The sequence below is a fragment of the Apteryx mantelli genome, chromosome 1 (assembly GCF_036417845.1).
Source record: "Apteryx mantelli isolate bAptMan1 chromosome 1, bAptMan1.hap1, whole genome shotgun sequence".
Taxonomy (NCBI): domain Eukaryota; kingdom Metazoa; phylum Chordata; class Aves; order Apterygiformes; family Apterygidae; genus Apteryx; species Apteryx mantelli.
In genome coordinates, this window is record NC_089978.1 from 116,666,151 (window position 1) to 116,810,329 (window position 144,179).

A 144,179-nucleotide genomic window follows, 5' to 3' on the forward strand; every position below is an offset into this window, starting at 1 on the left:
CAGAAATTTTTACCTCCTTTGCTAGACTAGTATTCCAGAAAAGCATTAGAATCCTGCTTTCAGATTCCCCCAGATCTCGATACTTTACTTCAAAAATCAGATTTCTTCCCCCCTTCTTGAAACAAGCAAAATATAATGTGTTAATAGAATACATGAGAATCTTTCAGAAATAAATCTGTGACCAAGCAGCAAAGTCTTTCAGTAAGGTTTATGTTCTTGAGTTATAGATATAGTATTAAAAATCTTTTCCTAAAAAAATGATAATTTCTGCTTCAGTGACAAAAGTTGAGCTTTTCAACTTTGTTGTTAAAATATTCAGGTAGTTTCAGACAGCTTTCTGCCCATTTGACTTCCTTCAAGTTACCTTTGATTCTGTTTAAACAAGCAACAAAACCCAGGCATTTCTTACAGATTTAGTTACAGAATGTATAATACTTCATCATCTTAAGCAGGCTGCTCAATCTACTTAAAGAATGTTGTTGATTTTTCAGTGTTTGTGCAGCTACAGTAGATCTGACCTAAAACTCATTTAAATGAATCTATGAGCTTTGGGGCATAAAACAGTCAGCCTTTCACTGACTCACTGAAATGCAGTAGTCAGATATATGATTCATGTTTCCTTCCAATGCCTTGGACTTGAATGTGGTTATTCATGGAGTTAGTAATCACAGGGCCACTATTTTATAAGCTATGAATGTTATAAGAATGTAGATATATCAACTCACTGCTGTTCTTTGAACAGAATGATTTTTTTTAGCAGTGCAATTCAGCTTCAAACTTAACTGAAAGAAAAAACAAAAAACATGATAAAAGCTGTGTTAAAACTGCAGTTCAGAAGTGGAACATAATCTCAAGAAAGTCTGCAAGTATAAGCATTAACAATTATTGATATTAAGAAAATAAGACAGAAGGCATTAGCCTTATCTTTTAACCATGAGGAAAAAAAAAAGAAAAGATTAAAGGACAGTAAATAGAGAAGAAATGTATAGATCAGGGGTTTTATTACATTACATTGATATCAGTGACATTACCATCAGGCCTCACTAGAATCACTAGCTAGGTTGGTATAAAATGACAGTAGATTGGATAAATATTGGTGTAGATTATTTTGAATAAGGTATGAAAATAGAGACATGTAGGAAACAGGATGAAAAAATCCCACCTGTAAAAAGAGTTCTCATTAATTTTTAACAAAGAACAATTAGAAAAGTTATCTGGGTATCAGACTATAAAGACCATTACCAGTGGAACAACACAGATGTCTACTTGCTGAATACTGATTTACCACTTTCTGTCCCTCAGGTTTATATGAGAAAGTAGAACAGAAAAAGAAAATGGTTAATGTATTTCCTATTTTTTTCTTTAATCTTCTATTATAAATTCATTAAGTGAATTTATTCAATAATTCCAATTCTAATATAAAATTGAATTAAGAGCAACAGATATTAAAATAAGAATTCATTTTTCAGCCTGAATCTATGTTTGTCAGGTACCATTAATGATTACCATTATGAAAAAGGAGTTAAATAGGTATCATTCAAAAGTTTCATTTGTTAAATAAAATCCTAATGCAAAACAAATGAGTGGAGTCACACTTATATGACATATTTGATAATAGTTGTCCTGAGAATTACTACAGGACCAACGAAGGTCATTGCTCTTAAGCCTGGCTTTGTAGAATTTCAGTGGAGTCCCCTTAACTTTGTGGCGACAGAAGAAAGTTGAGTTACTGCAGCAGATAAGGATGCCTTCGAGTTTCTAGACCAGATTTCATTCCTTCCTTGCTAGAGAGCTAATGTGAAGAGTGATTGCCATCTATAAAGACTCTAATCTACCCCACCAAGATAAATAAAATGGGGAGCAATGTAAAATCAATTTTTTCAGTATACGCTTCACACTGTATCATCTATGGTCAAATTACCTGTTTTCACCAGATTATGTTTAAACTACACTTAAGTATATTTCTGAAAGGATGTGATAGAAACATACCATGTAGCCAGGGGATGCTAGGGACTAGCATTTCAGGCTTATACAAAGTAAATCTTTTACCTGATATTTCTTGTCAATCGCATGAAGGAGATGATGAACTAAGAAATCTGGGTCTGAAATATGTCAGAAGATGATTTCCAACAGAGAGAAGTATTAGTAGCAAAAGACTATTAACATTCCTGAAATTGCCTCAGTTTCTTAGATAAGTGGCAGTAGCACAGTTAGAGGACCAGTTCATGCCCCTGTGAAGAAACTGAGTGAAATTTCATGTCACAATTAGCAGCAGATAGTCTGTAAATTGCTTTGTAACCACTGATAAAGAAGTGCAATAACTTGAGTTGCAGATATTGCAGGTGACAAAGGGAACTGCACTTGGGTGCACTGTCATCCCTTTGGAAAAAGTTCTTTTTTTAATTCTTTTTTCCCTGGAAATGTTGCAAACAATTTCTTAAGCCCCACCCTGATTTTTCAGGGTTGTGTCACAGGATCATTTCACAATATCCCTTGTTTCCAGGCTACCGAAGGATGATTTGGTCTCTCACATCACTGATATGCAGTTGATAATCATTCATATTTCAGCAAGCCCCTAGTTTTTAGTCCCCCAGACTGGATACTTTGCCCTAGGGCCCTCATGTCTCCTACAGACTCTGTGTCCAAGCCTCCTTCTCAGGAAGGAACAGGGGGCAGAAGATGGGAGGGCTGGCATACGACCAGATTGCATTTCAAGAAGGAGTCAGGACGTGGTTTCTTAACCACATTAATGAAACTGGACCTGAAGGCTTAGAAACTTGAATGTAGCCAGTTTAGGTATAGCCCCGCAGTCTGGATTATTTTGGTTTAAGCATTGTAAATTACTTGATTCTTACAAGAAGGATAAAAATCTTGATGTTTTCATTGTCTGCTGTATTAATGGACTATGATCACCATTGTCAATCAGGCCTGTATGCTCAGTTCACCCCGGAATCACAAAGAAGTTCCCAGTTTTTGAATTTAACATAGAATTTGTGAAATCTAGTGTCACTACTAAAATAATCTAATTGTCTAAAGATGCCAACTGCCTGATTTTGCTACAAAAATGAAAAATGCAATTTTTCCTGCAAAAATGCATAGTCTGAATAAAGGAAGCTGAAAAGTTGTACATATACGTAGACATATACATTTTACATATAAAAGCTCATTATTTCTATTTTGCTGATGAGGAACTGAAGAACAGAGAGAGAAAGGGACTAAACAAAATTTATGTATAAAATCAAAATACTAGCCTTGCGAGTTCTAGAAGAGTCCAACACTACCCAGTGTTGATTCTCCCTAAAATAAATACAATATGCAAGAATGTGGCACTTTCCCACGTGAATTATAATTTAGTATTCTCCACAAGAAGTCACTGCCAGATGCTATATCCCTCGAAAATTATTTAGAGCACAGGAATCTTAGTACTTAAAGAGGCAAAGTATATGAAGCATGTTTTAGCAGTTCTTTGATGACTGCCGTATCTTCTACTTGTAATTCAAATCAATGGGGAGCGCTTTCGCTAACGGATCCTAGATACAAAAGTTGAAAAACCTAGAGGAAGAACATTCTCAGTGGTAGGTCCTGAAACTGGAATTTGCTTCCACCAACACACTGCCATAGTCCTAAAGGTCAGCAAATTTAATCACTGTCACACTCTGGCAGCCAGCAGATTCCGAGGCCACAGCTCATCATCACTGAGGACAATATGCCCTTATACTGAAGGAAAGGGATCGGATGAGCTTTGTTTCAAGGAGAGAGGGAGGATTTGCTCAACAGCCATCCTCCTTTCGAACACCATTTAGTATTCTTTTGTTATATCAAATTGAGAGGGAGAGTTTTTACATAATAAAATTAACTTCAGACTAAAATGGTTAAAATGGTTTTATATGAGTAGCTATCTGGCAGCTTTGCTCTGTGGTAGGCTGTGCAAAGAGTATGAAGGTGAGGGAAGAGGACAGAGGGAATATTAACAGGGAAATTAATAATTTTATGAGTTATACAGAAGGGCTTGGGCTGTAATGATAGCATGCATTTGTGATATGCAGTACCTACTGAAAGTCATACTTGATGGTTAAGAGTAGATAATATTTAGAATTTATATAGTGCTCCACAGCTTCAAAGTGCTATGCAAACATAAATTAATTAATCTTCAGGATTTTAAGATCTCTATTTTGATACGTAGATTCCTCTTAAAAAGTTCTATGTAGCACAGATGATTACATCTACTTACAAAATATGACAAACAACGGCAATAATATCATTGGCCTTGTGAATTAGTTAAGCACCATTATCCCTCTTCTGCTGATGTGAAAACTGAGGTTTAACTATCAGGAAACTTCTGTGAGGCATGTCAATGACAGAGCTAAAATTAAAGTTCTGGAATAGTCTATCTTTTGACTATTATTTTCTGTCTGCTAAGTAAATCTAAGGAACAACATGGTTTAGTGAACTGAGATAGACAAATATATTTAAATTAAAATGTTCACAGTCGTGAGGTTTCTGTTCTCATAACATTTTCATCAGAGTAGTGAGTTTGGTGGTGTTACTTTGTTTGAAGTCTACCTCAGAAGTAATTTTTTCTTATAACAAGATATGGAAAAAGAACATTCTTCATGATATGGACAGACCCTGACTGCTGTCAAAGAACAGATCAATATCTCAATGCCTATTAATTTATTAGTCTGGTGCTTTTTAAAAGCTACTCCTTATTATCCATTTTCTGTGCTTTTCAAATACAGCTAACAAATATGGCTGTAAGAAAGGATACAAGAAAGCCTGACGTGATGCAAAGATGTCCAGAAGAGCCTGCAGAGATCTTGTAATAACATTGATCCCACTTAGGAGTTAACTCAGAGGCCTGATGATAATTAAAAATGTCAACATCATTAAATATTTCATTTCTCAAATACGAAAGAAGAGGTTGAGTCACATATTTGCATAATTTACATAATAGACATCTAATTTTGGTGATTGAATTGATGACACCTGGGATGTCTAAGCTTTCTCTCTAGTTCACACAGAGTCAGATCCAAAGACTTTTGCAGATCCTTTCACTGCATTGAAACTCTGCTACAGGTATTCACATCATTTGTTACAAGTTTGATGGCAGGTTATATGGATGGAGCTCAGACAGCTTTCATTGCTTTTTATTCTCTCCTGATTCCTGCTAGGAAGATAAATGGCAATGTTGTCATTCAAAGATGTTCTAATGTTAAGGTCTCTCTCTCTCAAGTGGGACTAAATGGTATTACAGCACTGCATCAATTACTTGTTACAGCCTAGCTTGTGAAAACAGGTCTGAGAACTCCTCGGTACAACAGAAACAAACTGTCACTGACAATGCAGCCTGGTAACTTGCTGTTTTTCTTTATGGCATCACGAATTAGCAGGAAAATGTCCCGTTTGAAAACCAGAAATGGACACAGAGCAGAGCCAAAAAGACTTAGTAGTTTAATTAACTCATTAACTCCATGTTTTAAGATGCTAAATCTTATATAAAAGTTTACTTTAAAAGTATGTTTCTGGTGTTGGCGGCTGTGATCAAAAGCTCAGTATCCATTTTATTTTTGCATTTTATTTTTGTTCCTGGTACACACTTAGAAATTTGTTGTTAGATACCTTCCTGTAGTAAATTGCTTTGCTACAGTAGCTGCAAAAAATTAAAAACTGAAATGGCTGAGGATAAAATCTTGGCTCATGGGGAAATTCAGCTGTCATGGGACAAGAGGGGAGATCTTCTCATAAATTAATAAACAGCTTAAATAGTAGGATAAAGTGATCAGCTTTAACAAAAGGAGGAGTTTAACAGTGGAATCCCATAGGGAGCTCTGCTGGGATATCTGCTGCTTAACATAAATGATCTGGGAAAGGAAGTGAATAATGAAGTGAAAAGTGTTCTGATGACACAAAATTATTCAAAGTATTAATGGCGAAAACTAACTACTAAGAGTTGTGGACAATTTCACGATACTGAATGACTAGAAGACAGGCAGCAAATGAACATTATTGTTGATAAATATAAGGTAATGTACACTGTGAAAAAAGCACCTTGTTATAAATACACAGTGATGGTCATTAAACTAGCTGTTATTGTTCAGGAGAGATATTTGATTATCACTGTCCATAACCCTAGGAAAACATGACTAGCCCAATACTTAGTGTTAGTCAAAGGGTAAAAAGAATGCTTAAAAGAAAAAAAAAACATTAAGAAAAGGAACAGAGAATTAAAAGAGAACATAGTCATGGCATCATACAAATTCATGGTATAGTCCTATCCTGAATTATGAATTTATTCTTGTCTCCTCAGAGACTAAAAGACAGCAAGACTGCAGAAACAGGAGGGTAAGCAAAGGTGTGGATTGCTTCCAAAGCTAAACAGACCATGTCATGTCAGCTTGGCAAAATGATTGCTGAGGTATATAAAATCATGAATAGAGAACAAACAATGATTATTTATTATTTCTCATGACAGAATTAAGAAACAAGAAATTAGCGGGCAGAAGCTTTTAAATGGAAGCCCACACATAGTGAGTACCTATGTCATGGAGTTCATTGCCATACCATTCTTTGGATGTCAAATGGGTTTGAAATCAGATTAGCCAGAATCACAGAAAAGAGACCCTTAACAGGCTCTGGCTCCAGCACAGGGTGCTAAAAGGCAGGAGAAGAACCAGGAGAAGTGCCACTCGGTCCTTTCCCACATGTCAGAGACAGAAAGATTAGTTGAATGAAATTTTCAGTCAAAGTGTTCACACGATCTCAGTTTATTTCTTGTTGCTGTGCCTCCACTTCTCATCCATGAAATGGGGCTAAAAATACATGCCACCCTTACTTTGGAGGCATATTATGAGTTGAGATTTTCTGTAATGTCCTTAAAGATGCTTTAGATACATAGATTGCAGGTGCTATATTGATTGCAAAACACTCTGACATTTGCTTATGATTAAATGATTTAAAGTGTCTTATAAATAATGTGCAGGCAGTTTCATCTAACTACAGTGAGTTCTAAGGAGGAATGACACTGGGTGGAAATTTTATTGGTCTGTTCATTTTACATTTCATTTTTGTGTTCATTTGGGGCAGGAGAGGGTTAATGTTCTTTTTGGGCCACACTCTGGCTACACATGTGAAAATTTATAAAGTGTAACACAATCACAATGCAACTGCATTTTAATATAAATAAATGGACTGCATTCTGCTATTCCCAAGAGAATTTAACTGAGGTGTTCTTCAAACTTCTATTTCCTTGTCCTTAGCAGAGAGGTAATGGATCCTGGTCACACATTTGGGAAAAAAAGACGCTCTTTGCTGCTGGAGTAACTGTTGCTTTTTCCACTGCCTCCTTTTGCAGCACTTGCTCAAATTCTAAGCAAGAGTGCTCTTTTCTGACTTGCCTGCTAATGAAGGAGGTGGAGGAAGATGCCATAGTGTCTATTACTTTGCATGCAAGAACCACTTTCAAGTGAGTAGTGCCTTGACCTGCGAAAGTAAGATGTCCGTATTCTTGTAAAACGTGATTGCTGCAGTCTTGCTCACATGTATTCCTCTCTGTTAAACATTCTGCTTATTCTGGAGTCTATTCTCTAGGCAGTCTGAAGGCCATTGAACAAAGAATTTTCCTAATATATCATAATTACAGAAACACCTGTGCTGAGTAACCTCATACTGAACTACTCTGAATTTTTTTCAGGGCTTCAATAATACTCCACACTCTTCATCTGTGATTTGATGGTGTAATGGTTGAGTTTAGGGTACAATGAAGTACGATAGGACTTCTAGATTAAAGGCTTTTAAAAAAACATGCCCAAATGTACTTGCAACATTATTGATTTTGATATACTTATAAACCATCACTGGCAATATAGAACTGTGTCTGTTCACTGTAAGGGCAAAACAAGAATTACTCAAAGGGTCATTTGCAGATGTTCATTCCATAACAGATTATATGCAAAGCTTAATGGATGATTTCTTCAACTCCTAATATATTAATGCCTCCTTGCATGGTACTGTGAACAAACTGCCTTTTTAGAGATTCTCTTTCCTTTAGAAAGTTAAGTTTGTTGTTGGAACAAGTCAGATCTATGCTTAGAGTCATACTAACTTTAGAGAGTCTCTAAATATCAAGGCTATTCTTTACTAAACAGTTTCCTAATAGTATACTCTTATGAAGGCATCTTTGAATAGAAGTATTTAACATTGTATTTGAAAGTTCATCATCAATTTTTCAGAATGTCTTGAATGATTTACCCTGTCTTCTGTCACCATATAGAGTTGACTTTTGGATGGGCAGTAGCAATTTCCCCATCTCTGAAGTTCTTTCTAAAATCAGTTAGGATATCCAGCAGCTCAACAAATTAGTATCTTCCTAATTTTTCTCAGAACAATATTATCTGGTATCATCAACACGGACGATTCTATATTAGTAATTAAAAACCTGCCTTGTTAATAGGCATTTTCGATAGAGATGCTGATCTCATTTCCATAATTAATGGCAGCATTATACTTATATCAGGAATTCAAACACTTTAGATGTGAATATGGGAGTTCACTTTCCCTTCATCCCAACTTACAGTATATATATATATATATATATATATATATATATATATATATATATATGTGTGTGTGTGTGGAACAAACTGGCTGAAATTCTAAAGTTTGTTAGTGAGTTTATAAATCAGGATTATTGAAAGAAATAGGTCTTTCAATTTAGCATCAGCATCATTTTTTTTTCCAGAACAAAATTAGTAGTGGAAGTCAGAATCTGCAAAATTCTTGACTATTAAGGCAATTAAGATCTAGTGTATTGACTGTATAATTACTGAACTGCACTCTGGGATGGAATAGAAGCTCCATTTTCTTATAAATGTTATCATAACCAACAAATACTATCACAAGAATAACCAACGATGTCAGACGGGAGATTCATCCTGCCCCAACTCCTCTCTCTAACAGTGGTCAAGAGTGGACTTCTGCAGAAGAATGTAACAAGAGGCTACAAATGGAGCGACACTTTTCCAGAGCACTCACAGCCTGCAACACTGCACTGCAGAGAATTCCTAAAGCTGAATTAGGATCCTTTTGTACTCAGCAGCTTTCATTTTAATTTTCTTCCAGAGATTTGTCCAGTTTCGTTCTGAACCCTTGTAAACATTTGCATTCACTTTTAAAGACGATATGTGTTATAACAAAGACTGGAGGCTTAGCTTCATTTTCTCTGTCTTGGTTTTTGGTCTGCTTAGTGTAATAACCTGCCTGCAGCTGAACTTGGGGTAGAGAGTATGGTGACAAAAACCAGAAAGAGGTAAAGCCATGAGTCTGACGAGTCATTAAATCTGTAACAATTTACCTAAGGGTTACAGAAGACTTTAAGAGTTGGGAATTAAAGAATGATGGAGTGGCAGAACCAACAGTAGCCAGGGAAGGATGGTATTAAGTTAAGGCAAAAGAGGTGTCCTTCTTTAAAAAAAGTTGCATAATATTTTCCTCTGTAGCTTAAGCTCTCAGGGAAAGCAAATTGAAGTCTGCCTTATCTCAGCAAAATCTTTCCTTCATATATTCTCTATACAAAGGCAGGTTTCATTCATTCATCTGGAAGAAATGAAGATGACAGTTTTGTCCTCTTTGTCCTATGTATTTTCACACTTCCTTTTGGTTTTAGTATTCTCTCACACATTTAGTTTTACTATTTTCCATGTACCTTATTTTTCATGGAGGTATTTAGTGACTGTTTTAGGTGACTGCATGCACACAAAAACCCTATTATCTCTTTCTTGTTTCTCATAAACATGTTTTACATCAGTAGAGTTGGTTAAAAGATATCCATTGATATTTTCTGAGAAAAATCCACTAGCATAATAAGCAAGTTTGGATCAAAAGTGTTACTAATAATACTTCAACTAAATTGGTGGCTTTTTTTGGTTATAAATGCTTCAAAAGGCACCTTATAATAGGTGTATCCACCAGTATTTCAAAGATAATCTTTTATTACAAGTTAATATTTAAACTTGTCATCCAAAATTTCTACTGATATATTTTCACAAAAATGGTTGCTAAGTGTCTCTTTCTACCTTGTCTCCATTTTTCACCACATAGTATGTCTTCTCATTAATGTCACTTGTCATTTATTCACATGTATAAACCTGTGTATAATACATCAGCTCTGTATAGCATCTATACTAAGACATCATGTATTTGCCCCTTTTTTCAGTTTTAAGTTGTTTGCACACATAATGTATTACCATTTCTTCCTCTGTGCATGTATAGATGCGCACATCTGTATAGATATAATGCCATGCATAGATACAGAGAGAGATACAGATAAACCTCAGCAATATCCTGCAAAAAAAGCTAACCAATACTTAATATTGCAGTTTTATTTATATTTTTTGAATATGCAGGTATGCAACAAAAAGGGGTTATGTTTTCAAATTTAGAATTTGCAAAACACAGAAATACTACACACTAGACATTGTATGTCATTAACCTACCAATTGTATTATTAACTATTTAACATAAAAGTTATCAAGTACATCTGACATTTATTTTTTGTCAATGTATTTCTTTATCTATTCATATCCTGATACTAGGTACTTAGAAATCTTTAATTGTTATATCTGCTTTATTTTCATAAAGAAACAAAATAACATTTTCTAGATGATCATTGTGAGGCTTCCTCTTAATTCTTCATTCTCCTATTACCCTATGGGTATAAATTTTAAGACACTCATTAGACAATACTCCTTACATTCAGAAATACAGCTGCTGATTAGAACTGCTGATTCATTTGATATATAATCAGTTTTTCCCAGAACTCCTTTATGAGCATTTTATCAACAGTTCTAGTGACAAGTTCTTTATTTCTTAATAGTCCATATTCTTTTTCTCTTTCTGCCTCAAAAGCAGCTTTAAAAACTAATTGGGTAGCTTAGACAATTTAGAATCCTAATTTATTTCATTATTTCTTCATTTGTTGATGTAGCTACTATGTTCCCTTGCCTCTGACATATTTATAAAGCTTTATATTTTTCTGTATAAATGCACTAAACACACAGTTCTTACCCATCTGGTCAGCATTAATTTTTTATATTTTTTTCTTTTTGCTACTCTTATCCTGTTCCTGAAAGACTTAATTGGCTCTGAAAATACATGTAAAGTTTACCTCCCAATATCTCAATTTCCAGTACCCTCAAATCTGAGCAGTCCCTCACAAAGCCAAATTGGCTGTCACTCCTAGTTATAATACATAGCCTGCCTTAGCTGTCTTATACCAGCACATATTCTAAAATGTTTGAATAAAACTATAAGATGATTAAATCTGGCGGAAATCAATACGTATTTTGTGTTGTCACATCTCTACTATGTATATAAATTAAGATTTTTTTATTCCTTCTGGACATTAATAGCCTAAAAAAGTTTCCAAGAGTCATTTAAATGAATGGATATCATTTGATTCCTCATTTCACTTTTGTTCAATTTATGAGTTTGCTTCACATAAAAAATACATTTTTTTTCTGGTAGAATCTAATTCAGATACTCCATTTCCAGTTGCACACCAATCTATAATAAGATACCTATACTTGGAAACTGTCACTTACACTGGTATACATACTAGTATACATAGTACATATGCCAGTATCAATTTTTCCTGTAAGTTCCAAATCTGTAAGTTCCAAATCTTTTTGAACAGGTTTTTTTTTTTCCTTCTTTCAAACCAGGTTAGTGACAAAGTTAGTGGAATCTGCACAGGATATAATTATTAAGACAGACATTTCCTGTCATTGAGAAATTACCCACAAACTAATTCGCATGTAAAACTATGATTTCACTCTAAAAGTTCTACTTGTGCTTACATCAGGACTTTCAGAGTTGGAATCCTTCACTTAGTCCCTGCTGGCTGTCTGGGTTTCTAGGGACAATCACTCTGCATTGCTTATCCATGGGAAAAATTATAATGACTTAAGGATATTGCCAGGCTTAACTAATGTTTATGAGACACACTGAAATTTTCAAATAGAAGGAGCTATTAAAAAAAAAAAAAGTGTTATAGACATTAAAGTTGTTGTGGATTTGATTTGTTCCTTTTTAATTTTACCTTTTCCATGACTAGTCATCTCTGATTTTGCAAGAAATAAGGAATCGTAACAAACAATATACGTTATGATAAGATTCACTAGCTATCTTTCAGATTTCAGTTAAGAAAGTTGTCACAATGTAATCAAGGGCCAAGAGTAAATGCTAAATATAGATTAAAATGATGAAGTTAGACACCTTTTTTAAATCTTTGGTAGCAGACTTGTGAATCACATACAGCCCAGATCATGTGTATTTAAACATGTGGAAAATCTCCCACCCTTAGATCAAGGCCATGATGCAGTGACCTTTACAATCAGACGAACACATTTGTTCAACTAGTTTAGTATGTGAGTTATGAATTTTCAGTGGGTAAGGTGTGTATTGCTTCCAAGTGTCAGAAAATTTATTTGCTATTATTTCTGGCATTTATGGCCAGAAATAGCAGAATTCCCCGTATTACTACTTTATTTACAGATATACCATTTTTTGTTTATTTACTTATTTAAAAGACTTTATTAAGTCTTTTAAACTTAAACATTTTAAAAAAGCTTTTAAACTTTTATCTTATTAAAGATTTATTTAAAAGAAAATTAGGAAGTAATGCATTTTCTGTTGTCTGGAAATCAGAGGGTTAGAGAAGTAAACTCAACAGTTATCATTCTGGAGAATCTGAATATGAAAACTGGAAAAGTAAATGCTTAAGCTTTGGCCACACACTCTGCCTAGCTGAAGCTGAGCTGAGCGAAGAGGTTATCCCTCTTTGCCATATCCCCACAATCCACCATCTCAAACAGATTGCCCTGCCCTCTACAGATTATTTTCTGCCGTATGAGTCAAAATGAGCTGGGTCAGACTAAGTGTTTTAAGTAGTGGACTTTTCTAACCTGACTGAACCAAGGTTGGGAAGCAATTATCAGGAGATTGGAAGACAGAGAAACTAGTGTATAGAGGTAGTACAGCTTGCACTACCTGCTTGCAGCACAGCTTATTTCACAGCACTAGAGGCAAATAGATCTCTTCTGCATGAATAAATTCTTCAGCTCTCCCACGGCAACGTGCCAGATTTCCAAGAAAGAGAGGTTGGCCAAAAAGAAACACACTAGGGTGTGAGGGAAGCAGACATAGCTCAAACAGACAAAGGTGAGGAGGACATCTGGATGAACTAATTCATCTGGGGCCAGAACAGCTCAGCGAAGCCACCTAATTACTCTCTGGTAAATTATATTTATAAATTTTGTCAGAAAAACAACATGCCTGGCCACCCTTATACCAGCACAAAGGTTCAAATTAACACAGATTCAAGTTCGGGGATATGTAACTGGAGAAGTTAGTGAAGAAAAGGGTATCATCAGTTTTGTGGCCATACAAATATCCTTTGACCATCATTTCAACATCTTCCAAATCCCAAAGACAGCCTCATGTTCAGTGTCAGTTTTTTGGCAAACCTGAATCAGAATATGCTTTAATATCTCAACTTTCACACTAAGCAAGCTTAATTAGCAAGAGTTCAAGTACTGCAGGGAACATGTAGTATGTACCTAAGTGAGAATCTTCCATAACTTGGCAGACATTCATGTAAATCAGACCTATTGAACTCAAATTTAGATTTACTTTCTCATGAAGACATATGCACAAAATTAAATAATTTGATCTCATTAAATGCATTGTGCCACAATAAAATATATATAGCCATTTTTTATTTCCAAATGTAATAAAAATTCCTCTTATTCAGTCTGCTTCAAAACTAACAGAACCTTAGCAACTCAAAATTGATATAAATGTCCTTGCTGAGCTGCTACTGAAACATTATTCATATCTATTCAAAGGTTCAAACATATTCTGACATATTCAAACATATTCTGCTTGGGGCCTCTCCGGGAGGCCTGGGCTGGCAGCCAGCTCTCCTGCAGGAGGTGTGCTGCTGTTGACGAGTTGTGTCGTCAGGTAAGGGAGTTACGGGAGGAGGTCAGTAGGCTGCGCAGCATCCGAGAAGCAGAGCAGGAGATAGACAGGGTATTCTCGGAGACTGTGCAGCTTCGGGAGTCCCAACCCCCTGCAGCAGTGGAGTTGGCAGAGGGCTCTGTGCCGTGTGAAACGGTACATCATAACATCACAGAAGAAGGCTGGAAACTGGTCGCTGCTCGTGGGAGGAGAAAGGCTCCTACTCCTCCTGAAGACCTGAAGCTGAAGAACAGGTTCAGTGCCCTCCAGGATGAGGAGGAGATGGGCATGGCTGCCAGGGAAGTAACCGGGACAACAGACCCTGTATCCTGCCGGAACACCCGGAAAAAGCGGCGGATGATTGTTGTGGGGGGCTCCCTGCTGCAGGGGACGGAGGCATCTATCTGCCGACCTGACCTCTTGTCTAGAGAGGTTTGTGGCCTGCCGGGGGCTCATGTGAGAGATGTCATACAAAGACTGCCAAGGCTTGTCCACGCTTCGGACTATTACCCACTGCTGCTCTTTCATGTGGGCGCCAATGACACCAAGGGCAAACTGGAGACCATCAAGCAGGATTTCAGAGCTCTGGGGATGGTGGTCAAGGGTCTGGGAGCCCAGGTCATCTTCTCCTCAATCCTGCCAGTGAGGGGGATGGATGAGAGGAGGAGGAGACGGACTTTCCAGGTTAACGACTGGCTGCGCCGCTGGTGTTGGCAACAGGGTTTTGGTTTCTACGACCATGGGACCCTGTTTGAAGATCGACAACTGATGGCGAGAGATGGGATCCACCTCACGAGGCGGGGCACGCGGGTCTTTGCCAACAGGTTGGCCAACCTGGTAAGGAGGGCTTTAAACTAGGAAAGATGGGGGAAGGGGAGAGTTATAGTGACAGGGTAGTTGGCAAAAGACTGCTCAAGTCAGGATGCCTCCAGCAGGTGAATGCAGCCAGGGAAGTGCGCATGGGATGTGGCTATGGAGGACCCTCTTGTATCCCTCCTGGGAAACCTGCATGCTCGATCACCTCCCTGAAATGCCCGTACACCAATGCACGCAGCTTGGGGAACAAACAGGAAGAACTAGAGATCTGTGTGCGGTCGCAGGGCCATGATCTCATTGCCATTACAGAGACATGGTGGGATAGCTCGCATGACTGGAGTGCTGTCATGGATGGCTATGTGCTTTTTAGGAAAGACAGGCCAGGAAAGCGAGGTGGTGGAGTTGCTCTTTATGTGAGAGAGCAACTGGAATGTATTGAGCTGTGCCTAGGGGTGGATGAAGAGCGAGTTGAGAGCTTATGGGTAAGGATTAAAGGGCAGGCTAACAGAGGTGACACTGTTGTGGGTGTTTACTACAGGCCACCTGATCAGGATGAGGAAGTCGATGAGGCCTTCTACAGACAGCTGGAAGTAGCCTCACGATCCCAGGCCCTGGTTCTCATGGGGGACTTCAACCACCCCGATATCTGCTGGAAAGACAACACAGCTAGGCACAAACAGTCCTGGAGGTTCCTGCAGAGCATTGGTGACAACTTCTTGACACAGGTGGTGGAGGAGCCAACAAGGAGAGGTGTGCTGCTGGACCTCGTACTAACAAACAAAGAAGGACTGGTGGAAGATGTGAAGGTCGGGGGCTGCCTTGGCTGCAGTGACCATGAGATGGTGGAGTTCAGGATCCTGCGAGGAGGCAGCAGGGCACCAAGTAGGATCGCAACCCTGGACTTCAGGAGAGCAAACTTTGGCCTCTTCAGGGACCTACTTGGAGGAATCCCATGGGTGAGGGCCCTAGAAGGAAGGAGTGTTCAAGAGAGCCGGTTAATATTCAAACATCACTTCCTCCAGGCTCAAGTTCAGTGCATCCCTATGAGTAGGAAGTAAAGCAAAGGAGGCAGGAGACCTGCATGGATGAGCAAGGAGCTCCTGGCAAAACTCAACCAGAAGAAGGAAGTCTACAGAAAGTGGAAAGGGGGACAGGCCACTTGGGAGGAATATAGGAACGTTGTCAGAGTATGCAGGGATGCGAGGAGGAAGGCTAAGGCCCGTTTGGAATTAAATCTGGCTAGAGATGTCAAGGACAACAAGAAGGGCTTCTTCAAATACATCAGCAGCAAGAGGAAGACTAGGGAAAATGTGGGCCCTTTGCTGAATGGGGTGGGTGCCCTGGTGACGAAGGATGCAGAGAAGGCAGAGTTACTGAATGCCTTCTTTGCTTCAGTCTTTACTGCTCAGGGCAGCCCTCAGGAACCCCAGACCCTGGAGGCAAGAGAGAAAGTCTGGAGAGAGGAAGACTTTCCCTTGGTGGAGGAGGATCAGGTTAGAGATCATTTAAGCAAACTTGACACCCACAAATCCATGGGCCCTGATGGGATGCACCCACGAGTGCTGAGGGAGCTGGCGGATGTTATTGCTAGGCCACTCTCCATCACCTTTGAAAGGTCATGGAGAACAGGAGAGGTGTCTGAAGACTGGAAGAAAGCCAGTGTCACCCCAGTCTTCAAAAAGGGCAAGAAGGAGGACCCAGGGAACTAGAGGCCAGTCAGCCTCACCTGCATCCCTGGAAAGGTGATGGAGCAGCTCATCCTGGAGGCCATCTCCACGCATGTGGAGGACAGGAAGGTGATCAGGAGTAGTCAGCATGGCTTCACCAAGGGGAAATCATGCTTAACCTATCTGATAGCCTTCTAGGATGGAATGACTGGCTGGGTAGATGAGGGAAGAGCAGTGGATGTTGTCTACCTAGACTTCAGCAAGGCTTTTGACACTGTCTCCCATAGCATCCTCATAGACAAGCTCAGGAAGTGTGGGTTAGATGAGTGGACAGTGAGGTGGATTGAGAACTGGCTGAATGGCAGAGCTCAGAGAGTTGTGATCAGTGGCGCAGAGTCTAGTTGGAGGCCTGTAGCTAATGGTGTCCCCCAGGGGTCAGTACTGGGTGCAGTCTTGTTCAACTTCTTCATCAATGACCTGGATGAAGGCACAGAGTGCACCCTCAGCAAGTTTGCTGATGATACAAAACTGGGAGGAGTGGCCGATACGCCAGAGGGCTGTGCTGCCATTCAAAGAGACTTGGACAGGCTGGAGAGGTGGGCGGAGAGGAACCTCATGAAGTTCAACAAAGGCAAGTGCAGGGTCCTGCACCTGGGGAGGAATAACCCCAGTCACCAGTACAGGTTGGGGGTTGACCTGCTGGAAAGCAGCTCTGCGGAGAAGGACCTGGGAGTGCTGGTGGACACCAAGTTAAGCATGAGGCAGCAATGTGCCCTTGTGGCCAAGAAGGCCAATGGTATCCTGGGCTGCATCAGGAAGAGTGTTGCCAGCAGGTCGAGGGAGGTGATTCTCCCCCTCTACTCAGCCCTGGTGAGGCCCCATCTGAAGTACTGTGCCCAGTTCTGGGCTCCCCAGTACAAGACGGATGTGGCACTACTGGAGCAAGTCCAGCGAAGGGCCACAAAGATGATTAGGGGACTGGAGCATCTCTCTTATGAGGAAAGACTGAGAGAGCTTGGCCTGTTTAGCTTGGAGAAGAGAAGGCTGAGAGGAGATCTTATCAACGTGTACAAGTATCTGAAGGGAGGGTGTCGAGAGGATGGGACCAGACTCTTTTCAGTGGTGCCCAGCGACAGGACGCGAGGCAACGGGCACAAACTGAAACACAGACACTTCCATCTGAACATGAGGAAAAACTTTTTCACTGTGAGGGTGACAGAGCACTGGAACAGGTTGCCCCGAGAGGTGGTGGAGTCTCCTTCTCTGGAGATATTCAAAACGCGCCTGGATGCAATCCTGTGCAATGTGCTCTAGGTGACCCTGCTTGAGCAGGGGAGTTGGACTAGATGATCTCCAGAGGTCCCTTCCAACCTCAGTGATTCTGTGATTCTATGACTTTAACACATCTTCTGCACTGCACCATTTTAGTTCATCATACCCTGATTTACACCATTCCGTAAGCAATTTTTAGGCACGTATAATGAAAACTAACAGAAGTCATCTCCTTAAAAGACACATTGTAGGAAACAAAAAGTGGAACAGATAGCATGCTTGACTGCCTAGGAAAAACGGGAATGTTGTTTGTCTTAAGAAAAATGTTTAGCTAAATAGGAACTGATAAACAAAGTTTACCACTTTTGCTAAACTGATTATTTCATAAGTCAGACTTCCTGCAGAGAATCCTTATACTCAAAACCAAGACCATTAACAACCTGAGAAATAAACAGCTCTCTTTTCGGTGATGTTTTATTGATCAAAACCTTTCACCTGTGTAACCAGGAAACAAAGCCACTAAATTTAGAGGCATTTTCTATTTACAAAACAGCTGTGTCAATTTTTTGATCCACTCTAACACAACTGTGTAGTGTTGCTGAGATGAAAAAGTGGGAAGAATTCAGTCTAAATAACCATGACATTGATGAGCCTGTATTTCTAATTTGAAGATTATTACAAAATTATTAGTTTCTGTTAAGTTATTAATTATTCAGCTGTATTATTGGTAATTAAAATCTTTATTCAAATGTATTTTTTTTCCCTCTTCCATACCTTTGATAGACTATATAACAAAGTACATCCTCATAGAGAAATGCAAGTTCTAAATTGGGTGAGATGATTGTGAGCGAGGAAACATCAATGTTTGCATTTCTTAGTTTTAAATTTTCAACAAATTTTACCTTTTCAATTTTCTAAAATTATTCTGAAGAAACCAAATCATATGAGCACACAGAGGTATTTAAGCACCTAATTAATCTGAACTTTTTTTCACCCATAACTGAAGAAAATAATTTCCTTTCTAGAAGTGAGGAAGCTTGGAATGGAGTAGGAAGGATTTGCTGAACATCACCCATAGACTGGTAGGAGGAAGAAAACAAACAAAAAGCCCACCTTGAGTACTAGCTCCAAGTTTTATAGAAATTTCTAGAGCATATTTCCTCTTCCAGTGAAGTACAATTTTCCTTTTCCTACAGGGTTTGTTATTTAAGAACTCTGTATTATATCTTACTGAACTGTTCAGTACATAGTTCAAACATTTCACTATTTAGAAGAGATTATATTAAAGTGACAGTAGCTTAAAAAAGCAATTTTCAGGGGGTTTTGTTTGTTCATTTTTAAATACAGGTCTGAAAATTCATTAGTAAGAAATACACGTACAGGTAGATACATCTGCTGTAGATACAGCAAGGGGAAAGGTATGCAAACTGGAAATTATAATGAATAGGCTTCTAACCAATGAGATTTAAATCTCTTATGAGTAAATGGTAGCCTTAGCAGTTACTAAGGGCCAAATCTTAAAGACAACCTTCTTGTAATCAGTCAAATTTAATGAGAAAAGTTATTCATGTGATTCTTATTTCTATGTTCAGGCAGCACAGTCACAACAAATTTGTGCTTGAAATTCTTTACTAAATGACCTGAACATGGCACAGTTCAGTGTACTCTGCTTCTGTGATCAAGAAAGTGGAAAATTGTTAAAAACTTTATTATATAAAACAACTAGGCTCATCTTTCCTCATAACTGTGAGTAAATGCAATAAACAGCCATGATCTTCCTTCATTAACCCATTAATATTGTTTACTATGTCTGTGTATCACTACATAAAACATTGGTTATATCTTTTCTTACTGTAATGTTTATTCCCTATTATCTTGAAATTCCCTATATCTTCAATTGCTAAATCTAAATGTATTTTAGCAATACATTTTATTTAATTTACACAGTAAAGTCACTTTATTGAAAAAAACATAACATTTATTTTATTTTGGATACTGAATAGCTTTCTTTGAAACAGTTGCTTTAGAAATAGTAGAAATAGAGCTTGGAAACCAAATGTTAGTTGTATACACATAGTCCTTCCATTACTTTCATTTCAATTTCAGTGTTTTCACTTGTTCAATTTACTACAGGAGACAAATGGAATGAGAAAGTGCTAAGGCAAAAAAAAGAAAAAAAAAAGGAGAGGAAATATGGAAAGTAATTAAACTACAGTTCATTGTCTCTTCAGTCTATTAAGCAACAATAAATGGACATGTTTTAACTAAAAGGAAATGTTTAAATTATTTCCAAAGTGTTACAATCATTCACTAGCAGAAAGTTAACGCAAAAATAATCTAGATGCAGTTTAACATGTAAAGACTTCTGCTATTCAGACTGCCAAACAAAACTCTGCTTCTAGACAACACTCCTAAAATTCTCTTGCTGAAGTCCAAAAGGAATCACAGGATTGAAGTGTAAACCCTCAGATATGTAGAAGATCCTCTAAGTAATGCTGTAGTCTGTGATTATTGTTTTGCTACACTGAATTTAACGTTATTGTATAATTGGCTTTGTTTGGTTAGCCCCTATGAATAAAACCTACTCTATGTTTAATTTCATAAAAGCAAAATACATGAGAATTTTTCACAATTAGGCAATTTGATTCATATACTAGTAGCATTTAGTTCCATTGAAGCATATTGGCCCCATGCATTTAAGCTCCTTTACTCTTCTTGCTGATACAGGAAGCGGCTACTACACAATATATCAATCATGGTAGAGATTTTCAAAGTTGCTGAGATTATTTATACGTAATTTATTTTCCTTCCATTAAAAAGAAGATAAATTAATTTAGGCACAAACAGTCCAGGAGGTTCCTGCAGAGCATTGGTGACAACTTTTTGACACAGGTGGTGGAGAAGCCAACAAGGAGAGGTGTGCTGCTGGACCTCGTACTAACAAACAAAGAAGGACTGGCTGGAGACGTGAAGACTGGGGGCAGCCTTGGCTGCAGTGACCATGAGATGGTGGAGTTTGGGATCCTGAGAGGAGGAAGCAGGGCACTAAGTAGGATCGCAACCCTGGACTTCAGGAGAGCAAACTTTGGCCTCTTCAGGGACCTACTTGGAGGAATCCCATGGGTTAGGGCCCTAGAAGGAAGGGGGGTCCAAGAGAACCGGTTAATATTCAAGCATCACTTCCTCCAAGCTCAAGTTCAGTGCATCCTTCTGAGTAAGAAGTCAAGCAAAGGAGGTAGGAGACCCGCATGGGTGAGCAAGGAGCTCCTGGCAAAACTCAACCAGAAGAAGGAAGTCTACAGAAAGTGGAAAGGGGGACAGGCCACTTGGGAGGAATACAGGAACGTTGTCAGAGTATGCAGAGATGCAATGAGAGAAGGCTAAGGCCCATTTGGAATTAAATTTGGCAAGAGATGTCAAGGACAGCAAGAAGGGCTTCTTCAAATACATCAGCAGCAAGAGGAAGACTAGGGAAAATGTGGGCCCTTTGCTGAATGGGGTGGGTGCCCTGGTGACGAAGGATGCAGAGAAGGCAGAGTTACTGAATGCCTTCTTTGCTTCAGTCTTTACTGCTCAGGGCAGCCCTCAGGAACCCCAGACCCTGGAGGCAAGAGAGAAAATCTGGAGGAAGGAAGACTTTCCCTTGGTGGAGGAGGATCGGGTTAGAGATCATTTAGGCAAACCCGACACCCACAAGTCCATGGGCCCTGATGGGATGCACCCACGAGTGCTGAGGGAGCTGGCGGATGTTATTGCTAGGCCACTCTCCATCACCTTTGAAAGGTCATGGAGAACAGGAGAGGTGTCTGAAGACTGGAAGAAAGCCAGTGTCACCCCAGTCTTCAAAAAGGGCAAGAAGGAGGACCCAGGGAACTACAGGCCAGTCAGCCTCACCTGCATCCCTGGAAAGGTGATGGAGCAGCTCATCCTGGAGGCCATCTCCACGCATGTGGAGGACAGGAAGGTGATCAGGAGTAGTCAGCATGGCTTCACCAAGGGGAAATCATGCTTAACCTATCTGATAGCCTTCTAGGATGGAATGACTGGCTGGGTAGATGAGGGAAGAGCAGTGGATGTTGTCTACCTAGACTTCAGCAAGGCTTTTGACACTGTCTCCCATAGCATCCTCATAGGGAAGCTCAGGAAGTGTGGGCTGGATGAGTGGACAGTGAGGTGGATTGAGAACTGGCTGAATGGCAGAGCTCAGGGAGTTGTGATCAGCAGCACAAAGTCTAGTTGGAGGCCTGTAGCTAATGGTGTCCCCCAGGGGTCAGTACTAGGTGCAGTCTTGTTCAGCTTCTTCATCAATGACCTGGATGAAGGGACCTCAGCAAGTTTGCTGATGATACAAAGCTGGGAGGAGTGGCCGATACCCCAGAGGGCTGTGCTGCCATTCAGAGAGACCTGGACAGGCTGGAGAGGTGGGCGGAGAGGAACCTCATGAAGTTCAACAAAGGGAAGTGCAGGGTCCTGCACCTGGGGGGGAATAACCCCAGTCACCAGTACAGGTCGGGGGTTGACCTGCTGGAAAGCAGCTCTGCGGAGAAGGACCTGGGAGTGCTGGTGGACACCAAGTTAAGCATGAGGCAGCAATGTGCCCTTGTGGCCAAGAAGGCCAATGGTATCCTGGGGTGCATCAGGAAGAGTGTTGCCAGCAGGTCGAGGGAGGTGATTCTCCCCCTCTACTCAGCCCTGGTGAGGCCCCATCTGGAGTACTGCATCCAGTTCTGGGCTCCCTAGTACAAGAGGGATGTGGCACTACTGGAGAGAGTCTGGCAGAGGGCTACAAAGATGATTAGGGGACTGGAGCATCTCTCTCATGAGGAAAGACTGGGAGAGCTGGGCCTGCTTAGCCTGGAGAAGAGAAGGCTGAGAGGGGATCTTATCAGTGTATACAAATATCTGAAGGGAGGGTGTCAGGAAGATGGTGCCAGACTCTTTTCAGTGGTGCCCAGCGACAAGATGCGAGGCAACGGGCACAAACTGAAACACAGGATGCTCCATCTGAATATGAGGAAAAATTTCTTCACTGTGAGGGTGACAGAGCACTGGAACAGGTTGCCCCGAGTGGAGGTTGTGGAGTCTCCTTCTCTGGAGATATTCAAAAGCAGCCTGGATGCAATCCTGTGCAATGTGCTCTAGGTGACCCTGCTTGAGCAAGGGGTTGGGCTTAGATGATCTCCAGAGGTCCCTTTCAACCTCAGCCATTCTGTGATTCTGTAAATGTCTGAAATCCCTTAAGCAACCTTACAGTTTAACTACAAAGCTAATTAGAAAAACAAAACTCTTCACTTTTTTTCATACATGCAATAATTTGAACAAACAAAAAAAATACAACTAGAGGCAGTCTATCACTTTGTCATATTCACTTTTACATATAGATCCATGTATATTTGTACACACACTTTTATGCAATTATATTCAAATTATAATATATGGGATTACTTTCTATCTTCTATAATATAGTTGTATACCCCTGAATGGAGTTGGGTTATTTTTTAAATAAACCTTTCGATAGCATGCAGAGATGGTTAGTGTGCTACCGAGTAAGATCCAGCTTCTGAGAATGTATTAAACTGAAACAAAGCTGCGCTCCCTCTAATAAAGACCTGAGCTCAGGTTTGCAAAATCAGCAGCAGTTTTGCTACTTGGTTTGCAGCTGTGAGGCCTCAGCTACCACTATACAATTGCACTTTTAAAGTACTGATGTGTGAATTACTTTGAACAGATCATCATCATAACAAAGTGGAGTTTGACTATCATGTGGACAAGTGGCATCTGTAACAAAAATCAGTAAGGACACAGTGGATTTCATTTTACATGATTTATTTTTGTAGTACTATCAGCAATTGTTCAAACAGTATATTTTCCAGAAGGGCCACTCACAGTAAGGACAACTAGCTACAGCTGCTGTGAACAGATAGTGAGTATATTTGACTCTCCAATTCAAAAAGCAAGCAAAAATGAAATTAGTCTAAATGGAGAGGGTAAATAGAAAATTAATGTGATTTGCAACCTACTGTGACACATTCAAGAGTGAATAAGAGATATATGTACATACACAGAAATACACTGTAAGTATATAGCTATGATTAATCATGTTTATGTGTACATGCATAATGTTAAAATTTAGTATAATTTGGGCAGAAAACAATTTTCTTCAAATGTTTTCACTATTAAAAAAATTCCTTATTCCAAGACATTTGCACTAAGAACATATATAATATTTATACATTTATATAAAATATTTTATAAAAAATAAAGAAATATCCTAGACTAGCCTCATATTTAGGATACGTGCCAAAAATATAGGTAATAAAAGATGACATTCATCTCCCCTAACTTTAACCATTAACATAAGGCATGTAGTCTACCTGGCCATACTTCTGGTTTTCAGCAGAAAGACAGCGTGCGTGCACAATTCATCCTACCCTTCAGATTTGAAGAACTACTGCTCTCCTTTGATCCATAAAGAAACACTGGACAGCCAACATGGACTGAAGAGTAAGGTTCCTTATCTGAGTAAGGCAGAGGAAAAGTGTGAAATCGTGCATCCCAAATGAGTGCCAGTAACTGGACTACTTGCTTTCTGATATTCATGCCTTGTTTATTAAATAAGAATTCATCCTGGAGCTGATTACTCTTTCCTGATCAAGTTTAATCAAAACTGATATGTGCCATCAGTGTTTAGATAAGGTATTAGTAAATTCATATTTTTTTGTGGCAAAGTATTTTACAACCTCTCTCAAATTTTGCTTTTATTTCTTACACAAGCTTTACTTCTTCCCTCCCCCCCCCTTTTTTTTTTTTAATTAAGGGACATTCCTCCAGTTTTAACTAATTGTAAACTTGATTTTGTAGCTCAGTAGAAATATTCTCTCTGGAAAGAGCTCTTCTGAACATTTCAGATAAGCCAGACAGATCAGTAGTCCTTACTCTAAGTCTGGACCATACTACTGGACCCTCAGTTTTACACACGCATTCAGTTATCACTTTCCTTTTTATTAATGAGCCAGAGTCAGTATATTAGCCAGAATATTAAGTTACTTTCCATGCACTACTTTTAAATATCAGTTTCTCATCTAGAAGTAATATCATAGGCTGCTGTTCTATACAATTCTGGAGAAAGGCATCTGCCCATTTAACACCATTCCTGCATCCCAGTTTAGTTCTAGTTTCTATGTATTACTGCTCAAATATTATTTATAACATTTTCTGGATGCCAGTACCACTCTATAATAAAAGACCTTTTTTATTTTGAACAGTACCTCAAAAAAATTTTTTTTAATTTAGAAGTTATTTGAAAAGATATGGGACAAAACGAACGTAGGTGATACAAAACTGGGTTTCACAAAAGTGATAAATGAACCATAATCCTACAACAAATTTTCCAATGAATATAGTACTTCCTTCTCCCCCTCCCCCAAGTCAGCATTAGCACTGAAGTGACAGAGCCTCTGTAGTTTTCAATTATAAGCCTTTTTTTAAAAGCTTAGGTTTGTGGTCTGTTGATTGACCACGCCTTCCTCCAAGTCAGAGGAAACAACATTTCAGTGTTACCAGGAAATCTCATATGTACATCATATACTGTAAAAGTGCAATTGTAGATGCAATTTTGTTTTGTTCCAAAATATTCAGCTTTTCAGTGGAACAGATTCACTAGTATGACTGTCACATGTCAGAACAACCTTGCTATCTAGTAAAGTCACTGGATTGATTATAGGTCAAGGATGTAGCAGCAAGTTCTTAATTTCTCAGCAAGCCATCATGATAGGTTAAAGGAATCACACACACTGCACTTCTGGGAACTGATTTGCCCCCATCTTCATTCATCACAGGCATTAGGAGACTGACCCATGAAATTTTCACACAGAAAGTAAAGAACTTTTACACTGAAGATTTATCAAAGACAACTTGTACAGGTAATAACTATGGTGTGAAAAGAATTTTTTTAAGCTTATGTTTGTAGCCAGCATTTACAAAGACAACATAGGAACTTCCCCCTTGTAAAATAAAACATGCTGACTATAGCATAAGGCAGAGAAGGGATGATGTGCAAGCAAACAAAATGCTGTTTGAATAAATTTTAGAGCTTATAGGGGTTTTTTGTTGTTGTTTTTTTGAATAAAGCTAGCCATTCACAAAAGTTATATTCTGTCCAGGCCATGGAGTGAAGGGCAAATTTAAAACAAAACAAGAAACATAAGAACTCTTTTGGTACTAGTGATATTTTTCCCCCCTTTCCTCCTTTGACCAATTGCTTTCTCCCTCCCCCATCCTTCCCCAAAAGGCACATTATGGAAAAGATCATGATACTATAATATCATTCTGGTTATGACTTTTTTTGGCACTTGTATTTGATTAGCTTAAGGGGTACTTTCATACATGCCAGGAAGGGCAAATCCTACAAGGAGAATAACAAAAATATACTTTGAATTGTGTATTCCACTCCCTTCATCTTGAAAGTCAAATCTCTTACTCGAACACCAGTCATGTGGCTTGAATTCCCGTGGATCCTTATTCAATTCTGAGAAGCTCCACAAAATTCATCTGAAAACCAGGTAATGCTGCTATGCTATTGACAGCAGCGCACCTAGTTCTCATATCATTTGCAACACCTGAGCACTTAGAAGCTGTAGGAAGAAAATGAAGGGACATCAGAAGTCTTACATTGCCTACATTCAAAACATATTTTTCTTATAAAAATATGAATAGATACATATTTTAATACCCCATGTCACAGCAAATGTGATTTCATGTATGTAAGTGCTTCTCAGTTTTTCTTACTTAAAAAAATGTAAGAGAAATATTTCCCCCTCTGAGTCACTTTTAAATCTGAGTCTGCTTTTTTAAATACTATTCCAGTTAATTTGAATATATGCCTGGCTATCTAGTTACTTTATTTATTAAGGTATTCAAAGCCTTGACACCTCCTTCTCTACTTGTTTATTTATGTATACATACACACAAATTTTGTCGGAGTGGGAGACGGACCCGGAGCAACGACGGAGCCTCAATATGAGTATGATCGTTCTCCCTTTATTAGAGCTTACACAGAGTATATATAGACAAGCAATAAGCACGCACTAGCAATAGCTGTATGATTGGTTTACAGTCTCTGTTCACGCGCCTAAAGCGAATACACGATTGGTGCGAAGTTGCTGTTCACGTGGAGGGGCTTGTCAGCCCCCTCCTTTACTTGTTTACCACTACTTGTCTTCCCCTTCTGTAATGGTCTAGGAATGCTCAAGGACAGTTCACATAGCTGTGGGATCCTCCCTCTATTGTGAAGACAGGATTGCTCACTTCTAAGAGATCATGCCCCTTTTCACTTAACCATTCTTCCACAAAATTTGTATTTTGTGGGAGAAGCAACTAAATTAGAAGAAAACTAAATAGCAGTGGATACATTGTCTTCCACAACTATCAAGTTGTCAAAATAATTATAAAATTATGCAAGTCTTAAAGTGTCTACTTTTCGCTGTCAAAATTATCAGAACACATTCTGCTTTCAATTAGATTTAAAATTTCTAAGTGTTAAGCATAACTTCTCTTTTGTCTGGATGTTTGAGCAGACCTTCAAAATATAAACATGGCTGGAGAGTAAAAAGCAAGGACTATTCAAGAGATCCTGAAGTTAGATAATTAAAGGAATACTCATCAGGTATAGAGATACCCTTGTTTTTCCTGTACTTCAGCCCCAAAACTCTATGGCAACATGGTCACATATGCTTATGCTAACTGAGCACGCACCTCCACTGAGGTGCATGCTGAAATACTCTCAGTCATCTCAGAGAAAGCAAAACTGACAGTTCAGGTTCTGCCTGGAATTCATAATGCCTGCCTTTTTGGAAATAAAAGAAATTAATAAATAAAACAGAGAAGAAAGCCTGGTAATGTGACTAATTGCATTTTATGCAACTCAAATTTGACATAAGGTATAGTAATGCACATATTGCTAAAAGTAAGCTTCCTGCTCATTGTTCCTTTACATTATTGTTTTACAGCTATGGGGCAGCATGAACACGGAAGCCACTACTGCTGGATCTGGGTGAACTCACTGAATGATATCGTTCCCTGTAAAATACACAATGTCAGAACCAAAAAGCTCTTGTACCTGGGAAAGCAGTAGCAGATTTGTCCACAGCTTGTAATAACCTATTGATGCCTCCCATCTAACTATGTAGCTTTTGAGCTAAGGCTATTTGCTAGTGGCTTACTTTTATGTTTCCTTTTGCCTAACATCCAAACTCCCTGCCTATTCCCTGAGGACTAGGAGGCCTTCAGAGAGAATCACGTAAATCGGTGACTTCATCAGGAGGTGCATACCGACACTGGGAAAACTTTTTAGAGCACAGAAAACTTTATAGGAGTAAATCATGTGGTTGAGATGATCTGTGACTCATTTTAGCATTTGTATTAAGGTTGGAGGAGGCGTATTCAATTATTAGGAACAGAAAGTTGCAATACATCAGTCAACTAGTAAAAATAGTATGGGTGAGAGTCCTTGTAACCACTTGATAGATTCAGAATTCCTCATAGCTGAAAATGTCATTTTCATTACAGACCTTAAAAGATAAGACAATGAGGCTCAAAAAAGTTGGTCTCTCTCTCCAAAACTATCAGAAAAAGCATTGTTTCACCTTCAGGAATAGTTGCCAAAATAACAGAACTCTAAGGATAGCTAGAGATTATTAAAGGAACATTGTTCTGTCAGTATCAAGCTTTGGCAATCTCTGAAATATTTCTTTTTTGAATATGTGCCATGGAGAAGAAAGTACTACTAATTCTCTAAAAGTACAAGCCTATAGGAAATGACCAAAGCTCCTGGACTATATAACCACATACTAAGTATAAAAATTGTAACAAGTTCTAGCAAAGTCAAAGTCAAGCTCTGGGGAATCTCAGTCCAGGAAAAGCTGAGAGGCAAAATGTAACTAACACAGTGAAAAATAATTTCATCTAAATAAGGACTTTTTTTCTATTTTCTGACTTAATATGAATGCAGAAGTCTTGGATTTAGACGCACTACTCTTAAAACATGCTTAGAAGATCTTTCAGGACCAAGGAAGATGATCCATTGGCAGCAACTGCCAGCCTTTTCCTATGTACTCATTTTAACTTCTGGAAAGAATTGTATAGGAACAGAGTAGGTATAAGATCTCCATTAATTCCATTCCTCAAAGATGAAAACTGTTTCATGCTACTCTTCTCTCTCTTCTTTGCATCGAGTGGACAGACAGTTAACAGTAGCAACACTACTAGAATATTTTTGCTGTCTGCCCTAAATCCATTAAAATACTAGATATTGAAGCCCTTTGCTGTGTCACGCCACCCCTCCACAAATGTGCAAAGTTCTCTTCTTAAAAGGTGCTATCACAGCAACATTCTCTCACCTCAGAAATGATATAAATGAAAAACCCATAAAAGAGTTGAATTATCATCCTTGATGTGGCATTCACTTTTATGATAAGCTTGCTATAAGATTGGAGTTGTCAAAGCCGCCCTGACTTCAGATTCCCAGTCCTGAGAATGTTCCACCTCTTGTAAATAACTCAAAGATCTTAATGTTATGAATGAATATTTGTGATGCAGACTTAATGATGGCATTGGATTTCCATTATGACTAATCTTCAAAAGATAATGCATTTTAGAAAAGCTAGCATGCAAAATAACAAAACAGGAAGCCCTTACATTTTTTTAAGATCACATTGCTATCAAACTGCTGAGGGATAGCTCTGATAATGAATTCCCACCTAAATCTAGACTGACATTTTTAAAATCGAATGTCACAATTTCACCTAAAAAAATTAATACATTATTCATTAACCTAGGTATAAACAAGCAATAACTTTAGAATAAAATTAGCAGCTTCAGTAGAACTTCTGTCAGTATTTGAGCTGTCAGTGATTCTTGTGGTAGAGGGGGAAAAAATAGGAAGACACATTCTGGCTAACCATGAAGCAACTTGATCTAATATAGAGGCGATCGGGTACAACTGAAGAACAATTCCATTCATCCTGCTAATAGAAACAGACTAGATTTTCATCCACATCTGTGGTGAGGGCATGAAATAGATGAAAGTCTCAGAAGAGGTCATAGTCATGAACAATGAATGAGACAAAACAACCGTCTTCAGAGGGTTGAGGATTTTTGTAATAAAAAACTGACAGCTGGACTTGTGTTATAAGAGACAAAAAGCTTCATGTGGGTAGGAAATAAAAGTGGGGAATAAGAGCCTGAAGACAAAAAAAATGTGCTGAATACTGATTTAACAGAAATTGATCTCTTCCATTGTTACCTCAGGGCAGTCATCTACCTGTATAACATATAAATATTTATCTAAGTGAGAATGTATACAATAGAAACCATTAAATCAAAACCCCTGTTTGAAGAACAGGGATCCAGTGGCCAGCTGTTCAGGTGTGTCTGGTAAGTATTCATATCTGTCACATGAAATAAGAGTAGCTTCTGCTGCTGTCTGGAGAATTTCTTACAATGTTGAGAGAAAACTACACATGTAATTTTGTGGCTGAGATCTCTTGAGAATACATTAGGTATCCCAGTGGTCAGTAATGTGAAGTGATAACAGAAGAAACTCTAAAGTAACAAGGGAAAACTCCACAGTGAGCTTTGTATTCTTAGAGATACCTTGATGAAGGCTGCATTGAGAAGAGAAAAATGAAATAGGTAAGAAAAGAGCATAGTAAGAGAGACCTGTGCCTTAGAAAAGACAAAAGGAGTAGAATGTGCATGTTTTGTTTGAAGGAAATTCAAGGTATTTTCCTCAAGTAAACAAGATGTAGGAAGAGAGAATAAAGAGAAGATACAAGACTTGGCCAAGAAACTGGAGGACTGTGGAATACTGGGAATAGACAATGAGGAGAGAAAAAACAAAAACACAAAACAAAAAAAAGATGTGAAAAGAGAGAAATAGCTTGGTCTTTTCTCCTCTCAGTTCTTGAGAATTTATTTATATTATCAGTTTACATCTTCCATTGCATGTTTTTCACCCTTAAATATAAAGCCCTGAGTTAAGAGGATAATATTTGAACACTGAAGTTATTTGTAATTGAAGGGCACATAAATAAAATAGGTTTGGGCTATATTTTGGTTGAGAGATAATAAGAACAAACTAAAACAACAACAACAAAAGAGAATAAATTTCCACCTCACTGTGTTTTTGCACCCTTGATTCAGCAAAGCTGTTAGGCAGGTATTTATTTACATCCCTCTGAATCCAAGAAAACTCTTCAATGTTTATTTACCATTATAGTGCAATTCATTTGCTAGTACATTCTCCAAGAAGTTCAGAATGGAGTTTCCATTCTTAAATGGCACAGACCCTTTTAAACTTCAAATGCATCAGAGAGTTATTTATAGGCTGTGATATGTATACAAGTCCTTACTTTAGTGATGTATATGAAATATAAAATTATGAGAAACCATTATGAAAAAATGAAGTTTAATTTGGCCTGTAGAACATGAACAGAAGTGCCAACTTTGCCTCTGTTCATAAAGTGTAACTAACCAATATTCAGATAATGCCATTATAATATTATGTTGCCAACCTATGACTGCACTAAAGTCTTTAGAACCCTGAACATCTGCTGGTGAATTTTATGCAGTTTGGCCTTTACCTATTAACAGAAGAAAATGTGCATGCAGAGTAAAGGAATATGGGAAGGGGAAAAGAATGTACAACAAACATACTGCAAGCTAAGTCATTTGAAAAAAATGATCATATCAAGTCCTTGGATTAAGTTATTTTAGAAGAATGATTCAAAATCCACACCTACACGTTGGATTCTGAAAGTCTGCATTTGCAGTCAGATCTCTCCAGAGTACATATAGCAAGCACTCTTAAGTGACAAGTGTCCAACAAATGCCACAGAAGACTGATAGCAATTTCAATTCTAAATAATTCCTAGAATGTGCTGTCTTGCACAATATGTCTGAGAAATAACTGTTAGAGAATAATAACTTGGTTACTTTTTAATAGTGCCACAATTGATTCTTATCATTTCATTTCACTTGGAAAGAGACCAATCTGCCTTAATAGAATCTATTTTTCATAGAGGTTGAATGGAACTGAACTGCTCCTTTAAGTAGCCAGGTGAGACAGGGACAGGCTAAAAAATGAAAAGGCTCATCTACCAGGGGGACTGACTACTCAAATACACTGAGCAGTAGTAACCAGGTGAACAAGTATCAGCTACTGTCAGGGAATGATCAATCCTCAACTAGTGTCTATTAAACATAGCAGGTCAAAGTTTAGACCTGGTAAAAAGAGTACTAATCAGTAAAAATGGCATTCACTATTAACTTAGTTTTCAATAAGTAAAGGACTTACAGAGCTCAGTAATGTATGAAGAGTTATGAAGATTATGTCTGGACATAATGTCCCACTGGACACGGCAGACATTGAATTTCATGTACAGAACATATGTCATATCCTTACCAAGGCATAGTATCACTAAATCTGGAAACTAGGGGCATGAGTATCATGCATAAATAATGGTGATTTTTTTTATTACAGTTTATAAATATATAAATACTTCCGCCTGAAAAGGAGCTGAATAGAAGGGGTTAGGGGGACTAACAGAATTAAAATAAAAAAAGATATCTATGTTATATACCAAATCCAAAATGTGAGACTAATAAATGAACACAGAACAGAAACAAACTCAAACTGGGTATTATTTGACATGTTATCTGTCCCAGAAAATCATGGATGAGTTGCTGTACAGTCTTTGGAAAAGCCTCCATAAGTCTTTTAAGACCATATCTACATCTGCCTTCCCAGAACCTTGTCTAGAACTGGTTCAAATAATCCTCTGTGAAATTTTAATGAGCACTAATTTGCTAGATGGGAAGATCTCTACTCAGAGACTCACTCCGTATTCAGGAAAGTCAGGATAAATCCATTAAATGTGTTAACACGCCTTAAGCTATAAGTTTTAGGTTAAATCCCAGTGTGAATGCTTTGAGTAGATTTTTTTTTCTTGGCAGGAGCATTTGTTCGTTTGTCTTAACTTTCCCATACATTTCAGACTCCACCTCTCATTCAAACGAGAAAAAAAAGTACACTGAATATTTGCATTATAAACAGGTTTTTCCAGGCAGAATAATCTCTAACTTTCCCTTAAACAAAAAGGGTGTGAAGATTCATAAATTTATAACAACTTTATGAAGTCCATATATGGTATACATCATATGTCCAATGTTTTCACTGACAATTACTTCTGTCCCTCATGTTTGAATATGTCAGGAACTAGCAAATACTTTATCTCCAAACCAGATATTTCCTTAGCCAACCAAATTTCAAGGTTTAATTTCTTCAGATAAATTTTATGCATTAGGAAAAACAGGATAAATGAACCAGAATTTTTTTGGCATTATTTTCCATAATTTTAACAAAATTCAATATGAAATCTGCTTATAGACAATAAACACAAAAGGATCTCTAAACTGTTAAATACAAAAGGGAAAAAGATTCTTATCTGATAGAATGATTTTGCACCTTGGTAATGCATTAAGTAAGAACCCAAATTGAAGTCTATTTGACTTGAATCACAAAACCCAAGTACTTAAAACACAAAGTAACCATCTTTTAAGTAAGCATAATAACCACTCAGCTATAAACTATTCTGATAGCTATCTTTATTTCAACTTTTCTACTACTGTACCACTTCACTATTGAGTATTCTCATTCTCTTCCCCTTTCTCTCCCCCCTGCCACACCTTTATTTGCTGCCATTTTGTGACAAACTGTAATGCATACAATTAAAACTGATAATATATTTTATCAAAATGGATAATTATTTGTAGCAAAACCAAAAAGTGCTATCAAAAGTCCCACCAGCAGACTGTGACTATCTACTGTCAACCTAGAGACTGCTTCATGGTAATATGAAATTCAACTGAGAATTTTAAATCCTCAAACACATCTACCAGAGAAACGTAATCAAAGTAATGTCTAGGGTATTGTATTTTTCACTGGAGAAATCTTCGTTCATCTCCCAATCTGTTTTTCCTCACCCTTCCTTGCAAACTTTGCTACACGTATGACTAGTATCTTCTCAAACTAGTGATCATCTTAAAAGATAACATTAGGGAAATATAACAACTGAAATTGTTAATGGGAATATGATACGAGTTTTAAACCTCTCTGGGGTATATAGCATTTCAAAACCTGCTTTCTATGTAATAACTTCACCTATTTTTCTTATTCTAATAAGAACCTCAAGGTAAATACATTTAGTGTGTAGTGCAGCATCCAAGCTAATATTCTCAAATATGCAAAGGCCTTTCTATGTACAGCAAACAGTAAAAAAATTAATATGCAGTATAAAACCACCCACATATTACACCCATATTTCACAAATGGTATGAAAGTCCTCAAATTCTAAAATAAAAGAATACTTTACAGAGTATTCCTCTCAAACTGCTGGAAGGATAAAAATGTGTATTGAAGGAAATCTGTCATGGTTGCCTCTTTAACATTTAATCTGTGATATATCCGTGATATATCCCAAGATTTCCTAAACATAGGAACAGTTACAGTGTTCACTGAAACTAAAACCAACTCCCCACAACAATAAGCTCTTGAGATTACTACAAGAATAGTGTCCAGAAACTGTTATCTTAAACAGATTTTTTATCTGATTTCTGAACATTTCCCCCCCCCCCCAGGGAAACAGCATCTGTTTTTGGCAGAAATAATAATAAAAAAAATTGATTTTTTTTTAATTAATGATAACTTAAGCCTTCACACCTTTTCACTTGTTGGAAACAACAGTTATTTCAGACTGAATTCTGGGATTTGGTGTTCAAAAAATGTAATACCACAGCTAAGGATAAAGAGGATTAGGCAGATTTTTAGCAAGATAGCTTTCCTCTGTGTTAAGTGCATGCAATTCTCTAAACCGAAATTCATGCAAACAAATCTCAGAGAAAATAAATCCTCTTTCATTCCTCATGCTATATTTGTGAATAATGCTCATATATTAAATACTCAACAAAATAAAGGAAAGAGAGGGGGAAAAAAGAGAAGGTAAAAGCCAGTGAAGCTCTGATGTTTGAAGAACATAAATCAGTCACAGAAAATCATCGATTCTGTACAGAACACATCACATGCTCCTCTACATCTGCTGGACTGATTAAAGAGTTCGATAACAGCTCAATATTTCCTCATACCAGCACAGATTCTTAGACCATAAAAATTCCTAGCTTGCTTGAAATCATTAGAACTATCATGATTAAAACCAACTGTAAACTTCTATTAGTCTTCCATACAACAGTCGCAGTAAGCATATAGAGAAGTTACATGATTACAAGCATATGGAGAAGTGGGCCATAGGACAACAATTCCTTTGAGTTTGTCCACAGTATTACATTGAATAAGTCTGTGCTAACAGATCAAACAAAGCTCTTAAGTTATATGACTGGGAGCCACCTTCACTGTTACCTCCTCAGCCTGAGTCTTAAGCCAATGAAGATCAGAGCAAAGAGGCAGTCTCATAGCTTGAGAAGTCTTGCAATATTTAGTTTTTATTTTTAAACTATTTTCTTAAAGATTTAATTTCTGCCAGAATTTATTCTTTACTCAGGACAGCTTCTGTCTTCTATTGCACTGACATGTTTTTGCTCTAGCTGCACCTGAGCAATTAAGAGATTGGCCCTAGGGAAGATGACCACCGTCTACATTCCAGTTTGGTCAGCAGTCCAGACAAGAAGTTATGAGAAGTCTGGGTCAATCCATAGCCATTTCATTGCAAAATTGAAGTTGTCCAGGTTCTTTAGAGTCATGAATGTAAAATAGACACTAACAATTTATTACAAGTCAAAATTCTGCTGAAGTACACTTATGTGGGACAGTCAGACTATGAAGGAAAGCCCACAGCTACCTACTAAAGTAGGTGTGTCAAGGTTTTGAATTTATGATTAGACTGAAGGTACTGAAAATTTTACATGTATAACATACCCAAATGCTGTTTGGAATCAGAAAGCATATACATGGCAAACTGTCCTCACTTTTCTGCAGTGCGGTGGACTTGCTCTGGATGTTCAGTAACATTAAAACAGTTCTGTTTTTCTTCTTGCAAAAGGGAGCAAAGACAACAGCTTTTAAAAGCTCTAATTATAAGACATCTTCTATAGCAAACATTCTTAAATGTGTATATATATATATTTCATCTGAGAGAGACTTTGTAAATCTAGTTTATTGTATTTGGTACCAAAAGTGAATTTTGTATGTGCAAAAGTAATTTGTTAAAAAGAATGAAGATAAGTGGGTCATGTCCAGAATGTGGAGTCAGTTCCTTTGATTAGCTTCAGAGCTGCAATACACAATTTGGAACCTTGAACACAAAACTGAAGTGCCAGATATGGCCTTTGTGTCTGTTATCCAGTTCTCACAATAAAAAAAAAGTCTTGCCATGAAGACTAAATGTACATATGGGTAAATATAAATGCAAAAAAATCCATTGGAAATACTGCTGAAAGGAATCAAACTGAAGAAATTATTACACTTTGCTTAAGGAGAGTCCTGCCTTTGCATTTTGAAGCTGGATTTAGAAAGGCCCAACTTTACTCTTTCTAGAATGATACTCACAGGAATTACTGAAAATGATACCCAAGGAGGAAAAAAAAACAACAAAACAAAAATACGCACACACACAAGTTTTGTAATACCAATGACCACAGGAACTTCCCTGAAAGCTATTTTGAAATAATGTTAAATACCAGAGACATGAGCAATCTTTACGTCTCACATTCCTTATATCAAGGTCCATCTTGTTTATTACTAAAAGTGGTTTGTGGTCAATCACGTTTATAGGAGAGGAAGAGAAATAAAGCACTCTTCTTGCAGAAGAGTTCTCCTGCTTTCTCCCCTGATAATTTACATTTGAAGTACTGCTGCAGATTGTGCGCTGAATTTAACCAAATGTTTTCAGTAAACTTGGCTATGGCTGACACAGTCAGGGCTGTATCCATTTGCTTCTCTTGAAGGAATGGAGGTGGCGCGGGGAGGCCATTTATTTATGGTAAGATGCCCCTATGTACTACTCAAATATAAAAAATGCACTATTGATCGCATTCACTTTTTATTGTTAAACTACGGTGAGGCACTCAGATCCCCACATGGAAGATACTCCAGAAACGCAAACAAGTTTATCTACATTTATATATTCATAGAAATAATGAATACATGTATATACTTCAAAGACAATACACACTGCTGTTTCTTAAAACATTGTCACTTCTTACCAATATGTACTCTACAAGGCCTTTCTTTGGCATATTTATTTTTAGATTCAGTTATCCCCTTGCCATCAAAACAGTGATTCCCCATAGCCTCCAAGCACAGAGGCAGAGGAATTATACTAATCAGCGTTTCAAAATGGACACAGACTTAATTAGAACTTTTAAGTTCTTGTTCCTGTACAGATACAACCTCAGTATTTCAGTGGAAGTGCTAAATGCCTCAGATTCTTGATAGCCAGCCAGTCCAACTTCTACTGAACTGCAGTATAAAGAAATTCATACTGCCAGCAGGCACATCATTGTAAGTCACTACATTTTTTTTAGAACTTTTTTCCCCAAATGTTTTATGCATGTAGTATTTGTGAAGGATGCAGGCCTGACAGCCCTGCTGGATGAGACCCATTTTATTTACAGAACCATAAAGACTCAATTGAGGCAGCAGTATTCCCCCTAATCCGTTATTGTACCTCAGCCCAGGTAGCTTGTGGAGTTAGGTTTATCCCTATAATCGGTTTAGTTGTTTTCCTAAAATTGCCAAGTTTTGTCTTGTATGGCATCCCTTGTGCTGTTGAAAGATTTGTACATTGATGCTGCCTGGAAGTAAGGTTACTTTATTTTGAAGTGTGAACAATAAAAATTATGATTTCTTATAGGTCTTGTATTATTTTGTGCTTAATCATACTTAATCTCAGTAAGGACCACATTGTATGGACTCTGCAACTACACGCTGGTGAAAGATGACCCATCACTGAAAACTGACGTTTTCCACAAAGTAGAAAAGCAAGACAAAAACATATTTGCTGTGTATAAGCTACATGAAATGAAGTTAAGTGTCACTGAACTAGCAGAGGCCAAAATTATGCCAATACATTCATGCCATGTCATTTCAGTGAATTTAACTTCTCATGAATACTGACATACCTAGTCATGATTATAGCAGAAGCACAGCCTCAAGTCTTTCTACATGCAACAGATAAATACAGATAATGAAATTATACAGCAAGTGGTGGAGTCCTGAGTTTTAGTACCAGCTCTCCCAAGTTTAGTTCTCTTACACAATATTTCGTCACACTTTTCTTGAATAGTTATTTTTGCATCACTTCTCCTGGTATTTTAGCTGATACTTACAAGCACTTTTAAGATAGCTCAACACTTCATTATTAAACTGGTTCATCTGTCATTAATTTCACCAAACTCAACCATATGGACTGAAATTTCTCATGCTGGTGTCAGCTTCAGATTGTGGATTTTTAGCAAATGTAATTAAAAACAGTTTGGCAGTTTCTCAGAAAAGAAAACAAATCTTTTTGCTTGTGACAAAAAAAAAAAAAAAAAAAAAACACACCCACACCACACTCTTCCTTTTCTCCATCATTCAGTGGGAAGTTGTAGTGTTTCCACACTGGAGACAGAACCGTAGCTTGGAGCAAAAGGAAGAAAGACTGTGAGTTGCATTGGGTCCATCACTTAAACATTTTAGTCAAGAGTGCATTTCAGAAATAAGTCTCCCGATCATATTCACTTACTGTGCACCCATCATCAAGAGGCCTTGGGGTGAACAAGCTGTATTCTTTTCAGATGAAAAGAAATCTGAAGATGTGCTCTAGGAATACACCAGAAGTGCTCCAAACACTCATGGGTGTTCACTCCACAAGCCCAACTAGAACTGGCTTGAAGTTAAACTCCTGAAATGTAAATTTATAGACATTAGGTCCTCAGTGCAAGATCTGCCCCATTGCTTTATGTTACTTCTTAATGTGTCACCTGCCCTCAAGTATTTACTTTTAGTGTTATTATTATTTAGGCTTTCTTCTTGGACAGCTGAACAAAGATAAACAAGCTGAGAGCAGAAGACTGAAGAAGCTGAGAGACAGAAGACAGCTAGAGCCAGTACAAGACAGTAGAGAAGAAAAGGGATACATGGCAAGGAATGGCATCATGGAATTTTCCCTTACAGTTCTGGCAAACCAAAGATATGTAACTTTATAAGGAGAGTAGGAAGATACCGTCTTCCCTGTTCTCCACAATATCCTAATGATGTTCAGAAGGTAGGAAAGAAACATCCCAGCTGGAAAGCCAACCTGTTACTTAGCCAAGCCAAGCCTGGCAACAGAGGAGAAATCAATCTTTACTATCAACAGACATCTGAAATCCAGCAGGAAATTTTATAATCTCTCTAAAGCAGCTGATCCATTCAGAATACAGCAAAACATAACCAAGTATGGAACAACAAAACAGCTAACTGTCCCGATTGTAAAGCTTTGCTTCTTTACTCTTAAAACAAACTATTTTTACCAAAACAGCATTTGCATAATGTCTGCTGAATAAGCAGACTAAACTATTAGAATGAAACAAAAGGTAGAGTTTAGTGAAAGCTGTCCAGCCAGCTCACTGACGGAATTTAGGATTCTGCAGAGTAGAGAGGATCCTGGAACAAGGAGGGAAAGTACAAGGTCACAGGTGAAAAAACTGTGTTAATCAACAGTGAATACAAGTCAGAGAAACAACCACAGACTATGCAGGAAAACTAAATTCTTAGAAAAATATTATAGGCCAGAATTAAAAGTAGACACTGCTTAAAAATAGTCCTGGTCTATCCATAGAAAACCCTTTGCTGGCTTTTCAGAAGTCTCCCTGGACAGCTGTGTTTCCCTTAGCTTGAGGAACTGAAAGAGTCTCTTTCTCTGGTGCTTAGAGACTTTTGACCCTCTGTTACACCTTGGCTTACAGTGGGTTTAAAATATTACCAGATATTTCAGAGTAGTAGCACTTTTTACTTTGCACAGGTCTAGAGATCTTTACAACATTCAAAAGGTTTTTTAGTACAGACTCTGTACAGAGACCATCTGAACCTGTTCCCCCAACAGTGAGCCTTCCTTAAAAAAAAAAAAAAAACAAAAACAAAAAACCCCAAACAAACAAAAAAACCCACAACCCTATTTTCTTCTACTTTTGCACCATGCCAATATCACAAGAGTTAATAAGCACTTGGCTCACAATGACAATGCCAGCAATTGGTCTATATGTATTTTTTTTCTTTTAATAGTCAGCTGAAACACAGCATTTATTTATACGCTTCCTAATTCACAGTACATCTTTTCCTCCTCCCTCTCTCTAATCAACCTGCTCTCTAAGAAGGGAGGAATGAAACAAACAGTGGGAGAAGTACATCCATGCCAGGAAACAGACTCTCACATCTGCCAGAAAAGCTGACAGGACTTTTAACACATTTCTCCATTATGAATACAAAACAACTTTTACCACCCAAAAATTCAGAGGGGGGAAGGGGAAATCCATAAACTGTTTTCTGACAACAAGACCTTAAAAATTAAAAAGCAATAAAAGCTTTGAAAAGTGAGGAAAATATTTAACAACAGAAAATAAACTAGTAAGTTTGAGGAAGCTTTATTAGAAAGTGGGCTTTGGAAAAAATGAAACTCTTACTTATTACTTAGAGAAAGAAGAAATAGCAGAACCTAGTTTTTAACTCTCTCCATAAACCTAGAAATAATCATAAATACATCAATTGATACAAGTTCATTTAACTACTACAGACAAAGCAGCTCTACCTCTGATTTGAAGAATAAGATCTACTTCTTTTTCATCATGTTCACATGCAACAAAGCATAGTCAGAGCTATCCAAACTAATGATTAAGTAACAGTTCTAAACACCTACCAATTTAAATCAAGAAACATTCAGATTCTCCACACTTTGTAGGCCCCTGCTTTTTTATGTTACTGCATTGCTAAAAGAACAGCTGCAAGGTATCATCTCTGGGGTTATTACAAATTGAGGTATCACATGCTCTGGATTAACCTGAATGAATTGCACACAGGTGTGAATAATTAACCTTAGGACAAAAGGACCCTCATACGCCTAAGATAAAGAATGTCATGGCTCAGGTCTCCTCCCCCATTTTTTCCTCCTCTTACTTTTCCCAAAGCCTACCGTGTTGTTGTTTTTTTTTTTTTCCCCTCCACTTTAAGCATCTGAAAATAGAATTATTTGTACAAAGTTAGGAACAACCACCCAAACATACTTTTATTATGAAGAAGTTAATTTTATTACTAATTCTACTTAATTTTAAATGAAGCTAAAAATTGTGTATAAGACTATGAAATTTCAATACTGACTTAAAGGATGCTAACTTAAAAAAATAAACATCTATATTTATCCTATATATCACCTATATTTTGTTGTTAATTATATGAATTATGACATAATTATGTTGTACTTTTATGTTTTAATATAATATTTTATATATATTTATATATATATATATAAACTGTTAGCTTGAAGAAAAAGTGGGAGGATAGGCTCCTGTGATCTACTCTTAAGATGCATGTCTTAGGTTTTCTAGTAGTAGTGTTTTTGTAGCTCTTTTGACCTGAGGTTGCATATGAGGCAAGATTTATGAGGTGTAGTTTTTCATAAAAGACCAATTCATACATATATTTAATCTAAAAACAGACAAGCTTGTAGTTGCACCATTTTTAGGCTCTTTTTCCAGGTACAGATTACAAAGAAGAAACTTCAAAATAAGAAAAAATTTGAAGCCATTTCTCTAAATCTACCTTTGTTATGTTACTGAAGGAACGTTTTATCTCCTGTAGGACAAAGAGACAGAAAAATCGTCATCTCTGGTAGCCCAAAACTGGGCTTACTAAAATGTGTCATGAAATCAGTAAGAAGTTTATGATTTTTAGTATTTAATAGAATTAGAGCAGATTAGAAATAGTACAGAAGAGGCTTTCAGTGTACTATTTATCCAAACAAGTCGAATGAGGGGGAACTTAAAATAGAGTGGTTTCACATGAAGTGGCTTTTCTTCCTTTTTGAATATCATTATTAAGGAATAAGAAAACACTACTAACCAAAGCCATATGACAATAAAAACAAAATAAAACCCGAAACCTTGTAGTTTTAGAAGAGATTAGACATTTTTAAGGCTACTTTAATTGATCAAAATTTAAGAGTGACCTATTATCTGCACAATAAAACTCCATCTCTCAGAATGCAAAATTCACTATCCCAACATTGAAAGTAAGAATTTTAGACAGAATTTAGATATCTAATTAAAAATTGCAGTCCAGAAAATATCGACTTAGTTATTATCTAATGTTTATTTAAGGCAATCACATTTGTCTGGGCACCTCAACTTGAATTTTTAGTTGCACAGAGACCTGAAGTTTCATACAGATATGTCAATCTGGATCAAATGAAGCACTTAGGTCATGCCTAACATGTTATAGGTCTCTAACTGGACTTTCTTTTATTTGGGATGTATTTTAGAGGTATCATGTAAAATGTATAATCAGGCCTTGATAAAGCTGCTGAAGTAGACCTTTTCTCCTCACACAACCATCTTTATAACCAACATGAAGAGTCTCTATTTTTTTAGCTCTCCATCCAACCCCCTGAATCTTGTGTTTTTGTTTTTAAACGAAAAATTGAAAAGCTTTGAGAAGGAAGGATGGAAACAATATCCGGATTTGAGCCCCAAAATACTTTATCACCTGGTTAATGTCTTCTCTTCACTCTAATCACTGAGACAATGACTTGCAGGGAATCAGACCATCTTTTCCTCCCTGTGTCTTAAAAGAACAAATCCAGCTCTTTTTGTAAATGAAAGGATTTAGTACTTTCCACCAAAAGGGAAATTTGTGCTATAAACCCTGAGAGGAAGGAGCCTTGAAAAGGGAGGAATTTAAGAGGCTTCTCTTTTTTTTCACTGTTTTCCATTGACCAGCTTTCTCTACTGTAAGCTGAATTTGTGGATCGCATTTTGGTATCTAACTCTTCACACGCTTTCCATAGGGGGCAAAGCTACCCAGTGCAGGCCTTTGTATTTCATTGTGGGACCGGCCAGGTCAAAAATAAATAAAATAGCCTAAAAAACTTTTTTTCAGAGCTGTGAATGGGTCTTGAGGTGTGTAGGCTGCAAGAAATCCTTGAAAACAATAAGGTCCATGTAAAAAACCTACTTAACACTTCCTTTCTTCTACTTCTATTCTTCCTTTTTCATAATGCTTCTAAAACACTTTCTTTACACAATTTATTTTTATTTTTATTTTCCTTTTGATTTCTTGGCCCATCTGTACTATACTTGCAGAACTAGTGTTATCACCTCAACTAGTCTTATGACTGAAATATTTTCATATAACCTGACTGTTTTTAACCACATAGGAAAAAAGTGATCAATATTATTCACCTTTTGGGGTGATTTGTTAGTTTTTAGCTTTGGAATCACAAACACAGATGACTGTTAGGTGAAGTGAGTTCCTTATTGGATGATTGTAAGCTTCTGGAAGGGTTTCTTGGCCCAGAAGGTGTGACTCATGCTGCTGGCTCTAACTAGTGGACTGCAGAAGGAAGGAAATGAGAAATAGCTCCTCCTATGGTCAATACACTTGTGGACACTACTACTTTCCCCTGAATATAAATTCCTTTTCAAGCTCCTATTGCAACTTATCATTCTCAGAATAGGCACTTTTATTTTATTCTGTTTTTTGATCTGTATACAACAGCATATTGTCTAAGATTTTTGTCATTTTTACTGTATGTTCCTATTGCACCTAATTCCATTTGGCCTACTTGTCCTTCCACTTAGTAGTCAGGCAGGCATTATCTCATTTTTGTAATCTTTACTTTAAGAAACTTAACGAATTGTGGCTGTTTCAAGCCTTTTCAAACTACAAGTATAGAATTGTTTTCAAATTCTTCTGGTTGTTCTCTGAGTCAAATTCCCTTAAAATATTCTTAAATTATTTATCGTGTGCATACCTGCAAAGATGCAGATGCCAATTATGAATCAGAAATACAAATTTTAGCATCTCCATTCAATTCACCAGGGAACCAAAATGCCCACAAGAATGTTTCTTCCTCATCAAGATCTTCCTATTATAAATCTGAACAGAGGTAACTATCTGTTTAAAGTTTAAGTCCAAAAATATTTGCTGATGTTTGTGAAGATAGTAGTAATGGCAACTAGTATCATTGACCAACTGGGGCCAAAAAATGGTTTCTCAAAAGTGGAAAACAAGTTGAAAGGAAGGGAAGGAAGAGTCTTAGTCTTGAAAATAAAACCAAAACACAGCATTTTAATGTGTTAAATTTAACTTGATTTGCTAAATTTAATTTCATTTGTTAAATTTGATTGTGTTTGATTGTGTTAAAAAAGGGGAGCAGGGGAGGTCTGTAAAGGTTCCCAAAGTTAACCCAATCAGAATGACAAGGCAGGGAAGTGATCCTTGCTGCAGAATTCAGAATGAACATAAGTGAGGCAAAAGCACACTTTTCAAGGTCAGGAAGGATATGATTACTAAATACTAAGATCATTTACATTGATTTAGTGTATACTTCTGTTACTGTGTAAGCAGTAGCTCTCAGCTGCATTCAAAATTCACTTTTATTAGAGTGCATGTAAACTGAGAGTTTGAAGCAAATGGAGAAAAAAAATCTCTAGCTCCTGTGCTTGGCTTCATTCCACTTGCATAACAGACACAGCTCTCTCTGCCTGTCACTGCATACGCCTCCACACACTCATGCTTTAATACAAGTGCATTAAACCCTCAGAGCTGATGTACTGTAAAGTTATCTTTTGTTACTCACATATCTACCCACTCCTCAGCTTTCTGCCTTCTTGGGTAGCATGGACAAATAAGTCATTTTCTCAGCAATTAGGATCATGCAGTCTTCAGTTTTCATTGGCTGCTATTTTTCACTTATGCTCTAAAAAGGTATTAGCCTTTTTTCTACAAGGGTAGTTTGGTTTATGTTTATGCATGAGTTTGTACATACCCACATATGCTGAGCTAAAAAAGTTAACTCACAAGTTGTCATTTCCTAATTGAAGTATAGCAAGTATCACTAGTATCAAAATGCATCAGAAAACAGAAGATATCTTTAATATATATGTGTATATATACAGAGAGAGAGAGAGAAGCAGGAGAGCAATAGCTCTCCCATTCTGTGAACTTTTTCAAGACTTCTGAATTTTTTCTGTAACACAGCAGTTTGAAGCCTCTAATGTTTTTTCTTAAAACTTGAGGAAATAGAGAGGTCTATTGCCCACTCCACACCAGCCAAAAAATAAAAATGTTTACTGGAGAGGTGGAAGACTTTTCTTCAGTCATATTGAAGAATTTGCCTAATTGGGAGCAAAGTGCTGAACCCTCATAAGAACACTAGCATTTAAGCTATGAAAAATCCTTCTTTGGCTCAAAGACTCCAACCCAAAATGATGAACTAGAAGAGGGGAAAAAGATATTCTCAATAAGAGAGAGCACTCTAGGAACTCACCTGAGATGTATGAAATTGGGGTTCAGTTCCTACTTTGAATCAAACGTAGAATTTCTTTTTCTCTTTTTTTTCTCTTTTTCTTCCCCCTCCCAAATCTTATACAAGTGCCATGCTAGTTGGGTTTTGGAATTAGTCCAATTCAATGAAACATGCCTATCCATGTAGAAAATCTTTAGGGCTAGGTTTGTAACAGGACTTAGGAGGATTAATACAAAAAATTGCCCTTTTCAGTCCTTATCTCCATAGCAGTTATCAAAATCACTGACTAACTCTTGTCTGTCCCTAAAGACACATTATGTCCAAAGATTCTTATGATTTCAATGTTATAATTGCCCATGCACTAAAAAAATATGCTCTGGTTTGGACTGTGGTCCTCTGGAGCATGCGACAGCTGTTTTCCTGCTTTCCTCTCCTGCAATGCTTAAACCAACAGTTTTTTCATGGCCAACCTGACAGATCAGTCCCTGCTCCAGGAGCGTCTGTCCTTTATCTCCTTCCCTGGTAAGTGCTCCATACCCGCTCTTTCATCTTTTCTTCCAAAATTTTATCTCTGAATCTTTTAAATTATTTTGTGGAAACTGAAGCAGTCTCAAGAAAAGGGTGTGAAAACATATTCTTGCCTGCTAAGATTGTCAGTAACCTGGTGATTAGCACAATCCGCTATATGGTAAAAGATTTAATTTTGCATACATTTGCAAAAAGAATGGGAGAGCATCCAGGAATCCCATTGGTATTAAGGGTGACGTGAAAGGGTCGGAAACACGTATCACCTACTCCTCTGGTCAGACTTTTGAACAAACATGACAGCCACCATGCTGTTTTATGGGAATTGTGCCCTTGTTATGATATGTTTTACATGCTCTGAGTACACGTATAGGATCAGATCCCCTCAGGGAAATTTGATGCAAGAAATGCAATCTTGTTGATTCTCATGATGCTTGTGTGTGAGACAGCAGTCTGTCTCAGATGTGCATTTGATTCCCTAAGACTCAGATATTTCTGAGATATTATTATCTTTGAATCTTGTGCAAAAAGAAGAGAATAGGGCACCTCACAGGTTAAAGCATGAAACACCATCCACTTCCGAGTTAATCAGTCCAGATAAAAGTGCTATGATGAGTTAAATGCAGAAACTAAGAATACAGGTTTCATGTAATGAATGATTGTGTGACAGAAGGTAAATGACAGCTTGCTTGGTAGAGAAAAGAACCGTGGAGCTAGAGCTGAATAGGAGGATGTTTGCATAAAGCAAATTCATGGGCAACAGTGCAGACTCCTCCAGGGGCAACATGGAAGTGGTTGAAGACGGCAGAAGTGATCAGCAACCTGTCACCCTCTCCAAGGTGGCCAGTGGGAGGGCACGGGGAGGTATGGATGTACCCTCCGGGGATGTGGGGGGAAAGAGTATGACGGAGACTTTAGCATTTTCTTGTCTCCACTCCCTCCCATTAGTAGCAGGTGGCACAAACTCCCCTTTCCTACCCATTTCGTGGTAATGTAGCTCTTCTGGGCCACATTTGTATCAGTCAGGGCTGTGATCATGCCATCAAGTTTCCTCTAGGAGTAGTCTTCTGCCAGATTCACAGAAAGCAGTATGTCTCCCTGTCTTTTTTTCAAGTTCCAGGGATTTCAGTGGCCTGTGTCTAAATGATATAACATATAGATTTATTTGCAGTCTCCTCTTATCCTAGCATATACCTACCATGTAAATAGAAGCCACAGAATGCTTGTTTCTACTTGAAAATTGAAACCCCAAAAAATCTTCCTCTGGGCTTATTACATTTTGTTCACCTTCTCTTTTAAAATATAAATCTCCCAGCAAAAAATTGTTTTTCATATCAGATACTCTGCAATTTCTCAGAGGTTGACAATCCACATAAGAAGGTAAGAACTGAAGCTTGACTGTGAGAATAAAAAAATATAGGTGTTGGGAGAGACCATTTTATATGCAAAACTTTGTTTTTATCGTGAGGGCTGGCTATACCAAGAATTCATCATTAGGACACACCATGAAACTTTAGAAATCTCTTTCTACAGCCAAGCATTTTTGTGATGTCAGAAGGAAAACCAAAAAGCAAAAACTATCCTCCTGACAGTTGCCAATTCATTGCAGGGTTTTCTAAATAATAAAATCAAGATATCTTCTAGAGACTTGGTTATTGCCATAGATAACCGTATTGCAACTCTTAAGTGAAGAAGATGAATAGAAATTGTGCCCTAATTACATAATATTCTGCTTCCTCCTTGGTCAGCTGAAGAAGCAGGTAGGTGATTTAGCAATTCTCAGATCATCAGCATGAATCTTTCTCATATCATATCATCAGCATGAATCTTTCTCAGAGCGCAGCTAACAGAGGCAGCGAACAGACGCAGCAGTTTGCGCAGCAGTGGTTGGGCTCTGACTAGAACTTGAGGATCTTGTGGAAGTTGTGGGCTTTCTGAGGACCCCCGAGGACCTAGAAGGTGATCGCTGTGAACAGGAAAGGGGAAGCTAGGCAAGGACAACTGCAGGAGGCCTTGACTTCTCCTGGGAAAAGCTCGTGGGAAAAGCTCCAGCTAGGAGTGGCTGCTGCTAACGAGCTCTCTGGGTTGCCCCTGACCAGAGGGGGTTGGGGCCTTTGATCCCAGTGGCCCTTGATTAGGGCGGTCAAGCACCCTGTGAGTCAGTGCTAGGGAGAGGCCTATATAAGAGCCAGGCCTAGAGCGCAGCTCCCAGAGGCAGCGAACAGACGCAGCAGTTCGCGCAGAAGGGCGTGCGAAGGGACGTGCGAAGGGACCTTCATTTCTGTTCCCTGTGGTGTACACTTCCTCAAGTATGGTCGTGACACGCCGCACAGCGCGTTCCCCAGCGGCTGCTGGAGTTGCTGTGTCAGAGGCTTGGACCCAGACTGGCCCTCTGACAGCAGATGCAGCCCTACAGGTCTCAGGCTGCAGGGAGTGCTTGGGGCCTCTCCGGGAGGCCTGGGCTGGCAGCCAGCTCTCCTGCAGGAGGTGTGCTGCTGTTGACGAGTTGTGTTGTCAGGTAAGGGAGTTACGGGAGGAGGTCAGTAGGCTGCGCAGCATCCGAGAAGCAGAGCAAGAGATAGACAGGGTATTCTCGGAGACTGTACAGCTCCGGGAGTCCCAACCCCCTGCAGCAGTGGAGTTGGCAGAGGGCTCTGTGCCGTGTGAAACGGTACATCATAACATCGTAGAAGAAGGCTGGAAACTGGTCACTGCTCGTGGGAGGAGAAAGGCTCCTACTCCTCCTGAAGACCTGAAGCTGAAGAACAGGTTTAGTGCCCTCCAGGATGAGGAGGAGATGGGCATGGCTGCCAGGGAAGTAACCGGGGCAACAGACCCTGTGCCCTGCCGGAACACCCGGAAAAAGCGGCGGGTGATTGTTGTGGGGGACTCTCTGCTACAGGGGACGGAGGCATCTATCTGCCGACCTGACCTCTTGTCTAGAGAGGTTTGTGGCCTGCCGGGGGCTCGTGTGAGAGATGTCATGCAAAGACTGCCAAGGCTCGTCCATTCTTCGGACTATTACCCACTGCTGCTCTTTCATGTGGGCGCCAATGACACCAAGGGCAAACTGGAGACCATCAAGCAGGATTTCAGAGCTCTGGGGATGGTGGTCAAGGGTCTGGGAGCCCAGGTCATCTTCTCCTCAATCCTGCCAGTGAGGGGGATGGATGAGAGGAGGAGGAGACGGACTTTCCAGGTTAACGACTGGCTGCGCCGCTGGTGTTGGCAACAGGGTTTTGGTTTCTACGACCATGGGACCCTGTTTGAAGATCGACAACTGATGGCGAGAGATGGGATCCACCTCACGAGGCGGGGCACGCGGGTCTTTGCCAACAGGTTGGCCAACCTGGTAAGGAGGGCTTTAAACTAGGAAAGATGGGGGAAGGGGAGAGTTATAGTGACAGGGTAGTTGGCAAAAGACTGCTCAAGTCAGGATGCCTCCAGCAGGTGAATGCAGCCAGGGAAGTGCGCATGGGATGTGGCTATGGAGGACCCTCTTTTACCCCTCCTGGGAAACCTGCATGCTTGATCACCTCCCTGAAATGCCTGTACACCAATGCACGCAGCATGGGGAGCAAACAGGAAGAACTAGAGATCTGTGTACGGTTGCAGGGCCATGATCTCATTGCCATTACAGAGACATGGTGGGATAGCTCGCATGACTGGAGTGCTGTCATGGATGGCTACGTGCTTTTTAGGAAAGACAGGCCAGGAAAGCGAGGTGGTGGAGTTGCTCTTTATGTGAGAGAGCAACTGGAATGTATTGAGCTGTGCCTAGGGGTGGATGAAGAGCGAGTCGAGAGCTTATGGGTAAGGATCAAAGGGCAGGCTAACAGAGGTGACACTGTTGTGGGTGTTTACTACAGGCCACCTGATCAGGAAGAGGAAGTCGATGAGGCCTTCTACAGACAGCTGGAAGTAGCCTCACGATCCCAGGCCCTGGTTCTCATGGGGGACTTCAACCACCCCGATATCTGCTGGAAAGACAACACAGCTAGGCACAAACAGTCCCGGAGGTTCCTGCAGAGCATTGGTGACAACTTCTTGACACAGGTGGTGGAGGAGCCAACAAGGAGAGGTGTGATGCTGGACCTCGTACTAACAAACAAAGAAGGACTGGTGGAAGATGTGAAGGTTGGGGGCTGCCTTGGCTGCAGTGACCATGAGATGGTGGAGTTCAGGATCCTGCGAGGAGGCAGCAGGGCACCAAGTAGGATCGCAACCCTGGACTTCAGGAGAGCAAACTTTGGCCTCTTCAGGGACCTACTTGGAGGAATCCCATGGGTGAGGGCCCTGGAAGGAAGGAGTGTTCAAGAGAGTTGGTTAATATTCAAACATCACTTCCTCCAGGCTCAAGAGCGGTGCATCCCTATGAGTAGGAAGTCAAGCAAAGGAGGTAGGAGACCTGCATGGATGAGCAAGGAGCTCCTGGCCAAACTCAACCAGAAGAAGGAAGTCTACAGAAAGTGGAAAGGGGGACAGGCCACTTGGGAGGAATATAGGAATGTTGTCAGAGTATGCAGAGATGCGATGAGGAATGCTAAGGCCCGTTTGGAATTAAATCTGGCTAGAGATGTCAAGGACAACAAGAAGGGCTTCTTCAAATACATCAGCAGCAAGAGGAAGACTAGGGAAAATGTGGGCCCTTTGCTGAATGGGGTGGGTGCCCTGGTGACGAAGGATGCAGAGAAGGCAGAGTTACTGAATACCTTCTTTGCTTCAGTCTTTACTGCTCAGGGCAGCCCTCAGGAACCCCAGACCCTGGAGGCAAGAGAGAAAGTCTGGAGAGAGGAAGACTTTCCCTTGGTGGAGGAGGAGTGGGTTAGAGATCATTTAAGCAAACTTGACACCCACAAATCCATGGGCCCTGATGGGATGCACCCACGAGTGCTGAGGGAGCTGGCGGATGTTATTGCTAAGCCACTCTCCATCATCTTTGAAAGGTCATGGAGAACAGGAGAGGTGCCCGAGGACTGGAAGAAAGCCAGTGTCACCCCAGTCTTCAAAAAGGGCAAGAAGGAGGACCCAGGGAACTACAGGCCAGTCAGCCTCACCTGCATCCCTGGAAAGGTGATGGAGCAGCTCATCCTGGAAGCCATCTCCACGCATGTGGAGGAAAAGAAGGTGATCAGGAGTAGTCAGCATGGCTTCACCAAGGGGAAATCATGCCTAACCAATCTGATAGCCTTCTCTGATGGAATGACTGGCTGGGTAGATGAGGGAAGAGCAGTGGATGTTGTCTACCTAGACTTCAGCAAGGCTTTTGACACTGTCTCCCATAGCATCCTCATAGACAAGCTCAGGAAGTGTGGGTTAGATGAGTGGACAGTGAGGTGGATTGAGAACTGGCTGAATGGCAGAGCTCAGAGAGTTGTGATCAGTGGCGCAGAGTCTAGTTGGAGGCCTGTAGCTAATGGTGTCCCCCAGGGGTCAGTACTGGGTGCAGTCTTGTTCAACTTCTTCATCAATGACCTGGATGAAGGGACAGAGTGCACCCTCAGCAAGTTTGCTGATGATACAAAACTGGGAGGAGTGGCCGATACGCCAGAGGGCTGTGGTGCCATTCAGAGAGACTTGGACAGGCTGGAGAGGTGGGCGGAGAGGAACCTCATGAAATTCAACAAAGGGAAGTGCAGGGTCCTGCACCTGGGGAGGAATAACCCCAGTCACCAGTACAGGTTGGGGGTTGACCTGCTGGAAAGCAGCTCTGCGGAGAAGGACCTGGGAGTGCTGGTGGACACCAAGTTAAGCATGAGGCAGCAATGTGCCCTTGTGGCCAAGAAGGCCAATGGTATCCTGGGGTGCATCAGGAAGAGTGTTGCCAGCAGGTCGAGGGAGGTGATTCTCCCCCTCTACTCAGCCCTGGTGAGGCCCCATCTGAAGTACTGCGTCCAGTTCTGGGCTCCCCAGTACAAGACGGATGTGGCACTACTGGAGCAAGTCCAGCGAAGGGCCACAAAGATGATTAGGGGACTGGAGCATCTCTCTTATGAGGAAAGGCTGAGAGAGCTTGGCCTGTTTAGCTTGGAGAAGAGAAGGCTGAGAGGAGATCTTATCAATGTGTACAAGTATCTGAAGGGAGGGTGTTGAGAGGATGGGGCCAGACTCTTTTCAGTGGTGCCGAGCGACAGGACGCGAGGCAATGGGCACAAACTGAAACACAGACACTTCCATCTGAACATGAGGAAAAACTTTTTCACTGTGAGGGTGACAGAGCACTGGAACAGGTTGCCCCGAGAGGTGGTGGAGTCTCCTTCTCTGGAGATATTCAAAACGCGCCTGGATGCAATCCTGTGCAATGTGCTCTAGGTGACCCTGCTTGAGCAGGGGGGTTGGACTAGATGATCTCCAGAGGTCCCTTCCAACCTCAGCCATTCTGTGATTCTGTGATTTTGCTCGTCTAAAGTATGGGGAATTCACATTTCTCAGTTGGCAAAACAAAGCAGAACTGCTGCTAAACAATGCAGCAATTCCAGAGGAACTTGATCAGTTTTCTTATGTCTCATCACAAAATGTCAGAAATATTAGTATGAAATGTTACTGCATAAGCTAATATAAAAGATGTGATGAAAAAGAAAAGGGAAAATTACGCACTGGCTAGCTGAGTTATTTGAGGGCCGGGTATTTCAAACATGTGGTATAATAATACTTTTAAATATACCGTACATTTCTGATTTATCATTTTAGTTGGACTGTCTTAGAAATAGAAAATAGAATCTGCAGGTTCTCTACTCACTATGAGCAAACCATGTTTAACACAAGAGTAGGAATGCCTACTATTAAAGCTGTCCTAAATGATGATACTTGAAATGCTTGATTTTTTTTTTTAAATTTAAGCCACACAGGCCAAATAAGTAAGAAATAACAAGTCATTACTTTTCTGTAAATCATGCGTTTGTAACATATTGGTTCAACAACTTTCTTCATTATGCATGAAGTGAAATATCTCTTTATGCATTTTGGTATCATCGTATTCTATTTTATTGCTGGCAGATTTGTACTGTACCACAATAAAATCAATAAATGCAACAATAAAATCATGCATCACCATCTGTGTGTTCAAAACAATTTTATAGCAGATTTACCACCTAGATCCAGCTTTGAGGTATTTCTCTGAAATATCTGATTGTTATGTCGGTGTGAATATTTTATAGACAGATATATTATATATATTTTGTAAGACAATTTTTTTTCTTTTTTACTTTTCCTAGCCATATTTTCAGACTTCAAGAAATTACTCTAATGATCTAAGTTCTCTCTGTCTGCTCAGCAGATAGACTTTATCCATTAAGAAGAAAGCGTACACTGAAGTGAACCATTATAAAAATGTCAGTTAACAACATGTTTTAATACCATAATTAAAACTGCTTTAGTGACTATAGGAAGAGACGTTTACAAAATATGTACATTAACAAGGAAAAGTTCTTAATTTCCACATTTTAATGCATGAAATTTTGTCTTACAGTGCTAAATGAAATTAGTTTAGCAGCTTCACTTAGTGTTCCTCTTAGAAAAATAGTATCTGAAATGCATTTTAATTGGAAAGTAATTTCTTGTCAATGTCATATCTCATACATAATAGATCTGTATAGACTAAAAGGTCCAGAAATTAGAACTGACTTTCAATTAGGATATTGAGAACTCGGCCACTGTTCATTTACAAATCCTGGAAGTAACATTGCCATTTATACCCATTGTTTCAATTCAGAGGTATTAACATTTATTCTTTCCATAAATGTCATTGGATTATATTTTGATCCAAAATGGAAATTTTGGGCACTATTTTCAAAAATGCTTTGCCAAACACCTACTATATATTTATTTTATTGTAAGTGTCCTGGGATACAGAAAGCTAATTTTTAGCAAAAAATAGCCATATGTTTTTCCCTTGTTTTGGTTGATAATATGAAAATGTGCATCTCCACTCAGGCGATGCAAGGGCTGTGATGTTTTCTTTCTTACATGGCATTTGGTCTACTCTCTAGTGAATCTGTGCGTTTTCAGAGTAACAGAAGACATGTACTGCCATATGCTTTATTCTTCTTACCCTGGCTTCGAAGTTTTTATGCCTGGTATGCTATATCAGAAGCAGCCACCATTTGAATATAAACACTGTTGATATAATAAATAGAATGGAACATTTCAGTCTTATTGAGGAAACTGCATAACACATGTTAAACTTGTACATAATTAAACAGAAATTAAATTCCAGGGGTGAGAAAATTATGTAAATTTACTGGATAGGACAAATAATATGAGGATTATAACCTCTTCAGTAGCATAGTCTAGTATAGCAGATGCACGACTAATTCACATTACATACACATGACCAAACAGGTAAGACATTTAAAGTGAAAAGTGATCTTAATTTCCTTAAATTTGTGATCGATATATTGACTATCATTATCTAAAATATTGTTTTGTCTGCTGAGCCAAAAATCATTTTAATAACTATAATGAATTAGCATTAATCAACATTTTAACATCAATTTGTTACAAATTTGTTTGTACTTTTACTGAGTGTTAAGGAGGAATTACAATTAATTTTTTATTTAGGTTGTCTACAGAGGAAAAAAATACAGTCTTATATTTTTGAGGGGTTATTCCATTAACTGGAATCACCAGACTAATTACAGTAACTTTTAGGAAATCATTTCTTTCAATATGGAAGGTTTCCTACAACCTTGAAGGGACATAACTCCCCTCCTTTGTCATTAGACTGTATTTGCTTTATGCCTATGTGTTTACACAGGAAATAAAAGATACTTTCTAGCCTCTATAACATCATATAATATTTCTAATGCCATGCTTTGAGATACACATACAAGGACTGATAATGTTATTTTTTATGAAATCTTTGACAAGCAATCTTTAATTGAAAGTGATAAATGGTGTAAACAGTAGCATGTAATCCTAAAAGCCTTTTGATCGACCCTAAAAGCCTTTTGGTCAAAAGGAAGGAAGACCACTAAGATTATTTTTGTAAAGCCCCCCAATTTTTTTATTATATATATCAGGTAAGAGAATCTGTGAAAATTTGAGCATATTTTATTGTGGGTATTTCAAAGAGAAATAGTATTTAGGGAATGTGTTATCAACAGCCATAAACAATATTGTAAAAGCAGTTTTTTCTTTTCCTCCATTTCAAGGAATAATGTTTTTATTTTAAAACACCCATATGAATCGTTATATCACTGAGAATAATTTATTTTAAAGGCACTGTAAAGTGTCTATTTATTCAGCTTTAAGGGACACTTCTATCTTTGGAAGATATTTCAGTTATTGCTAATTCATGTTTTCTCTTAATGATGAAGAAATTACAAGTCCTTAAATATTCAGAGATGGTATAAACCTCTCAAGTGGTATGCTTAGAAACATTTTGTATGTAAATTTAGATAGCTAGTCTAACAACATCTTATTATCAGTGCTATGCAAACAATAAAATATTATATATTCCAATATGTAGGACAGTGACCCTATTACAACTGGTTATGAGTTTAAAGAAGACATTTGAGTATAAAGTGTTTATCATAATTAGGAAGTTAATTAGGTATCTAGAAATGTATAAGTAGTTCATTTCCAAAGCAAAATGAACAAGAGACACCAATCTAAATATTTTTAAGAAGAAAAAGAGCTTCCCGATTGACCTTGTACAATTTATAACTTGTTTTAAGAATTAAGTTTAAAAAGACTATTTTGAGATCAGGTAGACCTTATTTATGAAACAATACTCTCTTGACTTTTTAAATTTGTATAACTCTTCTTGAATTCTGACAAAACTTGAAGAGTTACCTCAGTAAAAGTACTTAACAGAGTAATAAATCAAACTGTAAATATTAAAGATGCTTCTACACTTCTATCACCAAAAGAAAAAGCAATATTAATGGTTTGCCTATTCGCAAGCTAGGTATGCTTGTAATACTGTATCACGGAAGTACTGAGCTAGTGAAAGCATTACAGCTGCTCATACTTGAGCCAAAGGGTATGGAATGAAAGAATTCCTCTGTAAAATTAACAAATCAAGAGAAGACTCTGCAACAGCTCACAGCATTTCCATACCCTTCATTTCAGCTCAGGCCGTGCAGAATCACATCTAACTGGCAGCAAGACACCAGCAACTTTTCAGTTCAATGTTGCTCTGCACTTGTCCTCTTTTCAAAGGTGTGAATAAACAGGAGAGGGCTGGAGTAATCCCAGGTATTTATCATTCAGGTGCAGTGACTGTTTACTACACATTAAATCATCTCACTTACAAACGAGCAAAGACAGTTCATCTATTAGAATGGATGAAAACATTGCCAGTACTGTAGAGGAGGTGCAAAAAGGGTGTTCAGGTACTTTCACCTCAGACAACAAATTCTCTAGGTCCTATCCCATACTTTTACCCTTTTATTGTATTTTCCATTTACTATAATTTTCTTTTAGCTTTTTCCTTTCAAAACTAATCTGACGCAGTTTCTTATTGATCCTCGGGAAGTATGAATTAAACAGGTATTAATGTTAATAATAAAGTTAATTTATTTTTGTCAATCTGCTTTGTTGCATTTGGTGAGGAAAGAGGAGCATTGATCATTTTCTGGACTAAAACAGCACCAGTTTATGCAAAATTCTCAGTTAATAATCCTAACACAGTACACACTAACAGAATTTCAGAGGGTCTCTAGCAATATACCTCCAAATCTGTCCCAAACCTTTCTGAGAATTTTATTAAGAATCATACTAAAGTTATGCTATAACGGCAAATACATACTGCAGAAAAGTACATGGCTTACATAATTCATTAAATGAGGTCAATATTTTCAAAATTAAAATGCCTCAGATGTTCATGATTAATATCTTATAGATTCAGCATTAACTTTACTGATACTGAAAAACTAAGCTTCAGATTCCTAAAACCAGTCAAGGTAGCACTTTCCAACAGTAATGAAATCACCTTGACTACAACATTCATTGATGAAACAGAATTGATTAATGCATAGCTAAAGTAATTAGATTTCCTTTTTGCTTATAATAAATTTAATGGAATATTGAAATTCTGTTGTGATTAGAAATTTAAGACAATAATTGTGTCTTAAAATACAGTGGCAGGTTAGAACCCTTTAAGCTGTGTTATCCTGGGAAGGAGACATAAATTAACCTTGGTAAACAGACAGAAATAGTTGAACTTAATTACATTTTAAGACTATTTTCTATTCAATAATTGCTTGTTGCAAGAATACATCTTTAATGACTTCTTTTAATTAACTGGTTTAAATACTTTATTTGGTTACAGAGGCTTTGATAAGATTGCTTTCTGGTCCACCTATACGTTGTCTAGGTTGTTCATTATAAACTGAACAGAATTCACCAACAAAGCCCTTTTGCCCGTGAAAAATTTGTTCTAAATTGTCTAAGGCACACAAAGACAAGATACGTTGATTTGGGAGAATAATAATCTTTAAATTTAATTTACTTACAAAGGAGATACTCGAGTCAATGTATTTTTGCCTTTAAAGATGATACATCCCTGTTGATAAAGAAACATGCAGAATAGATGTTAGGTGAAGAAACCAGCATTTATTGCTTGTGTTGCCTATTACTCTTATTTTTTATTCTTCTATTAGAACGTCATTACAGCTATTTTGCTTGTCGCCAACTAGATTGTTTCCTAAGACAGGACATTAATCCAGTGTGACTAAAATACTGAGAGTCACATCTTTATGTGACTAAAGGACATAATTGCTAAGGTTTGCCCTACCTATTTTCTGCTTCTTTAAGACTGTGCATGTTAGTAATGTCAGGATAAATCTTTTAAAAACACCCTGCCTGCAATGGATTTGACAATATATCCGTTACCTCTTTGCAACTTACTGTTTGATGTTCTTATTTTTTTCTGTCACAGTACAAAACATGAATACTCCAATATTGTGTTCAAATTTCAAAGAGAAATTCTTCAGATAGGTTCAGTGAAATTCATACAACTTGCAGGAGTCAGTATTGCTATTGGAAAAGACCAATGTGTTAGCAGCTGCTGCAGACAGCATATAAGGAAAAGTTTTATGAGCTCTTTCTAGATAACAGAAGAGTCAAATCTACATTCTGAGAAGCTGCATTACATTGTGTAGTGCTGCCACAGCTCACATAGGAGACTATCTGTCCTGTAGGAGACAATTTTTTTACAGGGATGCTGATTTTTTCGTAATAAAAGCTTACCACTATGTGATTGTTAACCTTTTGCTGATAAGGATATGTTAAATCTCTTGTGCTGAAAGAATTGTGTATTCTAATTAGTGCTTCTGATTATAGTTTGCTTTTAATACTGTAACAAAGTGCATACCTGGAATATTATTTTAACTTCTTTTACTAATTATCTCCCAATATACCTAATGTTGAACAAGGGTCTAGGAGTTGGATGTAGAATCTCCTGAAAAGAATGAGGTCCTCAGCTCCTTCATTAACGTAAAACAGCAAGGTTTGCTGATTCAAATACCATAAAATTAACTTCGTAAATGTTGATCTTGCCCAAAATATTTGTATTAACCTTATATTCCTATCTATCCCAAATTATAGGTTTTCTTCATTTGAAATTTCTAAAGAGGTCAGTCTGGACTCTCTATACTGCAAAGTATTCAATACAGAAATGCCCAAGATAGGAAATATCAGAGAATTTTCCCAGCAAAATGTACTGATATTTATCATGCCTCATAATCCCTTAAAGAATTCCCCTGCAAGATATATAAAGAATGTCAGAGAATTAATTCCCAGCTCCCATTAAGATTCTTCCCTTGAGAATTCCATCCTTAAAAGTCGCATCTACATCTCATCTTAAAAAAAAAACAACAATAAATGTGGCATTGACCTCAAAAATGAGAGAAGAACAGCTCAGAGTCATGAACTCTCATACTGACCTGGACAAATGGAATGGGCTCTTCCTACCATTGCCTACAGAAATGAACTGGCAAAAAATTCTGGCCAAAAAACAGATAAAGATAAGAAAAGATGTTCTTACATAAAGTTAAAAAATCCTATCCGAGCCAAATATCAGGAAAGATGTTCCAAAACAACCAAGGCGATACGTAACAGACACAATGGTCTGGTAACCTCTGCTACCTACATTTACTTGTCACAGCTGCGTCGCTGGCATGTTATCAAAATTTCTCCAAGGCACTACATACTAGCTCCACCAGGTTATTGCCAAACCTTGATGTCCCTTTGTTTAAAATTAAGAAAAGTTAATGTAAAAAAATACCCATGGAATTAGAAATAGGAGAACTGGGCACTTTGCTGTGAGCTGATGTGAGACCATAAGCAGTCCTTCCTTCAAAGGAGATGGAATTCATACAACAGATATTCAAAAAAGTATTCAGTATTTTGCAGGATGAATGAACCCAAGAAGTGGGCTCATTCCAGTTGCTCAGCCAGGGAAAACTTCCTGCTTTCCATTTTTCTTCTCTCTTCGTATATGTACAATCCAGTTTCCAATACCTGTAAGTCTGTTTTGCCACTCTGTAAAAATTTCCAGGAAACAATGATTTTGGCACTATAAATCAATTGGAAAGCAAGTTTAATTTCCTGTTTCAAAAGGTCACTAATTTTGGCTCTATTACGTGTAGTCTTTCCTGTGCAAAAACAAACTCCGCAACTGAAATTCCCTAATTTTAATTGACTCTTTTGTTTACTGCAAATGATGGTGCATAATTGCAGTCTTTACAGATCACTGCTAAAAAGAAGAAAATAAACATTAAAATAAAGATACTTTTCAAATCAAGAATTTTCCTAAGTGATTGATCCCTTAATAATCGCATATTATATCTGGCATGGTAGGCAATTTCATGAAAACCACATAACAGAACTAGTTTTTCACATTTTTGAAACTGTCTCTATGCTTACAACAAAATATTCCAAATATTTTGTGTGAGTTATGAACAAAATAACAGAGAACAGTTGTTTATTGTAACTGCAGTGTGACAACTTAAAAAGTTTGGTGGTGACAGTCAATACCTTAAAACTTTATCCTACTGTGTTTTAATTTGGCCAAAAATGAGAAATTCACTATGTGTGAAACTAAAATGAGTTTCGATGCCATATTTGAGTCTTTTAGTATTAAAATGAAATTTATAGTTGCTTGAAGTATGCACGTGGTCTTAGAGCCACAACTGACAACAATTTTTCAAAAGCTAGCAAACAAAATTGCAAGCAAGCAGGAGATGGCAAAATATTTTCACAAAACACTATTTAAAGACTTGAAGTTTTGAAGGCAAAACAAAATTGTACCAAAAATGGCAATAGGGTAACCTAATGTAAATACGCAAAATCAGCTTACGTTTATGGTAAAGATTAAAAAGAACAACATCAATAAATAGAAGAACTTATGTTGAAAAAAGGTACTAAGGGGACTAAAACAACTTTAGGAAACGTTTTGGAGAAAAAGAGTTATTTAAATATGTAGTAAGTAATGGACAAAATCAGCAGTACTTCAAATGTAACTGAAATGTTGAACTGCTTGTTTTTAGTTTCATGTTGAAACAAATAATCCTAAAGAAATGAACATTTTTTGTAGTCACACATTTTATGTGCAATAATTGTCTTAATTATCCTTTTGAACTAAAATCATCTTTTCCCTCTCTGCTTACAAAGATGTTAGCAGATTTCTAATAATCTATCTCTAAACTGTCTTTATTTTTGAAATAGAAAATCTGGAAATGAATGAACATCCTGGCTACATACCATGAGTGTATGATAGAATTATAATATTAATAGTTATTTTCTATGTTATTTCTTAAACATTCTAATGATCTCTTACATTTTTTTTTGATTTATATCATCACTATACATTAAGAAGAGCTTTTTACTGAACTGTAAATGATTCCCATATCTTTTTTTTTTCCGTCAGTAGTCGCAAATTATTTTTGTAATGCAAAAACATATATGAGTAGATCAAATTATTCCTGCTGTTGAGTATTTTAATGTGTTTATAGAAACTGAATTTCATTGACTAGTTTTTCAGTCAATCTTTCAGTTTATCAGTGATCCCTCTAAAGCTACTCAAAATTTCTTCTAGTTTCACTTATCTAAAAAATTATCACATTTTCTATTATTACATTCCAAATCTTATAAAATATATTAAATAACATCTTATTTAAAATATTGGGGCATCTTCCAGCAACTTTGTGCTATACTGAAAAATCAACAATATTTTATTACTCTAAATCATGATTATAGGGTTTTCTTAACTCTTGCAAATATTTGCCTCTAATTTAAAATAATACAGGCCTGATCTTGAACCTACATAATTTAATGCCAGTGACATATTCACAATACAGAACATTCGAAACAGCCTTTGAAGGATGAGAATCTAAATTTCAGTAATACCTTATTGTGACGGATTTGCTACAGAGTTTTTTCACTATGTGAATTGTTATTAACATCTTTTAATATGCCAATTAACTTTTATGTTGATATAATCACAATATTATAGGATGCTGGGGGTACATTTTCACTTTTAAATAAAATATTGATTCTTTCCTATAAAATTGTTCTAGATCGACTTCAATCAATTTTCTTTTACCACTAAGTAATTCTATGCCTTGGTTTAGGGACAAATAACTTGAAGTTCCCCAAGCTCCTAGCATAGCAATTAAATGGAAATGTTCGTTATACAGCAAAAGAAGAATTTCATTTTCCTTAGATCTCTGAGCGATGAATTCTTTTATTCCAATAGGAAGTTTTGCAAAGATATTTTGGAGGGGGGGGGCTGTTTTCATGGCCAAGATTCAACTGTATGAGCTCCATGGCATGTGGTAGGGGTAACAAGAATATCTGTGAGAGAAGGAGAGTTTGCACACTGTTGAGTAAGAGCTTTACATTTGCTTGCTTTTGTGGTTTTGTTTAGGCGTTTCACATGTTCCAAATACACCTTATTCCCTTTGATACGGTCAGGCAGACAATTACTGATCCAGACCAGGGACACAGTTTGCTAGCCAATTTAGCAGCCAGCTGCCACTGAAAAATGTGTCATACAAAAATCCACGATAGATATGAAAGATATTTTGACAAAAACATGAATTATTTTCTTCTGGTGTACTATCTTGACAGCAGGCGCAGAGGCCTGATGCTGCCAGAGCAAGGGGAGGGGTAGTATTACGGGGCCAGAGGTGAGGAGAGAGGAGCAGGATCGCTCCTTCTGGCAGCTGTTAGCTGCTAGCTTAGCTATGACATCAAACAGCACCATAAATTAACTCTAATAATGAATCATTTTGCCTTTCAGATTGATTTTCTATCGCTTCCATCTGGAAAACCTTTTATTTTATGCAAAGCAGGTGTTAAATGCTACCAAATTTTATCCTACTTGTACCAATAGTAGCGGTTACACTCACTATGAACTGGAATAAGCACCTATACAGGATGCAAGGAAGTGGAGATTTAAATTCAGTCATAAATACATGTGAACGGAACATGAAATCTTGCATTCATTTCCGTAGCTCATCATTACAAAGTGTCAATCAAACTCTTTCAAATGTGCCAAAGTTAAATATTTTTTTCACTCATATGAAAAGCTCTTTTAAAATAAAGCTCTTTCAGTAAAATCCAAGCAATTCTTAAGTATTTACTGCAATGTACTGTCATATTCAGGAGTGCTGACTTTTTCTGCCAGCGTCTGACTCTTGATATTGACTATAGCTTCACTAGTGCCTCACTACAATGATTATGGGTGACAGTTGTGTAAGGATTGTTTAGATTAAAGACATTGGACTAGATGTGTCCATTGTTTTGATATGTTATCTTGGAAGAAAAGGAGACTTGCATTGCTTTCTTACTGAAATTGCCAACTACTGCACTAAATATTTCATTAACATTGTGACCACATTTGCTGTATTTGATTGCAGCCTTTTGTGTCTCACATTTCTTCCAACAGATATATTCCATTTCAGAGAAATGAAATAGAAATGAGAAAAAAAAGTTGAGGAATTAAATTATATCAACGAAGAGCTAAATGTTTGGGTTAAGACTATTAAACACCTAGAAAAATTGCATTAAGTTCCTTCTTTTCCTGATGTTTGTCTAAACAAATGGTTATTTTGTTTCCTCTGAAACTGAGTTTTTCTTCACTCACTGAGCTGACAACTCACCACCACTGAGAAGTGGTGACACTTTCTCACCATCTGCAGGTCCCAGTTGTTCAGCTTATATAAACTGGTCTAGTCTCATAGTTACACCCAAAGAACTTTGGGTTCAGGTTTCTTTGATGATATCAGAATTCAATTAGGACACACTGTTGAGCTTATGATTCTCTAATATACTTTTCCCAAATAATTTATTTGAATATGCTTTTGCTATGTTCTTGTTTATTTTCTTTACGTTACTTGAGTATCTTGTAAAATAATATAGCACAAATGTGCACTAGAACACAAAATTATAAGGAAATACTGCAGAACATATTAAAGGAAGCGGTTTTCTAATTTATATCAGAAGTCTGCAGCTAAGTGTTATATTCCATTCCAAACAAAATGTCATACAGACAATGTGGCTGAATGACACAGCTAAAAATAATGAATATTTTAAAAGGAAGAAAAACAAAAATGCAACAAAACTACAGATGTTATTCACAGAAATTATTCAGCATACCATTGTGGACTGCAAATACATTTGCAAAAAATATAATTTTGATTACATACAATTTTCAAATTAAATGAGATGTAGAATTTGTGAAATATATAACTGATATACATTGTTATCTCAGCTCTTATTGTAATCTGGCATCAAAAATAGGTTAAAATGAGATTGGTCTGCAATAAAAAGTCAGAATTTCATACTGTGTTCAATACAAGGTCTCTTTCTGGAATGGTAATCTTGGTTGTCACTTCCAAACAAATAAACTGTGCAATAGAATGCACTTATCATCTTAAAGGCGATGGATGTGGTGATAGAGAAGAACCTATGCACTTAGAAACAAAAAGCATCAAAATGATAGCAACTATACATGTGAATTACATGTACACATGATACGTGTATCATTACAGATATAGAAAGAAAGCAAGCTGCTACATACAGGCATAAAGTTCAAGCTACAGGAGATGTTGACACTGATATGTGAGAGCTATGAGCAAATTTTGTAATAGCCTTCTTCTTTTGCCACCACTTTATAAAAGAGGAACTATTCCTGCTGTGGTGTACACATTTACACAGGCATAAACAACCAGTTCTACACCATCAGCACAATCTCAGTTAAAGGAAAGAGATATTTCTTGGATGCCTGCAAGAAGGTTAGACTGTAGCCTCTGACAAATTTCATTTAAGGACACATTTAGCCCATGTTTTCAGAAAAGTATAAACAGAGAATCCCCAAGCAACACAATGCTATTTTCAGTATATTTTCAAAAACTGATACAAAGTTTGTTGATTTTCCTGTTCCATGTAGCAAGGAATAAAAGATGTTTCTCCAAAGAGACTTGCCTCTCTAGTAGTCGAGAAGGAGCAGAGCTGTTATCTGTCATAATAGGGCTGAAATGCAAGCCTAGGGAAGCTAGATATGGCACACACCTCCTCTAGCATTACACAAAAACCCTTTAGGACTGATACATATCCATCTGTGGCAGATTTTAGTCCAGATGCCCAGCTTCTTCCTGGGTATACTACTATAGCTTTTCCTACCTCCAAACACTTAAAAGTTCATTGCACACAGTGAATAGAAGCACTAACAGTGACTGGATGAAATGTTAATATAACCACAAAAATGCACAATACACTTCCACTTCCTTAGCATTGTCTAAAGACACAGCCACATCAGAGAATAGAACTGATTTAACTCTGGAAAAGAACTAGAGAAGAGATTGAGTTAATCTTCAATTATATTCTAATAAAAACTGTTTGGGGAAATGATTTTGCACACGTATGAAGGAACATCTATAGATTTCTAAAATCCTACAGATTATAGCATTCTATGGCAGGTACATTGTACTAAGCAGCAATTATTTTGGACTGTGTGAATTAGTTTGTACACTGAACCCAATCAGCAAAATGTATTATTTTAGATATCTTTAAAGAAAATATAGACCACATTTACAGCATGGAATATTTTATTCTGAAAAACAGTGACTTTTAAAAATGGGTTAGATTTTAAAATGGATAAGCAGTTCAACACAATTTTACAACTTCTAAAAAACATTACAATGCAACATTAAACAGCTGAATGGTGAGTAGATTCAGCATTTTTATTTCCATACATAGCACTGCTGATGCTGACAATGAAATAGTATGTCAGTTGTGCTGCCCAGATTTCAAAATGGACATTGAAAACGTGGAATGTGTGTCACAGATAAATAAACGAGAAGGGAAAAAATGCCTTACCAATATTAGAAAGTTCAATCTCACAGGTTCATCCAAATGAAAACAGTGATGACTGGATTGGATGACTGGTGATCCATCATAAATACTTCCTGAGGGAAAATGATAGACAGCAGTGAGCCCTTTACTCTACTGAAGAGAGTCATACCAGGTGGTTGGATATTAGAGTCAGGCACATGTAAATAAGGATTTAGGCACATACGGTTGGTGGTGAAATGGTTATGCACTGGAACAAGCTACTGTGCAAAACAATGGACTTCTCTCATGATGATTCCAATCAAGTCTGAAAACCCTTCTAGAAAGACCAGTTTTGTGTTGCAGAAGTTATTGGACCTAACAGTGGGATAATTACATAAAACCAGGTGTCTTTATCACATAAAATGTCACATTAAATGACCTAATAATTCTATATAGCCTTTATCTTTATGAATTCAAAATGAAAAGAACAAGAGCAGAAAACAATACTATATCAGGGAATACTGTCACTGACGAGAGATAACAGTGCTATCCACTTACATTATTACTAAAATTATTTGGCTAATTGCTTTCCCTTTTGCAGTAAGAGAAGCAAAAGTCCAGTTCCAAAGACACAACCTTGGAAACAAAGGACATGGAGAGACTGTCTGAATTACTTATGTGTTTATTGTTTTTTTAGTTTGCTGTCAGATTTTCTAAATGAATAGAGATTTCCAAAAAGAAAACAACTGTGCAAAGGCATGGAAGAAAGTGGAACAGTTTAAGAGGAAGGTTGGCTCAGGCTGAAGCTAGAAGGAAACTCCAGGCAAGTCTTGCACACCTAAGGAGCATAAGAGGTGGCAAGAGCAATACATTGGAATATTGTGGACTTCCAGTCTGCATAAGAGGAAAGAAAGAGCTTTTCACGCCTTGACAGAAAAGACCTAGATACATGCATATTTACAGGATTACATGAGGGGTTTCCGCGCTACCTTATAAACAATTTAGCAACTATTAACTTTAAAGTTATTCTTTGCTTACCTATCACTGGGCTTGTACTTTACATGTCTCCTTTAATATGCCTGCTCCAGTTGTGAACATTGTGAAATAGTTCATGTCCCAGATATGATAACAGTAGTTATGATTAGTAACAATTAATAACAACAACATGACACACCAGAAGAAGAAAAATGATTTGAAGAAAAATAAAAAAAAGTGATTGAGTTGGGGAGGATTTTTCTGTTAAGGTTACAGCAAAGTTAGAGAAAAGAAAATTATTATTTCATAAATATGTAGATAACGGAACAAAGAAGAGAAATGGAATAAGGATTAAAGTAAATATAAAATAAATATAAATATAAATATAAAAGCCACGTAAGGTAGAAAGTAGCTGGTATGCAGAAATAAGAAATAAAAAAATAGATATAAAAGGATTAAGTTCCTTCTGAAAATAACACAAAAAGAGAAAAGCAAGAGGAAAAAAAACTCTAGCAGATAGATTTTTTTTTGACCTTTCTGTAAGTCAATTACTTAATTGCTTTCAATATAGTTTATAAAAGACAATATCCCACTTTATGAATTCTGGGCAAATGATGTCACATTTTGAACATTTTTCCAGATTGTGTCCTACATTGTTTAGCTTAAAATGAAAGGTGTGACTGTTGTTGAGTTTAAATTTATCTTCATTCGATTTGGGCAAGATGGCAGTACAATCTAATACAAGAGAAAGAAGAGATTAAACCTAAACTACTGTCTCCCTGGTTCTGCGTTGAACCTGAAATCATATTCTATAGCAACCTGCTCAAACAGGTCTAATCCAGCTCTACATACTTGTTTCAGGCAGCTTATATATTTTCACAGGCTAAAATAACTGATGTTCTTGTGAAAACTTCTGCCTTCTAAATCAATATTTCTCTCTCTGCATTCTAACACTTTTTAAAGAATAGGAGATTGCTCATATTACTTTTTTTAATAAAGGGAGCATAACTTCTAACTAAAAAAGTATACTTCTGTCCTCTGTTGAAAGTATGACTGTTATGGTCTCCTCTGACAGTATGTATCATAACTCTGCTAAAACTCTGATTTACACTGAGTTATGAGCATTAAACTTGCCGTTAGCTTCATTTCTAATCCTATATCTTTTGCCAGTCACCACAATTGAAATTGATCAGTTAGATCTTCTGTTTTATGGCAGCAGGATGGGAAGGTTAATGACACATGGAGTTTTATTCTTTCAGGTATTAGGCTAGGTTCTGAGCCTGAACTCTGAAAGCTCGCAAGTGTTTGCTTAAATCCACCCCTATGCAGAACATTAAGCAAATGCTTTAAGAGTTGTTCAGAACTGGGATGCTTTCACAATCAGTGCCTGTGCCATTTATTGTAAAGGGAGGGATGTCATCCAAGGGAAAATCTTAGGCATATCCTATTAACTCAAAGATGCGGTACATCTGGAAAGAAGCCTCCCAGTGCTCTCTGACCAACAAAATAAAGAAGATAAAGAAATTCTGAAGGGTAAAGAATCCCAAGTTAGATATTGTGTAATATTGCATATAAAAGTCCTGTACTATTATTTATTATTTATATAATACATATATAAATATATAATATAATATATACATATAAATTATTTATTCACATGTATATAAAGAGGGAGGGTTTTACTCTGACTACACACCTTCAGCTATATTCAAATCTTCTGGTTCATTGACATGCAACATCCATCATCATGGTCTTTCTTTCCTAACCTTTCCATTCTGCCAAAAGTCAAGGTGAATTTCAATAAGACTAATGAACACCAACGTCAGAAATTCTTCTAATGCCCAGGACACGCATTAAAACCCTGCTTATAGTAGTTTTTCAAATTAAAAGGCTATTTCTCTGTGCTCACTGTCTCTGGGAGTGGACTATCAGAATCCCTCACTAGGGCTGCACTGAAGGAAGGGAGTCTGTTTTCAGAAGCTATTTACTGTGGACACCTTATAAAGTAATAGGCAGTATTATGGTTATAATACTGTAGATAACTTATTTTACAATCTACAGAAAAGCACTTGTCACTTTTTCTTCCAATAAACATTAGAAGACTATTCATACTGGCTGAATTTAAACTTTACTGTGTCCTTCTATTGTGCACTATGCTTTAATAGCATACTAAGTATAGCAAAAAGGTATATAAAATTGCAGAAATACAGTTTATTTTAAACTTAATATTGCTTTAAATAGGTTAAACCATTTATAACAGGTTTACAATCAAGTGAAGGTACTTGCAAAGTGTATTTTTAAATAATTTTCAAGATCTAGAGTCAGTAGTATTCAGTCATTTTAGAATTCTGGGGGGAGATTTAGAACCTGTAAGGACTTTAAAATCTGAGGTGTGGTATTCATCTGCCTTGCATTTATTAATCCCTAATCAAGTACATTACTGACAATTTTGTTAACATCAGGCAAAGACACTTGTTTTTCACTTCTTAATTAATTGATATTCCCTTACATCTTTATGTTAGTTATTGTGCAATACTTTTTCTCCATTTTAGATGCCAACTGTCTATCCAGACATCTATAATCTCTGGAAACATAGCAGTTCAAAATTACCCAGAGGTTCTAGTAGTATCTTTGTTCTTTTGATAGATAGCATGGGAGGATATGTGCTTTGCTTTGCTCTTTCTACAGCCTGCAGTCTGTATGAGGAAGAAAAATCTCTCAAATGTCTCTATAAACACTTAATTCAGGAGAAGTCTGACACACATGCTTAAATTCATCCTGTTCAGGACAGCATTCATTCACATGCTATCTGACTTCATAGTGCTGTCCTGGGCAAAGATGCTTAGCTGATCCAGAGTAAAAAGGGCCAGATATGCTGTCCATATTCAAAGTTCATGATGTGTCATCTGTCATCATTAATTTCCTGAGAGCCAGGGTTAGAACCAGGCCTTTTACATATTATTCTATTCTATTCTATTCTACAAAAACATATTGGGCTCTGTAAGACAGTGGAGAACAACATTACTTCTGATAGTGCATAAGAACTGAAAAACTGATCCCAGTTTTCAGAGTCTAAACTCGTTGAATGCATGAGTGTAAATTTGTACAGCAGTATATTAGAAATGTCTGTGTAGGAATCCTGTTATTACTTAACACCCACATATATTGTAAACTAATATTGGGATTTGTGTTGAGTCTTCTGTACACTGTTCAGAAAATTTACCCTATATCCTCCACTTTACCCTTTAAAAATTTAATCAAGCATCTGCCATTTCATATCCTTCTCAAAACCTTTTATTTTGCTACAAAGAGTCCAGATTATGCCATGATTATTAGGAGAAACAGGGTGCATCTCAGATTAGTTTGCCTCAGCATGAATAATCTCTCAGTTACTATCTGAAAATAAATGCACTATGTGTGTACATACACCTTTAAGGGAGTAGGGGGGATGAAGGAGAGAAGGGAAAGAGGTAAAAAAGGAAAATGTTTTCTCTGTAACATGCATTTGTCTGTGCGTATATGTGAGCATCATCAAGGCCTGGATTAAAAATTTCTCCTGGTGAATCGGTCTGGAAATACTTGCTCACATAAGTAAACATTATCCAGATGAGGAATTCAAGAGGTGATCTTCTTGAGTAGTCTGGGGACTCTTAATGGCTCTCTTCCAAAATAGTCTGCACCTCTTCATGCAATTAGCATGCCAGGGGTTATGTGGCTGCACAACCTCCCATTCCTACCATGACTGTTTGTAGCCCTGAATCCCCTCAATATAAATTGTCAGAGTTCCCAAAGCAGAAGTCAGGTAAGAAGGGGCTTCCACTTTTCTACACACTATGCAGAGGATGCAAGAAAATTATCTAGTGAAAACCATAATGATAATTTAGAAGTCAATGAGACTTAAGTACAAGCAGCTGTATTATTGTGGTGGGTGACATGATCCAGAGAGATGAACAAACACCTGCTACCCACCTCGTAGCATATTGTTAGACTTAATTAATCAATGTTGAAAAGCACTTTAGAATCCACTGAAAAAAGGGCAAGTATTATTAATTTTTATTATAATTATCATAATTATCTGTATTATTGTTATATGAGATGCAGTGTGTGAGAAGGTACAAGATTGCAACAATGAGTGTTGTTGCTAGAAGATGTAAAATATTAATCTATTTTTGAAATTCTATAAAATGTAACCATGTCTACACCATCAGTTCAACTAATGTCTCATTTTGGTCCTTGGTCTCACTTCTCTTATAGTCCACACTGCATGCATGCTAGTTTATTCCTTGGCTCTCTTTCGGACAAGCCTTTAACTCCTTCTAAAAAGAAATCTTATTGTGACTGAGGTCACTCAATTGTTTGCTTCATGCAAACAACGTGTACAGAACCATGACAGGAAATGAATCCTACCCTTGGGACAGTCCTCCAAAAACAGCACAGCAATTCAGTGCGCTCCTTGCACACATGACATTCCCTGGATGACATACTCACCTGACATCCTTGGTATTGCTCTATAAAATCGCAGTTCTGCAGCAAACAGCACTCTCATTAATTCAGGTCGTCTGGTTCACTGAAGAAGGGAACACAGAGTGTCACAGAGGGGATCGCTGAAGCCAGAAGAGACCTGGACTCCAGCATATGTTTGTGCGGGGAAAGCCAAGGCCCCAGGAGCATTACCTCCGGCAGGTTCAGACTGGCCATTTAAAGAGGAGGTGGAGGAGGTGGCCAGACCGGCTGACACTGCAGGGTAGGAGCACATTGCCAGTCTTGTCAATTCAAACATCAAATCCCCCTGAAGACAAGCATGGTGATGAGGCTCGCCAGCCAGAGGTCTGGTGCAGCTTGGCATACACAACCAGAGCAGGCCCTTTAGGAACATCACAAGAGAACCATTTTGGTGAGTGCTCAGCTTTTGCTGAGGTCATTTGCCTGAGGACAGAGAGCAAGAAGCAGAGGGGACAGGGGATACAGACCATGTTTGGGGGCAGACATAGTATGACAGTGGATAAACTAGAACAAGCAGGGCACAGGCTACACAGGGGAACAACAGTCTCTGTACCTGGCAGGTTCCCATCATCTGGTTTGGCTGACTGCACAGCCAGAGAACAGGTCTGCATAACAAAAAGCTACATCACAGCTCCGATTTTTCCTGGCAAACAAGTACAAAAAGCAAGACGGACAAGCCACACTAGTATATGCGTACGGCTAACAAGACCCAACAAGTATCTGTAAACCAACTTTGCACAAGCCTAAGCTACCAGGCATCTGCTCTGTGTAGGTCAGAGAGCAAGTGCTACTCTCACAGGAGCACTCTGCTCCTCAGCAGGAAAGAAACCAAACATTCACTTTCACCGAGTTTTGAAACAAAGGACTGCAGTGGTCAGAAACTATGCTTACTGGTTTTACAGAGCATCATTTTGGTGCAGTCTCAACCACAACCCTGTCACCTATCTCATGCGTCCTTCATTCTCTCCCTGCTTTTCTCCCTAATGACATATCTACCATGGGCTCAATATGGTATCACTTTCTGGCACCTCTTTTCTGTCCCATCAGCCCAGAAAACAGCTAATTGCGGTTCAGCTACACTCCTGTGGCTTTGCACCCTGTGGCTTGTCCATCAGTTTGCCTTCTTATGTCTGGTTGACTGCACATTCCACAGAGACCTTGCAGGTGGTCAAGACCTAACTAAAGCCTCTGGTTAGCAGATAAATTTGTACAATCCTAAAAAACAGTGGATATCTTCTATCTTCCACAATACACACCAGACCTGAAAATGGCTGATAGCCAGTCACAGGAAAAGGATCTCAAATGCCAGAATGGTAAAGAATATGATTTTGACAGACCCAGGCATCAAACACAGACCCAGGACAGGCAGTTGTTCCATCCATGACTCTGCCATGGCAGTCCCCGATGTCTTGCATTTGATATAATGGGAGACCTTGTAGCTGAGGCACTTGGTCTATTTATAGGGGATGCCAGCTGTGAATGTGAATCCCATTGAACATCACAGCTCATAAAAGCTTAGAATTGCATCTGGAGAAATTGTTGATGAAGACTTCTCATGGGTCAATAATCTGGTGGAGCTGTTGAGACCTCTACTGTGATCAGACCCGTGGTGTACTGGTTTCATAATAGCCCATAAAAGCTGTGGCTGACAAGTCACCGAAGTTCAGCAGTGACCCCCTTCTCAGCTGGTATTGGGGCCCAGAGGAGGATATGCTGAACCTTGCTGGTGATGCAGATCCTGGCAGGGATCTTGTGCATCTAAAAGGTGCACACACAAACTCATTCCCCTAGGGACTACCATCATCAAAATGTCCATGTTCCAGGGTCTTGCAGCAGGTTTTCCTCCCATTTGGTAAGGTCTCCAGAATGGAGGAGGACAAAATACACCCAGCGATGTGGTCAAGATGATATCCTGTCCATTTAAGCAAAAGCGCAAAGAAGAAATGGTGAAGCAGCAGAGAGCAACATGTAGCTGCAGTGCCTTAAACAAAACAGGTTTGGAAAGGTTACAGACTTCTGTAACAGAGCCTGATGACATGGAGTGGGAGGAAGAGGAGAAAGTCTAACATGCTGTGCATGTTATGTTACACAGGAGCACAAGCGATTAGCTGCAAAGGGCTGTGGAAGAGGTACTGAGACAAAGTTCACACCAAGAAGCAGGCAGAGAAGGTGAGTCCAGCCTGCCATGGATTTTGTCTGTCTTGAGCAGCATGAATACAAGTCATTTCATATATACCACTATGAAAAGGGAAATGTCTCTTGTATCAACCCCGGTGGCATGAATCCCTTTAAATACCATTGTTTTCTCATTTCTTTGCTAAGATTTTAATAGTATTTGGTAATGTTATCAAATAAGTGAACCTTTCAAATTGATTAGCAGATCACAGTTCCTGACATTTCTTGACTCATGCATATCATTTTCTAGATATCATGGATGTCAGTTTTTCAAAAAGGATTCAGTTCATTCTCTAAAAATACCACAAAATACCTCTTCTCCACTGCACAAGTTTGTGTTTGTTACTTGGTTAGTTAATAAACAGCAATATATACATGTTCTGTATATATAATGTAGAAAGATCTATCTCAGATTTTTCACATGAAATGTAATGCACCCACTGTACATAGATGTAGCTGTTGTTACAGCCTACCTGTCATTTTCTCCTCCAACTGAATAAATAAGAATAGCAGATGTATTGTATGGGAAATTCTCCAAACTATTATTTTTTAAAATGTAATTTTATTGGCTTTCATTATATATGAAGTATTCCCCAATCTCAGATCATATGAACCATTACAATTCAACTGTTATTTAAAATGAAGGTGAAACAAATGCATTTCAAGATTGTTTGCTTATTCTTTCAAACGGTTAAGTAGTCAGCCAGGTGACCCTTACTGCTAAGTCTTTGCGCACACAATGTCGTTTTCCCTAGGGGATATGGTCATCAAAATGGTTATGTTTTTGGGTCTTATAGTAGGATTTCCTCCCATTTGGTAAGGTTTTGATTTTTTGCTCCTCCCTAAAGACTGATATAAAATCATGAAAATTTACTTAGAAGTCAAGCAATGGCACAATTTTTAGGAGTGAAATGAAATACACAGGTTCAAAACTCCCTGTTGGAATAAGCTGGTAACATACATAGTGCAGTATATTCATTATACAAAGTTATGTAGTCTTAGTTTTGCTAATAATGACATGAAGCATACTGGGCATATTTTTCATATACAAGCTTTCAGCTGGACAGCTCAGAAGACAAAAAGCAGTGGGAATTCCTTTTTCCACTCAGAGCTAGTTTAACTAGCTAGCAGAACTACTCTATTTTATGACTGAAAACAGAAAATGTTGTTCAACATCTGCAGAATTGCAATAAAGGAGATGCACTTTTTAAAATATTATATCCAGGGAGCATGAAGTATCTTGTCTTAATGTGGTGATGAGAAGTGAATCTTTTACTTATTCCAAGTTTAGACATCTAGACTGAACTACCAAGAAAGGGTATCTTCTGTGGTGTAAGACTGGCTGACCTTGGTCATATTAAAGGTACATCTAGCCTAGAATCCTGTCTCTGGAAACGACAGACAATTTGAAAAGAGCATAGAAATAGGACAGAGAATGGTGTTTCCTACACTGGCAGCCTCTCACCTGAACTACCTGAAGCACTTTTTGAGCAAAGGCCACATTTTCACCATCATGTTTGAGTTTTTAAGAAAGTATTTTATTCCGCTACTTCATTTAATCTTTTTTAAACCCATTTATGCTTTGGCATCCATAACATTCTGTGGCAAAGATTTCTGTAATTTAGTCATGGATTGTGCAAAAATGTATTTTCATTCTGTTTCCATAAAGTGAGACAGATTGGAAGGAACTTTTTTTCAAGACTGGAATTCAGGTAAGAATGTCTATGCCCAGATTAAAGTATATAAGACAGCTCAAAATTACATACCAGAACTTCCCAGACTAGTCAGTTACAAATACATATCAACATATTATTTCTAATTTCTCTTTGAATTTTGATTTCAATTCTGGTATCTACTTTCCAGCAAAGTTAGTCTTGTCTATACCTTTGCATATTCATTACTGAGATAAATATTTTGGAAATGTAGAATTATTTTGGACTTAAAACAATTAAGGTTACTTTGAAGATTGTATTTCCTTTTCTAATTATGTACCTATTTAAAATTAATCCAGCTGATTTTGCAAACAATTATTTTGATTCTGGGATTACAATCACTACATATTAATGTAGCTACTGATATAAACATTAGTGGGATGTGTTATAGCGTAATGACAAATTATAAGCTGATTGAAGTTTGATAACACATGAATAATTAACAGTTTGACCATGAGGTCTTTTTTGAGAGAAGAATTTGCTAAAATCCCACATTTCTGTAACTCTGTCCTCATTACTTGAGAATATCTTCTGAACAAGACAGAGTCAGTATAGATCCCATTTAGTGTAGAACGTTGGCATACTTTTTAAAAAATGACAGGACTGTCATAAGGTGGTTGTAGGAATATTTCATATCCTTCCAGACAAGTTCTGTATACTAATATGACAAACATTAATGCTCTTCACTTTAAAATGAGTTTTTGATGGGATAGTGCTTCACAGGAGTTGGTGAAAAAGGCTGAGAACGAGCAGTGTGTGTCCTGGTGTCATCAACCCCTCGTTCTACAGCCCCCAAACTCTAGCCAGAGAGTGCAGCAACCCTCACCCCAAATTCTTCTCTCATTGAGCTCTGCAACTCTTTTCCTCCTGGCCGGAAGCCTGTGAACACCAGAAACCTTTCACTGGGAGGTTTCTGTCGCCTCACCTGCTTTCACAGAATCACAGAATGGTTGAGGTTGGAAGGGACCTCTGGAGATCATCTAGTCCAACCCCCCTGCTCAAGCAGGGTCACCTAGAGCACATTGCACAGGACCCTGTCCAGATGGCTTTTGAGTATCTCCAAGGAAGGAGACTGCACAGTCTCTCTGGGCAACCTGTTCCAGTGCTCTGTCACCCTCACAGTGAAGAAGTTTTTTCTCATGTTCAGATGGAATTGTCTGTATTTCAGTTTGTGCCCGTTGCCTCGCATCCTGTCACTGGGCACCACTGAAAAGAGTCTGGCACCATCCTCTCGACACTCCCCCTTAAGATATTTGTACACATTAATAAGATCCCCTCTCAGTCTTCTCTTCTCCAGGCTAAACAGGCCCAGCTCTCTCAGCCTTTCCTCATAGGAGAGATGCTCCAGTCCCCTAATCATCTTTGTAGCCCTTCGCTGGACTTGCTCCAGTAGTGCCACATCCGTCTTGTACTGGGGAGCCCAGAACTGGGCACAGTACTTCAGATGGGGCCTCACCAGGGCTGAGTAGAGGGGGAGGATCACCTCCCTCCACCTGCTGGCAACACTCTTCCTGATGCAGCCCAGGATACCATTGGCCTTCTTGGCCACAAGGGCACATTGCTGCCTCATGCTTAACTTGGTGTCCACCAGCACTCCCAGGTCCTTCTCAGCAGAGCTGCTTTCCAGCAGGTCAACCCCCAGCCTGTACTGGTGCATGGGGTTATTCCTCCCCAGGTGCAGGACCCTGCACTTGCCTTTGTTGAACTTCATGAGGTTCCTCTCCGCCCACCTCTCCAGCCTGTCCAGGTCTCTCTGAATGGCAGCACAGCCCTCTGGTGTATCAGCCACTCCTCCCAGTTTTGTATCGTCAGCAAACTTGCTGAGGAGGCACTCTGTCCCTTCATCCAGGTCACGGAGGAAAGTTCTCCTTTTGCTAGACCAGAGAGAGAAGATTGAAACAGCATCTTTGAGGGACCACACATACCCCACATCTGGAGAGGGCCTTAAAAAGAACAAACTATACCTACTTTCATCTTTACTTTAACTCCTGATTTCAATGTTGGTTATTTATCCTTGAGCTTGATCATACACATGCATTAATTAAAAGATTTATAGATACCTTTCCTCACTATTCAGTTTAACTATTCCTACTATACCACTACTTATTAAAGTTTGATTTTTTTATCCACTGATCTTTATATGCCCACACAGAAGCAGACAGGCTTACTCATAATAAACTCTTGGACCAAAGATAGGAGATTTCGGTGTTAGTAAACAGACCTGTCTATTTTAAAAAAATGTACCATTAAGGCACTTTTGCATGACTATGTAGTCTGATTTCTCTTCTGATTCTGGCTCTTCTGGAAATAAATATTTTGTATTTTTTCAGTGCTCACCTCACAAACTGGAACTTTAAAAAATAACCCAAAATAATGATTGATAAAGAAAAAATGTATTTAACTTATTCCTCTGGTATCTTGTGAAAAAAAAAGTATCTTTCTTTTAATATAAAAGTAAACTTCCAGTGCTTCAAATTAATTATTCTAGCTGCCTATACTAATCTAGAAAAAGCAGGCTGTAATCCAGCAAGACAATAAAACCAATCCATACTGAAAACACAGAACCCAATAAGTCACTAAAAATAAAAAATAATCAAACAATAAAAGCTATATGATGAAGTAGTGCTGTTATAATGTTTACAGATACTGATGTCTCTATCACAAACTTCCAGATCTAAAGCTTTGGTGATCTAATCTCACCATACTGTTTATAAATTGATTAAGATTTTCTAAGCTTACACCTTCTTAGAGAGTTACATGGCTAAATCACCTAGTTACTGTTGAAATTTAAAAAACTGCAGTTCATAAAGAATTTAGAAATCTCCTTTCTAGGATTTATTAGAGCTTTTGGCTTTTTCCCTATATTTATTTTCTGCAGCGGACTGTAATTACCAAATACACTTCAGTAAGGCTGTATCTATACAGCTATATATACATATAAGAATATATGGTGTGTATGTTTGTGGGGGGGTTGATTTCAGTTTGAGGGTTTTTTTGTGGGGGTTAATTCAGTCCACATAGAAAGCAAATTTCTAATGCTTCCATCAGTTTGTGACATATTTCACATGTGCAGCTGTATACCAAACCCAGAAAGACAAGACTGTCTTCTTCATGAAACAGGAAAAGAGTTCACATGGCTACTTGACTCAGTCAGCTTTCTTATCCACTGCACAGTTGAAGTACACTTCAACAGTTTTTCTTATTATCCTGTTCTGCTTGAATAAGATTATTATTTATGCTGCGTTTCCTGTTTATTCATTATTGATATCCTTAGCAATATAGTAACAGTCATTCTTTTTAGCTTTCCCCCAGTGCTGTGCACCTCTGCTGCTCTTGAGATTTTAGCTGCATATTAATACCATAATAAATGCACCTGTGCTTTGAACTCATGATCAAATCATGCTTCTTCAACATACTGATTAAGCATTTTGCAGGCTCCCCTGGACTCTTGTTTAAGGGTCTTTTGCTTTAAGAAACTTTCACTGAAGTGCCACAAAGACAGTGGAGGTGAGAGAAAAGTTTGATATTAACAAAGATCTAGAACATGTCTGAAAAAAAGTAAGTTTGGGTCATTTTAAATATAGGCCATGGAGAAGCCACCTTTGGAGAGAGAATTTTTTCACCACCAGTTTGGGACAGTTTGAGAATTAGCACTGGCAAGTGTATAGACATAGATTGTGGTTGTTATTATTATTATTATTAATCTTGGTTACTTAAATAACATTCCAAAATGTATTTCTCTTTCAGTTTCTTGGGGAACAGGCTCAAAGAAGTTTAGATTCATCTTTTTTTTTTTTTTTTTTTAAGAATTCAAACCTGTCCATTTTCATTTGCTGGCTAATCCATTTCTCTCTCCAGAAATAGAGGCTAATATCTTTGTAGTGATATGGACCTTATTGTTAGAAAAAAGAAAAGCCAACTAAATCATTTAACAAAATCAACTTCACTCTTTCTTAAACTGATTTTTCAGTTAAATACCTTCAAATGTAATGTAAACAAAGCTCCATGACAAATTTATCATCTGCCATAATGCATTATTCAGGTGAACACTCTGCAGTCATGCTCTGTAAGGTATGTGGGAAAGGTGGGTAGTAGTTATTTTCCTCCACAGAAGTTACAAGTACAGAGGTTAAAATACACAAATTTCTAAGAGCATAATTTATTTCCAATGCCTTGTATTCAATAATAAATGTCAAAACAGAATAATACCTGATATTAATTGTTTGACTTAAACAGAACAACAGTCAAACCGAAACAAAACCTTAAACTGAAAGTTTAGGTTGTGTTATATTAGTGCTATCATAATAACTACATATCAAGAATGTTCCCATGTGTAAGCCACTACAAGTTATGGAAATTCGTCAAATAATATTGATATACTTATAGGTCTCTCATTTCTTTCAAAACGTGTAGTTGAAAGGCAGTTCAAAATGAATAACATGAATTGGAATCTATCATAATCATTACTATGAAGAAATATATGGATGCAGAACTAAAACGAAATTTTCAAGATAACTGTTACCTTCAGCTGTGTTGCCTTGAAGCCTAAATTAAATTTTAATCTGTGCTGATTAAGAGTTTGACACTTGATCATCAGAACATAATCCTGCAAGTTAAGGATCTTTCAGATGAGGTCTCTCTAGGTTTTAGATACTTTATCAGATGCTTCCTTAGGTAGCATATCAAAGATGGAATTATTTCCCCTTCTCTCTCCTTCTAGCTGCACAGAACAAAGAAGAAATTCAAAGATTATTTTTGTACAGCAAGATTATAAACTTCTAGGCTGTTCTTCATGAAATTGTATCATAACCAAAGAACTACAATTTGTGATTTTTTGGGGTAAAAAATAAAAATGTTGAAAAGATTCCAAACTACAAGCTGGGAAAGACTTATGAGACCTACTGATTTGTGCCTATTTCATGCGTAATATTTGGCAGAAAGTATTGTCTCAATGTTTTCACTAAACAGGGTTAACAGCATTTTAGCTGTTATATTAAAACAATTTGAAAAAAATATATATAAATTAAGCTTGTGCTTTCTGTATCTCCATGGTAAATCTATGCTTGCTTACTGCTTGCACAAAGAGTGAAAAGGAGAGGGAGAAATGAGAAAGTGTGCTTCAAGAGTCCCTTTGGTCACCCTGCATTCTGTGGAAACCGTCACTGCACCAGGCCTCGTAGGCAACGCTGGCAATGGTGCAGGAAGGGACCACAGTTTCACATGGTGCGCATTACTGGGCAACACCTGAAGCCACTTGTACTGTATGTGAAGTTTGTTCCTTGCTTATATGCAAATTCAGGAATACGTACGATGCCATGTTAAAGTGTTCTTGCTCTTTTTTATGTTACCAGTAATAAACAGGTTACATAAATTTGCTTTTGGACGCTGAAGATTCACGCATTTTCCTCCACTAATTTAACACAGGAAAAGCCATGACAAGGGAAGGCTGGAGAATCCACAGATTCGACACCAGTCGCAGCCAGGTACAAACGCGCTTCAGATTTTATTTCTGTCAATAGAGTAATATTTAGGGAAAAATACATGGAAGCCTTCATTCATTTTTCTCACAGGCTGGCAGAGGCATATTTTCTTCTAAGTCACTCAGCCCTTTACTGATAAAGGTTCAGATTAACAAAAATTCAGGTGTCATTTTTTCCTCTAAGGAACAGACAATTTTTCAGAAGATTTCAGCAACAAATAGTCTTATTTTTGGTACAAAAATGGAGCAGAGTTATTTAGAAAATCTACTCTGAATAAAACAAGTAGTGATAGCAGTGTTGTGTGAATAGAAAGAGTGGTTTTCAGACATTGTTTAGGAGGCTTAAGCTGTGGCCAACTTGCACAGGAATTTTGCATTCATCTCACAGATTAAAGCAAAAGGGCTCCTCCCTCTCCACCCCGCTCTTTCCCCTGTAATGATGTAGTCATATTTTACTTTTGTCGGTTGAGGTAGTCAGAAAGCACTGTACAGAGCCAATGCATGCACATATTTGTGGCTATGAATATAACCGCTTTGTTAGTCAGCTTCCACTCATATGTCTCATGAATATGGATCCTGAGCTACAGAAATTGTATAGATAAACTAACCTACAAATAATTAATACCTTTTGAGTGCGGTCAGCTGCTGCCTTTTTTTCTTCTCTCTCTCTTTTTTAAGAGCGTAATTAGTAAAGCCATGATATGGGTGCTGTACTGACAAATTGTAACGGAACATTTTTCCTTATATATTCATCTGTATCTTACTTGAAAAGGTGGATGGTGGATGAAAAAAATTAAAAAGAGATACAAAATGAGAGAATATTGTATGAAAAGCATGAAACGAACTTAATAGGTATCCCCTTCTTTAAAATGACAATCAGACCCAAAGATCTTTAAACCTTATTTCATTTACATATCATTCATTGCCCATCTGTTGTATTTCCAGTTTCTTCTTTGCCATCTGGTTTTCTAATGCTGAATCCATCACACAACTTTCTCTACATGTAAGGCCTCTATATTGCAACTGATTGATTATAATGTAATATAAAATAAGTGTGCTTTTGTGAAGACCTAACTCACTGCTGAACAGTAACTTTGCATCCCAAATCACCCAGTGTACCTGGTGAGGTGAATAATGACGGTAAAGATTACTCCTGAAATGGGCAGAAGAAAAGAAACAGCTAAAGAAAAAGGCATATTCAGAGAAATAAAAGGCAGCTTCTCAGTAAGGTTATGAAAAGATAAAGCCCAAAGCAGTCTAGAAGAACAGAGATATTGACAAGAACGCAGGATTGAGAGGAAAGCTGATGGTCACAGAATGTGCCATTCCAAGCAAGAGGGGAAGCAGTACCAGCTGGGGCATATTAAACAGCACTGTACCCTGCAATTCATCCTAATATTTGTAACAGGGTAGATAGCTATTCACTGGGGTCTCAGATCTGGCTGTTGTAATGTATCCAGCAATTTTGCCTCTTCATACGCCCCAGTACTCTTAGACTGCTCTAGCTGTTTTTCTCAGCTGTTCTGATTTTTGTCTCTCCGACTGTTCCACGCCTTTCCCAACAGGCACTCCAGCTCTGTCAATTCAACAGCTGCTACAAACACTTCTATTTTTGGCACAGTATCCCAATGATTTCAAGAGGCCTACTTGAAGAGTAGGTGGGCCAGAATCTCTATTTCTGTAAAGTATGTTACCCATCTGATCTTATATGATCTTTATGGGTGGGGTGCAAGAATTTCTTCTGCAGCCCATGAGCTGTAAAAAGATATGCTGATTTTGTCCATTATATTGTCAAGCTCACTGATCAGATCATTTCTGTTAGTCTACTCATCCAAAGAGAAGTCACTCATTGCAGAAGCGGCATAAAATACAGCCCTTGCCTAGCTGGGTATGTAAATGGGTGATAGGACAGCAAACACAAAGACAGCCTGCTTTCCAGGACTTTTAAATGAAAATCTATTTGTTGAAGCTTTTTAGATCTGAATGCAGAGCAACACAACATCAGACTAGCAGGTCACTCTCTATTGTAAAAATATGTAGGAGAGAAATAAAAGAGCATTATAAAGGTTTAAAATGTCAGAATTTTTCAAAGCAAAACAATTAAGGGAGATATTCAGAAAACACACTTAGTTTAGACATCAGCAAAGTTTTTCAGAATTAGGTTGATTATATAATCAAATATTTAGGGTCAAAAATCAGGGAAAGTTAAAAATACGTTAAGGAAAAAAATGACTTTGAAGTGAGGATAATATGGTATGGGGGCATATTATTTTTAATTTCAGTTTAACCAGCACATAAGAGTTTGTTCCAGTTTTACCTACCTGCTTTTGGCCATATCTAGATGGCTTTGAATACCTTATGATAATCTATAAATTTACACACAGTTTTCAGGTTTAATTGTGCCATACAGACACAGTCCAATAAGAGGGACAGGGGATACCAACACTGTTTTTCAGGGAGCACGGATAAGATGTTTTTTCCTTAGCAAAGTACAGTACTTTCTGTAGACCCTTAATGTATACTAATACAGCAGGCATACTGCTTATCTTACTTAGAATAAAATAGCACTGCTGGCCAGTCAATAAGTGGAAAAGAGCCATGGCTTTCTCTGCCTTCTCCCATTAGTCCCTCCAGTACCCCTAGGTCCCTGTCTGCAGAAAAGAATAGCAGTGGGGTATCTTCTTAAATCCCAAGAACAGAATTCTGTCTAGGATATCTGTGGGTTTCACTGTGGTGCAGATGTGCAGAGTCCAGGGAGATTCTGACCCATGATCTTCATCAAAAACATTAAGTTAGCCAAATGCTCCCCTTAGAGTACTCCAAGTACAATGTAACTCAACTGAACGCAGATCTGGAGCAATATTAGATTCCAGATCTAAGTAAAAACATGATTTCATGAAGTTTCAATATACTGAAGAGGGACATATTCAGCACTCTGTCCTCTACCCCATCTCTGTAGTACAGAAAAAAAAAAAAGTCTCCCGCTCCTCATTGCAACATCTCACGAACAAACACCACTTAATTGCCTCAAAAATGATGTTAAAAACTGCTCATTTAAAAAAATTTCTATTTCTAAAGAAAGTCTTCTTGACAAGTAATGTTGATTATGTAGAGACTAGATTCAGATGCCTTTTCTCATATTACTTAGCACTTTGTCAGTGAACCCTCTTGAATCAGGAAGTTTCCAAGTGAACTAGAGTAACAAGACTGTTTTTAAAAGGTTTTTTTTTTCCCCTTGATTACTTTTGGAAAAAAGTAGATATAGCTTACTGCAGTGCTGAAGTTCACAAAAAAACCACTAAAACACACACTTTGACAGTACAAGTTTTAGATATTTTCTTATTTTCAGATTACAAACGATATAGAGATAATATTCTAAATAGCTCTAGGAAAATGGAGAACGTCATATGACATCAGTCATTAATATAGAAACTATGGCACTTCTAAACAAAGGAAGCTTTACAAAGAGAAAATTGCTCATATTTCAGTCAGACTGTTATAATGAATAAGTAATATTTAATCAAATCAGGAATTAGTTGCAGAAGACCGTAAAGCGAAGAGAAAATTTCCAGAACAAAATCTGGAAAGAGACTAGAGATGTGAAGACAGTGGAAGACATGGAAAAGTTCACTTATGTGATCAAAGTTTCTAATGTATTTGTAGTGTACGCCTCTTAAGTATACATTTTAAAATAATTGTCCTATGCAAGTAAACTGACTTCAGAGGACATACTCATTTGCATACAAACAACAGTCCTTCCAAGACAGATGCACTAAATGCTCAAGAACTCTATTTTTAAAGATAGTAGTATGATAATATTAAACAAAAAAAGTAAAAATGTTGATATTTCTATTCACTGGGAGGATGAATTTGAATCTTGACACCACTGACCCAGCAGAGTTTCCTCAATTATTCAAGCTTAACATTTCTGGGGTCAATCCATCTAAACTAGATACACACTAGAGCTCTTGCCATTTTAGGTGATGAAAAAGTAAGAACAGGGGAACTTGAAATGCCTCAATAACATTAAGCTGCTTCATTCAGCCAGGATCACAGCTGGCATTAGGAGAGTTTTCCAAAAACTTAAATCATGTAGAAATATGGTTTCCCTAGCATATGCATCCAACTAAAAGGTTCCTCTGATGAATTGCTTTAAAAAGCTCAAAAATCCTACTGAATATTTAATTTGCCAGTTAAACTCAAGGAGTGTTCCATTCCAAAGTAACTTTTTGTGTAGATTATACTAAAATATTTTAAGCATAGTAGTATGTAACAATGATCAAAATACTCCATAGTCCATGGATTACAAAACAGCAATGTGCTCTTATCAAGAAAGAAAAATCTTGCTTGAAGATGAAGATGTGCTATTTACACCCTCTTATTAAATGCTTCCTTTGAATTCAAAGCATGTTTATAAGTCAAATATTAGAATGCACTTACAATGTTAAGTACACAGAGTTTACTCCTGACTTGGGGGGTGGTTTGATTCTTCTTATTTTAGTTACATATGAATTTGCCTGAACAAAGGTCAATGACAAAAATTTTAAGTTTTAATTTAATGATTCGGCATTTGTCAAACATTTACCAAACATTTTCAAAAGTGCAAGAAAGTAGTACTCCTGAAAAAACGTAGCTGTAAAAAGATGTATGATTCTATAACTATGTTCTACCTTAGAGATTTGATGAGGTGAATGCACTTCTAGATTATATTAATGATTAAATAAATAAAAACATCACATCTTTTCATATATATATAAAAATGATAGGTAGACACATACTGTGTAATTTATGTAAAATAGGTTTTCCTTTATTTATTTTATGTGGATCATTCACCTTCTTATTACAAAAGTGCACCTCAGTCCCAAAAACATAGGACTTTGCAACTCATGTTCACATTATCCTATTCACACACACATTAAATTTCATATTCAAAATAATTAGTTTTTTTCCCCCCCCTTGCTACTTCCCATTAGAGGTTTGTCCTAGAACCTCTCTTTTCTAATTAATGGTAAGTGACAAATAACAAAAGAGAAGAAAGATGCCAAAAACAGAATATGACATATTACTATGGACTCCTACAGCTATTTTCATAAACACATTCTTTCAGAAATTTCATTTACCTTTCCACTTTTCTGAATAAAATGGGAAGGTAGACACTGGAAAAATGGACTTACTTGCCTCACTGATTCATAGCAAAAAGTTACAGGTTTCTAGGACACTTCAATTCTCAGCAGGATTTGTTTGGTGCACAATCACCGTAGGTGGCTGCTGGACTGCATCAGGACTGGAAGCAGGAAACGGTGGACGGGGGAATGAAATCAACCTTACTTCATTGAACTATATGGGTGTTTCACCTAGAACTTTCTTTTTGCAAGTAGCTCACCTCTAGTAATATCTTGATACAGATCTATCATGACTTACCTATGTCACTTGTTCATGGGTTCACTTATAAATAATACAAAATTGCGTTAAAATATATTCTGTGACTAAATATGCACGTTTATTTACACAGAAAACAATTGCTGAAAAAGTCAAAAGTAAATAATAACATTGTGTTTTCTTTTTCTTGAAGAGTATTTAGAACAAAGAAATTATATATAACCATGACTGAGCCTTTGGTTTTGAAGGTTAGGATGTTTTTGACACCAAAGGCCATTGGCACTTGGCACTTTTCATAATGAAATTCTCACCTCAAGATGATTAAATCAAAATGACATCAGAAGCAATTTATAATCTCTCTCTGGTGTCTTCTGAAATCTCTTCAACAAGTTACAGCCTCTGTGGGCTACTTTGAATAAGCATGCACAGCCGGCTCATTCCCATCAAAAGTGCCACTTACCAACACTGTTTGTTAATATACACAGGTGTCCAGTTTCAGCTCAGTGAGAAGAATACAGATGATTTATTGATTTTTTTTCCCTTCCCATGTACCACAAAAGTACTTATTTTTCCTCGTGGAAAAAAAAAATGTAATGCTGTAACTTCTTTTAAATGCAGAGTCTCTCTCTCTTCACTATTAGACCAAGCAATTGCAACATATTCCCAGTTTGTGGTGGCCTAAAATCTCTCAGCTGCTTTTCTTCTCCTCCTCCTTCTCCTCACAGTATCTCGGTTTTCCTCTTCTGTAATATTTTCAATGTCAGCCCTTCATCACCCCATTTACACAACATAAAAAGCTATTGAAAAACACATTTAGTCTATCCCACATCCTGGGTGAAATTCTGGATGATCAGATGACTTCAACAGGACCAGAATTTCACTCCTATCTATGATCAAAACTCAGGAGGGATACAGGTCTCTGACTCCCTTGCACTGCCCATGATTTCAGTATTATTGATTAGTCAGAATCCTATGGCAAAGGGTAATGTCATAAGGTTACAAAGACAACAGATCTTCAGCTGCATTGTCTAGACTACAAAATACCTGAATGTCGCTGGTTGTGTGTAATGGGATTGAACTGACAAAAGTTGCTATAAACTGGCTTTGATACCAAAAGGGAAAAAAGTAGGGAGAGTGATACTGTGAAAACAGAGGACAAAAATCAAAAACCGAAAAATGTGGTCTGAACAAACAGACAAGGCAGTTCAGACCAATTCCCTGGCTAGAGATGCTGCGGGACAGATGCCCGAATGTGGCTGATCAGCAGGAAGGAAACTGGCACAAAGAACAAAATGTCTAAAAGCAGAACACATCCAAAGCCAGACTTATTTCAGATAACTCCATCCATCTGAGAGTATAAAATCTCTTCTTTTTTTGCCACCCGGTCCCACCCTATATACCCAGCTGATAAAAAGCAAGCACTACTGCTAGAAATAAGTTTTGTTTTGACTAATGTACTCTGAATATATTCCTTCTTTCATCAACTTTTAAATTTTCCTATTTAAAGCTTTAACATGCTTTTTTGTTTAACATTAAGCTTCCACTTCTTCCCTACAGAGTGATGGCAGTTCTCTATGTGGCGCAGTCAGATATGTACAAGTTGGTACACACCTTTAAACTGCAAATCACAGAATGCAGTGCTCTCAGCGCATGCTTTCCCTGACACTTTGTTTTTGCATGTTAATCAGAAAGTTCCCGTGGGCTATTTTTTTTCCCATTGAATACTGAAAAGGTTACAGCTACAAGGACAAAAAATGCAAATCATATTAAATTACAGACAACATACAACACAACGTCACACATCATGGAATAATGATCAGAATTGCTGAGGGGAAACTGTCTAAACAAAGAATTTAAGGAACATTTCAATGCAATTTAATTTAAACATCAAATTTCATACAATTTATTTGTTAAAAAGAGATATTAAAATGTCAAACATTCATTAGTAATGAAGGGAAAGTATACAGTGTGACTGAATACTGACCTGCACTGAACAGATTCCCCTAAATTTTAGATTATTTTTATCTCCATTGAAGTGAGGAAACATGAAAAAAATGAAATATCTCTGAAATCCAATACATAAAAATTTTACATGTGCTTTCCCACACTAAATGATGATGCTTAAATCCACTTACTAACATATTTGAGTTACAGAATTCTTCAGAAAAATGCCATGATTGCTTCAATAGCTTGTTCATTTTGTTTTAGAAGCACTGAGACTGAATCATTTTGTACAAAAATTTGGGGTTTCCCTTTGGTGCAAAGAACCCAATACCAAGATAGCAAGTTAGAAAATTAGCATGTTATCACCACTTTCCAGTATGATTGCACAAATCACTAGAGGACCAAGTTCCACTCAACAATTCATTGATCAGTTTGGGAATAAATCATGATATGCTACAATACCTTTTATATTACATTTTGATTTCTCTCTAACTACCTATGTGAAGAAACATTGTTCCGATGGTTGGAAATATGTAGGATCAAGTTTTAGGTCTGCAAATCATATAGAAACAATCTGACACACATCTTTATTAGAGATAAAATGCATATGTTTGCAATACTGATTGCAAAAGATGTGCTCTTGTGGAAAATTCGAGCCATCTGGAATGGTGTTAAATGAACTCTTTGCTGGGTTTGTGTTTTGCTTTCTTGATAGCCAGAGCATTTGATTTCTGTCTTTGGCATTTATTGTTCTTTCCAAATTGCTTTCCTCAGCCACTATAACACTATTATAGCAACACATTGTAACCCTACTTAGAATATATTCTCACTTGTGACTGGAAAACTTTGACAACAAAACTGAATAAATTAATCATTACAAATTTCTCAAAGTCATTAGGATTGCATTTACTCTCATTTATCAGGCTTCTGTTGTCAGCTAGATATACAAGCAAAATTTAGCATAAAGAAAACAACTTAAAATGTTTATCTTTGGCTTAATAATTATTTACAGGCTGGATGACAAATTATTAAAATAGTAAGTGGGCTAAGCTAATTGTATATACTTGATTACAAAAACACAAGACAAACAAACACTTACATATATTTAACCTGCATTTACACTCACTACTGAATGTTTCGTCTGGGTGAGAAGAAACTATTATGGAAAAAATTTTCCTATTAAGGAAAGATTGAGAAATGATATCAACAAATGATGATAGACAAGACATATACCAGGTTATTTTACATAGACAGATCCATTACTCAACACTCAGGACCAAATTACAAACTCTTAGACACCCGTGGAAAAGCTTTCTCATACAAATGTTCCTGCTAGAATCAAGGGAATTACTTCTACTAATACGTGCTTACTGGTATGATTAAGAGGTTTACAGTGTGGCCTTTACAATCCAGCAGAGGCTGACCTTGATATTTGCTCTGTATGTTTGATTAGAGAGTATATAGTTAGGTGACTAGCCATTTGTTCGCCAAATGTGAATTTTGATCTAACAAAGCTCGATTAAACACCACCCAAAGATCTCAAGCTAAAGAATGCATATGTATTCACCCTTGACTTTCTGTACACAGTATACAAACTATACTGCTTTTTTCCTTTATACATGTGCATAAATGTTTATTTTTCGTTGTTTTTCTCTTTGGCGAGTGATGAAACTCTGTAATGGCAGCCTCCACACGCCATTAATCTCATTGGAACCAAATGAATTTCAGCTCATGCTGAAATGTTTTATTAAATCCTTTGTGACTAAGCAGACAGTTCCTCCAAAGAAATGGGATTAAAATGTAGGAAAACCTGTTTAAATTAACATCCAGTTATCTCCAGGTTTGATGCTAGACAAGAGTTAAAACAGTTTTTTTTTTTTTTTTTTTTTTTAAGTGAAAGAGCCCTGCCTCTTTCACTCCACTATGCAATGAACTCTGGTGGCTCCAATTTTACTGCAGTAGTTTGCATCATGGAAGTTAAATTGCTTCATGATCAACAGAACAGATGAAATCCAGGGTGGATTTCATCTAAGTGTGGAGGTCTGTGACATGGGCTCAGTATGTCACACTAGGGTTCATCTATAGACAGTGGAAATCTAATCAACATTATCAGTGGACTTCAGAGCACAATTCTTCACATCCTACCATAGACATTTATATCTCCAGACGAATCACAGTGTAAATTCTATTGACTGTATTGACAAATCACCATTAACTATAATGGGAATGCTGACAACCAGCTCAGAAGTAGATAGCTGCACTGCAAATATCCATAAAAGTTAGATGAATCCTATTCTTACTTTTCTATGGACTTCTGTCCTGTATCATCTATACACCCTACAGTGTTCATCATGGCACTCATGATGTAATCAGCAAACCTTCAATTCATTTAATGCCAGATGAAAAACATATATGCCACCTAGACTTGTAGCTTCTAGGGATTTAGAATTATTTGTCTTTAGTAGCTTGGCCGCATTTCTAGGAGGTCGGCTATAGCAGTGTTATTAAAAGTTACATTTTTCCTAATTTTCTTTATTTATAGGGTAACTTTTTAATTTTTTATCAAGACTGAAATTAGAAAATAACTGACAATTCAGCTGAGGCAGGAGTTTGGAATACCTGACACATTCCTTTGGAGTACTGTTCTGCAACATGAAGTATAAGAGCCATTTTGGTACCTGTTGCTATATTTCTGTTATTACCAACAGAAAATACATCTAACACTGAACATCTATTTCTACTAAATGAGGCAGTCCATTGAGAGACATCAGCTTTGTCACTAAAGGTGGGATAATTTGATTTATCATATATGTCTGCATTTGAGCTAGTTCCCTTTATAGCCAGTCAAACCTGATCAGTTTAGCCAGTCGTGTCAAGGGCACAACTCATCACATCTAAAAGCAGGTGTTTAGAACAGATCAGACCCTAAAGGTGTGTATTTCACCCCATCAACTATAAAAGTAGTGATGATGATGGTGATCAGATGTCTAAAGACAACAACATTCCTCCTTGTGCTTGAAATTAATCGAGTCATAGAATGAAAATTTGTTATCTATTCTAAATTCCTGGAGAAAGCTGGAGACATTTGAAGAAAAGCTTGATGTCTTGATTTAACTTTTCGATCTTAATCTGATAAAATGAAGAATACATATTGATGAAAAAGTTTAGAATCAAAAAAGTAACCATTGGACTAGTTCTATTTTCCACTTTAGTAAGTTCTGAAATACACTGGAACCAATAAAATCCAATAATATAATGATACTGCAGTGTTCCAGGGGAACAATGGCATGTCCAAGATCTGAATTAGAAATACATATAATTCTACTATATAATACAATTTTCTACTATATAATACAATTATATGTAAATTATATCTATAAATATATAATCTGCCTTAATTCTTTTTAAATTAAGACAAAACTTATTGTGCAATTCACATTTTTCGTAATATTATATTATATATTTTTAAAATTATATTCTGAAATTTTAGAGTACTTGCTTTGAGAAATATTGTCATCTGCAGCGCAGCTATAAGTTTATTTCTGTCACTAGATGAACTATTTAAGCCTGTCTCAGAAAAATCCTTCCGGGGAACCCAGTCTGTCTACTCTGTTTCTATGCATTCTGTGAAATACCTATGGATATAAAACAGAACAAGAAAAAGAAAAAAACAAAAAACTAACTTTACACTTTGAAGTTCTGGGTCACATTTGTATTTGGATAGATTTGTACCTTAGATTGATGAGAAGTCTATACTCAAAATATCTGTGAGAGAAATTTGAGGTTATTACAAAACAAACATTTTTCCTAAAAGTATCGACTCCCCTGAAATAAATTTTTAAGCATTGTTTGAGGAGAGTTTCAATATTAAGGTCTATTCAAATATTCCATTAGAACAGATTACAGTTTAAAGACCAGACTGCAAGCACTCTTCTGCATTAGTAGTGCTTTACCAAAATAATCCCACTGATTTAAAGTACTTCCTAGCATGAGTTCAAAGAGTTCAGAAAATGACTCTATAAACAGTCCATCAGTATTCAATATGTAATATCTTTGAGGCTACAGTGTCTTCCTCTAAAAGATCAGCTTGCCCTGATCTTACTCCTATTAGGAAAATATTGTTCAGATAAATAAATATTAACTAGCTTGAATATGGACTTAGTTGTCTGACCCAAAATAAAAAAAATTTATCATCCAGGACTATTTGATACACCTTATTTTTATCTTGTTTAAACAACATGGATGACTTGTGAGATGTCTAATATTTGGTAATCATGGATAAAGGTTGGACATTTAAAATACAAAGCAACACAGCTGACACCATGGCCATCTAAAAATGGAACATGTTCTAGTCCACGATCTGATAGATATGACTGCATTTACATGAAAGAAAATTAGCTCTAGGAGGAAAGACTGAGAAAGAGAGCAACCTATGCACATCAGGGAGAATGGAGGACACAGTTTCAAGTCGCTGGCCAGAAACTGAAATCTGTTTTGTACATCACAGGTAAACGCCCACCACCATTGGACTGTTGGTTACTGAATTCTTCTGTTTTGGACCACAAATTCCAACTTGAAGTAAAACATTTGAAGTTTTATTTCTGTTGATATATTTCCCCATGTTTCTGATGCCATGAATTCACATTTTTCCCATGTGAAAACAGAAAAATGAATGTTTTCCGGCGCAGCTATAGGGGTAAGTCCATTAAAGGACAATTTCACTACCTCTTCAGAAAACTGGAACCATGCAGTGTAATAGGGTTAATTTATTTTGAAAAATAAATGGCTGTGAATTCAATGACTAAGGAGCCAAATTCTCAGCCAGATTCCCAGTGTAAATCAGCACAGACACAGTGGTTCCAGTGTAGGTGTGCTATTTCAAAATAGTGGAAGCTCTGTCCGAAGATTCTGTAAGTTAATGAAAGTTATCACTGGCGTAGGTACACACTAGAAATTTGCATAACTGGGTTGCAGAAAAGTTTTTCTCTTTTAAAACAGAAACCTTTCATCTCCTGTTAAAAATGAATTTTGGGTGCTTAAAATCAACGGGAAAAGTTTTATCTAAATCAGGCAATTGAGGAACTGGGATTTGAGCAGGAAGATAGCGTGTGCTCCTGTCCCCACCCCAGGGCTGCCTCCGCCCTGGGCCTGGGCCCTGCAGTGGTGCCTGGCGCTGGCCAGACTGTGGCCACCCCCAGTCACCGTCCCAAGTCCCGGCTCCCCTCTCCGGGGACTGCAGGACAGGGCTGGTGGGGTCACCACATGGCCCTGCCGTCCCGGGACTGGTCCTGGTGGCACTCTGGCACCTTCTTCTGTTCGCTCTCATCGCTCACGGTGGCTAATACACATTTCAGGCTACAGATCTGTGATAAGCAAAGAATTTGTGTGTATAGTTCTGTTTTAGTGCTGCTGTTTAAATGTCAGATTAAATATCAGTCTGATTTATTCCCTCAGTGGTTACACTTACTTTTTAATGCCACAGGTATGAACAGCTCCAGTACCTCCTTCCAGTAAGCACTACCTTATGTCTATTAAGTACAAATTACATTTCCCATTCTACAGCCTATTCATCTAACCTTATTATTTACTTCAGAATGTTTTCAGTCTTCATTATACTTGACTAGCCTCAAAAATTTAGTGTCAACTAGAAATTTTGCTTCTCTGAAGTCCTTTCTTTCCTTTCTACTTGCCCTGTAATTATCTGTAGAAAATCTGACATGAAAAATATCACAACAAATGTTAGCCTTTGGACAACCAAAAGATTTGATTTGCACTCGCATTGTTTCGCTTCTGCATTTCGTTCCTAATTTTTATTCATTTCCATTAATTTACTTCTCACTCTGACAGTCTTCCACGAATAGTCTCATATAAAGAATTAAGTCGGAAACAGAAAAAAAATCAGATCAATTATAGTCTAAGACAAATATGTCATTATCCCAATAGATTTTTAAAGAGCTAATCTAGATCTAAAACTCAAATACAGGCCACAACCGTTATGCTTAAAATAAATAAATAAATAAAAAGTTACCTGATATCTTCTTTTTCATTAGCTGCTGCCCGTATAAATGTGCATGCAAGTGCTGCCAGGGGGAAGGGGCTGCAGCGCTGGTTGCCCCTGCGGAGCAAACAGCTGCCTGGCAGTGCTCATGGGCCCCGGCTCGTGCAGCCTGGCCACGACTTGCTCACCGCTAACAAGCCTTAAAAGGAGCCAAAGCCAGCGCAGGCCAAGGGTGGCCCCGGCAAGGCCAGAGATGCTGCACTCTCAAAGCCTATGGTCTGCTGCTACTCATGGCAGCAGCCGTATTTCCCGGGCTCTGCTCACAAACCAGCTCTTGCCTCTCTTTGCAGGCAATTCCCAACAGCAGAGGAGTCAGGAGGAAGGTAGGCACCTGCTTCCCTGATTGCAACGTAAAGGATGCATTTGACTAGAGGGAAATCCAGATCTGAAGCAGAAAAAGTTATCGCTGGCATTCAGAGAGGAGCGATCAGCGCTACGGCATCCTTAGTCCTTGATGTGCTCATCACCCATGCTTGAATAGCCAATTTCTGGCTGGTTTGCAGATGTAAAATAAATGGACATTAGCTGTTTAGCCTGCCTATGCTCTCTGAAGCAACACCTGCACCTGCCATCTTCCACTGGGTATTATAAATATACGTCTCAAAATGGCTGGTGTTACCTTCACCCAAGGGGAAAGATACAGTTTGGGTGAATCTATTGACTTTTTTAGCAATGGGGATTGATCCTGCAAAAGATAGGTTTAGACAAGTGAGCAAATCTCAAGTGAACCTAAAATTCTGCAACCCAGTCAGGTGTGACATCTGAATATTCACCTTTAGATCTAGATATTTAGTAACCACCATCAGGAGTTTAGTAACCACCAAGGATTCAGTCACCTTCCTAGGTGAGGAAGGTGATTGAACTCATCCTTTAGATGATTTATGACTAATGCAAAGATTTTTCTCAAGGTTCTTGATATTGTGAGGAACCAAATGAGAGGGCCTTATAGCGGAAAATCCTGAGCCAATTCAAAATGAAAATATTTCTTGTAAGAAAACCTGAATGAAAAATTGAAGCAAGCACTTCTCAGGATGAGATACATGCATTAGGGAGGTGTTCGGTCCATGTGTTTCCTGGCCAACATTAGGAAAAGCACCTCAAGGCCCCCTGACCGCAGAAGTCAGAAACATACATGGTCAAAATAGCAGGTTCACTGTCTTCTGCTGTGGTGATGAGGGTGCTTGGCAGGTACCCCTCAACTCTTTCTCGACCACATGACTTGCTACCCCTTTTACACACTTTTCCCCTCCGAGGTTCTTCCTCTTTACCCCTTTTACCCCTCCAAATAAGCAGCCCTCCCCCAAGCACTCTTTTCCCCTTGGCTGATTTTACTCCCTGATTTAGTATTTGCAACATGGTTGCCTCAGTAACTTCTACCTTAGTCCGCAATTCTGATGGGCTACTACCCCCTTTTGTTATATATGTAATTTTCTTCATTTCTTCCATTTCTCATGCTATTATCTCATTTTACCACTGCAGAAGTATTCTCTCTTCCTTACTCAGTTGAGGATACTAATTTTGACACATCAGCTAAGTCTTCTGTAGTACTTTTACCCTTAATAGTTTCACTTACTTTCTTCTTCTCAGTCATTATCCTGATTTTTCTTCACCCAATGTTCTGTAGCATGCTAAAGTTTATGTTGTATGTCTCAGTATTTTCTACTCAAGTTTCCTCATAACGGAACTACAGTTTTTGTTCCATATTTTACTAGACATTATTTATACAACTATTAGCTTGTGCTCCTCAAGGAAGTTATCTTTTGAAATTTGCAATTTAACCACATCATTATATATATTTATATTCTTGCTCCAATTTTGATTAAAGCTGTATACCTTTTCTGACAGATGTGATAGGCTTAACCTTGCCAAATCTAAGGGTTTCTAGTTTCACACTTTTCACTTTGAGGCCTATTTATTAGGGCTCTGTTGGAGGTTTTTTAGGGTTAGATATATTTACTCTTTTTTTTTTTTTTTCATCCTGTAACATCCAGTGTCAGGTTGCTAGTTTTTGATATAATGCATCCCCCCGGATGTTGAACTTAATTATATTGTGGCAGCCTCAACTGCTACAAGCTAGTGATGTTGGAGCTTTCCTGAGTATTTCTTTACAATATTGCATAACTTCAGTGGTTGCTTCCTACAGCATTTGATAAGAAAACAGTAGAGTTTTCCTTTAATGTGAGTTTCCTGTGAATGTTAATTAAGTGACATTAGAAGTATCTTTTAATGTTTTTGTCAGTTCCCTTTCCGTATCAGCCTGTGTTTCCCATCCACAAAGCTACTAGCCCAAATGATCTCCAATATAGGATTTTTATACAGATCTAAAGTTTTATCCTGCTCATTCTCTTACTTTTCCACTCAAAACTGAACTGTACCATGGGATCAAGAAAGCAAGATCCAACAGTATCTGGGTCTTCAATCTACAAAGACTTTTTAAGATTATTCTAGGAGGCATACCATTCCCACACTGTACATGAAAAAGAAAACTGCCTTTGGACAGCTTCCTCCCCAGATATCCTAGAGCTAAATCTAGTGTTCAGAGCAAGCAATAAAGAGCAAGCAAACACCCAGAGAGGATTCTTTGAATGCTTTCAAAACACTGGAAACTACGTCATACACAGTACACTGAGGGGAACATTAGAGGAGACAATTTAAGACACAATGTTCTAGATCTAAGAGTTTGGAGATTTTTTTTTTTTCTTTTAGTCATGCATGTTTCAGATGGTAGTGGAAAAAGCAAAACTCAAACCATCTAATTTGTCTGTACCACTTGTGTATTGGCTAAAGGGGTGGGAGGTTTCTTTATCTCTGCATGCAATCACCTTAGGTCCAGAAAAAAAATGACTATTTTAACCAATTACATAGTATGGACAAATTAGATCTGTTATTAGCGTGCTAAGAGCAACAAAAGCCACCCGATACTCTCTGCAGACCTTGACAAGAATGACCACAGTTTCACACCTGATAAAAAATTTGAGGGATCCCTGAGCTCTTCCAACAATTAACCACACAAGTACATATGCACTGTGGAATTTCTCAAACAACAACAAAAAAAATCCATAAGTATCACAGAATTTTGTTTTCATTACAAAACTAAGTTCTTCAGACTATTTTACTACAGCTCCATTAAGGGAGTGCTTCAGAGCCAATTTGAAAATAGCAGGGGTCACAGTACATTAGCAAAGATCAGTCCCATGAGCTTATTATATTTTTTGCACTGCAGCCTAACAAGACATGCATTAAGCTTAGATACTACTTCATAATGAAATAACAAGGTTGTGTTATTGCTTCTCAAAGGGAACACTTTAAATGTGACCAAACTACTAATTCTACTATAACTGTCCAAAGTGCCTTAAGGGCCATTTATTAAAAATAAAAAATAAATTGCTTCTGCCACTGTATAAATCCCTAAATATACAAGGTCTTGAGGGCAGCATTTTGAAGGAGAAATATTTAAATATGTTCGAAGCAAAATTTGCTTAGTAGGAGACTTTGGGTTTTCATTTAGTTACAACAGAGCTACATATGCCTGTCTCAAATTATGATAATATGCAGTTGAAGTCAAAACTGAATATCATAAAAGATAATGCCTACACTACATCAAAACATGGTACATAGACACACTCCATTTGGAACTCACTTTGTTTATTCCAGCTAGTGATAATTCAAATTGCTAAAAGAGAAGAGAGGACATTATGGAAAAAGTTCATTCTCTGAGCTCCATACTGCATCTAAATCATCACATAATAAGAAGCATTCCTTGGGAAGTTTAAACTGTAAATTAAATGTAGATTTTTTTTTTTTTAATTGAAATCTAAATACCTACAAGGCTTATTGGTGGCCATTCTACAGCTGTCAGCTGAGAGAATTTGCTACATTGGTAACAGGCAACTCAGTGCACTAACATTGTGGGCCAGATTCTGCTTTGATTTAAAATGAATGCAATTTTAAAAGTACTTTCATGTAATTCATCTAATATGTATCACTTTTGTACTAAAAAATGCAGAATTTTCCTTATAAATTAATTTCTGTCCTGCTTTAATGTTGTGTTGACATCTGTAAAGTGCAGTATTCAAATAGTAAAAAGACAATCTGACAATAAACATTTCTATAAAGAAAGCTGTAAATAAAAGGAATAGTCCATTTTAAACATGAAACAGTAACGTTATTCTCATGATGGATGCAGATCTGGGCGCACAGGAGTGTTCACCACTGTTTCTTATTAGCAATGTCATACTTACTATACAGTAGTATAATATTATGCTAGCACTTACTGCTAATATCTAACAAAGGAAACCTTTTATACTATGCACTGTAAATACACATATGGAAAGACAGCACCCATTCTGAAACAATCTGATATTAATAGACAAGATTGAAAAATTATTATCCACTGATCCAGAGTTTGCAAGTCCCAGTTCAATTGTCTAGCCAAAATGCTACAATTTGTATTTACCCCAAACCGACTATTGTAATTAAGGAATTGTTACTTCTAAATATGTTCTCTTCCCAAACAAAAGGAAATTTGATTGATGCTGGGGGGGAAAAAAAAAAAAAGGTGTGTGTGTGAGGAAAATACAGATAGTAGCAGACTGAAGCTTTTTTTTGCTATAGGTGTCCTAGAGTCTGCACACTATACACTGAAGGTTCCTAAGCTCAAATGCATAAAGAAAATTAAGAAATATCTTTTTATTTATCAAAGATTTCTGTGAACACAACATGCTTTGCTCTCTCTCAGCTCCTTTCCTTTTACATCTTCGTCCTACAGCAAAAGCATTTTGCTGGGTTTGTGACATAATTTTCATGTCTGCGATGCCCCGCATAAGATTATGACTTAACCAAAGGATCAAGCAGAAAATATGCTGTGAGGATAGGCTGTGAGCTTTGCTGCTGGATTAAAGCACAAATCTTCAACATTAGCAAACAGAACATAGACATTGCTAACCAAGGACATTTCTTGAACTGCAAATGTTCTCCTTCAAACTTGCTCCACTATGTCAGCTCATTTGATCAGCATAACAGGCAAGCTCACGAAGCCAGAAATATTGCAGGGAGCTGGACTACACCAGTGAGTAACGCTGCTCTTCCCTTGTTATAGTCTTTTGGGGTTGTTTGGTTTTCTTGGCCCATGGGACGAAGGGGAGCAGTTCTTGCTTTGTGGAAGAGGGAGAGGTGCTTACCTGCTGGTGCTTTTTTTACCTTGATATCAGTGTCCAGACAGGCCTTCAAGTGCCTGCCAACCTTGTACTTTACCAGCAGATTAAAATTTGGGTTTTAGCATTTGGTGACTCATAAAGAAGTCTCAGTAAACTACCTATCTCTCTGTATCATTTGTCAAACAGGAACAGTCCCAGAGGCTTTACTGTTAGTCTCCAACTTGTCTTTTAAAGGGAAGCTGAAATTTTCAGCTGACAGTAAAAGCAAAAAGCTGTGGCCACAAGTAAAAACACTCTGGGCTGTGTTATGGATCCACAAGTGGATATACAGACTTTACACACCTCTTAGGCTTTTACATGGGGACCAATAACAGCGCAGCTGAGGAGCACAGACACGCTTGCAGGCTGCTGCAAGTGAGAGTAGATGTTGATGTGCAACACCAGTGCTTTACAAAGTACAGTGCTCACATACAGTTTGAGTTTCCAGAACCTGGTAGGTTACTGCCTTTAGTAGAAAAAGACTATGCAGCTTCACTTCTATTGGTATAATCTGCATATGATTATTATCATATTATACTGAAGTTTTTGTACTCAGCATATAAAAGGAGATTTTTCAGTGACAAGCTGAGCTTTTTTTGCCAAGTAAGATGGTAGCTGCAGCTGGGACAGATATAGAGGCAGAACAGGGTGGCAAACAACAGCTGAGGCAAAACACAATGTTAAATTTCATAATAAATATCCTGGAGGCTCCACTGGGACTCCAACCTCTAAACATTTCTGCGGTATCAGTAGATTATTAACCATCCATATTGCCAATTTTACACTTGGGAAGCATTCAGATTCTAAGGTGCTAGCACCAATTGCAGCTCACTATACACTCTGAAATGCTGGGGTGATGAGGGAGGATGCAGAAGCATTTTGTATCCTTTAGCTGGTTTGAAAAAAAAAAAAAAAAATATATATATATATATATGTAAGACCCCATTATATTCTCCCTCCTTTTTAAACAAGGCATACAAGTCACGGATGACACTTTCCAGCACACTACGCCTTTCCCCTGCCCTCTTCCACTCCACCCAGTCGCAGGCCAATAGTGCCCCCTCAGCAGGACTGGCTTAAGAAGGCGGCCCTGGTGGGGTCACTGGCCTGGCCTCCTGATGGCGGTAGCCCCAAGGAATCTCTCCCTTCACCCTGTGCTCTCAAGCCCCAATGCAGTCATGGGACGGGGCATTACACTCTTCTCCCATCAGGTCGTTAGTCTGAAACTGCACCTAAGTGGCAGCTGGGCAAATAAGAAATAAGAGTGTTGCAGAGATTTCAGATTTCTTCCTTAAAATCAGGAAAGGTATAATGTCCTAAAAAAATTGTCCCTGAAGTCCCAATAGATACTCATCTGCCTCACTCAGCAGCTGGACTCCCAGGAAACCATTTTCCACTCTCTTCAACACAGAGAGAACATCACTGTCATAAAGCTGTGATAAATCACGATACTGGCCCTTTTTATACTGAAACTAAATTGCAGACCTATTAAAAGCCACACAGATGTACTTGACAGGGTTAGAGTGAGTTAGTGCACCATTCTTCCACCTCCAGAAACTTCAGGCAATGGCACAGGCTTAAGCTGCAAGTTAATTGAGGACAGTGGATTCATCCTTGTCTAATCTAACTCACAGGGTGCATTTCTCCTTGTACATCCATTTAAACTCATGTATCTCCATTGACTTCAGTACATTTCCTCTAGAATCACGGTGGGTTAAGGCATATCTAGCCTGTAGGATTTAATAAAAATGTCAACAAAAGTAGTGATAGTTGCCAGTATATTATATAAGAGTTCCCAAAGACAGTCTTCAAGAATGGCCGAAACAGCTGAATTCATTGTGGTGCAAACTAGAGGGTATTTAGCTTGCATCAGGGTTGAATTTGACTATCTGATTTAGGAAATCATTTGAAGAAGAAAGACATTCATTTGCTGAAGGGCATTGCTTAAACCTCCTCAGAGGCTAATGAGCTATTCTGGTTTTAAAACAATTTAACTGAGAGCATAGTTTGATCTGTAACTGTAACAGATAATAAGCCTTAGATGACAAGCAACAGCAGTAGCCACTACACTGCAACATTTTTTTCAGTCAATTTAATGCAACAATTCATTAAAGAACATTAAATTAAAAAAAAAAAAGCATCCACAAGCTCATATTTTAAAGCTAAAATACTTAGCTTTAGATAGGTTTTCAACTGAATGCCCTTGAAGAAAATGTAGACAGATTTGACATGCTAGTTTAAGATATCTCCATACAGGAGATCTTATGATGGTGATAACATACAATCTAAAAAACATACTCTATAAGCCTGGTAAGGTGGGATTTTGAAACAGAGCATAGGCATTTTGTTTTTCTCCCAATTAACCTTTTATTTAGGAATTTGGTTGCAAGGCTCAATGTATTAAATGAGGAATGTGTCTGGAACAGGATAAAATAAAATGACAGCAGCATATATTTATATTGTTAGAAATCAGTTAGGGTGAATTCTGTGTCAAATCAGTTGAGGAAAGTGCTCTAGTGCTTTATGGACTAATAAGATCGATTCAGGGCAATCATGTCTTGTGTTTCATTGTAGAATGAGTTGTTGTTCTACACTGAATGTTTGCATGCAGTGTGAGGGATGCTGACACAATCAATAGTCTGTTCCCTACAAAAAAAATAGTTCAAAGGTTCTGTGTGAATAACATTATCTTATTTTCTCAAAATCCTCCCCAGCATCAAGAAGTATGGCCACCGAAAGGGATTCCAGCTGACTTTTAACATAAAAAAAAAGATGATAAAGGTTCAGTATACCAGCAGAAAGCAAAGAAATTATGCACTCTTTCTTGAAACTAACTTGATTAAAGTCAATAATCTCAGATAAAATTAAGATAACTAAGCTCTAACTTCTTGTAGAGGAGATCTTTTCTTCTAAAATACCAAATAACTGCTGTCATGACAGATAAAATGAGGGGAAGGTAGATTCTTACTTTCTGTTGTTTTCATTGCTGTTTTTTTTTTTTCCCCTGCTGATAAATTAAATCTCTGTAAGATCAAAGAAAAATTTCTCTTCTTCCCAATTTTTTTAAAGAAGAATGCACTCACTATTTCTGTCTTATAAATACTTTATATTTACTATTTTATTTTGCTGTAGTGTATTTTTTAAAAACTAGTTATTGTTTTTAGTAAAGTTTTCTTTGAGTTTTCCATGTTTTCTGTAGGTTTTTTTTCATTGTTGCATAGCTACTTTCAGTTCTGAGGTAAACTGGTGCTTGTTGCAGTACCCATGTGTGTGTCTGGACGTGACTGCTTTGTGCATGACCATGAGCTTATAATACACGTTTAACTAGGTCAATATGTAGTTTAAGTTTTTAAGCCTAGAGCTATACATTTCTCTTCATGAAAGTGTTTGGCATATACATTACTAAAAATTGGTATGATTTTTCAGGAGAAGTTTTTATTTGTTTCACCAAAAAGATGAAACAGAATCATCCACAGTATATTTCAAAGCTATGTTGAATATAATATTATTATTTTGGGATAAAAAAAGGAAAGATATAGGAAAAAAGAAAAAAAAATGTTTTTCATTTTAAAAATTAAGTGTTGTGTTTAGCCCCAAAAGACATGTATCAGTTTTTCAGTTCAGCAGAAAGACAAAAATAGACATATAAATTAGTTTTTATACAGAGAGCTTTTAAGTTCGCACAGTGATCGCCATCAACAAGTGACAATTATCTACACAGCTCAAGCTGCTTCAAAGCTTATGTGACGGATGGTATTTGGGGGTTTAATTTTGTTCACAACTACTCCTAATATATTCCCATATACCTCTAAATGGACGGCAGGACAACCTGGAAAGAGACTCTCAGGGGGAGAAGCTTTCAGAGACCAAGCAGTAGAGCAGGCAAGAGAGCCACATCAGGAAGCTTATTCACGCAGAAAGTAGCCAGCAAGGCCCCGGAGGGGACACGAATTGCTTCCAGGGCATAACAAAGGGAACTGGAAACAATTTGCTCAATGTTGGAAAAATCATTCACTTCCTGGAAGCAAGGTAGATCAGGCCACATAAGGCATTTTTACTCTAATTTTGTCTCCCCTCATTCTGTTCAATAAAGTTAAAGAATCTACTTAATTTTCTATTTAAAAATTTAGCAAACCTTTGATATTCTTGAGTAAAATTATTTTATAGTGAAATCTAGACAAATCTATACACCTAGACATGTCTCTCTCAAAGCTCTGTCCAACTTAGGCTGAATGATAGCAGGAGTTGTAAAACCAGAAAAAGAAACCTCATTAACATTTTAGTACTTATTTTCAACCAAAATCCAGGATCCCTGGATGGCTTCAAACCCCAAAGCTGCTTCATGAATGGATGAGAAGTACTAGCACAAACTCCCAAGAAAAAAAAATCAGAAATAATGCTACTTTTTGTACACAAGCTACAAGAGCTGTGTCACTTCACTTTCAAAAACAAAATTACACAAGACAGCTTGAGCCAATCTAACACCTTGTCACTGCTCCCTCCTGCATGCTGTCTCTGTTTACCCTACATTAGTCGTAACATACATCAGGTCTCTCCATGAAACAATTTCAGATTGTTTTCTGCTGTGTTAGTGCAATCAGTCTTTTCAGTGACAACCCTGATCAGAGCCTAAAAGGGGGCAGAACCACACTGTGGGAAGGGAGGAACTGCTGCTCCTGACTAAGGGGAAACCTCCCCCTTTGGTGGGGTCAGCTGTGAGATTGACTCAGTGGCTGACATAAGTCCACCTGGAGAGAGATCAGGTGATAATCAATTTGACAACTTTAGTGCTTAGTATTTAACAAGTCAGAGAGAGGCTTAAATAGACTAGCATTAATTCTGATGGCTGAATAGAAGTAGAATATGTACATACATAATTTTACAAACTGATCACAGTGCAGATGAAGAAGAACATTGGATGTGTGTATGGTTGTCAGAATTTCAGGAATGCCTGAAGACTGCTTTTGTTGAGTGGTAGCATGGCACTGGTGATAAAGTATGACATGTCTATGGTCTCACTGTTGTGGAAAGATAATAGTTATGAGCACAGTAGAAAAGGTGTTGCTTGCCCCATCTGCAGCTCTCCAATGGCAAGAGCTTCCTCTGGTCTGTAGACACTCTCTTGAGCGCATAAATAGTACGTCAGACTTCAAGCTGTATTCTTGCAATGCCAACACACCTTTTGTTGTCTCAGTTCCTCTAATTATATAGGGAGACCCAGTGGAGCCTGAATCACAGGAGAAATGAAAAGGAAAAATGTGCTAGTGGAAGGAAAAAGCATTTTGATGACAGGGCTTACTAGCTATGTATGTAATTATGCCTAGATATGTTTTTAATGGTTAAATTGCCAACATTATTTTTGAAGATCATCAAGATGTTTTGTAAATGAAAAGGAAAATAATTTTAGAAAATGGTATTGAAATTATGTATTCATTATTAATGAAGTCACAATGTTGTTAAAATTCTGCTGGAAAAGGAAAGGCAGGCTCACTAAAATCACATATAAAAGGTCTTAAAGGATACAAAATGTTTTTTGCAGTATTTTAATTCCAGAATTGTAAAATATTCCTATAGCATAGAACAGCTGCAACAAGCAAGTATTGAAGAAGGATTATACCAAAATGGCTTTAACTGAAGACATGAAATCGCAATTCCCTAGATTAATTTATTTATGTCATATCAGTAGAGTTAAAGGTATACCTCTTTAGATAATGTCAGATTACACATATCTCAAGAGTCAAGACTATGTCAGAGACCAGAGAACTCATGCAAAGTAATCTTTGCAAAAATGGAAAATAAAGTAATGCAAATATGTGTGGACATAGGGTGGGATAAAGAAGGCCAATAACTGATGATGAAAACAGTAATGGTAACTATGTATTTTGGGGTCTTTAGTCATGACAGTTCTCCCTAGTAACATGTTTGCTTATTTAAAGGGAAACAATAGGAGTAAGTGTGGACACTTTGAAAGACATTGAGCTTCCCTAATATGCCATGTTTCTCTGAATTCCACTTTTGGCAGGAAAAAAAAATGTTGCAGAAAAACAAAAACCCAAGTACTTGAATTATGGAACAAACTCTCATTTCCCCTCTGCATAATGGCCTCTTTCAGCTGAACTCATACGAATCCCTATGCAACCTAAGGATAATGGTGTGGAAAGGTTTCAGAGGGAAGATCACCTTTCATGTGCAACTGTTGGAGATGCACAGAAAAGAGACAGGGAGAAATCTCAGGATTCACTGCTGAATCCTTCCCTCTTTCCTCTCCACAGGAATAATCAGATTCGAAAATCACCAGGTCTATTTCAGTCACCAGGTGGATGCAGCACGTGTCAAATGTAGAGTCAGCCCCCTTTCCTTCCATTGAACTCTGTAACGTGCAGCACAGTTTCTTGGCATAATCACAGAATCACAGAATGGCTGAGGTTGGAAGGGACCTCTGGAGATCATCTAGTCCAACCCCCCTGCTCAAGCAGGGTCACCTAGAGCACATTGCACAGGATTGCATCCAGGCGCGTTTTGAATATCTCCAGAGAAGGAGACTCCACCACCTCTAATGCTGAGGAACATTCTGACATACACATATTTGTGAAATGAAGCAAGCCCTACTCTCCAGCTGGGAAAAAACAAATTCAACATTTTCAGAATTCTAAGAAGGCTTATTTTCTTGTTTAAAGCTCTAGATAGCAAAGTACACATGCATCTTGCCAAGTGGAGGGATTTGATTTTTTTTAACAACACCTGCAAAAAGAAAGAGAAGAATGACAAACCAAAGTATGTGTAGGATGATCACATGCTAGAGCAATGGTTTTACATCTACTATATGGTTTTAAAATGATAACACTTGTTTCAGAGAACTGTGCAAAAATATTGATATCATCTTTAGTTTTCATGTTCTAAAGCAATTTTATACTGTACTACTTCTATGTAAAACTAATGCAAGCAGAAGTTTACAGCAAACTAAATTAAAATAATTATTATGCGCAAGTGATAGTTTGTGACCTATTTCTATATAGGTCTTCACTTTGTTCACCTATCACCTTAAGATATATCAAGAAGTTTTTTCCTTTTATCTTTCAAGGAACACACCCTCATCCAAAAAGCACTTATCTAAATCAAAATGATCAAGAAATGTGTGTTTGAAGTTCAACATTTTTAGCATCTCTGGCATAGTTTGTCCATATTAATATTAAAGTGAAACAATCTCAGAAAACTACAGTACAATTTATGGGATAATTTAACTCCATAAATATTTTAACAAAAGCATTATTAGCTCCTGTAAGTATGTAGCTTATGTGTTTGTGTGTTCAAACTGGCTCTCTTATGCACTGGAAAAATCTGTATCCTTCATAACTGAGTGATCAGTCCTGTTTAATGATATACTCTATATTATGGAATTGTAATCACATTGGTTTATTTGTCTCTTGAAAAACATTGTAAGAATTTATTGAAGATGTGCAGTTGCTTTGTTACTTAAGTAATCTAAGTTCAAAAAAAAAAAATTGTTCCTGGTATTTAGCCCATAGTTTCCCTAAATTTTGAGAACTGGGTATTAAATGTTCAAATAGTAAATTCCTAACATATTGGATTGAGATTCAGGAGATTCAGGTTCTGCCAGTTTCTGTGTGACCCAAGATGCTTTCATGTACTTGAGTGCTGTTTGTCCAGCTTGTCCTCTTCCCCTATAAGATAATGTTAATGCTATTCCATCAGGTAAGGAGACATTAAGTCATTCCTTATGGTTGACTCCAAGATTGATTCCATACTTGAGCATTGCACAAAAATCTCAGATGTGAAAAAAAAATTAATATTCCAAATAAAGACACTGCAGTATTTCCAAATACAGAGATATCTGTCCAGAAATCACATTTTACTGTCCACTGTCATGCTTACCTTTCTTCCATGACCTAACAGGAAATCAGTAATTTAAATGATTTCTAAATGACTACATTCTTCCAAAGGAAGCATTCACTAAGTACTCTTTTTACATTCATTTTAGTTAATTTTATATATCTCCATTCACAAGACCTACTTCCCTTTCTTTCACTAAGTTCAGTCTACTGAAAGTGGTGTTCATTCTTTTATTGGTCTGACACATGAACAAATAGCTGCTGTGATAATTATTAGTATGCTCCAAAGAAAGATCATGAATTCCAGAGCGAAACAGCAGGATAAGAACTCTTATTAAGTGTCTGTCTTGCTTGATGTCCTTGACAAAACAAGTGACATAAAACATAACAGAAAATATGGATATGTGATTTGTTATTTTTGGCATAATGCTTTTGGTTTTGCATGTGGGTTTTGTTGTTGTTGTTTTGTTTTGTTTTTTTTCCCACAGAAGCTATCCTCAACTCTTTGACCCTTAGAAGTGTAACAACCTAATTCCAGCCTGCCTGATGAATGCCGTAACAGTAGGTCTGTTCAGAACCGGAAAGCCTTCAGCAGTGATAACTTTCAGAAACATGTCATCTTCTGATGAAACCTCCAGGACAGACGAAAAAGAGCCAGTTACATTGCCACCATTTCTTCAATCGTGCTGGAAGATTCTGTCCACCCAAATTATACAATTGTTCCAAGCTTCTCTTGACTTATTTAGTTATTACCTCTAAGGGGTTTTCCTCAGGAAGTGCCCCAAAAAGGTCACTTCCTGCATGCCAGGCAGCCTTTCGGCCATGGAGAACAAATGAGATGGTCTTAGCAGGCTCTTGAGGGTATTACCCCAGGAGGCGGCTGGAAGGGAAGAGTCATGTCTGTACTTGGTGCAGATAAGCCCTTTCCTCCCCATCAACCATGAGCAGTGGGAAAGGAGGGAGAGGCTCTTCATGTCACGTCGTGCACACCGCCCCTTCTGTGGGGCAGGGCAAAGCTGTGAGTCCTGCAAAGACCCTCTCTGACACTCCTTGCCCAACTGAGCAACACCCCATCTCTTCTTGCGCTGCCCTGCAGGTGGCATTTGGAATGATAAAGCTGCCCACTTCTCCTTCACAACTTAATTTGGACCATGTGGAGTACCTCAAGATGGCTGTATATTGCATCCCATTGCAGTGGCTCTGCTCAGCAGGCATTTTATCAAGAAATGACAGAGCTGCTGCTGTGCTCTTGAGACCACGGTCATAACGCAGCATCGCACCAAACAATGAGCTTGGAAGCAGGCACCCCAGATCTATGGCAGTGAAAGGTTCTCCAAGCTGCTCAGGACCGCTACTTTCACTGACTACTTACCAGGCAAAGCAGCTGGGCAGCACAGGCAAAGACTAGACCTTAACTACTACCGTTTTGCTTCTGATCAGCCCTAATATTTGTTTGCTTTTTGTACAGCAGCTGTTGTAGGAAGTGTCATCTTTGTTTGTGAGGATCAATGGCTTGCATGATCAATACCCTGTAGTCAAATACAGTTCCCTGAGTGGGACCTTCTCCCCAAAGTCTTGCGTAAAAATATTAAATCATATCAAATCATAGGCCATTCTTCTTACTTGGCTTTGAAGTTTCTCTCTTAGTAAAGGTTTTTCTCTGCATAGTATTTGCAGCACTTGTTACACAAACAGAAAGAGACTCTGATTGATAAGATTTGACTTATTAATTGTGCAAAGGGACCAATTATAATATATTATTAGGATGTACCTTCGTCCCTGTAGATGTTGAGACTAGAATCACAGGAAGTCAAATATTATGACAAGTATTCTTTGGGGCTTGGATAAGGAGCTTGAAAGTTGTTGAAATGAAATATGAATAGGCAGACACACATATAATATAATGCATTAAAATAATGCAGGAGCTCCTAAAACATGAATCATACTTCCGTGTTGCTAACGAAAGAAAAGAACTGCGGCTGCTAGAAGGAACAGATGACAAAAACAAGCTGGTATACAAAAAGAATCCAAATAAACGGATAATCTGCTCAAATGAGAAAGCATGGAGCTGGATTCTCATATCAGAATATGAATGTATAAAGCAACGTAACAGGCATACTCTGTGTGACATAGAATACTGTCTTATATTTCAAAAATCTTAGAAAGGATTTTAAATGCATATGAGATGTAGAGATGTAAGAAGACTGTGTTCTAGATTACCTGCACCTGTTAAAAAAGTTCTAGATGTTTATATGTCACAATTAAAAACAAAACCAGTCCTACAGATCTCCTGGAATCTAGCAACTGATTAATCTATTGGCTAATACAAACTCATTTCTGTGCATCCAAATCTTAAACGTGTAGAACCAGAAAACAATATGGCCCCAGAGAAGGCATATTCAGTCCAGATCAATGCACCATGTATGCTCAGCACCATGAACATACAATGCGTGGTTTATCGCAGTAGGCAATTTGTGGGTTATTGACATGACATTGTTATTTTCATGCAGCGTATGCATCTACGTGGCTTTTAATTCATGAAGTAATTTTAGTACATACAGATTGTCAATGCTTGTTTTTCAATAGCTCACTATATATTTTTCTTCCTTTGTGGCTGCATTCCATTACCTCTAGCTAGACAGCCCTTAAAGGACACACAAATCCAGAAGGTACAGATTTCTATTCTTGAGTCTATGATGGGCAACCTCCCTCTCCCCCCCAGAAAAGAACTGCCTAAAGTGAAACAGCAAATGCCACTAGAAAGTTGTAGAGAGAGCCAGAAAAATCACATAAATTTGTTGGCCCTAGCTGATTTAATTCATCTGCCACCAATTTGTCCATACATACGTCCCATGTAAAAGGTCCAATATCAGCAAGTGTTTTTAACTGTTTTGCTTAACAGGCACATAAATGCTTTTCTGAACTGGAACCTGTGTATCTTTTTCCTATGGCCTTTTTGTCATACGCCAAGACATCTGAAAAACAGGTTGTGTTCTAGAAATAGCATTTATTGGTATGTTATAAAAACTGTTTATAAAATGAGAAGGAAGAGCATGTGCTGATTAGTCTTTAGGAAGATTCATGAATACTTTCCTAAGTACTTTCCCTAGGTATTCTATACTTGCCAACTGTAAGCTTTAGTGATCATAAATCATTTATCTAAAGGAAAAGCCTTAAGGTTGCATATACCCAGTTTTATTCTGACCTATAATTTGATCATAATTGAATTTGAGGATTTCTGAAGAAATTGCACTGATAAATATAGCCCAATCTTTTATTAGAAACTGATAATAGATCTAGATTAAGATTATCTCATTCATCTTGACGTTCTTGTACCTTTTATCTTTTCCCATGAGTGTAACAATTATCTTTCGTTGTTGAGGCTACTGTGAATAAGACAATAGAGGTCACTGCTGATGGTGTAAGTTGAGAGTTGGCCTGAGGTTCCCTTCCTCAGAAGACACTATCATCTGTCCTTTTCAGAGAAAAGAAAATGCTGACATTTTGTAAACAAAATCAACTGGCTAAGCTGACAGCACATACAGTGTTCTTTATTCAGAGACCCTTAAAAGCTATTATCTGATGAACATTTGTGCAAAAATAAATATTACAATGTGTAGTGTTATATTACCATTTTACTGAGAATATTTGCATATGGCAAAGACGGAAGGTTTGTACACAATGTGAAGCTGACATGTTGGCATCACTAAATAGATGTGGACTAGTCACTTTTGAAAGGTCATTCTCCAAAGGAAATTATTTTTCTCTGTTATCTCACATACAGTTGTTTAGTTTTCAAACTTTCTGAAGGCATACAGATTTCAGTGTAATCACAATGGTGCATTCCATTAACTATAAAAAAAGATTACGAATGACCTTTCATCAGGTGAAAGACACAGCAGAACTGGCAGCTTTATGTATTTATTTTCAATTCAATAGAAAATGCAGCAATGCTCCCATTTTCAGCTACATGCTTTCACAAAAATAGGCATTTGAGACTATGCAGCTCTTAAGAAAGTTTGAATATTAAACAAAAATAGATCTATAGAAAAATTAATTGATATGTAAGACAAGAATGAAAATTGAAGGTGGCATCAGTGAGAGGATACAGTGTATGTAAACAAACAAAACAAGAAAAAAAAATCTATTTATGGTCATTGCTACAATGCCTGCCCTTTTTCATGAAGATTGCTGTTTCTTTATGTCATTTTTAGATACATGAAAGATTCAAGCAAAGACCAGCAGATATCCTTTATTAGTGCTCCATCAAAAGCACCTTGATTAAAGTTCATAATACCTTTCATATGATCTATCTAAACTACACATTTGGAGACACATGGGGTGAGTATTACCATCTTGCAGCCTTGGTCTGGATGACCAATGTTTGCACAGCCATGTTTCCTTCCCACAGGAACTGGGCTGCAAGAGGATAGAGATAGAGGGGGGAAAGAAGAGGGAGAAGAAATGGTGTGTGTGCCCAGCTCTTGTCACAGAGGTTGTCACTCAGAGCTCCTAATTTCAGATTACCCTGTGGAGCAGTGGCTGTTCCTGGTCCGCTCCAAAACCTGTTGGATAACCTGGGGAAACACTTAAAGAATTAGCTGTGGTAGCACAGAGCTCCATGTGGGTGCCTTCGTTGATTTTTATTATATAAGCAGCTATCACTGCAGCAAAGACACGCTTTTAGAGTTTACTAATGAAATCCTTCTGGGTCCCATCAGATTCATCTCATCCAGTATGCAGTCTTATCTCCAGTTGTCAGCTTTCTCTTCCTTATTAAAGAGTACAGCCACAGGCAGGATAGGGAGCTTTTTTTGATTAAAATAATTTGGGTTAGGTTGCAGCTCCACACTATTCTTGAAGGGATAGCATACCCCTTGAAAGAAGAGAACATCATTACTATTAAATAAATCTCAGTGAAGCAGCTCTCAAAGTGAATCTTTGAGTGCACAAGTCTCACATACTGTGATGTACGGAAAGGGACTGGTCCTATACCTACTGAAGTCAATTTTTAGAAGATCATCAGTGGCCACCACATGGAGCTCAAAACATTTTCTTCAGTCTTGGGTGCATGTGAAAACTGATGAGTATGTTCTGTGACGTTCACAATTTTTATACTATTTTGTGACCAGTTGTTTCTTGTGCTCCATTGTCAGCTCCATAGAGCTGACATCTGTTAGATAGTTCTCATCACTGGTTCTTGGGTTAATCTTGCCATGCACCTAGCTATTCCTTTTGGCAGAATCATTCATCTGAAATTATCATTCTTTGCCAAATTCCAAGAAATCGAATGTGATGTATTTCAAGTATTTTGCATTATTATTATCATAACAGCAATTTGAGCAGAATTATAGGATAACAGCTGTGTCGAAAGGCAGGAAGGATTCCTCTCAGCTTGAGGGAGTTGTTTTTCCATTACTTCCTTTCTTTTCTGAGAGATATGCAATTGAGAGCAGTTCAAACACTTTTAAAAGAATCTCTGACAACATTAACTGATAAAAAGCAAGATTGAATCATCCCTGCTGACCTGACTTTACCTCTTCCTTTGTCAACATGGCCTGTTTATGAAGTGTTGCAAAACAACTGCAGACACTGCAGTGGAGTTAGTCTTGCTACATACATGAAAAAATATGTTCTCTTTCTTTGTAAGAACATCCTACCTCCAAGGACCTGAATTCAAGCAGTTTGTACAAGCCCAACTTCTGAAAGTAATTTGGCCACTGGAGTATTATCCCCACTGTCAATGTCTTCATTATGTCATCAGCCATCACTTACACAAATTAATTATGATTATATCGGAAGAAAGTTCAAATGATATTTTAATCTGACTCCTAGATCAGATTTTTGAAAATTTGTATTTTGCATGTAACTGCAGCAGGTAATTTTAGACTTCATATTCTAATAGTTTATGCATACACATATTTAGTCACTAGAAAAAAAATTGCAAAAAACCCCACAAATGTCAATCAAAGTCTTTCAGCATCACCATCCCAGCAAGTGTCCAAGTACCTTTTATATAAAAGCAACAGTAGAGCTGAAACACCTACTCAATTTCATAATCTGTCTTTTCCCTATAGGAATATAAAAGCTCTACTTTGAGCAGGTTTTTGTTTGAGATTTTTAAAATTTAGTTAATTTAGTTGAGGGAGAAAGGGGAAGAAGGCTGGCTGAAATTTGCAGGTTGAAATGAGTGACGGTGTTGCAGTACAAGGCTTTTTTGAAGAAGGTTTTATGTTTGCTCCTGAAAGGAGTCAGACTGGATTCGTGTAGGTCCTGGCAGAGTGGATTCCCTGGCAACACTACAAAATAAATAAGCAGAAGAAAGGCAGTATAGTGAGTGACTTTTTACTTTTGAATTTCAAATTCACTTTCAATTTTTTTTTTTTTTTAGTTTGCTTTCTGCCCTTTGCATGTCATATCGGTAGGTGAAGTCTTTAAACAGGATAAACAAAATAGTGTTTTCTGTCAGTTTTACAAGATCTGTTTTAAATGTTTTTCTTTTTTCATTAGTTGCAGGTAATAATGAATGGACTCTGAAGTCACTTAGAGAGAATTTCCCTGCTTTGTGCCAGACTTTTTGTGCTAGTTGTTTGATACTTCCTCTGGGGCACAAAGCTGGAAGGACTGATGTGGACCGGACATTTTGGGGCAGTATAACCAGGACAGCGTATAGCTCTGTTTTGTCAAATCAGAGTTGTTAGATTATCCACTAAGGATAATATTAGTTGTGCTCCAGGGCCACTATAAGCTGTGTCAAAGTGAGATAGAAATCAAGGTGTTACAGCCAGCTCGCAGCATACCCTCAGACCCTTCCCTGCTATGAAGGGGTCTCATCACAACGTTCCCAGACTTATCTGTCACACGGAGAAGATAGAAAGAGCACTCATTTCACATTTCAAACTCCCCTCACCTTTTCCCTCCCACCCAGCTTCTCTCACAGACATGTTTTGATTGCCTGTGTCACACATTTTAGCTTTCACATCTGCTGATGTACGTCTTTAAGGGTAAATATACGTGTTCCAAATAAAAAGACAGTTCAAGCATTTTTAGGTTTATTTTTAGAAATGTACCATAGAGTCACGTCTTATGTTTTTTATTATTAAGGTTTCTGTTCAGAAACTCATCAGTTCTCTGTGAGACAGAGATTTATTTTATTTATTCATTTATTTTAAAGTTGATATTGAGTTGGATAGTTGTTTAGGAATCCAAGTCCCCAGTCTAAATTTTAAGCACATGTTTTTTTCCTATCATGGTTTCAAAATCACATAATCATGAAGAAAGGCTTGTGCATCCTTGAAATCTCCATTATCAGTATTACTAATATTAGGATCCCTTGCTAATTCCATACTGTGCTGCATTATAACAAAACTGGTGATGTTATAGGCTATTTTCAAACATTCTGAAAATTTTTCCTCTTCTAATCACTATTTCTTTTCTTTTCAACGGGGATTGAAGTGTCAAATTTTCCTCACGATAGCTATTCTGTTGGTCTTGATATGCCATTTCAGAGATCAATTAGTATGTTCTACACATACGCACATACACGCACACACAAGGGGTTTAATTACCCTTGCAGATAGTTTACTTATTTTTGCAAAATTGGTGCTACATATACATACTTTGTTTTTGATACAAATAATTCCACACAAAGAAAAGGAGGATCAAGTCCACTACTTTTAGGGAAAATGCAGGAAAACATTATTAAAAACACATACTTTTTCTAAACTAAAATGAGAAGACACATTATAATTAGCTAACACATTTATAACACCACTAGGATAAATCCTAGTCCAGACAAAGTCTTATAATCTAAATGGAGATTTTAAAAATCCTCAAAGAGCCCTGAGCCTGCTAGGTTTCAAGGTGGGATCCCAGCTGCATTAGGTCTGGCTCAGAGTGGAACACCATGGAACAGTCTAAAGAGGTCAGCAACGGAACGGACAAGGTGGGTAAAAAACTGTGAGCTCCGTGTGGAACATTCAAAACACACAGGAAAAAGAAATGTAATTTGAAGAATCAAAAACATCATTAGATTTACTTCAGAAAATCCTTGATTTCTGCAAAAACCTCACACCTTAATTAAAGACATTAATTTACTAGGACCAAACATTCTTAAAGCAGATTTATCTTCCTAAAATAGATCAAAGCAAAAAAATCACCTGTATAAAGCAGTTAGTACTGAAGAAAGTTTGAAAGACATAATTTTTTTCCCTGTAAATAAATTGCCAGGGCCTGACAGCTTTTATATTGATTTTTATTCTTAAAACTTTAAGGATTGCTTATTTGCCCTCCGTCAGTCACAGGTAGAGAGGTCTTATTCTCAGGATGCTTCCTGGAGGCTTTTTGCTTCCATAGTATTTTTAAAAAGGCAAATATGTCAAAGTAGTAATTCCTACAGGCTGGTATACATCGTTAAAGAAAATCTACATTCTAGCTAAAGTAAAGGACTACATCAGAGAACTCTGTTTCCATCATGACCAACAGAGAAAGAATTACTTTATTTAAAAAGAGGATACGCACTGAACAACATTAGATGGACATAAAAGATGATCCAATCTACCTGCTCCAAATACATCCCCAGGCACATATGATCTAAATCTTACACAATGATGAAAGAGTCACTGGAAGCTATATTAACTCCGAGGTTTTCTTCAGCACCTGAGCTAAGACGCTTTTGCACAAAGCACTGATAAGTTTTACAAAAATTGTTATGTTTTTTAGAAGCTCAGACACAGACAGTAAATACTAGTGGGTAAGTGTGGGTACAATATGGAGAAAGAAAAGAACCAACACAGAGTGCGGTCAGGGCTAGCATCTCCAACTTTCTGTTGGAAATTGAAAATTGAGCATGGGACACCATTTTTTTCTGTCAGAATATTCTTGCTGCCACCTTGCTTTATAAAAGTACATTTATTTAGTCAGGCAGCTGACCTCAGAAGAAAAAGAGAAGGCTGGTATAAATCTTAGGGAGAAGCAAATACCCCTTCCGGTATTTTCCATAAAACATTTTTAACAAATCTTTAAATGGATGAACTTTCAGAATTATATTTTGGACAACACGCTAACGTCATTGTGGTGCCCTTCATGTTACATCAGTTTATCCTGTGTTGAATACTAAAACATTAGGCCTAGGTCATTTATCCTAACAACTCTCATGTGTATAGAACTGAAGAGAATGCTATTTCCCTGGCAATAGCAACAGGATAACAAATCTCACTTCCCTTTCTTTTGACTGTTGAATGGCTGAACTGCACTGAAAGGATTAAGTGTTGCATAATAATCTTAATAGCAAGATAAATATGCCTTAATGCTGTTTTGAGGCATACTCTCTTACTTAATCTTTGTGTAGAGAATCAGATGCTCAGCTCCTGTAGGAACACCGACCAAACTGGAAAAGGTTTTGGTCCATTTAAAGCAAAATATAAGCATACATTGGCATTATTATATGCTAAAGCTGAACATGAAAGCAGCCCAAAAACTGATAAAAAATAACCTTTTAAAAAATGAAATGTTAAAAAAGCACTAATGTTATCTATTTTGGCACCTTGTTTAATTTGAACATCTGACAGCACCTGGAGTATTCAGTGCGAATATTTTTGATCCATGATCAGTCACTAGATAAACATTTGCAAGAACAAAGGCTTAGATGTTTCCCAGCTTTCAGACTATGAAGAACCTGATTCAGCAAGCACTTTCCAGTTACCATCCTTTCTCACAAGACCTGGTCTTTTTATTTTAATTAAGTCCTCATTTGAAGAAAACTACTCATGTGTCTGAGATTTTTAGTAGAGTCACTATATTGATTATATTGTCAGCATATTATCTCCTTTTCAACAGCTTTATACCTAAAAATCATAATTTTTTCATGTTATGCCAATAGCTACATTATGCATCGTTGTAAATTTTGATTGAGGTATTTTTGTGGTAGGGAAGAAAGATTTTTTGTCTTTTACCATAAGTTGAAAAAAACAGTTTTGCAATCGTATTATGCAAATACCAAGCCAAGAGTAAGAAACATACTGAATCAGCAATTTTTACGCTTGCACAGAAGCAATCTGATTTAAATTTTCTCTAATTAAAATTACCAGGATCGTGGTCTACTTAGTGCAGTACAAGTTTTGAACCAAAGCATGACACACAAATTTAAGAGCTACAATTGTCGAATGAATATAACATTTAAAAGTTAACATCAGTAAGATGAAAACATTGTAAAAAATCAGATTTTATGTAGCTCCAGATTTGATTTTTTCATTGCCATATTTGAAATCATGGATTAAAACCTTAAAAATCTGCCATTCATGAAACACTATGGAAGAGAAACAGCATGTATGGGAATGCTGATCTTTCCTACATGTTGACCATTTCATTTAACCACTTCTTCACTTTGAAAGAATTTTTTTTCTATGATGAGGGAGAATTCCAGCAAAAGCTGCTGGACTTCTTAGATGTAAAGTTACTAATTTGTTTTGCAACTGGGACGATAATTAAATCCTATATAGTCCAATATTCTTTGTTAATTAGAAATTTTAAATGTCTGGTACTGTTGCTAGTTCTTTGCAAGATGTATTTTTATAAACTAGGAGATCCAGATCCCTCTTCCTGTAAATTGGTAAGACAGTGGTTTTGAATGTTTCTGCTCAAAAGATTTGCCAGATTCCTCAAACATAGCCATAAACTCTTTGGTTTTTATACTTTTGGAACATCACAGATTTTCAGAGTCAGTACTACATAGTCCTCAAATATGTTTCCAGGTGTGTCAGTTTGGAAAAAAAATTGGCAATAGCCTAAAGATGACCCAAATAAAGTTCTCCAGGCAGCAATAGCTGTATCCAGGACTAGCTTATTCCTGATTTCCCCAAAGGCATTGGAAAGGGCACTGCAAGGTTAAAGGAGCCATGGACAAAGTTGTAAAAATAAGGAACAAGTAGGATTATTTTTAACTTCAAGGTTAGTAAGTCATTTAAAGAAAAACTGATACTCCATAGCTGTGTGCCTGAGCATCTCCTGAGGAAAGTCAGAATACCAATGAACATGCTATGTCACTCCTGCCTGCCCTGCTGGTGCTGAAAATGTTTCTAAGCGTGAAGTATTATGCATGAGTTGCCTAGCTCCTTAATTGCAGCTATAGATCCAAACTAAAGAGGGTCCCTTCGATATTTTAAATAGCTACGTTTTTCCTCTTATACCATTTCTTTTCATTATTTGGGAGATACACTGGACTCTATTTATTAATTTTAGGATGCATAAGCATATTTCACTGCATGAGCGGAAGTCAGCGTGGAAAGGTAAACAATCTGATTCTCTCTCCTAGAAATACTTTAAAGCATTCTGTGCTTTATTACTGCCTTAAGAGAATTGAGTCAGTCAGACACAAACCACCAAATTTCTGATATATCATCTTTGTTGCAGAGAAGATAGGGGAGGGAAAAGGGTAGCTATAAAAAATAGAAACCAAAGGAAACTTTAAAGTTATGATCTAGACCGCAGACACTAAATCAGTTTCAGTATTCAAATATTGAAGTCATTTTCTGATAGACTGGGGAGGCTTGAGAGGTACACTGAACACCTCTCTAAGCTGCTTTGTGGCATCCTAGGTATGTTGTAAATAAGTTACACATTCGGTCTCTAAAAGAAAAATTAATGTATATATGACTCAGATTCCACTCTTAGGTCTTGAGAACCATGCTATCCTCTTGTATTTTTTAATGTTTATGTATCTTTTGAATTTGTTGTTGAGAAGAGGTAAGAAAGTAAATAAGGGAGAGATGGATGTTGTAACAACAAAATACAGTTTGGGGTTCCAAAGTTCTCTAGGATGATATGAGAGAAAACCCAGTTTCAGCTGGATTCAGGCTCCATGACAAAGATTAAGATATCACCTATCAGAGAAAGCATGTGACAATACTATCCTAACCTGAAAGTGAAGTTTTAATAAAATTGCAGGGAAAAAAAAATGGCTGTAATCAGACTAGCCTGGAAAAAGCAAAATTGAGTCTGATCTACATAGGTACATCCTCACTGGACTTCCACAAAAGGTGGGTAAAATAATCCATTTCCTTGCAACTACAGCCTTTGCTAAGTATTACAAGTAACCATAATGAATATTTCTAACAAAAGTATCTACAATACTGTCCTAAAAGATTAAATTTTCTCAAGCCTACTTTCCCTCCCTGTAGCTTTTCTCCTTGGCATTGTAGATTAGTAATACAAGAATAATAGCTGGGTGCAACATATTGAAAACCACTGGACACTTACCGCTCAATTTGTTCTGGAGATCTGCACTAGCATTTCAATTAAATAATATAGTATTGATATTAACTAGTTGATTTGAAAAGCTGATTGACAGAATTAATAGTAGGCAAATTTAGTACTTCTATTTAATTTATTTGTTTATTTTAAGAAATTGAAAGTCTTTCTGAGACTCATTCATTGTATTTATATCACTAGTTTGGGGGGGAGGGGGGGATATCTCTCACTCAGCTGAAAAAACAAACCAGCTCCCTAAAAGTTTCACACATTTATTGCAAGTACTGAATCTCAACTTTGAATATATGAAGGTCATAATCTAAGACTGCTCTGAAAAATTAACATTTTGCACAGTGCACAGATGTGACATTTTCTATTCTTGTTTTCTACCCAATGTATACAATGTGATGTTAATTTTAATAATGCATAATTTTAAAAAGATAAAGTCTTCAATGTAACTTGCAAAGTTGTGGGGTAGTCTGTTTTTTTTAAAAAAATTATCAACATTTAACCTAAAATCTATACTCAGCTTAATTGGAGTGTGAAAGTTTTGGTGAAACTGTATTTTTTTGAAACTAAGGTTTGGAGACAAAGACACAGGATTCAATGTCCAAAATTAGGCACACATTAAGTTCTAGGGTGAAATTCTTATATAGAATCAGCAATAAACTTTTCTGAGAAGAAATACACCAGAGGTTTAGCAGATTTGAATTCTGGGAAAAGAATGAAGTTAAAAATCCTGCCCTGTATAAGGGCAGTTACTATGGATATCAACTATATTTGTCTTCTTAGTGTGTTCTTTCTTATCTATTATGTCTCTTGAAGAAGTAACTGGTTCAGGCGAAACTCTTTAGAGGATGCCTGGAGAGCCATTGAGCCTGCTCTGAGAAAAATTTGGGGGAGGGTGCAGAGCGTGAAAGATAAGACAGTTGCGGCAGAAAGCCCACAGCTTACGTGGAGATCAGCGCGAGGAGCCCAAAGCCAAGCAGGCCGCCAGGCCCCGAAAGGGGGTCCTGAGAGCTTCCAGCGGACTCGGGAAGGTTGGGCAGAGTCTGCTGCAGCTCCGGAAGCAGCAGAGCTGAAAGACTAAAAACCAGGACGAGAAGCAAGGACCCACCCACAGACACAGTGAGTGGGAGGAGAGCTGTGTATGAGCCCTTTTTACTCCACTTGGTCCAGTTACTTTAACTTTCACATTTGAAAGACAGGTATCCTACTATATTCTAATAACACCTGGCTTACTGAGTTTAAAAGCTTTGCAGTCTTCCCTGGGGATCTCGGAGGTCTAGTCACATTCACCTCAAAATAATGGCAAATTCAATGTCTTGCCATTTTTTTTGACAGTTGGTGCTGTTTTCTGAATATAATGTTTTAGTCTTACTTTCCATCTTTGCCATTGATGCTATAGTCATCTTAATATAAACCCAAGAAGAACAGTACTCCCAGCCCATTTGCGCAGACTTTCAGTAAACTATAATAATGGTGCAAGATAAAGGCACAGAGATATTCTTCATTCTTCTGTTAAATTACTAACTGTAATAGCTTTTTTTGGGGGGGAGAGGGGCAAGGGAGGGGGAGAGAAGGTACTACTGTTAAACTGTGTCCATCTAAGAAATTTGATGAGAACTCTGAATTCTGAACCCAGCCCTTTATTTGGTGTAATCAACATCATTCTTTGGACTTCCATCGAATTCAGCCACCTTGCGTGACTGGATTACCTGGTGCAGTATTCATCATTGCTAGAATACTCGAGACCTCGCAGAAGTTGTGCCAAGGGCAGAGCCTGGCCATAGCCTCCACGCTTTCCATCCCAGGTTATTCCCTGTGATAGACTGGAGTATCAGACTGTATCAACCTTTATGCTTATGAATATATTCATCAACATCAATGAGAAGTCACACAAGCGTAAGGGTCCATCTGCCCAAATGTCTTTCTGGAGCCGGGAGATTCTGTTTGTTTATTTTTCAGAGTAGGTCCTTATCAAACTCTACAAATTGAGACTATCGCATTTTTCAGAGCAGCCCTTGTCACATTCCTCAAAGTAGCTGACTGCTTCTTCACTCATTCGTTCATCTTTTTTTCTGTTTTCTAAACTTTTCTTTCCATTGTAGCAGTTGCAGTGGATCAGGGCCATATGGCTCTGACTTTTAACTGCTGCAACAAGCTGCTCTACCACCTGGCAAAGGAGCGACACAGAATCTGAAGCCATGCTCCTTATTTCCAGAAATTCAGTATCTGCTTCACAGTGCCTAGGCTTTTCACAAACTGGTGAAAGGAAAGAATGAATCTAAGCCCATCTAACAGACTTCATACAGATTGTTGTATTGATATTTATTGAATATACATGCCTTGAAAGACTATAGTACAGGAATGAATTTCTTTTTAACACTGTAACAGCGTAAGGGTTGAGGAAATACCTAATAATGTCCAGAACATGCTTTGCAGATTTTTTTGTTTAATCCTGCATTTAATTTCTGAGCAGATATATTTGATCCTCAACTATCATGTTTCAGGAGTTCAGTGACAACCCAACCTCTTAAAATAATTGAATAGGCTTTTTAGTTTTATTTATTATATTTCTGGAAGAGTATAAAAGAATCAATGTTTTTCCCTTCATCTTAATTACCTTTTCATACACTATGTAACAGTTTTTCTATGTAGTATGTGGCAAAATATTCCTAAGCCTTTACTTTGTTTCTCTGTGTTTTAAATCTTGTAAGTGAAATACCCAAGTCATTTGCATTCATACTGTAACCCAAGAGCAGAATGAAGGCACACATGAAAAAAAATACAGAACAGGAGTACTTTAAAGAAATAGAAATAAAATATGCATGCAATATTCTTATTTGAAGGTTGCTTCCCCCCCCCCCCTTGCTTATATGCAGTAGTGATGTTTCACAAACGGGATAATGTGTTTAAAAGTTTGTACTGTATTTACAAGGCTTCACATTCATCAATGCCAGTACTTCATGGAATTGTATTTTCACTCTTAAAAAAAAGAAAAATCTGGCTGATTTGTGATTTTGTACTATACAAAATTGCTTGTATTTCTGTGCACTTAATTGGCCACAACCTTAAGTAATTGTGTAACAGTGTTATTAAGTGAAATTCAGGCAACATATTTCTTGTAAGTAGAAGGATATGGGGTGAGGACAAGTCAAGGAGTGGGGCGGGGGGTGAAGGTTATGATCAATGGGCTCAGAAAGATATTTTTTCACATTAGACCATAAACTACTTACTGCATATGCTTTATAACAAGATGTTTGAAAAAAGATGAAACATGGGAGAGACAAAATAACTATGGAACAGAAGGGGTGTGAGGATAAATAAGGAAGGCAGCAAGAAAGATTACAGTTTCAAGAAATGGAGTAGATCGGCTAGCACGTCAGAAAGCAAACTTTTCACATTCTAGTGTCCTGGGGAACAAACATAATACGGACATTGATATAAGCAGTTTTGTTTAATGATAAAAAAAACACCACCACCAAACACAGTGACTTTTGACATCTGAGGAACCAGAGAAAACTAAAAGACCACCTCATAAAACTGGGGGAGGGAGGGGGGAAAAGGGCAGATAAACTATAAGGAAATTAGGATCCCTGACAACCCTGCTTTAACAAGTGATCTTTCACTACCACCTTGTCATGTGTTACTAAAGGCCCTTTTAATTTCCAAGCTGACTGGATTTCTCCCAAGTTATAGCATATTTTAAAGTGAAATTTGGCGATAGTAAAGCTCAAACTTAAAAGATAATCCCCTCTCCCTCCTTTAAGTTGCAGAGAAGTTACAGCACAAGCAACCCCAGCGTGAGCGTCATCAGCTCAGCTCCTCTGTAATGTGTTGTCAAAGGACACAGGAACAGCTCAGCGTCCTTTTTCCTCTGGGACGCAAGCTAAAATCTGATAACTTCATGACACTAAATAGGAACAATTCAGTAGCATTTAGGAAATGGAGACTTTTATCTACTAGTCTGACACCTCCTGCTCATAAATAGCTTTGACTTTCAGTCGTTAATTTGATGGGACTAGATCCTGTTCCACTCCCATTCTGTTAGAGGATGAGTTCTTTAGAATTGTATTTTAGCCTTTATCAGTGCAAAATGTTTATTTTAATGACCTCTCAGAGGAATGGAGTAGAGATTATAAAAATTCTGTAAAAATCCAGGCATGGAATTATTAAGAGACTTTACCTGGAATAGTGTTATCAACTACTGTGCCCGGTAGTTGTCGCGGATTTCATATGAGCATTAGATTATAGTACTGTATCATTCTTGACTCCAGTGCTTTCATGGTTAGAGAGGATGACTCACAAGACAAAGATCTCTCTCTTTTGCTTCTCTTCCAACTTCTTCCTTCCTGCAGTCCCACTTGTCTCTTGCCAGCAGCCCTAGATTCATGCGTGCAGGCAAATGGAAATCAGCAATAGATGAAAAGAGCCCAGAAACAAAGACTGAATACCTGACCCATTCCCATTCATTCATTACCTATTTAATTGTTAATATAAGAACTGCTTACCTTTGTTTCATTATTTATGATTCCTATTGCGAACTGCCTAGTGTCATGGTTACCATGCACTTGACACACTATGCACACCTCAATTTAGGACAATTTCCTTCCACGTCTTGGAAGGAACAGAGATACTAACGGACTAAAATTCCCCAATGTAGAAATGTTATTCTGTTGCATTATCTTCTAAAATCTGGCAACTATCCCCACCTGACATGATCAGCAAGCAAATTATGCATAAGGGAGGCTTTTTCAAATTCATGGAATAGATTCCTTCAGGGTTATAGACCACAGAGAGAAATGACTTGTGAAACAGGCAAAATAAAGGGAATATAGTGCAAAAGGTCCAAACATCGAAAGATGCTATTGGTAAAGGAGTAAATAATAACAAAATATTTACAATGAGAAAATGAAAGTTATGCCATAATGTGGCAAAAGCCAGCATATGAAAAATTAAGTTTGATGCAAAGTCCTGACACAGTTATAGAATGGAGAAAAAGGCACAATAGCACAAGTTAAGGATGCAAGGTCAACTGATCGCTGAACTTAAATAATGACACATATTTTTTTCTTTTTTCTTTTTTTTTTTCCTGTTTTATAAGGACAGGTAAATGCTTTCTGTGAAGTGAGAAAGCAGACTTCTAGAGAGTAAAAGTTCCAGAGAGAGTATCTAATTTTGCTGATGCAGACAACCTATTAGGCATCCATGCATCTCTCTGTTAGAGTGACAGAGGGTTTTTTTTTTCATTTTAAGAACAGATTATTATGAGTTTTTTTAAAGGAGATACATGATTTACTCTATTCACCTACAGCTTTAAGTGTGAAAGCCAAATGATTTTGACGTCCTTTTGTCACTATAGCACTGACTTATAGTAGCAAACTGACAGCTGAAAAACACACATACTTATCTGAGTCAGTGAAATAAGGATATGATAAATATCAGAAAAAACCCTATTCTTTAGCAACCTATGTAGGCATGTGTATAGGGGTTCTTGATCATGAGGGAGGAGAGGAAGTAAAATAAAACATTTTGTTATTACTATGATGTTCCTATAACAGTACAAGCTTTGAACCGTAAGACGCATTGAAATCACTGCACTTCAGAGAGAGCTCCAAAGGAAGCCTTATTCTTGTGCGTCCTATAAGAGCATAAAAAATGTAAGCCTGCGCGCTTGCATCGTCATCATGATCAGGTGCCTTAAGAGATTGTGAGGGTCTTTGACCATCTAAAAAGAAATACATCTGCTACTTTATTTTCTTGCTGATCAGCAGTGTTCCTTCTGCTGTCAAGGTATTCCTATGTTTTAGTTTCCCTTTCTTCTTGCTCAGTTTATCCCACCAACCAAAACTAGAAGCTATCCCTTTTCTGAGATGGTTGGTTTGTTTCTGAGCCTCAGCCTCACACTCTGGTGAGCGGCAAAGCTTTGCCCTTTGTTTCCAGAGGTATCTCATTGCTCCTTCCTGGTATCAGAATTGAGCTAGGAAGACACCAGGTTTTTGCCCTCTCCTGCCCTTCCCCAAAAGTGGAAATTCATTTCAATGCAGCCTGTGTAATACTTTTCCTTCTAATTTATTCAGTATCTTCCCTGGCTTTCCTTCATATTGCATTATGTCATTATGGCTTGTTTTTCTAGCCTGTGTTCTCCTGGCAGTGGAGCTATGGTCTAGTACTCGGGGAAGGTGAATCACCCGAGGATATGCCTGCCTTCTCAGATAGATATTATAAGCCCATGTTCAGGTTCACAAAGCTGCTTCGCTATTTTATAGCATGGTCATACTCTCAGTCTTCTCTTTCCTTCCCTTAAACTTTCTTAGTGTTTTCAACACTGCTCTTTCTAGGCTCCTTCCTCAGTTACCTCTCAGAAAGCCTAGGACAGATGATTTCCTAAAATAGTCATTGGGGGACTATATCAGCAGTAGCATGCTTCCTCTCCGTTACAGTCTGGCTTTGAGTCTACTGATTTCTTGGGAACTTGTAGAAGTTCCAAAACGCCTTGATTTTTGAGAAAAAAGGATGTCACTTGTCACACACAGTGTGAGCCAGGCCTTTAAAGTGAGATCTGATTGTCCAACACAGCTCTGCATTTGAGCAGAGTAGAAGTAAGACCTGAGCATCATACTGAGATTAATCTCATATTCTTTTTAAGTGTGGGTGGAGGGGAGTCTGGTCTGCCTTGTATTATGAAATACAGTTTCATGAACACCGCAGAGTTCTGCTCTGCAAATTCTATGAGGAAATTTAAAAAAAATGCTATCAACATTGGATGAAAGCAAAGATTTTTAATCAAGATTCTGTTTAAATTTCTCTGCAGAAAATTCCGATTTTGAAGATACTATGCTTTCTATTCAAAACCATTCTGCACTACCTTCTGAACTGAAGATGGTCCAATGTTTTGGAGAGAAAAGGAGTTAATGTTTATCCTCTTAATCAAGCATGATCATATTTTCATAAAAGAATAAACACCAGTTGCTCAAATAACAACTCTATAGAAATGTTAGTGACTCTATAGGACAAATGAAAGGGTCAGAATGATTAGGACAGTGTCAGGACACAACTGATACTAAATCATCTGTATAGGCAACATTATTTCCTTGGAATGTTAGAAATCCTACTTTCAAATTCTTTGTTTTAATTTCAGATTCCCTACATGTTTTTGTTTGCACATATTTTGTATCTCAGCAGAATTTCATTCTTTCTTGTTGCCAGTTTGTAGCATAACGTAATTTCAGGACTGCCAAGTGTGATTTAAACAAGGGGGAATTTGCCAACTTTATAACGAGACTGTGTGCTCCGGTCAGTCTGTTTTGGCAAAGGTCCACACAAGTGGAAATGAATTTACTGGTATTGATAAAAAATGTCATCTAAGGAATATTCTTCTGATATGAAGAGATCAGTGGTTCTTCTTCCCTTTCTGATGAACAGTCTATGAAAGGACCAAGAACAGCTGAAGAGAAAAAAGGGCCTTGCAGGAGCCTCCACTGCCTGTACCCAGCTGGTTCCTGCCTGAACAATCTGCTGCCTACAGCTAGCAAAGGGGTGGTAATTACAGTGGAGATGGGCTGTGGGACAGCAAGCAAGAGCCTGCTTTGGAGTCACAGAACTATGTTTTTTCTTACAAGCAAAATACCAATTATTAGAAAGTGAAATACACAATACAACAGCTCTAATGAACGTTGTAATAGAGTCAAGGGCCAGCCTACAGGAACTTCTGCAGAAATTGATTACAGCATTGTTCATGGATGTAGTTAACACTGTCTTTCTCAGACTATTCGTCATTCATTAAAGTAACACCTCACTAATTTGATATATATTTCAACTTGAATATTATCCCTATCAATCTTTGGTATTTATAGATTTCCACACCATATCTAACTGCTGCCTTCTGCACAATGCAGAGGTCAAAATAGTCTTTAAAAAAGCACAGCCTGTTGTTGAAGAAGTCCCACATTATCTCTCTTCTGTGTTTTCTACCTTCTCTTCATTGTAGGCATATTTATGTAATAAATCATAGAATCATGTGATCAATTTATGGCCCACATCAAGGATTCATATTAAATACAATCAGTTATCATCTTACTCTGCACTCTGTCTGTTGAAGCTTTTCTTTTTAGTAAATTAATACTCAGCTGTTTTGGAACAGCTGCTTTTCTTTCCTCATTTTCTTTAATTTAACAGGAACTTTTCCCAAGTATATTTATTTTTTCCCCTCAGAAAAGTGACGTTCCCTCCTACCTCCCCACTTCTCCCAAATATGAGCACTATGAAGTGTAAATGGAACAGTATTTAGTCCAGGTTTAGGGACATTTTTGAGGTTCAGTAGCTACAAATTATCATTGCTAAAAGTGAATAAATTATCCACTCCATGCTGAAAGTAATAAGAAAACACTTTTTGTTCCAGTGAAGAATATCTAACCTGACAAAACCTGATATATAAAGCACTGATCACACATACACAAATCCCAGTCTAAATTTGCTTCTTAGCAATAATCACACTAAAGAGCACTTTCTGTAAACCACCTAGTCAGGTGCCTGACTGCTCTAGTCGATACTACCTGATAGAACAATGCTCTTAAGATACATGGTGAAGTAATCATTTGTCCCAAACAAATTAATGGCAATTAGAAGTTTTAGAAGTTGGTAGAAATTAGTGGTTCTTACCATTATTGTTATGTTTCCTTTAAGTGTTATACATTCAGGCAAAAAGGGGATTTATTTGTTGGTCTATAGCACCAGGGATCCTCTGTCTGGTGAATGACTAATGGAAGATTGATTGTAGTTAGATGTACAGACTCATTACAGAGGGGAATCTGAAGGATATTGTGATGAAAAAGCTCCCCAGAACAAAGAGTAAAACCAAGGAAAGAAGAAAGTTAACAAAATAAATCCAAGAAATGTAATTATATGGGCAAGAGACTGGAGGATCACTGATAGAGAAGTTATATTTATGCAGTGACTGTAACCTTTGAACACCAGTCAAGTTAATCCCTAATTTCCAACTTGTTGGAGCTTGTTGGCTCCAGCTGAGTTCGGTACAAACACAGGTTTTTCTTCTTTGCAAAATAGAGGTGTAAAGTCCTGATGCTGAAAGCTCCTACATAACTGATGAGTAGTTTTAATAAATGAAACAGGATGGAACAGGTCCTTCTGCTCTCTCTTCTGTAACATAGATTTTCTGTGAGACAGTTCTTATCCAAGATAGAGGCACATCATCACTCTGTTCATCTTTCTACAGTGGAAAGAAGAGATCTGTGTCCTTCCTTCTTTCTGGGAGAAAGGCGTCTAAGCTCTTATTTAGAGAGAGCAATCTTTAGCACCCCATCTCCTTCACAGACTTTCTGTCTGTATTCCTATTCATTTCTAATGCTCCTCTTACTCCTGAAGCCGTCACAGCTCCTCTTGGCTTGAGAGTGTGACAGGAAAGTATTATGAACTGCCCTCTGCATGCCCCTGGCACTACCCCCAGCCTGCTGACAGCCTGATGATACTCAGAGGTCAAGCGCACAATTAAAACCAGGTAAAGACCAGGACAGTGCACGTTTTGAGAAGGGGTATGTCAAAGCCCCTAAGTCTGCCATTGGTATTTACAGCAGGCCAGCCTCATCCATGGTGACAAGTTTGCATCAAGATGAAAAAGAATTTTAGCTCCTCAGAGATCAGAGGAAGTTATGCAGCTCTGTGCAGTTACTTCCGGAGGTTACAAAATAAGAACTCTCTGCCATGTAACCTCCTTGTTTAGTGGGAAAGAGCTACACACACATATCTTTCATAAAGGGAATATCAGGTGTTTCTCACAAACTTTATAGGGAAATGTATACTCTTTATTCCTGCTGTCTAGAAATAGATGTAGGCATTTTCCATGGTTTATTCTACCAGCAATAAAACTACATAAAGTTGCTAAAGTAAAAGCTTTGTGAAAGTTACTGTTGAATATGCACATTCATTATTTCACTGAGATACACAAATAGCACACATGGAGCTGCATACAACTTAGCATTCAGATATGCAAAACTGGCACTGATAATTACTCCTGGGCTGAAAAATGACAACTGTCTGTGAATGCATGACAACAAACTACACAGGGTAGAATACAGTGCAGTGTATTCTGGTGCATATACAAGGAGAAAAAGAGCATTTAGTCACTCCTGAATGAGATTAAGACAACCAGTTCAATGCTTATAGTTATTATTAAAACCAAGGTCTTGTAAAACATAGAAATTCTAATTTATTAAAGAATCTCATTGTAGGATCAAGAAATAATCAGAAATTTAATTCTACAACAAAAGGGTGGCACTTCTAAAGCACTTACCTTCTCATGGGTCTGAGGTCAAGTTAACTCTGACTGAAGAAGAAAATGTGTATCTACTGAGCTACCATTATACCTTCCCATGTGCCAAGATTTTAGTGGGAATTTTCTGATTTAAATGGCAAATGATCACTGGGGTCATGCTGGGGAGGTCAGAAGAAACAAACAAACAAACAAACTGATCTTTAAAAGAATGAAGAAAAAAAAGGGGGGGGGGTCTATGTACATATATGAAAAATTCTGCAGAATGTCCACACCACTACAGAAAATGTGAGCAGTATCAAAAGGATCAAGCAGAAAGATGAGTACAAATAGGAAGAAGCCAACATGTTTAATAAATTAAATATACGACACTTCAGGAAATGATGATCAGAAAAACCTAGTGAAGGGAATTTAAAAATGTCACTCAAGATTGGCACCTCTTCCATATTCTCCTGTCTCTCTACCATTGTTTAAAGACAGAGAAATACCAAGGGCATCATAGTTATTTCCCCTGCTTAGTACAATTAACTATTTAGGTCCAACACCCTTTGTCTTATTGCTTAGCAATTTATTCCAGGAGTAAATACCTTGGAATCATAAGACCTCTCAGGCATAAGGTCCTTCTCAGCAGGAGTATGGGTGTCAAAAAACAGCCCATAATTAACCAAATTGAATTATTAAAGCTTTGTTCTGTATCGAAGCTTACCATTTCTACAATCAGAACCGACAATGAAAGAAGGGAAACGGTGTCTCAGAACAAGCTAGCATTTGTCATGACCAATTTTTCAAAATGGATAATAAATGCAAGCTTTGGCAAGACTGGTTGTCATTAAGCTTGCATAAAACTAAGGATTTATGAACAGGAAGCTCCAGTGTAAATATTTTGCAGCTATGCAGATATAACACCGACCACCACTAAATGAATCTTACAGTGAAGGAGTATTTGTTTATTTGTGACATGTGACTTTTTTGCAAATATTGGAATGTAGTTGTTTTCTGCTAAAGTGTCTGAAATCATTTGCATATTATGGCTGTCTGCATCATCCAGGACCAAATTCCTAGGTAAAATAATCATAGCGTCTATGTATCTATTGTACCTATTATGATTATCTCTTTAATAAAATCACATCAATATAACTGTAACCGTTTAGAAAACTAGAGGAGACCAAAGTTCACTAACTGTCCTGTATTTACACATTTTGAGACGCACAGTATAGGCAAACAATGTTAAAACTACCTTGCATTTTCCATTTTAAAGGCAGAAAGGTTTATAACTTTAAAGCTGTTTAAGCTGCCTCCCTATGCGGTTGGTCACATGTATTCAACCATTTACGCAATAATAAACTTGCTCATCCTTTCCCTCCCCCTCCCGCAAAGAAAAAACAAACTCAAGAAGTCCTAAATCTCATGCACTAGAATAACGATTTGACAACAAAAGTCAGAGAGGTGAGTTTTGTCATTCCCATGAATATCAGCCTAAATTTCATCAAATTCTGAAACTTAAAAATTATATTTTTTTGTTGCATAAGCATATATATACAGAAGGATACATAGAAAGTTCATTCACAACCTGAGTTCTGGTATTTCGCTAAATTTTGTTTGCTTGACTTGGTTATGTACTTCTCACAGGACAGAACTGGAGAATTCTAGACAACTGAAAAGTGGTAAGATATTTATAAGATAATGGTTCGATATGATTGATAGGTTCTGTATGATATCTTTATGTTTTGGAGAGGCATTTGACTGACTTTTAAAAGCAAAAGTGGACTTTCCACAATTAGCTTATATATTACTTATTCCATAATAAATCCTCCTAAAAAAGTAGGATATAAGTAAGGCAACAATATGCCCACATCATTCCAAATGCTACTTTTCATCCTAAAAGCAGAAGCCAGCATCAGAAGGCAATGATACTCTTGCTCATGCTGTACTGCTAATCAAAAACATTGGTGCATGGTCCTAAAACTATCGAGATCTAAACCAAGGTGATAACAGACCCCAGCCTTGAAGCCATTCTTCATTGCTAAGCTCCTCTACGCAAGGAGGGACGTGGCAACTGAGAGGGGCCTAGTCTAACACAGATATAGTATATATATATATAGAATTAGTCCACAATAACTCTTGTGATATTGGCCTGTAATTAATTTGGATTTTCTCAAGTTAACTTCTATAGAGTTCAGCTAGCTCTTATGCCAGTTTCTCCTTCACGTAAACAGATGTAGAAAGCAAGCCCTGGCAATATCTTTGAAAATTGCCCTAGCTTCTAATATGTGCCATTTAAGTCATTATTTTTCTTCCTGTATTTTCCGACAATCATTTGAAAATAATGATGACAGTGTGAATCGCACAGGAGTCTGAGATCCCCAAAACACCAAAGTCCAGGTTTACTAGAATATAAACTAGAATGACTCCTAAACTGAAAATTGTAAATCTTTCTGGGTTGCAGCAAACTCTTCCCAGTCCGCTCCGGCCCCTAGAAAGTTTCTCTACCATGGAGGTCTGACTGCACTCTCCTTTTCTCAACAGACTCTCAGTTCCTTGCTACACTGCGGACTGCCCACTCCTTACCGGGACTCGCACTCTCAGTCACTTCCTCCTCTCCCTGTCCCTTCCCAGATTTTGTCTCTCGGAGCATATGAGTTAAAGTATAAGATACTATCCATCCTGCTTAAAATATTAACACCTGTTTTTGGATAGTGATGTGGTCCACACCTTACTTTGATCAGAATGAATGTAGAAATATTTTTGTTGTTATTGTTGTAATGATATTAATTTGACTGGTGTTTTGGTAAGTTTTGTCCAGTTTAATGTGTATATTAAAACCTCAAATTTGTGATTGAGCTCCATGAAAATCCTCAGCTGAGGTAAATCATTTTAAGGCCACCATAAAAAAAAAAAGTCTGGGAGTAAGGCTCAACAATTGTAAACACATGGCAAACAGTTCCTTCTAAAAGCTGAATCAAATCATAGCTCTTCCAAAGATACTCTTTTTCACTTTAGAGATTTCAGGCAATTGTGAGTCATTGTCTTCTGCAGATAAGCCGTTCAATGCTTAACTGTATGCTAGTACAAACTGTATGAAAGGGGAACTAATATTGAGGTGATTATCCAGTTTCACCCATACGTCCACCAGTGAATTATTGAAATTCCCAAAATAGACTCTCCCATCCTGTTAGAATAACTTTCCCAGATGCATTATGTTGCATTTGGCTGAATTAAAGACCTTTTGTTGGATTTGATCTTTTATCCAAATGATTCAGATTTCCCTGGGTTTGTGCTGTTTCTTATCACAGAGGTCTTTTTGTTATCTGCAGGCTTCACCAGGAGGTTTGTTTAGCACCATCTGGATCACTGGTAGAAGTATTAAATAGAATCAAGCACAGAGCTCTATGAACCCTACTCGATATAGTCTTGCGCATCCTTCTCAATAGCTCATGAGATCTGACAGGGCACCAGTCTTTAATCCATCTAATCTATTCCTTATATATAAGAAGATTTTTGAACCATAATGTCATGTAGCATCAAGTCAAATGTCCTGGAAAAATTCAAATATACTAGATCAAAACATTTGCCTTTATCAGTCAGACCTTTAATCTTGGTGCAAAAACATAATCTTCAATCAAACCATTCTGTCCGACATTAATTATATTCTAGCCACTATTTGTTTTGTTTACAGGGCCCATAAATTACCTTTTCATTATTTTATGTGTCAGGCTAACATTTCTTAGCTATTTACATTCCCTTTAAGTACTCTAACAGTATTTAAGAATTTTTCTAGTTTTCTAATATTAGCTTAAGTTAGTGATTCAGATTATTCCACAGCTGGTTCTTTAGGAATAACTTATATGAGCCTATTTATTTGGAAACTTTAAATTTTCTTCCAAATCAAAACAGTTATTAGAAGAAAAAACACCTTTTTTAATTTCTCTTTTGAATCAAATAAAAGTTTTCCTTTCAACAATTTTTGTTCAGCTTTCCTAAACTGAAATAGAAGAAACAACCTTCATTCTTGGGGACAGCTAAAAATATCCTCAAGGCTCTGGAGATGGTACAAATTCAGTTTTGAAAAGCCCCTTCCAGAGCAGGGAACCCAGTGGTGGCTCCTTCAGCGGCTTGCAGGCCTTCTAGGGCTTCCAAGAGCCTGGCAAATTAAAAGTGGACAAGAGTTTGCTGCCAGGACTCCTGCCAGCACATCGGAACAGCATTGCTCTGCGCTCCATACACATGCCCTAGGGTTAGGCATTTAGCACTCCAGTGTTGGACTGTATTTGCATGGCCCAAAAGGAGAACGAATGCATCGCTCCCAATAAGGCATTTAAACTTTTAACATGGTAAATGGAGAGGGTTAGATGATTCAGAATGGGACTGGCAGTGGCCTGAATGCTAACAGAGTGCCCTAGAGGAAACACAAGGGCAAATAAAGATGAGGTTGATTGATGAATATGCTACCACATCCTTGCCCCACCAGCCTGATCTGAGATTCAAGCACCTAACTCCAGGGTACAAGGAGAAGCCTGCCTCCACTTTAGATCTATAACTCGGCTCCTACATTATGGGTATATAAGAAATTTCTATTTAAAAAACGAAGCATTTACAGCTTCCTTCTTAAAGCAGTACCAGGGAGGGAAGGGGAAGTAGTATCATTCCCTGCATATTTTATACCAAAAAATATTTGAAATACATTCAAGACAACGAAGGAAATATATAAAATAACAGAATAAAACTGAGCCCAGGTCTTCTCCCTCCACCAATGACAAAGATATAGAGTCATATTAGCTTTTTATGCCACGTCTTCTGATCCAGTAAATCTTTACATTTTTTCTGCTAGTCAAACCATCCTCGCAGGTGGGAGTGGCAACTGTCCACTTCCTCTCTCCCCTATACTGACAGTATAATAAATACATAAACCAATAATTGACTACTGCCCTGAATGGTGAAAAATGTGAATTTGTACACATTCACCAGAATTTGGAACCAACAGTTTTTGCACCCTAAATGACTGTAGTAACCTTTAAGCTGTTACCTAAGGAAAACAACCATATCTACTTCTATTTTGTTGAAAAGATGTGCACAGCTACATTTTCTAATGAGTCCAGTCTTGTATTCACATCCCATGTTTTTTCTGAGCAGTAGGTGAGACCTCTTAAAGGACATAGGCAGGCAACCATCAGGACTTAACTACCAACCAGCTCATCCCTGAAAAGAATCATTCCCAAGTCTGAAAATAAATTCTGCCTAAAACCCATTTTTGGTACCTAAATCCATTGATAGATCTGGCTCTTTTAACCTTCTCATTTTTAATCTTTATGGGGATCAGCTGCAAACTGGGCTGTATCTTTACTTGCTTTGAAGTCAGTGCTGAAGTATATAGGTTCTACTATCAACCTGTTTAAATTAGACTAGGTTGCAATAGGAGCAATATCAATTTACACCTGATTTGTTGGTCCTAGATTATCAAAAAGCCCTATAGTATTAAGAATGTTCTTTTATCTAAGTTAAAAGGCTATTTAAATATATCATCTATTTTATCCTGTATTCTGAAGTCCCAAAGAAAGACATTACTTACAAAGCCTAAAGAGTGAGGATCGAGTTCATCTCAGGTGTAAATTCATTTGTACAGTAAATATATTTGGACTGATGTGTTCTGCCTTAATGGATAAAACTTTTCAAAGAATCACTAGGCTATCTTCCATGTTCCCAAAGAAAAGCATTACTTTGGGAGCAGGGGGTAGATTGCTTCCAAATGGAAAACCTGCTGAATCCTTTTAAAATTACTGATTCACAAATTGTAGTGATTGAAACCTAATCTCAATTATAGTACTAAGGTATATTGTTGCACAGTGTGATAATGGTATTTTCTGCCTTAAGTGGACTTTGATTCAAACAACGGGCTTGAATAAATAAGAGAGAAAAAGAACCAGCCATTTGCTGTGTGTTCACTGTCAATCTTATACACTTAAATTTTTTGAGAGCGAGTACCAGAATTCCTCTACAGAGAACAAGAACTTTTCTCTTTCTTTCCTTTCTTTTTTCTTTGTTAGATAAAGATATTTACCTTTTTTCTTACCAGCAATTACACGTCTTTAAAAAGGATTTGTAAAATTTGAGCAAGAGATAACAGAATTTGATAGTTTTCACTAACATAATGGTGTTGCCATACTAAATTGTAACCTGTTCATAGTCATATGAAAGGTATGATTCAATTTATTTAAGACATAACATTTTAGTGCAATTATTTAAATAAACATTAGAAGAAATCTTTTGACAACATGGCTGTTGTTCCAAGGAGGAAGAGGGACAGAGTGAAAACATGCTCATGTCCTCAGCTAAATGTACTTTCAAGCTGTAACAGATAAGATTTGCGCTCATAATTCTCAAGAGCGGTTCAGGAGCATTTCCTTGCAAAATAAATTTAAAAAAAAAAAGAAAAAAAAAGACATACCACCAGATTACCAGAATAGGCAACTGAGTTAATATTGTTGCATTCTGGATGCCGCAGCTGATTCACAGATCCCTAGAGCCTGCTGCGTAAGTGTCTGAATAACCTACAATGAAGAATGAAAGTTCACCTGTTCTTGGCCTCCTTCCTGACCTTTCTTTTGGAGTCGCTGCCAGAGAAAGAACGCTATTCTTGAAATATCTTTGGTTAAAACAGTTACCCATTAGTCAGGAATATTTGAAATTGAACATGAGTCAAGGACAACTTTGCTTTTTGACATTCAGTCCTTCAGAATACAGTTATATTATTCATCTTAAGCATTGCCAACAGAACCTCCTCCTATCTTTCAAAATTCACCTTCTGGCTGAGTTCTTCCTTCTCACAAACCAATATTTGTTACCCACTTTCAAATCTAGACCCAGGCAATGAAAAGATATCTTACTTAGACCCAAAGCAGGCACTATCTTTCACTTAAACTCTGCATCAACACTTTCATCCTCAATGCTTCAATACATTTGTAGGCTTTCAATGAGGATCACACTGTAAATGAATTAGTTAAAAATTTCAAGACATATTGGTTTGGCTTCAAATGAGCAATCAGTACATGAAACACTCTCGGTTGCTCTAGGAATGCAAGTTAAGCGAGAAACTCTAAAAAGAACATTTTCAACCAGATTCATTCTGGTGAAAACTGAAGTAGATCAATCAATCAAATGAGGCTTCTTTTCACCACCTGAGGATCCATCCCCATGAATAAGACATTGAAGCTCATTTAAATGTTACAACAATGAGAATAAATTTACAGAGGACAGAAGGGCAAACCATAGTCTGGAGAGAGAAGTGAGCCAGTTCTTTGAATCCCTGTAAAGGATGCTTATTACCCAGAACAAGGAGCTTGTCTTAAATGCGGGTGCTCCTTGACTTGCAAAGTCTCTGACTGAGAAACTCTTCAGAAGAACTGCAGAGTGAGAACTTGTATGTGTTTAGAAAACTAGATGCAGTTTTTAAGGGAAGTATTTAGTTGAAAAAAAAATGCCGTTTATAGGAAAAGAAAGGGCTAGGAAGTCTGGCCCTAATGTTGTTTTTTTGTTTTTGTTTTTTAATTAGCTTTGTTCTGTTCTGTTTTCAGGGAAAAACTAATGGAAGATAGATCCTCCTCTCACAGTTACCCTTAATAGCAAAACATATAAAATTGATATTTCTCTCTGTTGAATACCTTCTGCCTGATCAGCACTGCCAGGTTGGAATTTGCATTGCCATTAGATGTGGATACGTGTTACCCCACTACCTCCACAGAAACTGCATATTAAAAAAAAAAACAAAAAACCTTAACATGTCATTTAAATAACAAAACATAAGATTCGAAGACAGATAGTCCAACAAATATTAGAATTAATTTGTCCTCCATTTGCCCTATCTTGTAGGTATGTAACAGTATAAATAAATGAGTACCATTCAAGTGCTATAGTCAACACAGGTGAGAACTTACCAATTTTATACTGAAACAGAGTAGAATTATTCGGAGTTTTCCCATACCAGAAATCTACTTCTTTTCCTGGCTTTACCACAGATAACTTCATCAACTTTTCACTTAATTTTCAGTAAAACAGGGCAGCAGGAAGTTTTAGTTACTCAATTCCTGCTTTGCAAAGCACAGTCCATTTTCCTGACCAAGAGGATATTTGGGTAACGGCAAGAAGGGCAGCATACACTTTTTGAACAGGAAGCTACACAGGAAGCTTAGTGGAGATTGGCAGTGTTCTCTCTGAATCTGGCATGTAACAAACTCTGGTGCTGGAGCAGGTTCAATAGAGATAAATACAATGCTCAAAAAGATTTTATCAGGCCTCTAACTATGCCCTACTGAGCATATGTAAATAGTGATTTTCACAGGCTAATACTTCAGCCAAATTGAGATGGATTTTCTTAGACACAGCAAAAGGCACTCCTTTGACCCGATGACTATTCTCCCGCCAAATTTTGTGTTCTTATTAAGAAGTCAGAGAATAATTCTCCAAAGAAATGAGTTAACAGAAATCTAATACTGGCAAAATAGTCTGGATGGCTTAAGTGTTTTTTTTTTTTTTTTAAATAGTTGACATATTTTGTCCTGAAAATGAGGAAACAATATATGTATAAAAAGTATCACCAAAATCTACACAGCTGCCTACTGCTTGGAAGCATTGTAAACTTACAGTGACAAGAGGTAGGCAAATATTTTTACATCAGTTAATGAATTCCCTGGAAAATAGAAATTCTTAGCAAGCCAAACTATTTTCAACTTTATATTCAGATTTGCAGAAATTAAGAAGGGGAGGGAGGAACTTCAGTATTTTTGAAGTATTTCTTTTTCCCTTTTAAAAGTTAGCTTTTAATTTTGAATTTTGAAAACTTGGCTTAAATTTGACCTCAAACTTTAAAAGCAGCTTAAAGAACATTAAATGACACCAAAATAAAATGAACTATTTCACTCTTGTTTGAATGAAAAATCTGTTCAGTCAAAAGCAAATTTTAATTTAAAAAAATACATATGTTTTAATTCAACCTCCACAATATCTTTTCTTGGTTTTTCAGATTAGTAGCTGAGCTCAAAATCCACTTCTCTAGCACTTTTGATAATGTCTAGGGTCAGAGCCTTGTTATATAAGTTCAGTGAATGCAGCAAAATTTCATAATGACTCAAAATTGCTGAAAAATAGAGATCCTTTATCTATTTCTAGGCATACACATTCCTAAAGTGTACCTTAGGCTGGCTCTGGAGTTTGCCATATTGCTCCACAAGTCCTTTCAACTCACTAAAGAGCAGAAAGCAAACAAAGGTGAAAAAAACATATTTTTCTATTCATTTAGTAAGTGAAATCAGCTGAATGAAAGGGCCAAGCAGTGCTGTAGCCAGCACAAGGAAAGAAAAAAGAGAATGTCAGCTTCTCCTTTGGGCAACAGTGAACTATTATTCCGGACCAGATGCATATGAAATTGTATTCTTTTTTTTTAAGAAGGGCAATTTGCTATGTTGAAAAGTACACATTGGATCAATCCTGCTCCTAGTAGCTTGACAAACAGCTGAACAACATATATAAAATAAATCATCATAACAAGAAACTGCTGAGTTTGCAAATGAACTTTCTTACCATCTTTTCTGAGCTAATTCATTGTATATATTCACCGTATAGATAGCTAAGTTTTTATGATAAAGTACCAAATTGCAGATAAAAATAGATTATACTTTGCTAAAGAAATGTTTTCCTAAAAGTATTCAGGAAAATATGAAAAAGTACTTATTTTCATAGTTTTTCAAAAGAATTTTCATACAGAACACACATTTTATACATGATGCTAAATTATAACTCCTAAAAATATTTTTATTTCTCACATTCCCAATGTTACTGAATTTTCACAAACTAATAAATGTGTATCAGGCTCTTTTCCTTCAGTAAGACCTAATTTCAGAAGATTCATTTGTAGTGGCAACTCTCTGAAATGTTTGAATTTGACACTAATATCAGGCCTGAAGCTGGATCCAGAAAATCAAATATTTATCAGCCTGAACAAATAATAACAGGCATTGTGTTATAAATTTACCAGCTTCTGTGGCTCAAATGAAAGATCTTTCTTTGTGCTGAAGTAAATTGGGATTACATACTGTATGAACCACTAAAGATGATGGATGTTTAAGTGATCACCCGCCACTGGCTTTGGATTGTGATGCTGCAAGAAGCACTGATATCAAGAAAGCTAATGTAATTTTTGCTACTTTGAGATCATACCACTGTCTATTAATGTGAGCAGAGATTTGATGGACTCAACAATTTCTGGCTACCTCCCCTTAAGAGACTCATAAACTTTACTTTCAGTTGTTTATTGTCTTAAATCTTTAATCTGAGAACAGCGGAATCATCCAAGAATCCCTTGGAGAATTGCAATTGAAAACAAAAAAGTAGAACAAGATTATTAATCGTTCAGCTGAGCTGGAATAGTTTCTGTTGCAACTGTTTTTTTACATCAAGAGTTTCCAATGAGTACAAAAGTGACAAATGCTTGCAGGAGCTGGGCAACACTTCTTGCAGCAGTTTAAAATGAAAGAATTCATCATGAAGCTATTCCCCCTTGAAGTATAATAGCATGCTCTACGTGTCTACACATTGCTCATAGTCCTGCCAGCTGGAGGGTCAAGGCCTGGAGGATTAGCCCACTGCCCAAGTCTCAAGGGAGTCTATTCCTCCTAGAGGCATTAGAGGACCAAAGAAAGTCCAAATCCTAATTGCATTTAGGACGACAGCATCCTGTTTTCTTCCTGAGGAGAACATAGTTCGCTGATGCTCCCACAGGTGAGTCACTAATGGTGGGCCCAAGGACAGTACTCGTCAGTCTGCAGAACATCATCCGTAGCCCAAAAGATCTAAGCACACGGAAACTTTCAGGCCTTTCTGAAAGGTGGACCTGAGGACTCAAGCTTTTTCCAGGCCTAGCACCAGCTGAGACTGGCTTTTCATTTTTATATTTCCCCAGGGGTCTTCATTTTTTGTAGGAATACTTAGTGGAACAGTTTTCAATGCAGATATTTACTAACCTTCATATGACTACTGAAAAGTGTATATATGTAATTAGAAACAAACAGAAAAAATGTTGAAGCATGTTCTGTTGCTGTTTCATAGGTGCGTAGGTGTGTTTCTGTATGAGTGAACAACTGATAACGATATAGTATGGTTTGAACATTTTCTCCCACAGAAAGTCAGCCTGTCTAGGACTGCATTAGTTTCTAACTGTTGTCTACAGACTGTTTTATTTTTTACATGGTTTAATTATCATTCATGAATTATAGTTATAATCCACAAACAGCACAATCAGAAGACAGAGATATCTTCTTACGGAAAGGAGATATATTAGTGTTCAGTGACTTGTCATGTAGTTATATCACAGTCCAGATATTTTTAGGATTCCAAAAGAGGTTTTCTAGTTGGTTTGGGTTTGGTTTTTTCTTCAGCCAAACTCAAAACACTGAGCTCTTCTGGACATCCTGCTTGTTTCACTTCATTTCTTTCATTTCTTCTTTTTTTAATCATACGGATGACATTAAAGCTGGAGGCACACATGAAGATACAGCTAAATTGCAAAGTGACCCAAACCAGTTAGAGAAACTGCACCTGCAGGCAATGAGAAATTTGGCCCTAATAAGCGTAACACTTAGAGAAAATAAATAACAGAGATACTGAATGAGAGGATATGAACAAGCAGCAGGACCAATCAAGCTCAAGTGTATTTTCTTTCCCTGTGTTTTCTTAATTCTAATATTGTTTTTTTTCATGTCAAGAAACATTCTACAACTTAAAAGCAAAAAAGGTTGTTTTTTATGAAAATTTTTGTTGGATTTCTTTTTTGTAAGAAGTTGTCAGCAGTATGAAAATATCTGGAGTCCACAGATTTTAATAATGGTTGAGATCTAGAAATAAATTCTTAATGCTGAGGCATTACTTGTAAGAAAAAAGATGCATAGTTAGGACACTTTCAATATATTATTTGTTTAAATGTATATAGCATTTTTGAAATATACTGGATTTATATAAATATTTAGGAGAGACACTTAAAAGCAGGGTAGACTTTCCCACATTATTCCACCAGTACGTCCCAGGTCAGCAGTAAGAGTGTTCAGTGTCCAAGCTTGTTAATTTTGTGCCTATTGAGTCCTTGATTACTTCTCTGAGATTTTTGAGGTATAATGATAAAATAAATACACTTCCACTAGGAAACATATTTATCCCAAATCTACTTACTTTGTGTAGTCTGATGAGCAGCCACCTGATGCTAGCAATGTTTTTTTCAGTATTGGGATGGACTTATGAAAGAAGTTAACAGCTGCTGGGTAACTGAGTGGAATTACTCCAGCAGATACTATGTCCCAGGTGTTTATAAGTGAGTTTAGTAAATCTAAACTAGTATGTTTTCCTGGCCATTCCAATGTGCATTTTATGTCAAAGATCCCTTTCTTAGGTGTGCTTACACTGCCTCAGTTATTTAGGCTCAGAATCACAATCTCTGTGTCTGGGAGAAAAGACCCTAAGGAGCCTGATAATGGTTTCCTTACTGCTGCTTTACACCACTCCATTAGCAACAGGGCCATAAAAATAATGTAAATATAAATTACTCCCATTTTGATGCCTCTTTGTATTACCAGAGTGATGAGAAGTACCCTTCTTATAAATGAGAATGAGACCTCAGGAGTCTAAATTGATGTAATTCAAATGCTGATGGACCAAACGACATGAACAAAGCGAGAAAAATATAAATGTATGAGTTCACTTCGGTATTTGTTTCATATGTGCCTTCTTGTACTTCCCTTTGATTCCTGGGCAAGTCGCACATTGTACCTTATACGCCCTTATGCTTGCTCACACATTAGTTTCCTAAGAGGATGAGGAGTGAGGCTATATGGATCGAAGGCCTTCACTCAGGTTTGCTGCTTAAAACAGTGCAGTGATTAAACAGCTTATTGTCACAAAATATGTACCTGCCAGAGGTCACCACCCGTACAGCAAAGGTGGAAAATGAGAAAATTTATTTACTTCGGCTCTTAGAGTGTGAAGGCCATAGCTCATGTATGTTACAGTACGCATGTTGCTAATATTTACCCTACGACTTTGTTCCTTGCTTACACAGATCTGATACAATCGCTTTGGTCAAAAGTGCATGTTAACAATATCAAAGGAAGCCTGAACGACTATCGAGCTGTAAGTGGAAAAACTAAACCAAGTATTTTAGGTAACTAGTTAAGCATTTTGCCATGTAAAACTCCCCATTGGTAGTACAAGTTGCTATTAAATGTTTATTAAAGCCAAACAGGAGCTCTTGGGAAAGCAACAAATTTTGACATTTCAACAAGTATTTGAAACAGTTTATTTCAGATCTCACAAATTTCAAAGAACATGGTATTTATAAGTGTTGGTAAAACACCAACGTTTATTTTGATTATCTAATCCACTTGTGTGGTGTAACTATATATAATTTATTATATACTGATATTAATCATCATAATAATCCCATAAGAGACGAGAACCCAGACAGATGAGGTCTGGCAAGTAATGAACAGATATCAGAGCTTTTTCTCTTCAAATAGAATAAATAATGATCTCTAACCAATCAAATTCTGGAGACGGCAGTTTAAAATGTTGCTGCTGCTGAAATAGTCTGTTACAGTCATTCTTCAAGACTCTCATTTTTGCCTGATAATCAAGCCTGGTGTCAGCTTGATTTACATGGCATGTGGAGAAGACTTAGGAGTGATTAGTAAAAGTGCACTTCTGTCCTTTCACTAGAGCCCACAGCTTTTATGTAATAATGTCAATATTGCAGTTTAAACATTGCCTCCAGAACTCTCTGCTGTTTCTCTTGCTTACAGCAAGAGTTAAGATGTATTATCAAAGTGGCTTCCTCATTACTGTGGACAAATAATTTGTTTATTAATTTGGAATGATAAGTGGCATTGAATGTACAAGGAACTACGAGGGTCCTATCCAGAAACAACTGAAGACAACTAAACGACACACTGTTATTTGAAAGGCTTCTAGGAAAGGATTCAAAGCCCACAGCCTTTTAACATTGAGCCATTGATGCATTACGGATTTAGGAAACAACTCCAGGCATACAAATTTGAAACTGTACTTGCTCAACTCTACTGATTTCTGGAACAGATGTTGTGTAACTGAGAAATAAAAGATTATACTATACGACCTTTTAAGGTCCCATTAAATGCATATGGGTAAGGTCAACCAAATGCTCTTTACTGATAGATTTTGTTGTCAGTAAGTGTTTTCCAGTGTGCATAACAAAAAAGATAGCTCCATATTTTGTAATTTAACCCTCCAAAGATCCTCTATTGTATTTTATTGTATTTGATAGCTAAAAGGTGTGAAAGGCAGAGCTGTCAGCTTTGTTTTCAGTTGTTTGTTCTAACCTTTTTTAAGCTTTTAGTTTCTTTTTGTGGGAATCAGTATCACAGTCATAAAGTATGTCATTCTCACTTTTCAATACTGAATTGGAAAAAAAAAATTTTTTAAGAATTAATTCCTCTTTGGACTTCAGTATCAAATATACTATAAAAGTGACTATATAGCTGAAGAATTCATTTTTATACAATTAAATAATTGTTACCTTACTGCTGTTGTCTTAAGTGGTCACAAATCAAATCACAAGTATCCCAACACGTTTCATTATACTAAGGAAAAAAAGTGTTCCTATCTAAACACTGTTGCTTTCAGTTCAACGTCTTTAAACCATTTTTTGATAAGTCAAAAGTTACGCTGTATAAAAACTATAGTACTTTTAGTAGACATCATTGAATGTTCTTAACATATGTTTCTCTTAGGGCATTTTTCAGGGTGTGGGTTTTATTTTGGAGTTTTGTTTTTATCCCTGCTCTTATTGCAGTGAACAGACTTTTGCCCTCAATTTACTACAGTGTGTGTAGGGGGAGAGGGAAAGTGGCTACAATTCTGTATTTCTTTCATGCAAAGCATGTTGAAGTTAAATGGAGTCAGCTTTCCTAAAAGTGTTTAATATAGGACCTGAGATGCAATGTTTTTGTTTGTGGTGTTGAGCAGTGTGCCTCACAGACAAGCTAGAAATCCAGTGTTCATCTTATTTGACTATTTATGCAAAATATGAATATTAGTACATTACTGACAGCAGTAATTTATGTGAAATATGAATATTAGTACATTACTGACAGCAGTACCCTAATAGTATCAGGTTCATTTTGGGGAACAGGAGTGGGTTATCACTTTGCACAGACAAAAATGATGGTGATCT